Here is a 144179-nt window from a genome sequence, read left to right on the forward strand (position 1 = left end):
GCAACATTTGAGAAAATGGTTGATCAAATTGATAGAGTACATCCAGAAAGTGACCCTTCTTTATTTTGCTGTTGGAGATATATGTCACTACGGGTCTACAGAAAGATTTTATGAATGTTTGCTCCTCACCTACTCTGATTTTTCAGGAATAGACTTTGGAAATCAAATACAGACCAATGATGTGATTAACTTATAGAAGAATTCTCAAGTTTTTTGCGGGGGTGGCAGCTATTCCCTGTCTGCCACAGGCACACATTCTCAGTCTTTTCATTGTTTCTGGGGCCCCAACATGGAAGCCCGTGGGACTTCTGATAGTCTTAGAAATAACTGGGACCTCAAAGACCGTTACATTATGGGCATTCATTTAAATTTATATATTTCTATATTTTAATAGTAGAAATTTTAAAGGAGAAATTTATGCTAATTCATTTAAAATGGTGATAAACCAATGCTTTGGTTTATATTAACCAATTTGGTGTTAATACAAATTACATTTTAATGAAAAATTAACTGTATTTTTCAGAACAAAAACAAAAACTTTAATGAGAATAGATCATTGTTTTACATTTTTGTAAATCTTTTCAATGCCTGGGTTAAGAGATGGTCGCTGAATTCTCATATCTGCTTCTGTATTCATGGGATGCAGTCACATAACCTGTACAGCTTCTGGAAAACTCCACTGAACACTTATGAGAGAATGATTGTGGAGGAGTCAGATGAAACCTTAGTATTATTTTTTAAATAATTTTGACTTCTTGGATACCCTGAAAGAGGGTCCTAGAACCCAGGAGGTCCTCAGACCACACTTTGAGAACTGCTACTTTAAAATATTTGTGCTTGACACACCCGTGCATAATTTTTAATGGCTTCAAGTAGTAATGCAGGTAAAACGGTAGGTCGGATATTAAAAGGAGGCTTGTAAATTGATCATATCTCAGAAAATGGAAATAAGATGAGTATCACTGGAGCAGTATGCCAGTCCAGAGAATCTGATAATCCAGCCAAGTCTTAGTGAAAAACCCAAATCATGAGCAGAAAAAATTCAGTTTCCTCACTTCACCAATCCCTTTGAATCTTTAAAATATAATGTAATCTACACAAAAATATATGCAATAACACATTTTAAAGGAAATACCTATTCTATAAAACACATCTAGTCATTTCTTTTCAGACTTAACATTTCAGATGATTTGAAGGTCAGCTTTTTCAGCACAGACCATGCTACTCAAACAGATTCCAGTGAAATTTTGCCACTAAAAGAATTGAGTTCATCTACACAAAAGCTTGTGCAGGTAAATCTGGATTCATTTGGGAACTTATCAGAAATTTTAAGTATTATTTGCCTGTATGTCCCTTTCCTTGATAATTGAAATGATAAGGAACTTTTAAATATTAGCATCTTTTACAAATTGAATGGATGACAGTAGTTCTTTTTTTAATATATTAATTAAACCAATACTCATAATTTATGTCATGCTTATACATGCTAACTTGTTTGGTGTTTTGTTGCTCTTTTTGGAATTCTTTGAACATTTTCTATTTATGATAGTTTTTAAAAACTATAAGGTATTTTTGGCATGTAGAGGAATAGCAAGAACAACATAATGAGTAACTCTGTTACCCACTATACAGCTTTGTCAAATCTTGACATATTTCCTTTGGATCTTTTTTGATTGTAAAGAAACAGGACATTTCATACACATCAGATATCAAGAGTTATTAAAATCCCTAACCAACAAAACTGTCACTTTTTCACTTAACAATATAACTTGAAAGTCACTGCATATTGGTACAGATCCTCATCTATTTCACAGGTATATCGTGTCACAAAATGTGCATCATTTATTTAGCTGTCCTCCTATTGATGGACAGTTTGGTCCTTTCAAATCTTTTATGAGATTAATAATTCTGTACATACTCCTATGCCAATAAATCTGTGGTGTAAATTCTTAAAAGTGGAATTTCTGAGTCAGAGGATGTATGCATTAGTCATTCTGAAGGATATTGCCAAATGGCCCGGCATAGGGATCATGCCAATTTACACCCGCACTAGTAACTTTTGAGGGTGTCTCTTTTCCTACACACTTCCTAACTGACTGTCTTCTTTTATGCCTTCAGAAAGGTTTTAAAACTTAATTCCTTTGCAGTTAGGTATGTTCAAACGACCAATTTCTGATCACTAGAATTTAGATGGAAATGTTATGTGGCAGCTTTGGGGAAGTCTTCTTTGAAGTCATGGCTCACATGCACTGTCTGCCACTTTACTTTCTCCTCCCTCTCTTCCTCCTGTCTTTCCTTCTGTGCCTAGAACATGGATGCCACCATTTGCACCATAATTTTGAAGCAATATATACAGCAGAATAATAAGATAGAAAGCTTTTAGGTCATTTCCACCACTGACTGCCAATGTCGATTTTGAGTGGCAGAGAAAAAAGCTTATTTTTCATTTATGCTTCTGTTATTTGGATTATTTAGTATAGCTGAGCTAAGTTCTGATACTGTATGCTTAAATCACATTAAGGATATTTCATCTATTTCTATTTAATGATAGGCATTTTTCAGAAAAACATCATGAATGACTGAATTTGAATGCTTTTCATGGGTCTATTGAGTCATCTGGTTTTTTCTCCTTCATCTGATCATGTGGTGAAATTTGATTTTTGAATAGTATAACCAGAGTGAATCCACTGGACCACAATATTTCTTTTTGAATTTCTGCATTATTTGGTGGTATTTTACCAAAGATTATTTGCCATCTATGTTCATAAGCAGCATTGTCTTATAATTTTTGTTTCCGCTTATACTATTGTTAGTATATGTGGGTAAAATTGCAATATTTCCAGAATCTCTTGCCTAGCCTTAGTGCATCTCCATATCAATAGGTGTCCCCAAGGGGTGGAGAGAAGTAGTTCGTCTCCATATCAGTAGATATTTACAAGGGCCAGTGAGGGCATTTCTGGACAGGAGAGGTTGGGTGGGGTCCCTTCTTCTTCTCCAGCCGAGTCACAAAAGACACAGGAGAGCAGGAATGGACGACTGCTTGTAAGAAAGAAATGGGTTTCTCCCACTTTATTTCTCCCTTTGGCTGATTTCAGTTTTAAAGGGATTTTGCCCAGTTCGCTCCCCGGCCGGAGTTACAGTACACCAAGGTGACAGTAACTTCATAAAATGAGTTGAGAAGTGTTCTCTGGTCTATTCTCTGGAATAGTTGGCATGTGGATGAAATTAAATATTTCTTTGATGCTTATTGGAACTTGCATCGAAAATTATCTGTACTTATTTTTACTTCCATTTTTGTTTTGTTATAGATACATTAAGGTTTTCTTAAATCTTCTTGGGTCAGTTTTGATGTTTTATTTTCTACAAAAGTATTTATTTTGCTAAATCTTCAAATTATTGGTGTAATGTTGATCATTGTCTTCTCTTATTATTTTTAAATCTTTATCTGTATCTGTAGTTATATTTCTCTTAAATTTTTAAATTTTTAATATTGTCTACAAACCTCTTTTTTTTCCTTATGAGTCTTGGTAATGTTATCTATTTCATTAATTTTTTTTCCAGAGACCCAACTTTTGGATTTATTAATCCTGTCATATCTTTATTTCCTAGTTCATGGATTTCTTGCCTTTATTAATTTCTTCTATCTTTGGGTTTACTCAGTTTTTCTAATTCCTTGAGTTGGATATTGATATCAATTAGGATGGCATATAACACTGTGTTTAGAAAACACCACTGCATTGGCTTAATCAAATAAGGAGTCTGGAGTTAGTCTGGAGTTAGGGCAGCAGTTCTCTGCTGTCACTTGTGTACCAGGTTCAGTTTATCTTTTCAAACCTCCATTATTAGTGCGTGGATTTTGCTTTTTGTATTGTTCACTTCCAACCTCCATCTGCATTTCATTGAGGAAGGAGGATACCAGAGAAGTAGAGGGGGTAGTGGAGGCTATTTTTGGAAGGCAGAGGCTTTCCCCAGAAAACCCCATCTTATTTATCATTGACTTTGACTGAATCACATGACCCCTTTCACTGCAAGGGGTTCTAGGGAAGTATTTTAGCTAGGCATGTTTCTGCCCCAAGAAAGTCTCTCGGTAAGGAAGAACACGTGTAATGGATACTGGTTTCCTGGCTTTCTGTACATCAGGTAATTTGGATTATATCTGAGATATTGTGGATGTTGTGTTCTGGATTCTGATATATATTCCCCCAAAGACTATTGATGTTTTTGTTTTAGGACACAATGAACTTGTCTGGATTCAAGATGCAAACTACGTCTTTTGGTTGGCAGCCCTAATCTCAGTTTAATTATTTTATCTTCAGTTGGGCCACTTGTTGTCAGCGCCGTGTATGTGTGTTTGAGGAATAAGTCAGTGGTTTGCTCAGAGTTTATACACAGATTTTGTGGTCCCCTTCTTTGTTTCTTTTATTTCGACAACCCACACACAAACACTATCCAGCAACTATGATTGCTCTGTCCTTTCATTATTGAGATCATAAAGGCCATGGATTTCTGTTTGAGGTTTAGCTACTTTGTGAAGCCACTGAACATGGCTGCCACAGGCCAAAAAGGAATCTCAGTCTACATTAGTTCCTTTTTTCAACTTCTGAATCTCCCTCTAGGATCTTCCTGCTTTTGTTTATTCTCCAGTGTCTTCAGGTTGTTGGTTGTGTTTTGTTCCTATTTCATCTGGATTTTTTAGTGATCTATGGGAGCCCTAGATATTGCAGGCGTTCTTTTGACTAAACCAGGATTCCTTCATCTTTCTTCTTCAGAACAAGTTTCTTAAAGGCAAAGTCACCTCTGCTTGCTCCTGGAATTGAAGGAGTTCCTTAGGACTTGCTCTAAAATTAATAAAAAGAAAAAGAAAAAGAAAATTCCCAACATAGCATCCTTATGAATTGAAAATACAGTATGAAGAAAAAAGAGTGTGAGTCAGTCAGAATTCTCTCAAGAGTGAATTACATTCTTTTCCTTAAAGACAGGCAGCTGCCCCCTACTGCCCTTGGCTTGGAGTTCGAGATGTCTTAGCTGTGCATAAAGTTGGAAGTGTTTGACTCAGAGTAGTCATATTCTAAATGCCACTTTGGGGCTATATGTTGAGTGATGGTAGGACTTTCTGATCCCAAAAAAGAGCACAAAAGTCATGGAATTGCCTGAAGTTCCATTCCTTCCAATAATAGGGGAAGATTATCTAATGAATATATTTTAAGTAGACTTTGGGAAACAAGAATACATTTTATTCTGATGATTGCAAAGGATTCTTAGTCAACACACTGGTTATGTATTTAAGACCCTAGCTGGTAAATTCACAACAAATGTTAACTCTCACCCATCTTGAAAACTATACTTTTTGAGGCCTGACAAAGAGTTATTGTCAGGCCAGGTATTTTATCCTCTACGGGAAGAATCTACTAGGACCCTCCTCTCCCTCACCCCATGAGCATATGTTAGTCTAACAGATTCCCTGGAGTTCTCTCGTGCACTGTATGAAAGGCAGGGCAGGCCCCCAACCAGAGACCCAGGTCATATGCCCAGAACCAGGCCATGAGCTGGAATCTAAACAGAGGCCCTTTCTCTCTGCCATAATGTATGTTTTTCCATTTTTAGATTGTTAAGTCTTTTCAGGTGGATTTTGGGTTCCTCAAACAATTGCTTCAGTCGAAGTTTAAGGACTGTCTGAAAGAGGAGTCTTTCAATCTCTTCACTGTTCTTCATGACCGGATCCTAACCATCGAAAAACATTACCAACAGGTAAAAAGTTTTCTCCTTTGTTTTGTATGTGGATTGATCCTGGGCTTAGATGTACAAATACTGCAGTTTGCAGTTTTGAATTTGGCAACTTACGAGGGCAATTTAATTTGCATGTGTTGTGTCTCATATAATAGCTAACACACAGAGCTTTACTCTGTGTTTGGGACCTCAGTAAGTACTCTGTTGCTGAGCTCATCTAAGCCTCACACAGACTCATGAAGTGGGTACAGTTATTATCCTTCTTTCCCAGACAGGAAACCAAGGCACAGAAAGGGTAATTAATTTCCTCGAGGTCACCAGTTTAAAAAAACAGCAGAGTGTATGCTCCAGGCCAGACAGTTTGATGCTTGAGATCTGGTTCTTACCTACAATTTTATGTAATCTTATTTGTGCTTTAATAGCTCTATAGGAGCCAAAGACATGAAAACTTGGTGGCTTTGAGGGATGTCCTAAAATCTGTGGTTTCATCAGCCTAGGTCTGATTATTAAGAACAGACAACACTGCTATCTCTTGGCTATAAAAAAAAGAAGAATAACATCTTTTGTTGACCACACCATTCTAAGCCTTTTAAATGCATTTCCTAGTTAAGTCCCTCAACAATCCTAAAATGGAAATCCTATTATCCCTGATTTACACATAAGGAAATGAGTTAAATAACTTGGTTAAGTTCATATAAAAAGTATAGAATAATACTGAGATCTACTTCTGTCTGACTCTAAAGCCTATTCGTTGTTTATGCTCCATGCTGGAATCAGAATTGATATAAGAATCAAGATGTTATTTTTTTTAGTGTACTGTCTTCATTGTTATCCTAAACAGATGTGACCAAGTGATTTGATTCATCTGAAAATGACTAGTTTATGGATAATGACTCTCAATTCCTTTTCATGAGCATATCACATTCAGAAAATATAAGGACCAGAAGACAATAAGAATTACAAATAGATTTTACTACTTTTTAAATTATTATTTCTTATTATAGTTATATACAATGTTATATTGGTTTCAGGTGTATAACATTCAACAATTAAAAACATTACAAAATGCTCACTACAATAAGTGTAATTACCAACTAGATTTTACCACTATTAGCAGTCATAGGAAGATGCTCAAAAGACTTTGATATGTATGGTGAAATAGAATGCTCAAGTTATTTGTATTATTTTATCCATGTGAGCTGTCCATTGCTTTTGGTTAAATATAAGCAAAATTAAATGTGCTATAATAGCTCTAGTGTAGGAGAAATTATTATAAATGGAAATTTTCACAAGATTGTGATCATTTGAATGAAGGTTGTATACTGAGTCCCTCCCTCGTAGATGCAAGAATCCTATTTGGAAATACTATGGTGCTCACTGTCTTTTCTTTCGGTTTACAGAATGAGGATAACTTAAGAAAATGCTACAATCAGCAGTTGGCCGATGCCATAGCTGTTATCAAAGGAATATACAAGGTGGGTTTTCAGTGTTGCCACGGGCCAAGGCCAACTGTGTTCTGGGCATGCGCGGAGTGGGTCTCACCATGGGTTCTCAGTCTGTGTTTTTAGCTTTGAAGATGTATTTCCTCAGTTTTCAGGTCACTGAAAAGGGATCAGGCCTAAGAATGTTCATTCTCACATTAAATTTACCAAAATGACACCTTATGGTCATTTTGACACCTTATGGTCAGATAGAACTTTGCAGACACTGGAAAATTCCAATCTGGTATCCAGAACACCTGAGCAAGTGACAAAGTAATCCAGTTTCATTGGTGAGCACATAGTTGGATAGATAGAAGATCGGATAGACTCAAGAGAGAGTTTGTCAGGTCTGTAGTGCCTGTAAAACTCAGAAGAGATTTTTTTTCCCTTCCCTGTTCTTAAAGCCAAGTTTCCAGAAAGGAAGCAATTTCACTTTTAGTGGGGTGGGAGGCAGTACAGGGTTCCAGGTGGTTACTTCTAGTTTGTTCTTACGCTAAAAGGGTGGCTCTTTGGTGTCTCAACCTTAATGGAGTGGTTTTCTATTATTTAGAATCTCCACTTTGTAGGGCCCTGGGTGATTTCTGTTCTCTGTGCCCTGTAAAGAGGTATAAACTGAAGTTCAGATTTACCTGTTTTCACAAAGCCCTGGAGTGAAGGCCAGCTTCAGTGTTGCAGCATTATCTCTGGATTTCTGCATTCACTTAATTTTGGCCTAAGTATTCCTCACTTTGTCAGCTTATAAAAACACTTCCTTGTCTTACTCAGAATTTTGTTGTTTATAGTGGGAGAGTAAGTCAGGCTTCCATGATTTTTTTGAACATGCTTTCATAATCCTTTTTGTCTCCAATGATTTCTGGCGTACTGATGCTCAAAAAGTATGGCAGAATAAGTGGCTGTTACTCTTTATACATACCTTTTGTACTTCTAGAAGTAGAAAGCCCTGAAACAATTAAATGCTTTACATTCTAAAGTATTTCATAAACATGTACTGGTTAAATGTGCTTAGCCAGCTGTACATTAATTGGTTAGTTGGTTTATCTAATTAAATAATTGTTTTGATGATATAAAACAATTATTTGAATCTTCGCTTTGGCTTCTTGGGATAGCTTTGATCCATGACCTCAGACTGCCTTGCTAATCCTGGCCACCCAGTTTGTTAAGACCTAGTCATAAGTAAGAACAGAAGGTCGTTGAAAAAACAACCAAAGTGAGTGCTTTTGGTTCAGAGGTTACTTTTGATTATGTGTAAATGACTCTCTGCTGCCCTCTTCAGACCAGTTAAGGATGCAGATGAATACTTTTAGCTATGGAGCAAGTTTTTATATCTGCTTAACTTTTAAAACAATTTCTTGTGTGATATTAGTACCTCATTTGTAGGTAAGAGAAAATATTTTTCTAAAACTTACACCTTATTTATCTATTATCTTACATAGCTATCAGCTCAGATTCAGATAAGAAAACAAACTACTCTAGGTATTTCAACAGGGATTTTGCTTATAAAAACCCTTGGAAGAGTCAGGGAGACTGTCACCACCTTTCAAATTAATGAGCAATTTTTCCAACATCATTATTGAATGACTTTCCCTTTTCCACTAATCTGTGATGTTTCCTCATGTTAAAAGATAAACTGAGGCATATTAAAAACTTTAAGAGTTTATTTGAGCACAAATCGATTTGAATCAGTCAGTGCCAAGGCAGAAGTGGTTAGGAGGGCTCCAATGACAGGAGCTGGGGGGAAACTTACACAGAGAACAGATGGAAGCAAAGCAAGGCCACTATTTGATTGGCCACAGCTTACGTGTTTGCCTTATTTGGGAAAGCCTCATTGTCTGTTTGTGATCCATTGTCCCTAGGTTTTGACTTCTTAATCTCAAGGCATTTACAAGTTTGAATTTGCTTGCAGAGGCCAGTAAGGCATCAGAACCACCTTGAGGTCTAATGGTCTCCTTATTTAATTAATTAAACACTCATATCAAAAATAAGTTTATTTCAAGGCTATCTGTGCTATTTTGTGGCTCTAAGTCAAAATTATCTCTGCAGTGTTGTGACTCTCCATTGCCTTTTTTTATTTAATATATTTAGTATTATTATATAACTGGTAAATGTAAGTCTTTTTTCATTATTTCTTTGTTTTCTCAAAAATTGCTTTTTACTTTACTTGTTTATTTGCTTCCAAATAAACTTGAAAAAATTTTGCTTAGTGTTACTCTAAAAAGTCCTCCCCTGGCATTTTTATTAAAATTGAACTGGTTGGAAAATTATTCCTGAATTCTGAAAGAAAAATGTATCATGTATAATATTCAGTCTTTTTATCCAAGGATATTTCTGGGTTCACGTATGTCTTATATATATATCAATAAAGTTTTATAATTTTGTATAGGCTGTACTTTTTCATACAACTAAGTTTTTTGTTAGTATTATATTTTATGTCTTTAGGAAAATGAAATCTCTTTTGTCATTGGTTAAGAGTCTATTTTGGTATATATAGAAACTGTTGAATTTTTTTAGCAGTTTTATTGAGACAATTCACATGTCATAAAATTCACCCGTTTGAAGTACATAGTTCAGTGGTTTACAGACTATTTACAGAGTTGTGTAACCATCACCATAACCTAATTTTAGAACATTTTCATCATCCTGAAAAGAAAGATTGTACCACTAGTAGTCACTCCCCATTTTTCCTTTCTCCTTTTTCCTCCCCCACTCCAAACCTCTGGCAACAGCTAATCTACTTCCTTCCTAACTTCATTTGTGTTTTCTAAGTATATTCACAGTAACTGAAAATGACCATATTCATGTCTTAATTTCTCAATGGTATATCTATCTCTCTGTTACACTGGACAAAAGTTGTGGAATAATATTAAATAATAATCAAGATAGTGATCATTCTTTCATTATTACTACATCTGAGACTCTCAGCAGTAATTCTCTGCTAAGTATAATAATGGCTTTTTGTTTGGAATAGTTTATTGAATCTATCCTTGGTGGAGCAGATGGATGGAAAGAGTGTCAGACCAGTTAGTCCTTTGAGCTGGGCTAAAGTAAAATGTAATTAACCTATAATCTTTGTTCATAGGGCAAGAAAGTTAATATAGACTATATGTCTGGGGGAAACGGCCAAAATTGCACCAGAAAAGTAGGTCAAAAAAGGGTTAATGAAGCCAGAGAGAAGTAAAGTGGATGTTAGGTGTACACAAGCCAAATGGGGAACAGGGAACCAGAGAAGATTAAGAAAATTCAGGCTAGAATGGATGAAACAGAGAGGACCTAACTCCTAAGGCTGGGTTGTTATATATTCACAGCACAGAGATGCCTCGATTAATCAGGTCCCTTTACAGAGGCCCAGGTGAGAGAGATCCTGCCCCTCATCCCTGAGTGGGGAGGGACTGGTTGTTGCCTTGCCTTGTCAAGTGCAAGAGTACATAGTCTAAGGAGGGAGTAGAAATGGGGTGGGGCACAGTCCTTTGGCACTAATGCACCAGGAAAGTCAATAAACCAGCTTCATGTTCCATCTGATAGATGTAGTTTCTGGGAGAGAAGAGAATCCTGTGAATTTTGTAAAACTGAAGAGTATGAATTAGCTTAAGACATGGTAGTTTGCAGAGAAGCAGCACAGTGAAGTTCAGGTGAAGGCTAACAGCCTGGTGGAAGTGATCCTCAGTTCAGACCCTTTGATGTGGAAGATCACTTGATTTTGCTTTTCGATTTGGAATATGCTTACTTCCTGTGCCTTACTAGAATGCTTTTTTAGATCATGGTCTCCCATCTCTTAAAGAGGATTTTAGAGAGATGTGGTAGCTGTATTCTACTCTCCATGTACACTGGATGTTGAGGATTTTCTTATACATCAGGTAATTTGTGACTAGCCCAGAATTGTGCCTGGTAGGTCTTATAAATATTTACAGAATGAATGCTCATGTGTTCTTGCAGGGCTCTTCATATACAAGAGATCCTTTTGGGTGATGTAGTAAGGGAGGAAAACATTTCCCATTGTTCAAAAGTATTAGGGGCACCCACACCCCCAGAGTGCTCAAAATATAACCATCAGAATTTCATTCCCTCAAATCAAAACAACTTATTTACCAACTGAAGGCTAATGAATGAAGTTATTACCTTCTTATGGGGGGTTTTTTTTACAGTGATAAAAATCTGGGATAGACAGAAGACCCTTAGGGAACTGACTGTTAGGGGAAGTTTGGAGAAGAGGGGGATGGAGAGATGTCTAAATTGAGAAAAGGACACAGATGTGTAGAGAGAGTGCTGGATGAGCTGTGCCTCCACTATCTGGCATAGAACTGATCTGCTTGGACCTAACATTGCCTACGGCTCCAGTTATTCCTTCGTCTTAGGTGGTGTTGGTGGTGGAGCATTAGTTGCAGAAACATGAATGGCATTGCTGGGGGAAACACCGTCCTTTTCCTAAGGCAGATAATTAATGATGGTGAAAGCAGTTACCACCCAGTGAATATCTCCTATGGCCCAGGCACTGTGATAAATGCTTCCTTGCAACAACATGTTTACTGTTTTTCTACAGAAAGACAGAAAGGTTAAATTCAAATGAATTACAGAAAAATCACATACTTTTATATCTAAGTTTTTATCCCAGTACTTCCCTTTTTGATGTGACTATAATTGCCACCCAAAAGGAAAGGTGAATGGAACAAACTCTTCTGCATGTTCTCACTTCGATATTTGGAGAAAAAGCTGATATTTGCAACTTATCCTCTCTGGCCTTGCCACTAACTCTTTAACTTGTCCTAATTCCAGACCCCTCAGCATCCTGCTCACCCTCTTAAATGTCCTCTAGTTTGTTAGCACCTTAATAACTTGTGGGGTAACTAGAACTTGAAGGGAGAGGGTCAAGATGGCAGAGTAGCCTGAAGGCAAGACAGAGACCTCCTCCCATACACACACCAAGCAAGCAACTACAGCAAATACAACTCAATCTAAAAGTGAACTGAAGACTGCAGAACACACCGTCTATACCTGGGGAAGAAGAGAAGACCACACAGAAAAGGGTAAAGTGGCAGAGCCGTGATTAAGTGGGACTCAAGCCCTTCCCCCATCCCAGCCCTCAGGCAGGAGGAAGAGGAACTGAGCAGGGAGGGGATAGGTGCCCAGGTATTCTTCATACCTGGCCCTGGAGATCTGCTCTGGGAACACAGGCCACATTGCATTGGGTTCTGGTGATTAATGGGACTGTACACCAGGGACAGTTGGAACACTTTGGGAGGCTGAGGACAGGCACACTCCACTGGTCCTACTGAGACCCATCATAGAAGCGGCAGTTCGGAAGACTTGCTAGCAGTGGGAGGGGTGCCAGAAGAGTGAGGGTTGGACAGAGCTATCTCTGCAGGAGAAAGGGCAGGTGGATGATACCTCCCCAGCCCTCCCTTGGCCTAACAGGTTGGGAGCTCTTGGGACCCCCAGGTGCTCCATCTGCTTTCCTGGTAGCTCAGCCCTGAGTCACTTACTTGTACACTGCTGACATGCCAGCCCACCTGGCTCAGCAGCATCAGACTTTGCTGCCTGGCCATCAGAGGAAGACCCTCTCTGCTTTCACAGCCCTGTTTCAGCCCAAATGGGGAAGTGCCTGCAGGAGCCAGCACTAGGAACTCCTTCCTCCCCATGGGCTGGTTGCTGCACCCCTTACTTCTGCTAGGGATCACTGCACAACTCCCTGCAGCAGCTGGGCTGGTTGCTGCACACCTTACTTCTGCTAGAAATCACTGCACAACTCCCTGCAGCAGCGGTGCACCACCACAGTGCAACTAGCTGCCTCACTGCAGACACAGCCCCCCACCGTGCTACTCACTGCCTCTGTGCATCTGTACAACCTTCCAGTGTCTGACTTGCTGCCACTGCTGAGTACCCACACACTCCACAACTGGGAGACTTGCCAAGAACCTGTGCACCCTGCCATTGTGCAACTTGCTAGTGTGACTGCTCCGCCCAGCTCACTAACCCAGCAGCTCCACCATCACTGCGGGGCAGGCAGAGGACAGTTCTGCCCCAGAAGATCCCAGCAGAAGTGCCACTGCTCTTATCACAAAGGCCTGGCTGAGGCAAACTACTGGGCTCAGCAGACTGAGGTAAACCACAGACAGAAAGGTGACCCTGCCTATTACCCACCAACAGCATCTGGGGCTCCACAGCAAAGGAGAACCAGGCACTGAAGAGCAAAGAGTCATGAGCTTTTGGGTACCATAGGATGCCTTCATAAAGCCATTACTCTCTAGAACAGGAAGCAGCAGACCCAGCTAATACAAAGGAAGAAACATAGACAGCCTAACAAAATGAGGAGGCAGAGAAATATGTTCCAAACAAAACTACAGGATAAGACAACAGAAAGAGGGCTAAATGAACCAAGAGATCACCAACCTTCTTGATAAAGATTTCAAAGTAAAAGTCATAAATATGCTCACTGATCTGCAGAGATGTATTAATGATCTCAGGGAGGACTTCAACAAAGAGATACAAGAGCTGAAGAATACAATAACTGTAATGAAACATACAGTGGAGGGAATGAATAATAGATTGCTGCAAGTAAAGGAAACAATCAATGAGATGGAAATTAGAGCAGGGACACAACAAAGCTGAAGAACAGAGAGAAAAAAAGGATCTCTAGGAATTAAAGAGTGATAAGAGCTGTGTGACCAATCCAAACAAAACAGTATTCACATAATAGGGGTGCCAGAAGGAGAAGAGAGAGACAACAGGACAGAAAGTCTCTTTGAGGAAATAATAGTTGAAAACTTCCCCCATCTAGGGAAGGAAATAGACACTCAGGTCATGGAAGCACAGAGAGCCCCTAACAAAAGGAACCCCAGGAAGACAACACCAAGACATATAATAATTAAAATGACAAAGAATAAAGATAAGGAGAGAGTATTTAAAGCAGCCAGAGAGAGAAAAAAGATACTTATAAGGGAAACCTCATCAGCCTATCAACAGAATTCTCAGCAGAAACTTTACAGGCAATAGCATGAAATGCTTAATGTACTGAAACAGAAAGACCTTCAAGAATTCTCTACCCAGCAAGATTATCATTTACATTTGAAGCAGGGATTAAACAATTTCAGATAAATGAAGGCTCAAGGAATTTATAACAACTAAACCAGCATTACAGGATATGTTAAAGTAACTGTGGTAGATGGAAATGATCCTAAGGCTAAATAGTTTTCACCAGTGAAAATTAAACCTACAGTAAAGGTAGTAGACAAATTAATTACCAAGAAAGTACAAAATTAAAACAAAAGTACCAAAACCAACTATACACAAAATCAATCAAGAGATACACAAAAACAGCAGATTAGCATATCTATACATAAAGTGTGGGTAAGGAAGAATAAAAAAAGTACTTTTAGATTGTGTTTGAAATAAAGCAATCAGCAACGTAATACACACTGTTATAGAGTCAAAAAACTATCCTTGATAGCTTTGGTAACCACAAACCTAAAGCCTATAATAGACACAAAAAATTAAAAAAGAGAAATCCAACCACAACACTAAAGAAAACCATCAAATAACAAGAGAAGAATATAGGAGGGGAATAAAAGAACAGAGAGGAGCTATAAAAACAAACAAAACAATTAGTAAAATGGCAATAAATACATTCCTATCAATAATTACCTTAAATGTAAATGGTTAATGCACCAATCAAAAGACATAAAGTGGCAGAATGGATAAAGAAACAAGACCCATCTATATGCTGCCTACAGGAGACTCATTTCAGATGCAAATGCATACACAGACTAAAAGTGAAGAGATTGAGGAAGATATTTCATGCAAACAACAGGGAGAAAAAAGCAGGAATGGCAGTACTTCTATCAGAAAAAATAGAGTTCAAAACAAAGATAATAACAAGAGACAAAGAAGGACATTACATAATGATAGAGGCATTAGTCCAACAGGAGGATATACCCATTAAAATTTCTATGCATCCAACATAGGAGCACCTAAATATGTAAAACAAATACAAACAGAATTAAAGGGGGAAATAGACTGCAACACATTCATTTTAGGAGACTTTAACACACCACTCACATCAATAGATCAACCAGACAGAAAATAAATAAGGAAACAGAGGCACTGAACAATACATTAGACTAGAAGGACTTAACAGATAGCTACAGAACACTCAGCCCAGAAGCAGCAGGATACACATTTTGCTTAAGTGGACATGGAACATTCTCCAGAGGAGATCACATAACTAGGCCACAAAAAGAACCTCAAGAAATTTTAAAAGCCTGAAATGGTGTCAAGCAACTTCTCAGACCACAATGGTATGAAACTAGAAATAAATAACACAAAATTCATAAAGAAAACAAAAAAGCCTACAAAACACATGGAGGCTAAACAACATGCTTCTAAATAGTCAATGGATCAATGACCAAATTAAACAGATTATCAAGCAATACATGTAAATAAATGGAAACAAACATACAATAATCCAATATTTGTGGGATGTCACAAAGGCCATTCTAAGAGGGAAGTAAATAGCAATACAGGCCTACCTCAAGAAACAAGAACAATCCCCAAATAAACAGTCCAAAAATCACAATTAAGAAACTAGAAAAAGAAGAACAAATGAAACCCAAAGTCAGCAGAGGGAGGGATATAATAAAAATCAGAGCAGAAATAAATAATATAGAGAAGAATAAAACAATAGAAAAAAATTAATGAAACTAAGAAATGGTTCTTTGAGAAAATAAACAAAATAGATAAACTATTATAAAGAAAAAAAAAGTTTGCAAATAAACAAAATCAGAAAAGAAGGAATAGTCACAATGGATACCACAAAAATACAAAGAATTATTACAGAATACTATGAAAAATTATATGCCAATGAACTGGACAACCTACAAAAAATGAACAAATTCCTAGAAAAATACAAGCCCCCAAGACTGACCCAGGAAGAAACAGAAAATCTCAACAGACCAATTACCAGCAACCAGATTGAATTGGTAATCAAAAAACTCCCAAAAAACAAAAGTCCAGGACCAGATGGCTTCACAGCTTAATTCTACCAAACATTTAAAGAAGAGCTAATGCCCATCCTTCTTAAAGTATTCCAAAAAGTAAAAGAGGAAGGAATACTTCAAACTCATTCTATGAGGTGAGCATCACTTTAATACCAAAACTAGACAAGACACCACAAAAAAGAAAATTACAGGCCAATGTGCCTGATGAACAGAACATAGTTAAAAAAATCCTCAACAAAATATTAGCAAATGAAATTCAAAAATACATCAAAAGGATCATCTATCATGACCAAGTGGGATTTATTTAGGGATGTAAGGTTAGTATGACATTCATAAATCAATGAACATCATACACCACACTAACAAAAAGAAGGGTAGAAACCACATGATCATCCAATAAATGCTGAAAAAGCATTTGACAAAGAAGTTCAGCATCCATTCATGATAAAAACTCTCAAAAAAATGGGTATAGAGAGTATGTACCTGAGCATAATAATGGCCATATATGACAAGCCCATAGCTAACATAATACTTAATGGTGAAAAGCTGAACATTTTTCCTCTAAGATCAGAAACATGGATGTTCACTCTCACTACTTTCATTCAACATAGTACTGGAGGTCCTAGCCACAGCAATCAGAAACCACAAAGAGATAAAAAGACATCCATATTGGAAAGGAAGAAGTTAAACTGTCATTATTTGCAGATGACACAATGTACATAGAAATCTTAAAGATTCCACCAAAAAACTATTAGAGCTAATAACTGAATTAAGCAAGTTGCAGGATACAAGTTAATACACAGAAATCTGTTGTGTTCCTATATGCTAACAATGAACTAGCAGAAAGAGAAATCAGGAAAATAATTCCATTTACAATTTAATCAAAAAGAATGAAACACCTAGGAATAAACCTAACCAAGAAAGTGAAACACCTATTCTCTGGAAACTATAAGACACTCTTGAAAGAAATTAAAGAAGACACAAATAAGTGGAAATCTATCCCATGCTCATGGATAGGAAGAATTAATATTGTCAAAATGACCATCCTGCCCAAAGCAATTTACAGATACCTTTAAAAATTCCAATAGAATTTTTCAATGAACTAGAACATATAGTTCTAAAATTCACATGGAACCACAAAAGACCCCAATTAGCCAAACCAATCCTGAGAAATAACAAAGATGAGGGTATTACACTCCTTGATTTCACTCTATATGACAAAGCTACAGTAATCAAAACAATGTGGTACTGACACAAGAGTAGACCCATAAATCAGTGGAACAGAATAGAGAGTCCAGATATAAACCCACACATATATGGTCAATTAATATATGATAAGGGAGCCATGAATATACAATCAGGAAAAGATAGCCTCTTCAACAACTTGTTGGGAAAACTGGACAGATACATCTAAGAGAATAAAATTAGATTACTGCCTAACTTCAGAGAGAAAAGTAAACTCAAAATCAATCAAAGCCCTGAATGTGAGACATGAAACCATAAAACTCTTAGAAGAAAACATAGGCAAAAATCTCTTGAGAATAAGTATGAGCAGTTTTTTCCTGGACACATCTCCTTGGGCAAGAGAAACAAAATAAAAAATGAACAAGTGTATGGAGGTTCCTCAAAAAAACAAAAATAGAAATACCATTTGACCCAGGAATTTCACTCCTAGGAATTTACCCTAAGAATACAGGAGCCCAGTTTGAAAAAGACATATGCACACACATACCCCCGTTATGTTTATTGCAGCACTATTTACAATAGCTAAGAAATGGGAGCAACCTAAGTGTCCATCAGTAGATGAATGGATAAAGAAAAAGTGGTACCTATACGCCATGGAATATTATTTAGCCATAAGAAGAAAACAAATCCTACCGTTTGCAAAAACATGGATGGAGCTAGAGGGTATTATGCTCAGTGAAATAAGCCAGGCAGAGAAAGACAAATATCAAATGCTTTTGCTCCTCTGTGGAGTATAAGAACAAAGAAAAAACTGAAGGAATGAAACAGCAGCAGAATCACAGAACCCAAGAATGGACTAACAATTACCAAAGGGACAGGGACTGGGGTGGATGGGTGGGAATGGAAGGATAAGGGGATTAAAGGGCATTATGATTAGCACACATAATGTTGGGGGGGGGCACAGGGAAGGCAGTACAACACAGAGAAGACAAGTAGTGATTTTATAGCATCTTACTACACTGATGGATAGTGACTGTAATGCGGTATTTGGTGGGGACTTGATAATAGGGGGAGTCTAGTAACCATAATGTTGCTCATATAATTGTACATTAATGATACCAAAAAAAAAATGAACAAGTGCACTACATCAACTTAAAAAGCTTCTGTTCAGCAAAAGACACCATCAGCAGAACAAAAACTCAATCTACACTATGGGAGAATATATTCATAAATAATTTATCCAGTGAGAAATTAACATCCAAAATATATAAAGAGCTCGTATGCCTCAATGCCAAAAAAACAAATCACCCAACTGAAAAATGGGTGGAGAGCCTGAACAGACATTTTTCCAAACAAGAAATACAGATGGCCTACAGTCACATGAAAAGATGCTCCACATTGCTAATCATGAGGGACATACAAATCAAAACCACAATGAGATATCACGTCACACCAGTTAGAATGGCCACTATCCAAAAGACAAGAAATAACAAGTGTTGATGAGGATGTGGAGAAAAGGGAACCCTCCTACATTGTTGGTGGGAATGTCAGTTAGTGCAGCCACTGTGAAAAGCAGTAATGGAGGTTCCTCGAAAAACTAAAAATAGAAATAACATTCCACCCAGCAATTCCACTTTTAGGAATTTACCTGAAGAAAATAAAATCCTTGATTCAAAAAAATATATGCACGCCTATGTTTATTGCAGCACTATTTACAATAGCCAAGATATGGAAGCAACCTAAGTAAGTGTCCATCAGTAGATGAATGGGTAAAGAAGAGGTAGTACATAGACATAATGGAATATTATTCAGCCATTAAAAAAATAAAAATCCTTCCATTTGCAGCAACATGGATGCATCTAGAGGCTATTATGCTCAGTGAGATAAGCCAAACAGAGAAAGACAAATGCCATATAATTTCACTTATTTGTGGAATATAAATACAAAGCAAAATAGGATGAACAAAACAGCAATAGACTCAGACACCGAGAAGGGACTGGCGGTGGTGATGGGGGAGGGGCTGGGTGAGTGGGTAGGGGAAGGCAGTTAAAGGGGCACAAAAATCTCAATTATAAGTTGGTTATGGGGATGGTAGTACAGCATGGCGAATATAGCCAGTGATTCTATAACATCTTCCTATGTTGACAGATAGTAGCTGTATTAGTGGGGGTGAAGATTTAATGTGGATAACTGTTGAACCACTGTGTTGTATATTTGAAACTAATATAAGATTGTATATCAGTAATAAATAAATAAATAATTAAAATTAATCATGGGGATGAAAGTACAGCACAGAGAATATAGCCTATAATATTGTAATAACTTTGTATGTTGACAGATGTCAACTACACGTACTGTGGTGAGCATCTCATAATGTATATAGTTGTCAAAGCACTCTGTTGTACACTTGAAACCATTCAATATTGTATATCAATTTATTTTGATGAAAAAATAAAATACACTGTTACTTATATTTTTTGAATAGGTAACAGAACTACTAGGAGTGTCTCCCTGGGGACTCTGAGGAAACTCAAAGCCCTAGCAATGGAAAGAAAAGTTACCACTACTTACTTTAGTACAAGCAGTGGCCCAAAGCTGGCCTCTGGCTGTGTATTTTTTATATTTATTTTTCATAAAATAGAAACAGTGCTACTGCTACTAACATTTATTTTAATAAATTCAGGATTTGTAGATTTTTTTTCAGTTTTACTGAGATACAGTAGACATATAGCTCAGTATAAGTGAAAGGTGTATCACATAATGACTTGATTTACATATATTGTGAAATGATTACCGCAATAAATTTAGTTAGCATCCATCTCCTCATAGTCACAAAAAAATTAATTATTTTTTATTTGTGATTAGAACTTCTGGGATCTACTCCCTCAGCAACTTTCAAACATCCATCTAGCAATGTTACCTGTAGTCACCGTGCTATATGTTACTTCCCTGATACTTATTTATCTTATAACTGGAAGTTTATACCTTTTGGCCACCTTCTTCCAATTCCTACGCCCATACCTTCTGTCCCTACCATCTGATAACTCATAGACATTTTTAAGTAGTGAACTAAATGTATACTATCTCAAATACAAATTTTATGAACATATATAAAACAAATAAAAACAAAATTGCATATAAATGTAAACAAATATATATGCATACAAATAAAAACTACTAGCAGATAAAATAAGTATTGCTCAGAAAATAACAAACCATACAAGACAGAAGAAAATGTAATTGTGAAAACATGATTATTTCATCTGATCTTTTAAAAAAACAAGCAATTTTATAGGGTAGGCTATACATGTGTGGGGGCAGAGGGCATATGGGAACTCTCTGTACCTTCCTCTCAATTTTATTATAAACGTAAAAATGCTCTAAAAAAAACTCATAAAAAAGTGTGATCTTTTAAAAAAAAAGTGTCATTTGTATCATCAATAAGCCAGAGAAAATTTCTGTACACAGTTTTCTAACTTCCAAGAAATCTTTTTCTGATTGTCATTAATCAGGCGAATGGCAAATTGTTATCAGTTCACTTTTCCCAGGACATCTTCATCAGATAACCACATCTCCCCTTCAGCAACTTTAAAGAGATCTTTACCAACGACCCTCTCAGTTCATTCTTCAGGACTAAAATCTTTATACGGACAGCAAGCAGTAACATTTATTTCAAGGAAAGCATTCCAGGTTTGTCCTCTTCTGTACTTTCTCAAATATAGATGAAGGTCTGATGCAGAATTACTCAAATCTGTTTCAAGGCTGTCATGTTAAAAATGTGTTTGTTAAAACAGTAATGTGGTAAAATTGCTTTGGAAAGTCTTTGAACAGTGAAAGTGTTTATTCTTACAGTTGAAACCTTCCTTTGTCTATTGTGTTTTCCTCTGCCTTTCAAGGCCTGCAGACGTGTAGAAGAGCCATCCAAATTACTACCCAGGTGTTAAATGACTGTTACTTCAGATTTTTTTTTAAAGTCCTAAAACAGTAGTATGCAATAAAATACCAACATTTTGGCATTTGAAGGGGATTAAATTTTCTGGATTCTGACATGAAATCAAGATGGGCTTCTGCCAAGGACATGGTGCATCTCCTTGGATTGTGAGGAATTCCTTCCCCAGAGCATTGTTAATGGCCTGGATCAGGCTTTATGTTGCAAAGAGGATGAGAAAGAAAAATGCCTGGATGAAATGGCAAAAAACTGAAGTTTATAAAAGAAAAAAGTTACAAAATAAGTCACCCCAAACTCACCAGGACCCAGACTTTACAAAACATCTTTCCCCTTAACTCTGCCCTTTCTCCTGAGTTTCCTGGTCTTAGCAGTTGGTGCCACAGTCCAGCTCCTCCCCCCTGCTGGAAGCTGGGATTCACTCCCTGTGCTGACCTAAGAGTCCCTCCTCCAGGGCTTCACTCCCTGTGTGATCACGCACCTTGTCTCCTTGAGTGTGGGCGGAACCTGGACTTGCTTCTAACCAACAGAATCTAACAAAGGTGCCACAATGATTACGTTAAGAAAGAGTGTAGCTCCTGTCTTACAGTCTCCCTCTCCTTTGTCGGCTTGCAGAGAGCAAAAGGCCATGTTGTGGAGTCCCAACATCTGGGGGCAAAGAACTGCAAGCAGCCTCTGGAGCTAAGGCAGCTTCTGGCTGACAAGCTCAGTCCTACACCACAAGGACATGAATCCTTCCAACAACCTGCATGAGTGAGGAAGAGGATCCTTTTCCAGTTGATCCTCTGAGGAGACCATAGGCCCAAACCACACACTGATTTCAGCCCATCTCAGCCATTCCTGAACTCCTGGCCCATAGAAACTGAGATAATACACATGCATTGTAAGCCACTAAGTAAAACTGTGATACAGCACAGGGAATAAATACACCCTCATTTTCAGTGAGCCTTCAAACCCTGCCAGTTTTTTAACCTCCTAAATCCGTCTTCGTTACCTTGCCAGTGAATAGCCCTGGCAGTCGACATGGCTTGCCTCGCCTGCAGGTGTTACCTCCTTATCCCATCTAGTTTCCTGATGTCCTTGTCTACCCAGCAGAGTGCGTAGTCTTTCAATCACAAATCCAGTCATATCCTGCCCCTATTAAAAACCCTTCAGCATCTATTCTAAGCCAGTCTGGTGACATCTAAGCCATTAATTAGCAGGTCCCAGAAAGACCTTAGATTTCTCCACTCTTATCTCTCTTTGCTTCTTGATGGAAATTTCACTGTCCAGCAATACTGAGCCACTGGTAGTCACCTGCCTCCCTCTGCATACCTCAACTTATTAGTCAGTCACCTCCCTGGAATTTTCACATAACGTTCCTTCTTGCTGGGATGCTCTTGCTCTCCTGGATAACTGACACACTGAATTGTAGCAAAGTTACTCTTTTATGTCTTGGTCTTTACTGTAGACTTTTTGTTCCTAGGGACCAGAGACCGTGCTGTATCCATCTTTGTACTCTTCTCCCAACAGAGGGATTGGCATGTAATAGGTATTAGACAAGTGTTTGTTGAATAAGAGGCTGAATATAACCAAGAAAGGTGCCAAAAGAACTCTACCTACACCATGGTCCTGGAAATAAATTATGAGTTCCTAGGGAAAACTTCCAAGAACAAAGGCAATACATGATGCTGAGGGTTTTAACTGCTTGTTCTTTCACTCAATTGTTGCTTCCTCCATCCACCATCTGATTTTTGTAGCAGAGACAAAAGCAGTCCCTGAACTTAAGTTGTTCATAACTGTAGCATTCATGAGAGGTAAATTCAGCAGTTACGGTCCGTAAAAGAGGTCTGCACCTGATGAGTGCCTGACTCATCTGGGGTTTTGGGAGAATAGTTAAGGAAGATTTTCAAGAGGAGGTGATTTCTGAACTAAGCCTTAAAAGATGATGACTATTTGGCAAGCTGGGGAAAGATAGGAGGCAGACAGGGAAGTGGCCTGGGTGACAGCAAAGAGGCATTAGGGTGCAAGGAAGCCAGCGAGCTGTAAGTCATTTGTAAGGCTTCAAGATAAGAGGTCTGGAGAAAGTGGTGAGAGGTGATACAGGCAAGAGAAGCTGAGGAACTGGTATTTATCTCAGAGACATCAAAGAATCACTGTAGAATTCTAAGCAGTTTTCACATCATGCTTAGATTTGCAACCTTGAAAGATAAATATTATTGGAGTCTTTATGTAACTCAATAAATAATATCCTCTTCCCCACCCAGATTTGGACCAGTTGAAAAATAAAGTCAGGGAGTCAGCAGATGGATAGCATCTGTTTCACTGATAAAACAGGCTACCGAGTGCTAAACCCAAGATCTGGCAGACTTACCTCCCATCACAGGCAGCACTGGGCTGGGTGGGTCTCTTCCTGTAGCACTTGCCCCAGAGAGAAAGGGAAAAGGAAGGGGATGGCCAACACATGACCAAGCTTCTTCTTCCAAGGTTATAATCAGATAAAACAGAGTGGAAGAGGATGTCACTCCACATGGAAGGAAACAACATTCCTGGGATTTTTCTTTTTCTCTCACCATGTTGAATTTAACCATTTAGCTGATAATAAACTAGGTGTGTGTTGAGGATTGGGAAAGAGGAAAGCCCTGCTCCCACCTTCGTAATGCAGCCCCCAACACCCACCACTGCTCCTCTGGGTATCCTCAGACTTCTGGGTACCAAAAATTTATATCCTAGTCTATTTCTCACCCCAGATTATGTCCAGCTCTGTTGTCTAATATTGTCTGTCACAGGTATTGCCTATGAGATCAAATAACATCATAAAATTATTTTAATAATAAAAAGCCAACAATTGTGTCCCAGATATTTGAATATTAACCCCATCTCACTTTCAAATGCCAAAGGGAAAGTTAAAATACAAATGTTAACTGGCAAGACCAATAGCATTTAAATTTAAAATAAATCTTTGTCATTGTGAATTAAAAGACCAAAGACATGCTCCTGCCTCCTTGCTTTCCCCATTCCCCGCATCAGAGCAGAGCTCTCAGTGGCACAATGTGGTCCAGAGGTGGGTTACAGCAAGGGCACACTGAGCAAATACATCGGTGCATTGAGCATCATGCGACCTAGTTTTATTACTGTCAGAAAAGGGGTGCTACCATGGAAAGAAGATGACCGTAAATGCTGTGATGTTGGACTGGAATTGGAGGTGTTGGTGTGAATTTATGGTCTTTAGATGTGGATAATTTATTAGTCAAGATTCTCCAGAGAAACAGAACCAATAGGATGTGTGCGCAGAGAGAGAGAGAGAGAAAGGGAAAAAGAGATTGATTTTAAGGAATGATTGTGGGGGCTGGCAAGTCTGAAATCTACAAGGTAAGCAAGCAAGGCTAGAGACCCAGGGAAGAGTTGATGTCACTATTTGAGCGGGTAAATAGTCTGCAGACAGAATTCCCTCTTCCTCCAGGGACCTCAGTCTTTCTCTGAAGGCCTTCAACCATTTGGATGAGGTCCATCCACATTACGGAGGGTAATCTGCTTTATTCAAAGCCTATTGATTAAACATTAATCTTACCTAAAAAACGTTTTCACAAAAACATCTAGATGGGTGTTTGACCAAATCTCTGGTTATTAGAAAAGGAATCCAGGTTCAACCCCCATCCTCCACTGCAGGCTGCCAAGTCTAAGGGAGGCCTGAGCTGAGGGAAGATAGGAGCGTTGCTGGGCAAATTTTGGAGATTCGGGGGCGGGGGGCATAGGGTTTGTTTTGGGCTTTTGCATTCTCTCTATCTTTCCTGTACCTATTTTGTTTGTTATCTCACTTAAACAAACAAATCATGACACTTTTCCAGAGAGTTCTAAGAGGTGAGAAACACAAGGGAAACCAGATTGGAAGGAGTGGTAAAGAAAAAAACTGCTTTCTGCTCATCTCCTCTGTGTCCAGCACATTCAGTAAACACTTGTAAAACATCAGAAACATTCCTGGAGATGATTACTATGTATCTGGGACACCCAATTATTTTATGAAATGTCAAAATTAAAACTTTTTGTTCTTCCAAAGAAGCGTGACCCTCTGTACACTGAAGTCCAGAGAGACGGAGCCCACCCTAAAGGCAGGCTGGCTAGAACACTGAGGAGTCTGTGCAGCATCTCAGGGTAGGTCCTAGCAGGATTTTAAATGAGCTCCCAGGGTGGTTTGTGGCATATTATAAAGGAGACAATTTAACTAACTGGTCAGAAGCAGCTTTGTTTTGGTGTTTTTAAGAGCAAAATAAATCTATTTCAGAACAAAAAAAATAGTGAGCAAATAAATAATAAACAAAGTGAGCCAAGAAGAGTGCTGACAAGATATAGGAAAAATACAGCAGTGAAAGGCAGATGGAGAGGAGAGGAGGAGCTAAAGCCTCCCAGAGCAGGTGGCATCTGGGTTTAAAAGACAAACAGTAACAACAGTAATAACGGCTAAGAGACAGTATTTACAGGGAGCTGATTGTGTTGTAGACACCATTCAAAATTGTTTACCTGCATTATCTTATTTAAGTCTCATGACAGTTCAGGTATCATTATTAATCCCATATTACAGATGATAAAACTGAGGCACAGGGCATTTAAGAAGCTTGTGCAAGCTCACAAAGCTACTAAGTGACAGACCTGGCCTGCAGTCCTACTTTAAAGTCATTCTAGATTGACGGGTTGGAGCTTGTCTGCTGGGGTAGGAACTCCAAGTGTGAGGGCAGAGCCTATTGGCACCAAGGTGGTTTTGAGTATCACTACTGACAAAAGACCCAGCTGGGTCGGGAAAGGGCAGAGGAGACTAGCGAGTGGCCAAGTAGCTGGAGCACATCATGAAGGAGGCCATTTTGTATGTCATGCTAAGGGAGTGGGGCCAAGGTGCGTTTTAGAAAGACCATTTTGGCCACAGAGTGGAGACTGGTTGGAGGAGTCAAAAGGAGAGGCAGGGAGGTGAGTTAAGAGACTTGTCCAGGTGAACGAAGCAAGGATTCCAATGGCCATGGAACAGGGAAGTTTGGGAGAGAGCAAGGGGTGGACTGAACAGAACTGGGGAGTTAGAGAGGGAGCAGAAAAGGCTTAAAATGACAGAAAATGGTTATCTGCCTTGTGCCGCTGTTAATAAAGGGATACAGAAAGTGAACTCTCTTTGGTGAATTCTGTTTGGACCTGTCTTTTTGAGATTGCCCAGTACCACCCAGGGCACTATGGGGATGAGTGTGGGCCGCATCAGAACACTTGAGCTGTAGACAAAGATAAGAACAGATGTGAAGAATACTTCCACATAATCATCACTGTTCTTTAAAGCCCAATTTAAAAAGCTGATACTGTCATAGGATTCTTCTATTTTCACCCTTTAATTCTACTACATATTCCTATGCTGATTTTTTCATTAGTGTTATGTAGACTATTCCTACACTCTGTTCCTAGTGTGACTCTTAATTTTACTGCGATACAATGTTAGTCTTTTCAGTCTACTGTTATTCATCATATAATATTAGAACAATTTTTGTTTGTTATATCTAACTCTTTGAAATATGTTAAGTATATTAGCAGATATGACTTGGTTTTTCTATATTTCTATATTTCTTGTAAGTTCATGTGCTCAAATATATTAACAATGAATGGATAATAAAAATAAAATAATTCTTCTGTAATTCTCAAAGGAGTCCAAAATGGACAACGTGATTTTGCATAGCAGGGTTGAAAGTAAGATTTCTATGTGCTGGAAGTAAGTAAAACCACATCCATTTTTTTAAGCATTTCTTACCTGTTTTGGTTTTGTGATACAATTCTCCAGAGTAATGACTGTAAATAGAGATATTTAAAACAGGCTGTCCAGAAATGGTACTTCTACACTGACAAATAAAAATAGTAAAACTAATCAATAAAATGGATTAATAAAAAGATCAAGGGAAGTTCTGAAAGTATTTTGAGTTCTCAGTAAAAGGGAATATGATAAGAATCGAGCATTTTCAGAATATAAAATAAATAGCTAATATCATATAAAAATTCACTTTCATTGGTGATGAAAACATGCTGGTTAAAACAATATAAAATACTATACATATTGTCATAGAAAAGACAAACAATATACAGTGGGTAGGGAATGTAGTGAGATAAACATCCATATCCTCAAAGTAGAATATATATTGAACAATCCTTTGGAAAGGAAATTTATAAAATGAATCAAGACCATTAAAACATTCATATGCTTTGGCCAGGCATTCTACCTCTAGGAATCTATGCCAAGAAAAAAATCAGAAATGTGGACATAGATTAATGAATAAAGATTAAGTATAATAGAAAAGTTTTTTAAAATGATCATATAAATAATAGCATTTCTATAGAACAAATGTAATGCAACTGTCAGTAATTACATTTTTGTAAACTGCTCATAAGGTAGGAAAACCTCATGCTATAAAGGCAGATGGACTAAAGCAGGGACCCTGCCATATATGACATACGGTGTCAACTAATACTATAACCAACTTGATGGTGGATTTTTTTCATTTAATCTCTTACTTATTAGGATTACCAAAAGCAGTTTATTATATTTTTTTAAGTAAAGCAAAAACATAGCCATCTTTTTTTTTCATTCAGAGAGGAAGGAATGATGTGTTAAAATTATATCATTTCAGAATAGTTATGCACATAGACCCTGAAGATTATTTTCTTATGCCTAATGGTTTGTTATCCACAGCTTTGCATGAAAAAAATTTTTATTTTAACGTATTGTTCTCTGCTCTGGTCTCTGTTTCCTAATTTTTCATATGAAGCATATAGCCTGTCTAGATTAAAGGTCAGCAAACCTTTTCTATGGAAAAATAAAAAAGAAATGGTACTTCCTCCATACCTCTATCCCAAACCATTGAAGGAATAGTCATTTACTTCCTTTTTTACATATTCAAATTTTGGCTATCTTCCTTTCTAGAGGAATGAAGTAGGACCCTCACAATCATGATGTGAATTTACTATTAAGGTTTACCATTACTATTTGCATAGCTTATGCAGTTATAATACGACATCATGCTTTGTGTTTTATAGGATAATTGCACCTATATTCCATGATACTTTAGCATGTCATCCACTATAAATATAGTTATTTAATAAAAATTATGTGCAAGTTTATATATGGCCAGTTAATATATGATAAAGGAACCATGGATATACATGGGGAAATGACAGCCTCTTCAACAACTGGTGTTGGCAAACTTGGACACCTACATGTAAGAGAATGAAACTGGATTGTCTAACTCCATATGCAAAAGTAAACTCAAAATGCATCGAAGACCTGAATGTAAGTCATGAAACCATAAAACTCTTAGAAGAAAACACAGGCAAAAATCTCTTGACTATAAAAATGAGCAGCTTTTTCCTGAACACATCTCCTTGGGCAAGTGAAACAAAAGCATAAATAAATAAATGGGACTATATCAAACTAAAAAGCTTCTATAGCAAAGGACACCATCAGTAGAACAAAAAGGCATCCTACAGTATGGGAGAATATATTTGTAAATGACTTATCTGATAAGGGGTTAACATCCAAAATACATAAAGAGCTTACATGCCTTGACACCCAAAAAACAAATAACCCAATTAAAAAATGGGCAGAGGATCTGAACAGACACTTCTCCAAAGAAGAAATACAGATGGCTAACAGACACATGAAAAGATGCTCCACATCACTAATCATCGGGGAAATGCAAATTAAAACCACAATGAGATATCATTTCACACTAGTTAGGATGGCCAACATTCAAAAAACAAGGAACAACAAATGCTGGCGAGGATGCAGAGAAAGAGGAACCCTCCTACACTGTTGGTGGGAATGTAAATTAGTTCAACCACTGTGGAAAGCAATATGGAGGTTCCTCAAAAAACTCAAAATAGAAATGCCATTGACCCAGGAATTCCACTCCTAGGAATTTACCCAAAGAAAACAAGATCCCTGACTTATGCAGGAAAATAAGACATATGCAACCCTATGTTTATCACAGTACTTTTTACAATAGCCAAGATATGGAAGCAACCTGTGTTTATTAGTAAATGAATGGATAACAAAGATGTGGTACATACACACAATAGAATATTATTCAGCCTAAAAAGAAACAAATCCTATCATTTGCAACAACATGGATGTTGCTAGAGGGAAGTAAGCCAGGGAAATATGCTCAGTGAAATAAGTCAGGTGGAGAAAGACAAGTACCAAATGATTTCCCTCATTTGTGGAGTATAACAACAAAGCAAAACTGACGGAACAAAACAGCAGCAAACTCACAGACTCCAAGAAGGGACTAGCGGTTACCAAAGGAAAGGGGTTAGGGAGGGTGCGTGGGGAGGGAGGGAGAAGGGGATCAACGGGCCTTATAATTAGCACTCACAATATAGGTAGGTCACAGGTAAGGCAGTATAGTATGAGAAGACAAGTAATGACTATAGCATCTTACTATGCTGATGGACAGGGATTGCAATGGGGTGGGGGAGGCAGGAACTTGATAATATGGGTGAATGTTGAAACCACAATGTTGCTCATGTGAAACCTTCATAAGATTGTGTATCAATGACACCTTAATTTTTTTTTAATTATGTACAAGTTACAAAAATAAAATTGCTTACAAGACAATGGCTTAGCTGGAACATGAAATAGTTTCTGGTGGTGCTAGCTTAGTGCTGTTATTTTTAATGCTGTTATTTCCCATCACATTTCTTTGAGGTGGAAGAAGAGAAGACTTCTCCACAAGACTCAGCTTCTGTCAAAATAAATATTTTGCTAAGAAAACTGAAGGAGAGAGAAGAAATTATTAAGGAATTACAAGAAGAACAAGACCAATGTGAGGAATCTGGATCTCAAAAACTTGTAAGTTTCAAAGCAAAGAATAATTAATTTTAATATGTGTATATAAAGTTGTAAGTATCTAAAAGCTTGGGTTAGGAATAAAGGAAATACATGTGATGTATCTTGGACATCTGTTCCCAGCATAAGCCAGTCCAACCCTAGCCTGCTCAATGGCATACTCTGGAAAACCCATAATGGTTATAAATAGGAGCAATCTGATTGTTCTCAATTTTTATTTATAATGTAAATAACGCATCTCCCACTGCAAGAACATTTCCACTCTAGAAGAGGACATTAATAGATTTTTGTTTTAATTCTCAAACTCTCCCCCACTTTTTGCAGTCCAGATAGTTTGAAAGGCACAAAGCAATCTTCCCAAGTCAGAAGCTTCCCAGAGGCCGTTTTGGAAGTCTGACCTGTAAGTAGAAATGTCAGGAAAGAAAATCTCAGAGGGCTGTCCCCTCCTCCACCCTCCCTGCTTGCTAAGGGAGCCAGGAACTGGTTTGCTGCTTAGACAAAGGACTGGTGGGAGAGAGGGAGCAGAAAGGAGAGTCTACACTCCTGTCCAGGAGAATTGGGAAGGCTCTGGCAAGTGTGGCAAGTTCATTTACATTTCAAGTCAGCTTCAAACTGCTGGCCCAACACCAGTGCAGAGCCGTAGAGGGCTTTTGAGTATTAGGCTTTAAGAGCACGAAGCTGATTGCTGCATGAGTAGGAGAGGCTAACGGAGGCCAGAGGACTAACAATCTACTGAATGTCATCGGGCAGCACCAGGTGCCTCATGAGTGGCACCTCTGCTCCTCTCCCAGCTTGGTGTACAGACAAGGAAGTGGAGACCGGGTGGTTAAGTACCTTCCCCAGGCACACAGCTTGAAGTGGTAAAGGTGGCTGGTAAACCAAGGTCCCACTGAATTCAAAGCCCACAGAAGGAAGTGGAACTTTATGTTCTATGATAAGAATTAAAGGTTGTAGTTTATATTTATTCAGTTGGCTCTTGAACAACACAATTTTGAACTGTGAAGGTTTTTTTACATGTGGGTTTTTTTCCCAATAAATACACTGGAAAATGTTTTGGAGGTTTGTGACAATTTGGAAAAGCATTTTCTTTCTAGTTTATTTTAATGTAAGAATACTGTATATAATATATATAACATACAAAATAAGTGTGAATCAACTGTTACGTTATTGGTAAGGCTCCAGATAACAGCAGGCTGTTAAGTCAGTTTTGGGGAGTCAAAAGTTATACTTGGATTTTTGACTGCATGAGGTAGGAAGTTAGGGTGGTGAGTGTTGGTAACCTTAAGCCCCACTTTGTTCAAGGGTCAACTGTATACATATAGTATAGATTGTATTATTATAATATACTAATATATTAATACATGTATATATATATATATATACACACACACACTTAAGTATTGACACATGCATATATATGTACAGGAAGAGTCTGAGAAGTTGTACATCAGAACGTTAACACTAAGAAGAAACTCTCGTGAGTTGCCAGCCTCTTTATATGCAATCTACCATTTTTCAAAATCTCACACTAATATTCTTGCTTAAAACTCCAAGGTTAGAAGAGACAAGGAATTGAACTTGTGCCAATTCGAAAGTACTTGGTTTACTAGCTAACTGGTGGAGTACTTGCCTTGTGTAATCTATTGGAATTCTTCATGTTCTTTAAAAAAAAAACCTAAATATCTTCTAAGTAATGTAGTATTATGTGTTATCAGTATAGATCTAATAAAATTGAATATTGAGTTTTTTTTAGATGTTCTGACTGCCTTGGAGGAGGCGGTACATCCAGGTTTTGCATTTATTTTTCTTTAACCTTTTCCTGGGTCCTCATCTACTCTTATCTTTTGGAGAAAGTAATTTAATAAAAAAGGCTAAAAAACTGATCTTTTTGGCTTATAATCCTGCCTTGGCCAAAGACATCCAGCAGAGATTGGCAAGGCAGTTTTGATTCATTTATTTCCATTTGTGAAATGGAAAGTGATGCCCACCTAGCCAAGAGAGTTATGAGAAGGACACCGGTTATACTGACTGAATTACTTTGAGTTCTTTGAAGAAGGACAAATATATGCATTCTAGTTATCATTATGGGGAAATATCCAAGTCCTTATAACCATCGTTTATGTTCAATGAAATGCACTGAACAGACCTCTGGGCTATTGAGAACATCTCAGTTTAGTGATCCAGCTATTTAGTCTAAAACACGAGACCTTTCTTGTAATGTTTATGCCTCCAAGTGTTTGAAACTTGTAAACTATCTGGATGTCCTGCAGAAAGGATGGGGCTGGGCGGTGGTTTTGTGAGGTCTACAGAAAATGGGAGGCTGCCCCCTACTCTGGCTCAGGATGGCACCCGAATACCCTACTTATTCCACTGTAACTTGTCCCAAAGGGGACCACATCAGAATTTCTGTAAACACCCTCAGATTTGAGGAAATGAGGTATTCCTGTATACCTGGGCGTGTACATTTCTCCCAGCTCCTTAGCACCCTGACAGAACCTATAGCCCTGCTCTCCTGCCGGGACTCAGGGCAATGAAGAGCAGTTACATGGACATGAATATGGCAAAAGCAGATCCTTTGTTTTGTAAAATAAACTTAAACAAAATACTTTCTTAAATCTGTGAACAAGCTTTCCTAAAACTCCATGCCACTTAATTTCTAGATGATGGAGCATGTTTTGTTTATTTGAAATTTCGTCTTATACAACTGCTCCCTCTAGTGGTGGTAAAAAAGCTCGAGACACCACTGAAATCAGATTTGGAAAACAGAATTTGGCGAAACAATTCGAAAATCGCAAAGTAGCCTTGGAAATAACTTGATAAAAATTGAAATAAACAAATCAAATAAACAATAGGGAAACACTGTGGTTTATTCTTACTGGTTGTGAAATTACATGAATAGCTTGATAGTTAATAAGTAGTCATAATATCTCTCCAGGACTGTTTTTGAGAGAAATCTACCAAGGATGTGATAGGAAAGGGGAAGTTTAATAAACAACAAGTTTAAATTATATTTATAACAAAGTGGAAATCAGAAAAGGAAGTTTTTCAAGTTACAGAAGCCCCATCTGTCTTGGTTCCAAACATTCATAATGTTGAATTTTCCTGAGAGCAACTTCATTCAAAAGCTGAGTGTCTTTTCAGGTTTCATTTTGTAGGAAACCACTGCGACTTAACTGCATATCACTCTAGTCATAGAGCTGTCATGCTTTTTGTTGATAAATCCCCTTGAGAATTGCTCAAGGAGGTGTATGTTGCCACCTGCTCACTACGTATTGTTTCAATTGCAATTGAAGTTGTCATTTGGAAAAGACTTTTCATTTTTCTTTCTTACCCCAATATGGATGAGCTGTGCAGCCATCATCCGTGCAACCCCCCATAGGTGAACATAACTTCTTGTTGCTGACGGCTCTGAAACAGCTGCCATTCAAGAGTAGCAGCTCTGCAGGGCTGCACTGCCCCAGTGTGCCACTTTCCTGGTTGTCACTCATTGGGAAAACACCTGCTCTTCTCTATGACTGTCATGCAGCATGGGCATGCATACGAACCCTACTCCACTCCCGGGAGAAAATTGAGATGTCCAAGTACTGTATGCAGAGCCTGCAGAATTGAGATGCCAACTTAGTAGAAAGGAGACTGCTGAACGGACACATGCAGTACTCTAAGCCATATTTTTCAGACCTTATTGTGCAGACAAGTCACCTGCAGCTCTTGTTAAGATACAGATTCTGACAGTGGGCCTGGGCTGCAGCTGGAGATTCTGCATTTCCAGTAAGCTCCCAGGTAATGCTGGGGCTCCCGGTTTGTGGACCACACTTTGAGTAGAAAGGCTCTAGAATACTCATTCTTCAGAAGTGATTCTTTCGAGATCTATTTGGGATTCTGAAAGCTGAGAACAGTGATTCTGCACATCTTGTGAATGCTCACCAGAGAAAGAGCCCATAAGCCACAACCTGAAGTCCTGGTTTTCACCTGATAGAATGACTTTAAATTAGCAAGTTCCTATATGAATTTAAAACTCCATAATAATCATGGATCACACACAATCTCTCCCTGACTATAATGTTGCTTTAAATAGTTACATCTAGTTCACCGCCTTTAGGATGTCCAACCTTTTTAGTGTTGGTTTATGAAAGCAGTTTATTTTAAAGAAATCTCATGGCTTAAGTAAGCCAAAACTAGTGATGTGGGCAGATGGTAGAAAGAACACCACCACAAAACCTGCCACTCAGAGTGTAACAGATGACCGTAGCAGCCCAGAACTATCCCATTGTTCATTTTGCTAATGAGTGTCCTCATTGCTGTGGGAGTCTGAATAGTTAATTACCTGCAGTTCCTGCAGCTGACAGATGGTGGGGACAGAGCTAAAGATTAACCTTCCCAAAACGGGGGCTGCTGAGGGGTATGAAGGAAAACCTTCCAGTTGAATGTTTTCCTTGTTTCCTGCTTTTACAGGAAATTTTTAGAAAAAACATTTAGGTATTAGCTGCTGCCACTCCGTCTGATTAATTCAAATCATTCTTGTTTAGTTCATGATAACAGGTGCTCACATAACCCACTGTGGATGTTCATATTTTGCCACTGTTAGGCAATGTAATGCTTAAGCCTAGTAAGGCAAATATTGTTTGCCCTTTTAAAAAAGCCCTTTTAGTCTATTCTGTGATGGTCTCAAATTGAACTGTATGGGACAAGATATTAATGATTCTGTGATGGTCTCAAATTGAACTGTATGGGACAAGATATTAATGATTCTGTGATGGTCTCAAATTGAACTGTATGGGACAAGAAATTAATGACTGGGATTCTTCTTTTGTTACGACTGTGTTGTTGTTACTACTATTAGATTTGTTAGTTTTCATTAATTAAGAATTAATTGGGCTCAAATAATTTAAATGGAATGGTGAATCAAAATAGTGAAGATTTGTATTGAATTTAGTGCAAAATTTAACATTATTTAAAAAATTAACTCTGATATAATTTCATTACCAAGTCGCTTATTTTTTAAGGGTTCATTAATGTACTACAAACATTGTAGCTGCTATTTTTCTTTTGAACCATTATGATCACAGAGAAAAACATTTAAATAATTTACTTCCAGAAAAAGCTCTGAAGTTAAATAAAAATACAACACCAAAAGGAAACTGGTATAGTGGGAGGAATTATTGTGTTTTGAAGGGGAGAGCTTGTTCTTGTGTATTTGCAGTCATGGCATTAGTACAAAAAGAATAGGTTGTAATTCAGCTGAAGATTACTTCAAGTTCAAAAGCATTTCTGTTGTCCATATTAATTTTGAAGCAAGACATATAGAACCTTCTATCTCTTTTAGCATAGTAGCAGGACTTTTAAACATACTCCTTAATATTTTGAGATTGCATTATCATTTAACATTTACCAACATGAAGTACAAAGTTCTGCACCAGCTTTCCCAACCCATTACATCTTAATTTTTTTTTAAGTGTGTGGCAGTAAAATCTAGACAGCTATAAGCAAGTATATTCAGATGCTTTCAATAGCTGCGAAACAGACTAGAAGAAAAAGAAAAGAAGAGTAGCTTTTCCAATAAGCTTCTATGCGCAAGAAAAAGCCTCTTCCATAATGGACATGGCAAGATTTAAACAAAAGACACACATAATAAAAATGTAAATGAGTTTGCTTTACTAAAACTATAACTTTAATGTCTTTTGTTGTAAGTTATCCTGAAACCTTCTTACAAGGTAATCACTGTTTGCATAGAGATTTAAACCGAAGTCTTCAATAGCATTAAACGCCTGCACAGCCCCAGTGTGACAGGCATGCAAAGCCATGTTAATGTTCAGAATATGAATTGCCTCTGGGTGGCTCCTCCACCAAGCAGAAGACCAACTGTGTGGATATCCGTGTGCCTGATGGGCTCCATGCGGCTCCCAGCCTGAAAACGTCACCACTTTGACATGTGATGTGCTCCTCATGACACTGGCAGCGCTGACACTGGGAAATGCCACAAAGGCAACAAGCCCCCCTCCTTAGCCATGCACTTTGCCACCCCCTGGTGCTGCCTGTCCTGGTCTCCCCAGCCTGCCTAGTTACAGGCTGGCGGACAGCACTTCAGACACACAGAGGGAATTGTGGGCAGAGGGGCCCCAGCCGCCTCCCCAGACACAGCCGCCATGATGAATTGACCTGAATGGTGAGGGCACAAACACAGTATGATATGCATTATTCTTGTCAATAAAATGTCCCCATGTGCTGTGGTCTTTGTACAGAATGTACTGCAGCCTTTCTTCCAGCAAGCTCCATTTAATCTCCTTCCTTTTTACTATTCATATTATAAGTGTGTAATAGAATTCAGAAAATTATATGATAGCTCTTCTGTATCTGCATTGTCTCGTGTTTCATATTTAAATCCTCGACGCCCTGCTTAGAAATATGGAATTCCCCATCTTTCAGGACTCTTTTGCCAAAGAGATCAGCCCTCTAAAAGCAACCCCAGAAAGAGAAAATTTGGAGTACAAAATGGAAAATGAGAGACTGCTTCAAGTCATTTCAAAACTCGAAGAAGAAATCCAACTCAATCTAAAAGAAAATTCAGTCTTAGGTAACATTTTACAGTCTTTTTTTGAGAAAAAATCTGTACATTGGGCCCTTCATAAAATTCAGACTACATCTGTCTTTTCCAAACATTCATTTGTTTAGTTATTTAACTTAAAAGATAAATTCAATAGCCGTCTTTTATTTTCATTGAAGATGACATTCCTTCTATGGAATAGAAAATATACTTGAGTAATACTCCTGGGCCAAGTCACTTTAACTAGAGTGTTTTTTTCAAACCAAAGATTGGCTTTTGGAAAATGTGCTAATCAGTGCTCTATCTCACTTAGAAATATTATAAACATAAAATTTTACTGATTTCTGTTTCATAGGTGTAATTGATTATCTAAAATTTATCAACATTTAACAACATTTAAATACTTCAGCACACATATTGGGGTATGCTTTGTGGAGAAACAGTTCACCCTTCAGAAAAATATACTATTACTTACAACTTAACTATCTTCAATTTTATACAAATTTAAAGTACACATTTTTGCTCTTCTACTTTATACCCCTTTTATAGCTTGGTACAAGTTGCATTTAAGTCACCAAAGTTAAAGTGCCTTAAACTATTTTTTGCTTACTGTTATCTTTGTATTTGTGTTAACTATATAGTGTTGACCTTCATCTGCTGTATGAAAAACAATGAGTAAGCAATACAAATTTTTTAGCCAAACATTGATCAAATCAGATATATTACACCATCCCCTGAAGATAAAATCAAGTCCTGCCAGTGCAGTTCTGTTACTCCTGTGATGTGCTATGACAATGCTTTCCAGGTTTTGGTAGTTCTTACTAAGTCATCCAGTGCCACCTGCTGAAGCACTTTGTATTGGCTGTGACTAACAGTGAAAATGTCACTGCTAGTATTGATGAAAAGCCTTCAGCCCTCAGCCACACTTGGATCTTGAATTTAGTTCTTAATCCCTATCTGACCAGGCGTCTGAACAGCAGGAAGAAGGCTGTGAATGTCAAGGGCAGTTGTGAAGGTCACAGTCCTGCTAGGACTGGCGTCCACCATGCCTGCCAGCAGTGTACAGCCTGCCCTGAAGCAGGCAATTTGAATACAGGGGCATAAGCTTGTAATTTCATGGTTGGCCTCTCTCTCCTTTTGTTTACAGAAGATGAAATTATAAGTCTGAAAGAGATGGCAAAAAAGGATCATAAAACTATTCAAAAGGTACTGTAACTTTTTTACATCAATGAATAACTTTTAAATCAAAACTTCAGCACAATTGGTGAAACAACACTGCCTCCCACTTGTCTTATGATGTAAAGTCGATTTCTATATTTAATCTATATTTGGATAGGGTCTCTGGTAATGAATAAGGATTCCATCTTGAAAATGAATTAGTGTAGAAATACTTCTTTGTCTGGGATAACTGTGTCTATCCTGTTGATTGTAAGGAATTGAAAAGATGGAGTCCAAAGATGTGCTTGTGGAAAAATTATGCTATTATGAATAAACAATCTTATTTTCAGAGCAGATGTTGGTTCCTGTTCATTTTTCTGTATGTGAATGGCCTGGGCTCATGTTATCCAGGAAATCAGTATTTGGAATAGGGAATTCTTTTAGTATCACAAAGAGCAAGATTACCAAGTATCTGACGCAGGAGGAGCTGTGGTTCCTGCCCTCCACACTGTCAGGCGCTCTGCCTTGTGGTTTCTTAGCTCTGTGTACTCCCGCAGCTGTGGGCCTCAAAACGCTTTCGTGACGGTGAGCCTCCCTGCATACCGCGAGCTCCATCAGGGCACAGACTGCGACCTCAGTCTCTGGGACATTTCCAGCGCTCAGCACAGTGTCTGGCACACTTCAAAATACTCTGAGTGACTCACAGAATGAGGACGTGTTTAGAGTTCATAAAATTTACAGATGACAGAGTGGATTGATATCCTCGAATTATCTCAAACAGATACAAATGCTTTCCACTAACTGAATCGAGTCTCAATTTTTAAACGGAAATGAATAAAAATTAGATAACAGTAAACCTTCATTCCTCAAGGCACACCAGGCACACTTCCAGAGCTCAACTGCCACATGGTCCGAGTTGAGTGAGGTTCAGATTTGAGCCTAATTGTGCAAACCCGGGTATTCTTAGGTTTTAAATAAAATTACTTTCAAGACTATTCTTTAAAGGCATAGTGACCCTGCTGGGTCAGTGTTTTCTGGGGAAATGTTTCCTATGATAACTGAATCCATCACAGGTTTTCACAGAGGGATGCGTTTCCTTGGACCTCACCCTATGGGGACAGTACAAACCCCGCTCTCACAGAAAGACAACAGTGTCTTGAACAGCGAAGTTTAACCTTCTTGGCAACAAGCTTGAAGGTTAAAAATGAAATTCCTGCTTTCTAGTTCTAATTAATAACCTACAAGGTAACCATCCCAGATTATTTTAATGCTTCTAAAGCTGTTCAGTCTGTACTCTGACTGATAGAGATGAGTTTTGTAAGCTTACTATTGTCTGTGAGTACAAAAGATTAAAGCAAAAAATCTCACCATTAAGCCACCAGTTAGAAAGAAACATGCTCCCCGAGAGACTAATTCTACACCGTGTGGGTTTGAATATTTCGGTTCAGTGCTGCTCTGCCTGATGGCAGCCACAGCCACATGTGGCCTACCAAACGCTTGAATTGTGTCCAGCGCAGCTGAGGAAATGAATTTTAATCATACTTGATTTTAATTTTTGTAATTTAAAAACTGATAACTTGTTTCTACTATTAGAAGACCTTGATGTCTATTTTGAATAACTTGGGTATGTGAATCTACTTTTCATCTGTACATTTTAAGAAATCTAAATACAGATCTAGTATTTCCAATGAAATTTTAGCCCCCAAATTAAGATATGTTATAAGTGAAAAATACACACTGGATTTCAAAGACTTAGTGTAAGAAATATGAAATATCCCATTAATGATTTTTAATACTGACTGTTACACATTGAAATGATAACATTTTGTATATATATTTGGATAAATGAAATACATTATTAAAATCCATTTTACTTGTTTCTTTTACCTTTTTTAACAAGGTTACTGTAAAATTCAAAATGAGATCTATGATTTATTTTGCAGCTCTACTCTAGACAAATATGGAAGACCCAGAGTCTGATTTATTTTTTATTCTCTTTTCTTTTTTTCTTTATATGCACTGGACTGCCACACAGACACTGAATATAGCTACAATTTGGTATGCAGCAGAATCTAGAGGCCTGGACTCCTGTTGCATTTCTGCCACTATAGCCGCATGGGCCAGCTCCTCATCCTCCTTCCTGTGTCTCAGGGGCTTACTGTGAGGACAGAATGATATAGTGCATGTCAAAGTGCTTTGTCAACTAGACAGCAGATCAGGAGAAGTTGAACAAATGACAGCAGATATTCACTGTTTGTTTCCAATATCCTTCACTAAGTCAATTAATTCAGTAATGTTTATTAGATGCCTTTTAGTACCAGACACTGCACTACTGCTGAGATACAAAAATTACACACACACACACACACACACACACACACACACACACACACACACACACATGCAGAGTTGGCCCAGCTGTGAAGAAGATCAAGTCAAGAGGAAAGTACAAAAACTCCTGGGCAGTGTGTAGGGTACACACTCTGTGTATGTACTTTGATTTGACTGTAATCAAAGTATGTGCACATAGAGAGAGATGCCTGGCTTTGCCTAGAAGGTTCTAAGAAAGACTTCCCGAATAGTTCCACACCTGTCTCATACTCTTCACTCAAGCAGACTTTTCCAGGTGGGTAAGAGGCTGGACCAGTTCGGTACAGAGCGTGGATGCATAAAGCATGAAGTATGTTTGTGGAATTGTTGCTTCAGTATGGCTAGGCTATGAGGTAGAAATCTGGGAAGTCTATGTTGTGAAAACTGGTGGTGGGGCAGAAGGAGGGGAAAGTCCAGGTGTGGGGAAGGGGTAAGCAGGACATGGAAGAATGAAAAAAGCCTCTGGAGAGGCCTCATGTGCCCTTTTTTAAGCCCTGGATGCAATTAAAACAAGTTGAAAATAGACTGAATTTGGGCAGCCTGACCTCTGGCCATGGACTACACACTGTCAATATGGGATTCAATATGCTTTTATGTTTAAATTCCAATCATCCATATTCCAGCTGTGGCCATAACATGAATTTCCTTCTGGGAGGAAGACAGACCAGAAGGCAGAGGTTCAGGCCTGGGTGAGAACAGCCTCAGCATGCTGAGCGGAAGAGATTGCCATGGGGCACACGGGGCGCACCCAGCACAGACTGTAAGGGATCAGGGAGGTCTGGAGGAAGGTCACTGAACTGACTCCTGGAAGAGAGGTTAGAGTAGCAAGGAAAGGCACATGGAAAGCAGGAGTCAGAAGCACGGGGAAGGACAGTGCCTGTGGTTTGCTGTAGTGATGGGTACCTGAGATCGAGCAGTGGCAAGAAGCAGGGCACGTCCCAATGCCAAGGGCTTTGAATTGCCTTCTGAGTGCCTTGTGGAGCCTTGAACACTGGGGCAGGAATGGATTTGGGTCTCTGAAAGAGGAGTGAGATGAAGAAAATTCCAGAGCCAGGTTACTTGAATAAACCAGGGAAACCAGAGAGTCCTGGAGCAAGAGGACAGTGACGCTAGGGAAGGTGCGAAGAATGCATTCAGCAGATGGTTAGGCAGCAAAGGCTGTGTCTCCGCAGGAGAGATACTGGAGAGAGGGAAGTTAAGGCTGATAGCATTCCAATGAAAATGAGCACAGCCTGAGGGCAGGGGGAGGGGCAGGAGAGTAGATCCCACAGCAGCCCAGTGAGAGTCTCAGGAGGAAGGAATCATTTGGGGCCAAATGCTGCACCAGAGGCCTTTGTGCTAACAGCCAAAAAGGGGAGACTGGACAAGTAGCTTGGGCGACAGAATGGTCGGTGTGAAGAGTCCTGACTAATGCTGCTCCATTTTGTAGGTGACTTTATTTTGTGAAAGACAGGTCACATCTGGGGGAGGTTGCGGGAGTTGCAGGGATTTGGCCAACATAGTTGCCAGGACTGGCCAGATGCTCCCGGCCAGTGGAAAGTGGACGGCTCACCCACCCGGCGGTCAGGAGTGTCGCTCCACCTGGAGGGAACCAGTCTAGGTGGTTGGTGAGCGGGTTGGTTGTGGTGAGGGTCAGGTCATATCTGGGCCCGGTCTGTGCACGGCCCGGTCTGCACATGGCCCGTTCTGCTCTGCACACAGCCCATTCTGCTCTGCGCATGGTCTGCTCTGCCCACGGCCCGCTCTACACACGACCCCATTCCTATGTATAAAAGAAGAATGAACTTGTATTTTGGGGTCTCCACCTGTGAGTGTGAGATCCCAGCATGCTGGCTACCCAAAAAATGCTCTTGCTTTTGCATCCACACGTCTCCCGGTTATTTGGAGGTCGACTTGCAATGAAATCATTTTACTGGAAGGTGAAAGCGGTTCAGAAGGAAGAAGTGGAGGCAGTGAGTACAGACCTCTATACAGGTCTGGCTGTGGATGGCCAGGGAGGGTCCGGGAGTAGTGGGAAGGACATGGGGTTGAGGGAGGAATTTTTTAAAGATGAAACTGGAGTATTTTTAAACGATGTCAATGGAAAGAAGAAAAAGAAAATAAACATACAACATAGAGAAGACATAATTGAAGAGCGACCCCAGGAGGCAGGAGGGGTGGGGACTAATGGCCTGGGGTTTGCTAGTCATTGACACCCATTGGAAACATGGTAACACTTCTTTTCAGACCAAGGAATGATGACTCAACACAAAATCGTCCTTTCTTTCCATCGCTCATTCCTTTACTTTCTCTAAACCTGCTACTCCGCATGCACACCTTCGGCCACCCGCCGCCCCGCCTTCTGAGGCTCCCAGCCAGCCAGTCCCCACTCCTCTCCACCCTGCGGGGACTGCCCTGAGCTTTAGGAGGCAGCCTTTCATGACAGGGCAGGAGTGTGGTCTTGTAACCCAGAGAAGCCGCCCCCGCCCCCTGCCTGGCAGTGCACTCTCTTACTCCCCACTAGGTCTTGGGAAACCTTCGCTACTTTTCTCAGTTCCTTATTCACAGAGAACAGGGTGCACACATGGATTGTTTTTTCCCCTCTGCACCCTCTTCCTCATTCTGTCACTTAGGTCACCCAGCCTTACCTAAACTTTTCATCAGAAGAGGATATTCTTCTTCACCCTCTGCATCCTTCCACCGATTAGCCAGACCACCTCTCCTTCCTCCTCTTCTTGTGACTTCTCTTCATTAGCCTCTTTCTCTTTCAAATTTTCTCTCTAGCCTACAAAGTCTAGCCATCATTCCCCCATTGCCGTTTATCATTCTTCAAATGTCATTTCAAAGAGATGTGTATTGCTTGTCACTCCCCCCACTGCAAGTTTTCCCTGTTAATAAAGTCCCAGTGAGATCCATATTGACTTCAGTATTTTCTAATCTTTTCCTTGCTGAATTTTCTGCTGTAGGCCAGAGGACTATGGGCCACGTCACAGATGCCTCCTGCACTGGCACTTCCTTCTGATTAGTGTCCTAAGCAATATGTGTCAGTGGCTTCTCCTCCATCTTCCCCTTGAATGCTCTTCAAGGAAACTGTGTTAACTTGCTGTCTGTCTGGCTGCCCTCAGTCACTCCCATCATGGTGCACCTGTTTACCCATGACTTCCTAACTCTCCCTCCTGCTTCAGGTTTTCCCTCAATACCACATCCATAATTTCAACTCTGTCCACATCCTCAGTTTCAGTGCTCCATGTGTCAGGAGGACTTCTTTGACAGCCTCTTTCATCCTTTAAGGTAATTAGGGCCTCCCTCTATGCTTCCACATACCTGGAACTATCTGCTCCCTTCAGGTCAGGAACTATGTCTTTTTTATCCTTATAGTCTTAGTTATCAGCCCTCAAAAGTATTTACTGAAAAAGTGCTTTATATGTTCATCAAACCCATTGTCAAAACTTGAGCTCATTACTGACTGAATCTGGACTATGCTGTGTTCCTCATTTAAATTAATGACATGCCATCTCTCCAGAGGAGCAAATGACAAATGGAGAGTCATTCTGTACTCTCTCCTTCATACCTTATATCTAGTTGGTCACTAGGTCTGTAGATTTTTCTTCCAAAATTCATCTCAAATCCCTTTTCTCTGCAACAACATTGACAGACTTAGTTGAGGCCCTCCTCATAGTCTTACTTCCTTTTTCTGTCTCCACTGTATCCCTTTGCGAAGTTAGCTTCCACGCTGCAGCTGTAGTTACCTAACACTCTGATCTTATGTGCTAAAGCCTTCAGTGGTTTCCCACTGCCTTCGGTATAAAATCCGGCTACCCAAGAATATACTGGGTCATTTTCATATGCCAGGAATAGACAAGGACTTTCACGTTCGCTGTCTCAAATTCTTTTCAGAAGTGCTCTTCGGAGTAGGTTTATTACCCTAACTTTACAGACAAGAAAATGAAACCTTTAAGCATAGAATTTACCCACATAGCTAGTAATGAGCAGAGCTTTGATTTGAACAGACTTTTATCTCCTCATTGCATCATTCTGCCTTCCACTCCTAATTGTGGTGAGCAAGACCCCTCTTGGTATCTCTCTGAATCTCCTTCTCTTTTCATTTCCTGCCATTCCTGTCTGCATGCGCCCTGGGTCCCATAATACCAGACTTCTACCATTTCCTCCATTACTCCATGCTTTTCTGCGGTTGCTTCACTATTTTGTTTGCCGTTTGCTGTGCCTTTCTCCTCCAACTTGTTGAACTTCTACATATCCTTCGAGACCCCTGTCAAATGGCACTTCTCCTGTTAGCTCCATGTGTGGCATATCTTATAATTATGTGGATTTTTATGCTTTTTGGCTACCTAAAGATTTTATTTATTAACACTTTTCTTTACATATTGTAATCATTTTTTTACCTTGTTCTCCTACTGTTCTATAGATGCTCCAGGAGAAGGGATCTGTTCTACCTCCTTTGTATACCTCTGTAGCTAAACAAAATGTCTGGCATCTAAAAGGTGTTCCATTCATGTTTATTAAATAATGAATTAATTGAACTGCATAGATGTCAAAACCAAAGTTTGACTTTTATCAGTGTATAATACACACGCAAATGGCCATCATTTAAAATACTGAGGCAAGTCTTACGTGTATAATGGCCCTGCAGTATATGCTTTGGATGACTACTTTCAGTTAGTATGAATATAGTTTGACAATTATATAATATAGCACAAAAACCAAAAGTATAAGAGAAATGGTTCATATCAAGAGTGAAGTCAAATTGTGCTTTTTGGCAGACTGGGACTTGCTTTATTACGTATTGATGTCACATTTTGGGGGGATGGAGTAAAGGAAGATTGTAAATAACTTGGCATTTTCTGTATTTTGCTTCCTTATATACTAAAAATATAATAATGCTATTATTACATGATAATCTATAGATGCTTAGTTTTTCCTTTAAGCATACTTGGATCCTTTTTCTCATATTTAGATTCAAAATACATTTCACTAGATTCTACTGAGGAAGAATTTCAGATATTCTGTTCTTATTTGTAATCAAAATGTAATATTCCTCTCTTTCAGCTAACTGGTGGTAGAGAAAGATTATTATATGAACTTGATTTGGAAAAATCATTAGTTCAAGATGTGGTAAGGTTATTTATATTATTTCCTAATAGATTTGAATGCAGAAGTTCAATTTAATCAAGAAAGTTTGGTAAACTTTATTTGAAACTGTTTACTGTGAACTCTTCATTTCATCTTTATCAAGAATCTAAATGTATGCATAATAAATATTTTTAAATGATCATTTTTAAGAATATAGTTTGAGTAGCATACTATATAATAAATATACTTATTATGTGGAGGAATTTTATGTAAGGAATAGTACTGCATTTTAAAGTAGTGTGTAACATTTTTCGTTTTCATTATGGAGATTAAAAAAAACATATGAGAGCCCAATATTTTTGAAGGATTTGTTATTTTTAGCTACAAATTGCCATAAGGGACAACAAAAAAAGAGCCCAGCTAGATATTTTGGCATTCTGTGTTAGTCTCATAAGAAAACACTGCCTTTTTATGTTCTTTTAAGAGAACTTTCCAGACGGCTGGTCTTTTATCAGTTGACTGCCCACCCCCAGGCCCTGCCACCTCACCCCCTGCCCGGCTTATGGTGCTACACTTGGGCTTTCAACTGATTGCCACTAGTATGTCTTTGTTACAGTAAACTGACTGTGTTTATTATAATAAAAAATAAAACACAGCTTGACTTGCGTTCTAAATGTGCTTGAAAAGAATATGATACTGTTTAGAAGAGAAAAGGTTGTTCATAGGAAATCAACACCACTTCAGATATTGAAACATGCCCTTTTTTACAGCTTGTCACACTTTGTGCCAAGTCATGACTGTTTCCCTAACTGTTTTGTTACTCTCAGCACCATGTGTTTTGGGTTCCTTGTCATAGAAATTAATGCAAAACAATGCTGGGGACTACAATAAAGCCTTCTATGAAACCAACTTGGGAATGCAGGCGACGAAAAAAATTATGGTTCACTATTCACAAAAACCATGCAAATATATTATTTGGAACCCTCTGCCCTCCACTTTTAAGTATCTGGCAAATAAAAATTTTCTCCATTATTTGAGTATACTTGGTCAATTTCATCTGTCCCACCCACAGCCTCTTCTGTCATTTCTCCAAAGTCCAGGAGTTGCTTCTGAAAACAAAGAGCTAAATGTGCACATTGCCATTAAAATTGAAAGTGTTTTTATAGAGTGGGAAGTAAAAGTGAGTTTGTTAGCAGTATTCGAGAAGAAATGGAACTACTTAATCAGTGAGTTTGTGCCTACACCATGAACAGGCCCCATAGTTTTCAAATTACTTTGCCTCTTTATTTGAACTGTACATGGTTAACCGGTGCTATTATGTTGCCCACAGGGGAACCAATCAAGTTTTACGTTGTTGTTTAGCAGTTTGCTGAGCACCACGCTTGTTGCCAAGCAGCAAGGTCTTGCATCACAAACCTCACGGCAGCCAAGTCTTCAGCATGCTCTGAACTTGTTTGGGGGTTCAAGTGTTCAGTAGAAAGAGTGTGCCCCAGGTTCTTCTTGTGACCAAAGTTTCCATGGCATGCTTTGGGCCCGTCAAGGTCGCTGTTTGGTGCGTCCTACCCTCCAGAGGCATTCTGTCAGTCACTCAGAAGGAGGCTGGTTTTGCGGCTCTGTGGTCTTGCTGTTTCTAGCCATAGTGCTTTCTCCAGAAATGGGGACTTCTGGACTGATGATTGCGCCTAGATGGAGGAGTGGGAGAATTATTGAGCAGAGCCATTTTATAAAAATTAAAAACTTTCTTTATGTTTTTAATTTCCCATGCTCTTCTATTACTGTTTTCCAATACTGTTTATTTTATGGCCTATTAAAAGCCTAGTTTTAAAAGTCAAAAGCTGGTATGAAAAAGGCATGGCTAAGAAGGTAAACAATGAAATATGCACCGATTATGTCCTTAGATGGGCTTTAAGAGGTGCATGTGAAATAATCTTTTATTTTCTTGCGATTCCTATGCTTAGTGGCTTTCATTCACCTTTTTATAACTGAGATATGATTGCCATATAACACTGTATCAGTTTTAAGTGCACAACAAAATGATCTGATGCATGTATATATTGCAAAATGATCACAAGTCTTGTTAACATCCATCTCTTCACATACTTACAATTTTTTTTCTTGTGATGAGAACTTTAAGATTTATTCTCTTAGCAACTTTCAAATATACAAGAGAGTATTGTTAACTATAGTCATCATGCTGTATATTATATTCCCAGAACATTTATCTTCTAACTGGAGGTTGTACCTGTGACCACCTTCACCCTTTTTGCCTACCCCCCACCTCCCACCTTTGGCAACCACCAACCTGTTCTCTGTATCTATTATAAATTCAGAGTATTTTAGACTCCACATATAAGTGATCATATGATATTTGCCCCCAAAAATGAACCACATGTAAACCTCACACTTTACACAACTCAGACTAGACCATAGACTTAAATGTAAAATGCAAAACCATAAACTTTCAGAAGAAAACATAAGAGAAAATCTTTGGGATCTAGGACTAGGCCAAGAGTTCTCAGACTTGATACCAAAAACTCCCCAAAAGGAAAGATTGAAATATTGGACCTTGTCATAGTCTGCTCAGTGGGTGTAAAATACCATACCCGGTGGATTCAACAACAGACATTTATTTATCAGAGTTCTGGAGGCTGGAAGTTCAAGATCAAGAAGCCAGCCATTTGGGTATCTGCTGAGAGCTGGCCTCCTGGACTGTGGATTGTCACCTTCTCCCTGAGTGCTCCCACAGCCCTGCCTGTGAAGAGGGGAGGAAGGAGGAGGAGGGAGGGAGGAAGAGGGAGAGTGAGCAACAGGGAGCTAGCTAACCTAACTAGCTAAGGACCTAATCTAAATCTAATTACCTCTCAAAGGTCACACCTCCTAATACCATCGCATTGGGAGCTAAAGCTTCAACATATGAATTTTGCAAGGACACAAGCATTCAGTGATAGAGTTCGGACAGGAGTACTGCCTTTTTGAATAAGCCCACCTGCCACCTCCGAGAGACCTAGGTTTCAATTTACTTAGGCTACAAGCATCCTCCAGAGGACACGTCAGCAAACCACAGCCCACCTTTTCCCTGACTCCTCCCCTCAAAAGCCTGCCAAAAACCTGGCCATAAAACACCTCTTAGCCTGCAAGAGACACCTTCTTTGTTCTGTTCACCAGAACAGAGGTGTCCCTCTCAGGTTTAGCAATAAACCTGCTTGGACTGTTGATTTCATGTCCCTTCTTTTCCTTTCATTCAGTCCATAAAAGACTTCATCAAAATTGAAGGCTTTTACTCTGTAAAAGCACATGTGAAGCAGATGAAGAGACAAGATATAGACTTGGAGAAAATATTTGCAAACTATTTATCTAACAAAGGACTAATATTCAGGTATATAAAAATCTTTCAAAAGTCAACAGTAAAAAAAAAATGCAATTACAAAATGGGCATAAGACTCAAACATTTTACTGAAGAAGCACATAAAAGATGCTCAATATTATTAACTAAAATCAAGGAAAATAATTGTATTAACCAAATTAATTAATTTATAACCAAAATCTTGCTGTATTAATTTCTCACTACAGACCTATCAGACTAATTAAAACTTTTTTAAAAATAGCACCAACAGGGAGGCACACCCAAGATGGCAGCATGAGTAGAGCAGTGGAAATCTCCCAAAACCATGTATATTTTTGAAAATACAACAAATCCAACTATTCCTAAAAGAGAGACCAGAAGACACAGGACAACAACCAGACTACATCCACACCTGTGAGAACCCAGCACCTCACAGAGGGGGTAAGATATAAGCCTTGGCCCGGCGGGACCTGAACACCCCTCACCCAAGCTCCCAGGGAGAGGAGAGGAGACAGAGCAGGGAGGGAGAGGGAGCCCAGAACTGCTAAATAGCCAGCCCTAGCCATCTGCACCAGAGTACAGACACACAGTGCATGGGGTGCTGGATACTAGGGAAACAGGACAGTAAGACCTGTGAGCAGGTCTCCATAGCCGGTACACCTGGCACAAAGAAAAGCGAGTGCTTTTTGGAAGTCTTAAAGGGACAGGGACCCCACAGCTGGACGAAAGAGTCCCGAGACACTTAGCCCAGCAGCTGGGAATCCCAGGGAACTCCGGACGCCCTAACCCCCTGGGCAGCAGCACAGCTCGGAGGTCCCTCATGGTGATAAACAGCCTCCCACCTGTTTCCCCTCTGACGCGGCTCCACCATATTGGAGCAGCAGAATGAGGCCGGCTACGCCCATAGCAACCATGGAGCTTAACTCCACAGTGTCCGGGCAAGAATCAGAGGCCCTGTCTGTGCACAGCTACCCAGCACAAGCTGCTAGAGGTTGCTGTTCTCCCAGGAGAGGAAGGCCACAAACCAGCAAGAAGGGATGTTCTCCCAGCCAACACACATGCCAGCTCTGCACAACTACCTCTATCGCCATGAAAAGGCAGAAGAAATTGATACAGACCAAGATCACAGAGGCAAATCCTGAGAAGGAGATAGACCTAACCAGTCTTCCTGAAAAAGAATTAAAAATAAATCTCATAACCATGCTGATGGAGCTGCAGAGAAATATGCAAGAGCTAAGGAATGATGTCCAGAAGGAGATTACAGAAATGAAACAATCTCTGGAAGGATTTATAAACAGAATGGAAAAGATGCAAGAGGCCATTGATGGAACAGAAACCAGAGAACAAGAACACATACAAGCTGATGCAGAGAGAGATAGAAGGATCTCCAGGAATGGAACAATATTAAGAGAACTGTGTGGCCAATCCAAAAGGAACAATATCCGCATTCTAGGGGTACCAGAAGAAGAAGAGAGAGAGAAAGGGATAGAAAGTGTCTTTGAAGAAATAATGGCTGAAAACTTCCCCAAACTGGAGGAGGAAATAATCGATCAGACCATGGAAGTGTACAGAACTCTCAACAGAAAGGACCCAAGGAGGACAACACCAAGACACATAATAATTAAAATAGCAAAGGTCAAGGACAAGGACAGAGTTTTAAAGGCAGCTAAAAAGGGGAAAAAGGTCACCTACAAAGGAAAACCCATCAGGCTATCATCAGACTTCTCAACAGAAACCTTACAGGCCAGAAAAGAATGGCATGAAATGCAATGAAATGCATATTTAATGCAATGAAACAGAAGGGCCTTGAACCAAGAATTCTGTATCCAGCATAACTATCATTTAAATATGAAGGAGGGATTAAACAATTCCCAGAGAAGCAAAAGTTGAGGGAATTTGCCTCCCACAAACCACCTCTACAGGGTATTTTAGGGGAACTGCTCTAGATGGGAGCACTCCTAAGACAAAATAGATGTCACCAGAGAAAATAAAATCACAGCAAAGACAGCAGACCAACCAAATACTAACTAAAGGCAAAAAATAAAATCAACTACCCACAAAAGCAGTCAAAGGAAACACAAAAGAGCACAGAATAAAACACCCAACAGATAAAGAATGGAGGAGAAGGAATAAGAAGGGAGAGAAATAAAGAATCACCAGACACTGTTTATAACTGCTCAATAAGTGAATTAAGTTAGACACTAAGATACTAAAGAAGCTAACCTTGAACCTTTGGTAACCACGAATCTAAAGCCTGCAATGGCAATAAGTACATATCTTTCAATAATCACCCTAAGTGTAAATGGACTGAATGTCCCTATCAAAAGACACAGAGTACTAGAATGGATAAAAAAGCAAGACCTGTCTATATGCTGCTTACAAGAAACTCACCTCAAACCCAAACACATGCACAAACTAAAAGTCAAGGGATGGAAAAGATATTTCATGCAAACAACAGGGAGAAAAAAGCAGGTGTTGCAGTACTTGTATCATACAAAATAGACTTCAAAACAAAGAAAGTAACAAGAGATAAAGGAGGACATTACATAATGATAAAGGGATCAGTCCAACAAGAGGATATAACCATTATAAATCTATATGCACCCAACACAGGAGCACCAGCATATGTGAAACAAATGCTAACAGAACTAAAGGAGGAAATAGAATGCAATGCATTCATTTTAGGAGACTTCAACACGCCACTCACCCCAAGGGATAGATCCACCGGACACAAAATAAACAAGGACACAGAGGCACTGAACAATACACTAGAACAGATGGACCTAATAGACATCTATAGAACTCTACATCCAAAAGCAACAAGATACACATTCTTCTCAAGTGCACATGGAACATTCTCCAGGATAGACCACATAGTAGGCCACAAAAGAGCTGCAGTAAATTCCAAAAGATTGAAATTCTACAAACCAACTTTTCAGACCACAAAGGTATAAAAATATAAATAAATTGTACAAAGAAAACAACAAGGCTCACAAACACATGGAGGCCTAACAACATGCTCCTAAATAATCAATGGATCAACAAACAAATTAAAATAGAGATCAGAGAATATATGGAAACAAATGACAACAACACAAAGCCCCAACTTCTGTGAGACACAGTGAAAGCAGTCTTAAGAGGAAAGTATATAGCAATCCAGGCATACTTAAAGAAGGAAGAACAAACCCAAATGAATAGTCTAACATCGTAATTATTGAAATTGAAAAAAAGAAGAACAAATGAGGCCTAAAGTCAGCAGAAGGATGAACATAATAAAGATCAGAGAAGAAATAAACAAAATTGAGAAGAATAAAACAACAGAAAAAATCAATGAAACCAAGAGCTGGTTCTTTGAGAAAATAAACAAAAAAGATAAGCCCCTAGCCAGACTTAGTAAGAGAAAAAGAGAACCAACACACATCAACAGAATCAGAAACAAGAATGGAAAAATCACAACAGACTCAACCAAAATACAAAGAAGTATTAGAGACTACTATGGAAGCCTATATGCTAACAAGCTGGAAAACCTATAAGAAATGGACAACTTATTAGAAAAATACAACCTTCCAAGACTGACCAAGGAAGAAACACAAAATTTAAACAAACCAATTACGAGCAAAGAAATTGAAGTGGTAATCAAAAAACTACCCAAGAACAAAACCCCTGGGCCAGACGGATTTACCTCGGAATTTTATCAGACATACAGGGAAGACATAATACTGAGTCTCCTCAAAGTTTTCCAAAAAATAGAAGAGGAGGGAATACTCCCAAATTCATTCTATGAAGCCAACATCACCCAAATACCAAAACCAGGCAAAGACCCCACCAAAAAAGAAAATTACTGACCAATATCCCTGATGAACGTAGATGCAAAAATACTCAAAAAAATATTAGCAAACCTAATTCAAAAATATATCAAAAAGATCATACAACATGACCAAGTGGGATTCATCCCAGAGATGCAAGGATGGTACAACATTCGAAAATCCATCAATATCATCCACCGCATAAGCAAAAAGAAGGAAAGAAACCACATGATCATCTCTATAGATGCTGAAAAAGCATGCAACAAAATTCAACATCCATTCATGATAAAAACTCACAGCAAAATGGGTATAGAGGGCAAGTACCTCAACATAATAAAGTCCATATACTATAAACCCACAGCTAACATCATACTGAACAACAAGAAGCTGAAAGCTTTTCCTCTGAGATCAGGAACTAGACAGGGATGCCCACTCTCCCCACTGTTATTTAACATAGTACTGGAGGTCCTAGACACGGCAATTAGACAAAACAAAGAAATACAAGGAATCCAGATTGGTAAAGAAGAAGTTAAGCTGTCACTATTTGCAGATGACACAATATTATACATAAAAAACCCTAAAGTCTTCACTCCAAAACTACTAGAACTGATATCGGAATACAGCAAAGTTGCAGGATACAAAATTAACACAGAGAAATCTGTGGTTTTCCTTTACACTAACAATGAACCAATAGAAAGAGAAATCAGGAAAACAATTCCATTCACAACTGCATCAAAAAGAATAAAATACCTAGGAATAAACCTAACCAAAGAAGTGAAAGACCTATACCCTAAAAACTATAAGACACTCTTAAGAGAAGTTAAAGAGGACATTAACAAATGGAAACCCATCCCATGCTTTTGGCTAGGAAGAATTAATATCATCAAAATGGCCATCCTGCCCAAAGCAATATACAGATTTGATGCAATCCCTATCAAATTATCAGCAACATTCTTCAATGAACTGGAACAAATAATTCAAAAATTCTATGGAAACACCAAAGACCCTGAACAGCCAAAGCAATCCTGAGAAGGAAGAATAAAGTGGGGGGGATCTCGCTCCCCAACTTCAAGGTCTACTACAAACCCATAGTAATCAAGACAATTTGGTACTGGCACAAGAACGGAGCCACAGACCAGTGGAACAGAATAGAGCCTCCAGACATTACCCCAAATATATATGGTCAATTAATATACAATAAAGGAGCCATGGACATACAGTGGGGAAATGACAGTCTCTTCAACAGATGGTGCTGGCAAAACTGGACAGCTACATGGAAGAGAATGAAACTGGATCACTGTCTAACTCCATACACAGAAGTAAATTCGAAATGGATCAAAGACCTGAATGTAAGTCATGAAACCAGAAAACTCTTAGAAAAAAACATAGGCAAAAATCTCTTGGACATAAACTTGCGTGACTTCTTCATGAACATATCTCCCTGGGCAAGGAAAACAAAAGCAAAAATGAACAAGTGGGACTATATCAAGCTGAAAAGCTTCTGTACAGCAAAGGACACCATCAATAGAACAAAAAGGTATCCTACAGTATGGGAGAATATATTCATAAATGACAGATCCGATAAAGGATTGACATCCAAAATATATAAAGAGCTCACATACCTCAACAAACAAAAAGCAAATAATCCAATTAAAAAATGGGCATAGGAGCTCAACAGACAGTTCTCCAATGAAGAAATTCAGATGGCCAACAGACACATGAAAAGATGCTCCACATCACTAGATATCAGAGAAATGCTAATTAAAACCACAATGAGATATCATGTCACACCAGTAAGGATGGCTACCATCCAAAAGACAAACAACAACAAATGTTGGCAAAGTTGTGGAGGAAAGGGAACCATCCTACACTGCTGGCGGGAATGTAAATTAGTTCAACCATTGTGGAAAGCAGTATGGAGGTTCCTCAAAATGCACAAAATAGAAATACCATTTGACCCAGGAATTCCACTTCTAGGAATTTACCCTAAGAATGCAACAGCACAGTTTGAAAAAGACAGATGCACCCCTATGTTTATTGCAGCACTGTTTACAATAGCTAAGAAATGGAAGCAACCTAAGTGTCCATCAGTAGATGAATGGATAAAGATGTGGTACATATACACAATGGAATATTATTCAGCCATAAAAAGAAAACAAATCCTACCATTTGCAACAATATGGATGGAGCTAGAGGGTATTATGCTCAGTGAAATAAGCGAAGTGGAGAAAGACAAATACCAAATGATTTCACTCATCTGTGGAGTATAAGAACAAAGAATAACTGAAGGAATAAAACAGCAGCAGAATCACAGAACCCAAGAATGGACTAACAGTTACCAAAGGGAAAGGGACTAGGGAGAATGGAAGGGAAGGGAGGGATAAGGGTTGGGAAGAAGAAAGGAGGTTTTACGATTCACATGTATAATGTGGGGGGAGAGTAATAGGGAGGGCTGTACAACACAGAGAAGACAAGTAGTGACTCTACAACATCTTACTACACTGATGGACAGTGACTGCAATGGGGTTTGTGGGGGGGGGGACTTGGTGAAGGGGAGACCCTAGCAAACATAATGTTCTTCATGTAATTGTATATTAATGATAACAACATTAAAAAAAAGAAAAATATAATTTTTTAAAAAAGAGAAAAGCATGGAACAACTGAAAAAAAAATATCACCAACAGTAAATGCTGGCAGGGATGCAGAGAAACTGGATAACTGGGTAAGTAGGAAGTTTAAAAAAAAAACAGAATAGAACCGAGCAATTGCATTCTTATACATTCTCCCAGAGAAATAAAGACATGCACACACAGACACACAAACTGTACCCAAATGTTTAAAACAGCTTTGATGACTATTCATCATTGTCAAAGAAGGAAGCAACCCACAGATCCTTAAATAGGTGAATGGCTAAACTGTGGTACATCTATACCACACTACTCAGCAATAAAAAGGAATAAACTACTGATACACCAACAACTTGGATGAATCCCAAGGGAATGATGATGAATGAAAAAAAATCTCAAAAGGTTACATATTGTATAATTCATTTTTATAACACTTTGGAAAAGGCAAAGTTTTAGAAATGGACAACCAATTAGTGGTTTCCAGGGGTAAGGATGGAGGAGGGACATAGTGAGGGAAGTAGGTGTGCATATAAAAGGCAAGGGATCTTTGCAGTGATTATACATATAAAGGTGGACTAGGGAAATCTGAAGAAGATTGGTGGAGTGTGTCCATGTCCATATCCTGGTTGTGATACTGTACTGTAGCTTTATAAGATGTTACCCTTAGGGGAAACTGGGTAAAAAGTATCACAAATCCTGCTGTGTTATTTCTCATAATTACATGTGAATACAACTTCCCAGTTCATTCTATGGCACCAGCAAAACTCTAAGACCCAAAACACAACACTGAAAAGAAAAAAAGAAAATTTAGAGAACAAATCCCTTATAAACGTAGATTCAAATTCCGCAGCTGTCAGCAAACTGAATGCAGTAGTATATAAAATGTATAATAGGTCATGAGAAGTGGGGTTTATTCAGGAATACAAAATTGCTTTAACATTCAAAAAACAAAGTATTTCACCATATTATAGGATAAAGGAGAAAAAACACAGTAATTTCAATAGCTGCACAAGAAAGTGGCAAAAATTCAATAGCCATTCATGATAGAAACTCGCAGAAAACTAGGAGTAGAAGGAAACGTCCTCAATTTGACAAATACTGTACCACATATTTGAAAGTGCTAAAAGAGATTGTCTCATCACAAGATAAAAAAGATTGTAACTGTGTGGTGACACATGTTAACAAGACATTGCAGTGGCCATTTTGCAATATATATAAATATTGAATCATTGTGTTGTACACTTGAAACTGAAATAATGTTATATGTCAATTGTATCTCAATTTAAATATATATATATATATTGTGGGCAAAAGTGTAACATTTCCAGAATATCTCTCCTGGCTTTAGTTTATTTGCATATCCTCAGGGGTGGAGAGAAGTTCATCTCCATGCCAGTGGGTAATTACCTGGGCAAGGAGGGCTTACCTGTACCTGAGAGGTGAAGGGGAGAGCTGGTTTGGCTTCTGCTGGAGCAGGAAAGAGAGAAGGCCCTGGACTGCAGTTTGTAAGTAATAAATGAATTTTAAAGTTTATTTCTCCCTTTGACTGATTTCGGACTTTAGAGGTATTTTGCCCCAGGATTTCCTTTCCCCAGACTATGTATGTATGTATGTATGTATATATATATATACACACACATATGTATTTTATAAAATGACTTGTAAGCTTGAAAATTAGAATTAACTTTTAAACTGAAATTTTATTCATTACATTACTATTTTTTGTAATAGTTGACTATTAAATTATCTGAAATTTCTCCAAAAAAATCTTTTAAAGTCTGGGTCTTACAGCTATCATATATAAAATAAATTATCACTACATAAGCAAACAATGTGTGTTTCTTTATAATTATGCTTAAAGCAGTGAACAAATGCTGATGACTTTATAATTTTATCTGTTTATGTTCACTTCTTTTGAAGTGCTTTTTTTCAGGGCATGACTTTATTTTCTCTTCTAATTTGTATGCAACATTATACCATATTCCCAGAATGGTTCTGGCAGTCCATGGTTTACAATGCCACTCTTTCATTGTTTTAGGAAGTTTTATAGAAAGTTTTCCTTTACAATCTTTGAAAATGATGACAACTGACACAGGTTTTCAATTTCACAGATTGATAAACAGAAAGAGGACATGGAAATGAGAAGAAAGTTTGAAAGCCTGAGTGTCAAGGTTTCCAACTTTCTTTTCTTTTTTTTCTTTTATTCTGTGCTTGTTACTTTGGCATCTGAGCTAAAGAATGTATACATGCCATGACAAGGCTTTTTATTTGCCAACATCTGAGTTTGAAGGAGAGAAAATGCCTAAAAATGAGACAAGAAGTATGTGTGGGAGATCAGGAGGCTGGTGACTCAGAGCAGGGAGGAGGAAGGGAGGGTGTGAGGCAGGATGGTGTGAGGCAGGATGGTGTGAGCCAGGATGGTGTGAGCCAGGAAGCTGTGAGCCAGAAGGGTATGAGCCAGAAGGGTGTGAACCAGAATGGTGTGAGCCTGGATGGTGTAAGCCAGGAGGGTGTGAGCCGAGAGAGTATGAGTGGAGAGGGTGTGAACCAGAAGGGTGTGAGCCAGGACAGTGTGAGCCGGGAGGCTGTGATCCGGGAGGGTGTAAGTCAGGAGGGTTTGAACTGGGAGAGTGTGAGTGGGAGGGCCTGAGCTGGGAGTGTGTTAGCCGGTAGGTCATGAACTGGGAGAACCAAGCCTTGCAGGAGTCTCCTGGTTGCAGGTCCTTAGGGTCAATTGCCTATGGCTTCAGATTCCCACCTCTTTGCTCCTCCCTTCTGTTTCCCACCTTCTTACAAATGGACACAAACCTCAGGCCACCACCTCAGCCCACCCCACAGTCTACCTTTCTTCTTACTTCCAGAAAACATGGATCTGTTGGAATGTTTTTCTTAGGACACAAACATCAACAGGAGGAGTGGGCAAACAGGTCCAGCCTGCAAATTAAATCAGGCCAGGAGGCACAGGGGTCTGGAAGCAAAAACAGAGCCATGCCCCATGGGACTGAAACATTCAACCATGTGGTTCCAGCTCTGGGGAGGGCAAGGGACTAAAAGAAAGGGATGCATCTGAGGAATAAAGTGAAAATTAAAAAGCTGGTTCTTGGGGGATCACAGGAAGATGGCGGTATGAGTAGTTCGGAGGAAATCTCCTCCCCAAAACATATATATTTATGAAAATACAATAAATACAACTATTCCTAAAAGAGACATCAGTGGATGCAATACAACAACCAGGATACATCTACATCTGTGAGAACTCAACATCACATGAAGGGGGTAAGATACAAGCCGTGGCCAGGTGGGACCCAAACGCTGCCCCACTCCAAAACCCAGTGGGAATAAAGGAGTCAGAATGGGGAGGGAGTGAAAGCCCAGGACTGCTAAACAACAAGCTCTAGAAATCCACACCCAGAATGCAGACACAAGGTGCATGGGGTGCTGGATATTAGAGAAATGGAAAAACAAGACCTGTGGGCAGGTCCCCGCAACCGGCACCCTGAGACAAAAGAAGAGTGAGTGCTTCCTGCAAGTCTTAAAGAGACAGGGACCCCATAGCTGGATGAAGTTGCCCCGGCACACTCAGCCACCAGCTGGGGATTCCAGGGAAACTTAGGCACCCTAAACCCGGGAAGGCAGTGCAGCTCTGAAGCCCCTCATGGCAGTAAGCAGCCTGCCAGTCATTCCTCCAACTGGTGCAGACCCCGACACACTGGCCCAGTAGTGGGAGAGTGGAGGCGCGCACTGGGGGTGGAGGTGCCAGAAGGGACGAGGAACAGATCTGTGCACCAATGGTGCCAGAGGGGACCAGGACAGGTTTGTGCAAGCCCACAGCAGCACGACCAAACAGCCCAGGTGTGGCTCATGTGCACCGGCAGCAGTGGAGCCAGAGGAGCCCGGTAGAGGCCCGCGCGCACCTGCAGCAGAGCCAGAGGGAGCAGGTGCATTCCTAGCAGCCGACCGGAATCCCAGCCCAATGCACAGCTGCCCGGGCCAAACCCAAAGGCCACTGCCGCCACACAGCTGCCCAGCAGGGGTGCTGCTAGCACAGAGGAGTGTACCTGCCATGCCTGCCACTCCCTGTAGGGCTCCGTGCTGCTCTGATGGAGACCCCTTCCACAGCAGCTTACGGGACTAACCCGGTGGCTGCTCCATGAGTGCAGGTAACCATCACAGGCAGTGGAGAAGGGCAAGGCATCCAGCAAGCAGGAAAGGACTTTCTTCTCCCAGCTGACACACCCGCAACCTGCCTACAGCCACCACTATCACCATGAAAAGGCAAAAAAATCTAGTCCAGTCCAAGATAGTTACACCTGAGAAAGGATCTGCAGAGGCAGACCTAACCAGTCTCCCTGAAAAAGAATTCAAAATAAAAATCATAAACATGCTGACAGAGCTGCAGAGAAATATGCAAGAGCAAAGGGATGAAGTTCAGAGGGAGATTACAGACATCCAGAGGGAGATTACAGAAATGAAACAAACTCTGGAAGGATTTATAAGCAGAATGGATAATATGCAAGAGGCCATTGATGGAATAGAAACCAGAGAACAAGAATGCATAGAAGCTGATGCAGAGAGAGAAAGAAGGATCTCCAGGAATGAAACAATATTAAGAGAACTGTGTGACCAATCCAAAAGGAACAATATCCACATTATAGGGGCACCAGAAGAAGAAGAGAGAGAAAAAGGGATAGAGTCTTTGAAGAAATAATTGCTGAGAACTTCCCCAAACTGGGGGAGGAAATAGTTGCTCAGACTACAGAGGCACACAGAACTCCCGAGAGATGGGACACAAAGAGGACAACACCAAGACACGTAATAACTAAAATGGCAAAGATCAAGGACAAGGACAGAGTACTGAAGGCAGCCAGAGAGAGAAAAAAGGTCACCTACACAGGACACCCCTTCAGGCTATCATCAGACTTCTCAACAGAAACCTTACAGGCCAGAAGAGAATGGCATGATATATTTAATGCAATGAAACAGAAGGGCCTTGAACCAAGGATACTGTATCCAGCACGATTATCATTTAAATATGAAGGAGGGATTAAACAATTCCCAGACAAGCAAAAGTTGAGGGAATTTGCCTCCCACAAACCACCTCTACAGGGTATCTTAGAGGGACTGCTCTAGATGGGAGCACTCCTAAAAAGAGCACAGAACAAAACATCCAACATATGAAGAGAGGAGGAGGAGGAAAAAGCTAACCTTGAACCTTTGGTAACCACGAATCTAAAGCCTGCAATGGCAATAAGTACATGTCTTTCAATAATCATCCTAAATGCAAATGGACTTAATGCACCAATCAAAAGACACAGAGTAATAGAATGGATAAAAAAGCAAGACCCATCTATATGCTGCTTACAAGAGACTCACCTCAAACCCAAAGACAGGCACAGATTAAAAGTCAAGGGATGGGAAAAGATATTTCATGCAAACAACAGAGAGAAAAAAGCAGGTGTTGCAATACTAGTATCAGACAAAATAGACTTCAAAATAAAGAAAGTAACAAGAGATAAAGAAGGACTTTACATAATGATAAAAAGAGGATATAACCATTATAAACATATATGCACCCAATACAGGAGCAACAATATATGTGAAACAAATACTAACAGAGTTAAAAGAGGAAATAGAATGCAATGCATTCATTTTGGAAGACTTTAACACACCACTCACTCCAAAGGATAGATCCATCAGACAGAAAATAAGTAAGGACACAGAGGTACTGAACAACACACTAGAACAGATGGACCTAATAGACATCTATAGAACTCTACATCCAAAAGCAACAGGATACACATTCTTCTCAAGTGCACATGGAACATTCTCCAGAATAGACCACATACTAGGCCACAAAAAGAGCCTCAGTAAATTCCAAAATATTGAAATCCTACCAACCAACTTTTCAGACCACAAAGGTATAAAACTAGAAATAAATTGTACAAAGAAAGCAAAAAGGCTCACAAACACATGGAGGCTTAACAACATGCTCCTAAATAATCAATGGATCAACGACCAAATTAAAATGGAGATCCAGCAATATATGGAAACAAATGACAACAACAACACAAAGCCCCAACTTCTGTGGGACACAGCAAAAGCAGTCGTAAGAGGAAAGTATATAGCAATCCAGGCATATTTAAAGAAGGAAGAAGAATCCCAAATGAATAGTCTAATGTCACAATTATTGAAATTGGAAAAAGATGAACAAATGAGGCCTAAGGTCAGCAGACGGAGGAACATAATAAAGATCAGAGAAGAAATAAATAAAATTGAGAAGAATAAAGCAATAGAAAAAATCAATGAAACCAAGAGATGGTTCTTTGAGAAAATAAACAAAATAGATAAGCCTCTAGCCAGAATTATTAAGAGAAAAAGAGAGTCAACACACATCAACAGAATCAGAAACGAGAAAGGAAAAATCATGACAGACCCCACAGAAATACAAAGAATTATTAGAGAATACTATGAAAACTTATATGCTAACAAGCTGGAAAACCTAGAAGAAATGGACAACTTCCTAGAAAAATACAACCTTCCAAGACTAACCCAGAAAGAAACAGAAAATCTTAACAGACCAATTACCAGCAACGAAACTGAATCGGTAATCAAAACCTACCCAAGAACAAAACCTCCGGGCCAGACGGATTTACTTCGCAATTTTTCCAGACATACAGAGAAGACAAAATAACCATTCTCCTTAAAGTTTTCCAAAAAATAGAAGAGGAGGGAATACTCCTAAACTCATTCTATGAAGCCAACATCACCCTAATACCAGAACCATGCAAAGACCACACCAAAAAAGAAATCTACAGAGCAATATTCCTGATGAACGTAGATGCAAAAATACTCAACAAAATATTAGCAAACCGAATTCAAAACTACATCAAGAGGATCATACACCACGACCAAGTGGGATTTATCCCAGGTATGCAAGGATAGTACAACATTCGAAAATCCATCAACATCATCCTCCACATCAACATAAAGAAGGACAAAAACTATATGATCATCTCCATAGATGCTGAAAAAGCATTCGACAAAATTTAACAACCATTCATAAAAACTCTCAGCAAAATGGGCATAGAGGGCAAGTACCTCAACATAATAAAGGCCATATATGATAAACCCACAGCTAACATCATACTGAACAGTGAGAGGCTGAAAACTTTTCCTCTGAGATCCGGAACAAGACAGGGATGCCCACTCTCCCCACTGTTATTTAACATAGTACTGGAGGTCCTAGCTATGGCAATCAGACAAAACAAGGACATACAAGGAATCCAGATTGGTAAAGAAGAAGTCAAACTGTCACTATTTGCAGATGACATGATATTGTACATAAAAACCCCAAAGACTCCACTCCAAAACTACTAGAACTGATATTGGACTACAGCAAAGTTGCAGGATACAAAATTAACACACAGAAATCTGTGGCTTTCCTATACACTAACAATGAACTAATAGAAAGAGAATCAGGAAAACAACTCCATTCACAATAGCATCAAAAACAATAAAATACCTAGGAATAAACCTAACCAAGGAAGTGAAAGACCTACACCCTGAAAACTACAAGACACTCTTAAGAGAAATTAAAGAGGTCACTAACAAATGGAAACTCATCCCATGCTCCTGCCTGGGAAGAATTAATATCGTCAAAATGGTCATCCTGCCCAAAGCAATATACAGATTCGATGCAATCCCTATCAAATTACCAGCAGCATTCTTCAATGAACTGGAACAAATAGTTCAAAAATTCATATGGAACCACCAAAGACCACGAATAGCCAAAGCAATCCTGAGAAGGAAGAATAAAGTGGGGGGATCTCGCTCTCCAACTTCAAGCTCTACTACAAAGCCACAGTAATCAAGACAATTTGGTACTGGCACAAGAACAGAGCCACAGACCAGTGGAAGAGAATAGAGACTCCAGACATTGACCCAAACATATATGGCCAATTAATATACAATAAAGGAGCCATGGACATACAATGGGGAAAGGACAGTCTCTTCAACAGATGGTGCTGGCAAAACTGAACAGCTACATGGAAGAGAATGAAACTGGATCACTGTCTAACCCCATATATAAAAGTAAATTTGAAATGGATCTAAGACCTGAATGTAAGTCATGAAACTATAAAACTCTTAGAAAAAAACATAGGCAAAAATCTCATGGACATAAACATGAGTGACTTCTTCGTGAACATATCTCCCCAGGCAAGGAAAACAAAGGCAAAAATGAACAAGTGGGACTATATCAAGCTGAAAAGCTTCTGTACAGCAAAGGACACCATCAACAGAACAAAAAGGTACCCTACAGTATGGGAGAATATATTCATAAATGACAGATCTGATAAAGGATTGACATCCAAAATACATAAAGAGCTCACACACCTCAACAAACAAAAAGCAAATAATCCAATTAAAAAATGGGCAGAAGAGCTGAATAGACAGTTCTCTAAAGAAGAAATCCAGATGGCCAACAGGCACATGTAAAGATGCTCCACATCGCTAATCATCAGAGAAATGCTAATTAAAACCACAATGAGATATCACCTCACATCAGTAAGGATCGCCATCATCGAAAAGACAAACAACAACAAATGTTGGCGAGGTTGTGGAGAAAGGGGAACCCTCCTTCACTGCTGGTGGGAATGTAAATTAGTTCAACCATTGTGGAATGCAGTATGGAGGTTCCTCAGAATACTCAAAATAGAAATACCATTTGACCCAGGAATTCCACTCCTAGGAATTTACCCTAAGAATGCAGCACTCCAGTTTGAAAAAGACAGATGCACCCCCATGTTTATCACTGCACTATTTACAATAGCCAAGATATGGAAGCAACCTAAATGTCCATCAGTAGATGAATGGATAAAGAAAATATGGTACATATACACAATGGAATATTACTCAGCCATAAGAAAAAAACAGATCCTACAATTCACAACAACAAGGATGGAGCTAGAGGCTGTTATACTCAGTGAAATCAGCCAGGCAGAGAAAGACAAGTACCAAATGATTTCACTCATATGTGGAGTATAAGAACAAAGGAAAACTGAAGGAACAAAACAGCAGCAGAATCACAGAACCCAAGAATGGACTAATAGTTACCAATGGGAAAGGGACTGGGGAGGATGGGTGGGAAGAGAGGGATAAGGGCGGGGAAAAAGAAAGAGGGCATTATGATTAGCATGTATAGTACGTGGGGGGCACGGGGAGGGCTGTGCAACACAGAGCAGACAAGTAGTGATTTTACAGCATCTTACTACGCAGATGGACAGCAACTGTGAAGGGATATGTGGGGGGGACTTGGTCAAAGGGGGAGCCTAGTAAACATAATGTTCTTCATGTAATTGTAGATTAATGATACCAAAATAAAAATTAAAAATTAAAAAAAAAAAGAAGATCCACCCTATAGTGACTTGAACCTGCAACTTACCCTCTAGCCCAATTCCCTTTGAGGTTTTCAGTTTGGGAGGGACTCACCCGTGGCCACTTTTGGTTTGAGCTGACCTCCTAGACTCATAACAGTGTTGATTTAACTAGAACACATGGCAACTCAAAGTTACTGTACCCTGCTACATATTAGCCAACGATTTGTTTTAAAACACTTATTGTTGTAATGTATTATGTAACACATATATGCTTATTATAAAACTATTAGAAAAAGTAAGATCTGCTAAATTGAAACATTTTCTAGGACCTTCTAACCATGTAAGAAGGGGTCACACTGCCTTCTTACAAGTTTTGAATAAAAATTTCTCTCACAATAACAAAATAAATTAACTACAGGGGAATAGAATCAGATGATGGATAGTTCTGGTGCATGACAGTTCCTCCACTGATGAATTCCTCTTTGATGATGACTGCTTTCTCTTGCCTAAGCCTGATAAGGGTAACTTCTGGGCCCTAATGTTACTAAGATTATGAAACTAAGCTATACAGCATTACTCACAGCATTTTTTATTGAAATATAATTGATATACAATACTATATTGGTTTCAAGTACACAACATAGTGATTTGACATTTGATCTACATTATCAAAAGCTCACCCCAACTAGCATAGTTACTGTCTGTCAACATAGAAAGACTGGTTATAGCTTATTGACTATATTCTCTTGCTATACTTTCATCCTGTGACTAATTTATATTATGATTGAGATTTTGTGCCTCTTTATCCCCTTCACCTCTTCCACCTACCCACCCCTCCCTGAAAAAAAGAATATATATATATATAATTAAAATTAAAATTAAAAAAAAAAGCTGGTTCTTCCTGCACTCCAGAGCCCGAGACTAGAGAAAGTGAAAGAAGTGGCCTTGTCCCCGTGGCTCTCACAGCCAAGGATTCCACCCCAGAGTGCAGCCATTTTGAAGCCATATTCTCCCTCCATCAGTTTACTGCCTGCTAAGACCAAAAAAGTGAAGACTCCAAAGCAGCCTTCAAAGGAAGAGGGCTCTGTGGTAAGAATTAAGCCCACCCCTATGACACCTTTTTCTGCACAGGAGCTGCTGCTCTGTTAGCACTGTTGCAAAGGCAGTGGCCCTCATGGCCAACATCAGCAAGGCCCACCAGCTCATAGACCCGTTTCCCCTCTCCCCCTGGACACCTGTGCACAGGGGCTCTGCCTGCTGTCCTCTGTCCCTGTGTCCTTGCTGGGTCCCTTCACTTGCCCAAGAGGATGTCCCCATTATCACCAGCTTAGTCATCCAACCTTAGTGGGGCTCTATTAAATTAGCAAGATAGAGAAGCCTCATTCCAAGCCCTTTCTAGGTGTATAATCTCTAACCCATTACTGCCCACCATCAATCAGAAGTTACTAAAGATCCCCAGAAGGATGTTCAGGTCCTTCCAGTCTATTTGCTCATAATATTGTAAATCAACAACTGGACTAACTCTTACTATCAGAGACATGCAAGAGTGAATTACATGCTGTTACTCTCCACATCCACCTTCCCCCCTTTGGACCTATGGTGGTACTACTACTCTAATAAAAGGGCACTTTAAGAAGTAGCTCTGTGATGTTCAACTCAACATTGGCTCACTGTGCAGACATGGCCAAGGTGCTGTTCGCTGCGTTATATAGGGTCTCCCTTTATAATGATCCTATGGGGAACTTTCTTGTGTTTTAGCTATGGGAATAGTTGTTTTTCTCCCAAACAAATTCATCTATCCTGTAGGCACTGTGAATTTTCAGTGTAGCTAGTCAAAGCTTACAAGCCAGTTGGTGACATGTGTAGTCATTGTAGAGCCCTTGGTTAGAAGTGTCTCTCCACTTGCATGCTTTGATTTCCTGTACTCTTGTCATTGCGATGTGTCCCATGTTCTTCCTTCTTCTCCCACAGGGGGCAGAATCTGCCACCCTAACACATGGGGCATGAGGGAGCCACACAGAATCATGCTCCCTGTGTCATCCTTGCTGTAAATGGGGGTGGGGAAAGGAATAGGCTTCCCAGGCCAGCCAACCACGTAAGTGGCTCACTGCCCATACCCAGCAGAGGAGAGGGGTAAGAAGCAGGTAGAGAGGGGCTGGGGGTTAGTTACACTGGTGGTAGTCAGTCCCCAGGAGTTGAGGAAAAGCATTCTCTAAAACCATTTCCACTTTGCAGAAAGTTACAAAGTATAGACAACTGGAAACTGGTGGAATTTCCCAAGGCAGTAAAGACATTTGGGTGGAAATTTGGTGCATGACTGACCAGTGCCTAGGTACTGGAAGTAAGGTTTTTAGAATCCAGGTCTTGGGAAGTATTTTTCCTCCCCACTAAAAAAAACAAAAAGCAAAACAAAAAATCAGCCCCTTGGGCTGAGTATGCAATGCTGCCTACTGACCTGGATGGGAAAAGCAGCCATTCTGGGTGAGGGGCTCTAGTCCAAACCTTGGACTTAGTGAGCCTGCAGCCCAGGTAGTGTCCTGTTCCAGAAGGTTCTGTCAGATGCCAGGAAATCAGGTCCCATGGCAGAGGTCTGTGGTCTGAGGCTCTGAGGCGGTGGTCAGGAGGGTTGCAGAACAGGGTCACCCACTGGGACCAAGATCACAGCAGTAGGGGGTGCCGACCCAGTCCCCACAGCGAGCCCAAGAGCATAACTAAATCCTGGAATTGCAGATTAGAAACCCACTGGTCTCAATTTACAGCTCGAGAGTGAGCTTCCCAAATCAAAGCCATGAGGGGCAGAAATACTCCTTGTTCTCACCCACAGAAAGTGCACCAGGAACTCGAGAGACAAAAGCAGACAGGGACTCTGAGAACGTGTCATTTCAATAGGATTTTCTCAGAGTGTTGGTGTTGCCAAAGCTTAACAGTCCGTTTGGTCAGCTGGAGAGATTCTGAAGTTAATATGTAACAATAAGTAAAACTGGATGGGTCAGAATAGGATATGACATAAGCTGGTGCTTTTATCTTTAATCGACTTAATTTTAAAGTGAAATATATTTTTTTAGTTCACCATTATTACTGTCAATACACTTTTGCTATTCCTAATAACCTTATTACTATAAATGCTCCTTGTTTTTTATTATAAATGTCACCCTTCCCATGTGGCATGTTCCTCACTGTAGCTTAACCCGATGTATTAGGCACACTGGTTTTAATTTTTCTACTTCTCTCTTTTAAATATGTTATTATACTGAGGTAGCCAGACTTCTTAAAAATGCTCTTTGAAAGGTTTTATAATACTGACCATGTTTAAATGACCAAACAGGGAGCTTGCTGCAGGAACTTTCTACATCAGTCATTTAGCTTATCTAATTAATCATACTTATTTTTTGAAATCTGTGTCATTCGGTGGGAACAGCACACGTGCTTCACACAGTGGAGTACACAGTGATAAACTGGCTGTTTAGCCAGCCTGAAAAGCACGATATGAACATTGCCATCTGATTTCTATTTATGAAAGATTTCACAATATCAAATTTGTATTTGTACAGTGTTTTTGTGTCAAGTTTATTTTTTGATATCTGTGAAACATTTCAAATACTAAGGTTTCATATAACAAGGTTAAAGTTAAATTGCATGCCCAGGGGCCCCTCCTCCTCCAGGGTAATTAGTTAATTAAGGTTGAACCCAGTAAATGCTTCCCTGGAAGACTTCTAAGCTTCCACGGGGTAACCTGGTCTATGCTGATGGAACATATGGTATGCGCTTAGGTCTGCAGAAAGCATCAGGACCCTGGTGTGTGGGAAATGGGACATGGGACAAAGTCAATCATGTTCCCATTCTTGAAGTTCATTCAATACAAAGTGATTCGTGCAGCGTAAAACACTTCAATAAAACTCTAGAACATCATTCTTTTAACATTCAAGAATTCTTAGGAAAAATATTTTTGCAATAATTATGCGATTATAACCATAGTCACCCTGCAAGCTGGTAATTTAAAAAATCACTATAGGATATAGACTGATTATGATAGATATATAGTACTATAGATCAGGTGGGTGAAGGACAAATCTTTCTTTCTGAAATTTACCATTGCTCTCTTATAAGAACAACCCTTTTATTTAATTAAATTGCACATAAAGTTGAAAATAAACTCCATCGCAGAAGAAAATAATACAATCTGTTCAGTGTTTCATTATTCCATTCCTTTTTCCTTTGGCTTGGCTTAATACAGCAGGCAGTTAATAGTTCTGCAGAGAACTATTTGCTTATCGTTCTGACTGCACTGAGTGGCTGAGTAATACAGAGATAGGATGATCCTGGACATGTGCATGGTCCTCAGAGGCTCTCAAAGGATATTTACTGTATATTGATAGATTATGTTGATGCAAAAAAAATTCCTTATCATATTGGCTCCCTGTCTTGTAATACAAATAATTTTAAAATGTAGAGATCATTGAAATCATACATGTAATTGTTTTTTTAATAAAAAATTTTACTAACCACTAAAATTAATTCATTTTTAGATTTTGCTCTGAGAGACCAAAGTTGACAATAGAAGTAATATATTTAAAATTCAACTGAAGAGTGGCTTTTTCTTTCTACATTATTTTATTCTGAGTAGTTTGATGATAAAGTACACACTTAAAGTTTATTTAGAAATGGAAATATTTACTGAACATAATGTGCAATATTTATTGGACAACAAAAAGTGTTATTTGTTAAGAATCACTTGAAGGCTTTTATGCTTTGTCTTCTGGTTTATTCTTGGAGGGAACAATTTATAACATTTTATTTGTAGACTTTATGATATTTTAGGTTTACTTAACTAAGGACCTGAGATACTGCTGTGGAAATCAGGAAAAGATAAACTTGAGATTTGTATCGATTTCTGTTCTTCCCTAGACACTCTTAGCCATGGGGCAGATGCTAAGTCCTCTCCACATGTTACCTTGGTGATAACAGAAGAATTGTTGTCCTTGACATTCAGGAGCCCGGAGCAGCCATCCTGTCTCTCACTGGATGGTGTTGCTTTATTCCATTTGCCTGGGTTTCCACTGTTGGTTTCTCTTGAGTTTCCATGGGGAGTTGAGGCCAGTTGTGACCACCAGGTCATTTGACTGGAGTCCTGACACTGCCCAGAAGTGGGTCTTACCCCTGGAAAACTGAATGGTTGGCATGCTGTCCCTCATCCTAACTGCCATCATTGCATATACCAGTTCTTCTGCTTGGTGTCCTGAAGTCTATCACAGAACTGTCACAGAACTGCTGTAGTATGGATGCTTGCCAGAGTCAAGCTTGAGGTAGATTCACCCCACTGGACACTGGCATTGGGCTGCTGGCCATCCTCCTTGGATCTGTCTCTACCAACTTGTCAGTTTGTCCAGCCCTGATCTCTACAGGACTGGTTTCCCCAGGGCCTAGCTTTCTCCTCTAACCCTGGGGCAAGTTTACAACACAGGTCAATTTTCTTTTTTCCTAAGGAATATAATTTCATGGAAAGTAGTACTTAAACTTTTCTTCATTTAATACCTCCTTTGTTTTGTTTTCCTCATTATATCCTCTGCTTGTTTATCAAAAAAACTCTGAACTTACTGAAGTTGTTTCCCTTGCTTATTCATCCATCACATATTACTCTTAACCTGCATATCTGATCAGCCTTAGATAGATAACCAGTGATATTTCACTGAATTGATTTAATGAAAACCAAATCCAAAGAGTTCTTAAATTTTGTTAGCCTGTGCAACTTTTTTAGGCAATCAGGTACACTTCTATTTGGGCTTTTAAAAATCTTGAAAATAGCTTGAAGAACTCCTCACCAATCTCAGTGTGAGATCCATTCTTCTCTTGAATATAAGAAAAAAAATACATATTCCATTTCTTATAGTTAGGTCTGCTTGCAATGAATTCTGTCAGCTTTTGTTTTTCTGAAAAAAATACTTATTTTGGCTTCTCTTTTGACAGATTTTTTTCTGCATTTAGAAGGCTGGTTGACAGTTTCAGTACTTTGACAATTCTAGGCCACTGTCTTTCATCTTGCATAGTTTCTGAGGAAATATCTACTGTAAATTTTAACTTTGTTTCTCTGTAATTTGTCTTCCATTTTGGAATGCCTTTAAAAAGTTTATCTTTGCTTTTCAACAGTTAGACTACAAGGTGTCTTTGGGTATTTTTTGTGTGTGTATCTCTCTCTGCCTCCATCCCCTACTCCCTCTTTCTCTTTCTCTCCTGATTGAGCTTCTTGAATTAGTGCTTTGAAATCTTTCATTAACCACTTACGGTATCTTTTATTAAACACAGATAATGACCAGATCTTTAATTATTTCTTTTGCTCCATTCTCTCTCCTCCTGCTTTTGAAACTCCAATTGCCTATATGTTGGACTCTTTTATATTGTCTTATAACTCTTGAATATTTTGTTAATTAATTTTGAATTTCCTTTTCCTCTTTGTGTTTCACTTTGAGGATTTCTTTTGACCTAACTTCAAATTCACTAATGTTTTCCTCAGCTGTATTGAGGCTACTGATGTGTCAATCAAAGAAATTCTTCATCTTTGGTATAATTGTCTTTTTCATTTCTAGTATTTAAATTTGACTTGTTTTTGTATTTGCTCTCTGCTGAAATTTCCTACCTATTGTTTATCATCCATGTTGTCCACCTTTTCTCCTAAATTCTTTAATATTTTAATCATAGCTATTTTAAAGTCTCCATCTGATAGCTCCAAGATTTGAGTCATCTTTGAATCTGGCCTGTTGCTCCCATCCCTTGCTGAGTGGTAGAGTGCTATTGTTTGTTACTCCATAAATGAAAGCAGAAAGGGTTGTCTGTTGTTCTAATCCCTAATCTAATCTAATCTAAAGACTCTGTCTTTGGGAATTGCTGTGTGCCTGGGTCTCAGAGGTGGGCTTTCTCAGGACTTCTGCCCTTCCTCCCTCCACCTTGTATCTGAAGATGACCTTGGGCAGGAGTTCCCTGTCCCTCTTGAGGTAGTGGGAAACCTCTGCTTGGTATCGTTCAGACTCTAAGGCCTAAAACAATTACTGACCCCTCACTCAGAGGGCTTCCTCTTCTTTTCTTTTTCCCCTGTCATAATATCTTCACCTATGTCCTATAAGCAAGAGGCTTTGCTGCCCTTCCCAGCAGGAAGGAAAGCCCTGGAAGAAAAAGGTGAGGCTTGGTGCCTAGTACTTCTCCACTGATACCCTTCTCAAGTCTAATTGGTGAGAAACTTGGCAGCATTCCTCCCTCTTGAGGGCTTAAGACTTACCTCCTAGGATAGAAGGGCCCAAGGAAGGTGATTTTCTCCGAGCAGCAGCTGATTCCCTCCTCAAGCCTGCACCGTCAACATGTCTCTGCCCTGCCCTTAGTTTTCCTCATGAGCATCAGTGGTAGAGAAGAAAGAAAGCTATGAATGAGGGTGAACTCCCCTCTATGTGCCCCAGCTTCTTCAGACTGCTTTGCTAACCCATACTTGCTCTTCAGGACTTGTATTGCAACTGGCATGGCACTGCTTCTGCTGTAGATGAGACTGTTCATGAGTCCCATCTCTGCATGTGTCCCACTCCTCTTTGGAATTCCAGCTACCTGGTTGTGACCTCAGTTTTCTGACAGATTCAAGAAAATTTGTGATTTTGTTCTTGTTACTGTGGGAGTGGCATTTTTTTTTTTTTGCATCCCATGTGGGAGCCAGAAGTCTGATTTTTTTTTAATAAAATGGATTCATACTTATTATATAAATAATAACTTGCTCAATAAAGAAATGTCAAAAAAAGTAAAAAAGAATCCTGCCACCCAGGAATAATTATTGAAAACATCTTGTGACCATCCTTTCAGACAAATCTTGATACAAATTTGCCCACACAAGACACAGGAAGATTGTTCAATGTCACTGAATATATATAATCAGTTATATACAATATTTCATGTCATAGAAGTAGCACTATTCACTTAATCAATTTCTGTCAATTTACTAGTGCCTTTCTGAGATACTATTTCTATGCTTTTGCTCTTATAAATAATGGCTTCATCATCTTTAATAGAGACATTTCCATGATGGAAGAATTTTGATTAAAAATTCTTTAGATTGGATATTTTAATAGACAACATGTATTCTGCTTCCACATACCTGACTTCCTGCAGTGAGCATAAAGTCTAGGATGATTTGGAGCCAGGTGAAGAGTACAAGCCCACATAGGCTTTTGTAGCCTTCGGAGCCTTTGAGAAGACATGCTTGAGATTTTCACATAGCCTGCATCAGCCTGGATTCAGTAGGGCTTCATAATCAGTTGTCAGTCAAGATGTTTCAGAGCCTCTTGACAGGCATAGAGTGGCATCCTTGGGGCACATCAGATGAGGAGTCTTATCCTATTTTTGAAAGAACACTCTAGCTTATTAATTTTGTTAGAAGAAAAATCACTAATAGTGTATGTAGACAAATGTTTCATTTTGGCTTTTGGCCTACACAATTAGTACTTGATTGCATAAGGTCTCATATTTTATTCTTAATGTTCTTGATTCTCTGGTCTCTTCTCTCCAAATTGCAAGCACCCAGGCAGGTTTTCTTCTCTTCACCTGCCCTCCTCTTCCCAACCAACCACCCACCAGCACATTGCTGGTGATTAAAAATAGTTGTTTGCTTAGAAGGTGAAAAGAAAAAGAATGTTAATATAAAAGTTAAGATTAATGAAACTGATGCTCCACATTGCTAATCATCAGGGAAATGCAAATTAAAACCACAGTGAGATATCATCTCATGCTAGTTAGAATGGCCACTATCCAAAAGAAGAAATAACATATGTTGGCAAGGATGCAGAGAAATGGAAACCTTCCTCCACTGTTGGTGGGAATGTAAATTGGTGCAACTGCTGTGAAAAGCAGTATGGAGGTTCCTCAAAAAACTAAAAATAGAAATACCATTTGATCTAGTAATCCCATTTCTAAGAGTTTACTGGACGGAAACACAATCCCTGATTTGAAAAGATATATGCACCCCTATGTTTATCACTGCACTATTTACAATAGCCAAGATATGGAAGCAACCTAAGTGTCCATCAACAGACGACTGGATAAAGAAGATGTGGTACATATTCACAATGGAATATTATTCAGCCCTAAAAAGAAAAGAAACCTTGTCCTTTGCAACAACATGGATGGATGTAGAGGGCATTATGCTCAGTGAAATAAGCCAGGTGGAGATACCATATGATTTCACTTATTTGGGAATATAAAACAAAGCAAAACAGAAAGAACAAAACAGCAGTAGACTCAGACACTGAGAAATGACTAGTGGTTACAAAGGAGGAGTGGTTGGGGTCAGATGAGAGAGAGGTTGAGGGAGATAAAGGGGCACAATAATTCACAATCACAATATAAGTTGTTTATGGGGATGATAGTACAGCATGGAGAATATAATCAATGATTTTGTAACATCTTTCTATGTTGATAAATAATAACTGCACTAGAGGGGTAGCTTTTGAACCACTGTGTTGTACATTTGAAACCAATATAAGATTGTATATCAATGATACTTCAATAAAAAAAAAAGAAAACAAAGATTAATGAAATTTTAGTGACAGATGATTATCTTCCTTCATGGTGAGTCCGAATGATTGTTTTGATAGTAATATGTTTAATGGTTTAAAGGAGAGACAAGGAGCCATTAAACCCAGAAAGAATGGCCAAAGTTTCAGAAGAGGAATGTTTGTGGAAATTAGGAGGAATAAAGGAAAGCATTGACTCTCATTGACAAGACAAGAAGAAAAGGGATATGATAAGGAATATGGTTAATTATGTTTATTAAATGTTGTTTTTTTTAAACATGTTCTGAGAGTGCTCAAAAATGGGAAATAATGTTAACCTATTATAAATGAACCATATTTCTTAATTTTGTGAAATTTTAGTTGTAAGTATATATACAAATGCAAAAGAAATATTTATGATTAATTATTTCTAATCATAAGTTTTTATTATCTTTATAATTATTTATGTACAATTTCCCACTTAGGAAGTTATCCATTTTTATATTAATTTTATCATTCATCTTCACCTCTATCTATTAACAGTCCGATGTTTGCACCTGTCAATGAAGTAGCCGTATAAAGACCAGCATGTGTATTCCAGAGAAAGTAGAATGTCAACAGCTGACAAAACAAAATGACAGTTTAATGTGGACAGACCCAGGATTCAATATACATGCTGTAGCAAAGTTGAAAGTTCAGCTCAAACCAGAGAGCAAACACTCTAGTCTACATGTGGCAATGCTTTTATTTTATTTTTTAATGAAAAGAGAAACTATCTTCTTTATTGTAAGATTATTGTCCTTTGGAGAGATTGAATAATTATTTGCTTTATAGGAGATATGCTTCAGCACAGTCTTATCTCTAGTTATTGAGAGTTGAACATTATATGAGAGCCAGGAAGGGAGCTTTGAAAATTGGAACTGATATTACTGTACATGAATTTAAACACAGGGTTTATTTTTATAAACTAAATTACTGATATGACTTTGAGATAGGGAAATAAATCAATAGAAATGTCTTTCTACATGGAAATTTGTTTTGTTTCACCAATTTGTTTTCTTAACTTTCTGTGGATTAATTCTTTCAATTTGGGTTTTTGCCCATTAGCATAGGGGCAAGTGCCCAAAGCTTGGGGCAGGGTCCTTCTGCTGTTAGCCAGATGGCTGTGAATCACTCTATACTCCCTGTGTCTGGGCAGAGAGGTGGCTCAAGTGTACTATGCTCCTTGTCTGAGAACAAATAGGTGTAAGGTTTCTGAAAAGTGCATGCCTCCGTCACTTTGGTGATCCTCATTTTTTTAATCCAAGGAAGGTTAATGATAATAAAGACTTTTCATTATTTTTGTTTAATTGCTGTTGTTATGCCTTAGGCTTTGTTTTTGACTAGCTTCCTGTTACATGGGACTTAGGAAAACTGAGTCGCAATGTTGGGGTGGTAGGTTGTTTCCTCTAGGAAGTTTAAGATACTATGTAGACAACTCAGGGAACAATTATTTGGGTAGTTCTAGGACCATTAAAGGGCTCTCTAGGACTATGGGGACAGATAGAGTTGAAGTTAGAGTTTGAAGAACTAAGGCAAGAGCACTGGTTTAGGGTCCAGGTTCAGGGCTGGGTGAATCCTGAGGCTCCTTGCATCAGTGAGGTCAGTTACATCTGGACACAGGCTTCCATCCCTGACTTTCTGCTTTTCTATTTCTATACATTTCATTCATGACTTCATCCAAGTTGTCAGCTTCAACTAATACACTGATTACTCTAAACTGCATCTTTAGGATCAACCCCATTTCCAAATTCCAGGCTCTTGCCCCAGTTGCCTGTTGTATGTCTTCATGTGAATGAACATGCCATGGGTACTTCAGTCTCAGAAGGTCTGAATCTGAATTTATCAAGTTCTTCTTCATTAAAAAAAAAGAAAACTAGCATACAAAATTGTCCCTAATCCTATTATTTTTACTTATCTTAGTGAACAGGACAATTCTTCATCCAGTTGCTGAAATAAGAAATTATGGGCAATTACTTCTTCACTCAGAAAGTACCCTAAATTCTGCCTTTTTCATAATTCCTCTCAAATATGTCTCCCCTGCTTCAGCCCTGCTTTGTTTTCTACTGTATCTCCAGTGCATAGAATGTTTCCTGTCACATAGCAGGAATTCAGCAAATATTTAGTGAATAAAAGAACAGAGTGTTGGCCCTGAAGAAAATAGTTGATTCAGGGAACAGACATTTTTAAAATAAATATATTCTAGGGAACACTCGAGAGAAACCTTTATCCATTAAACAAACACAGGCTGCTACGAAAAAGGAATAGTCTGAGGAAAAGAACAATTTCTTGGAAGTAACACTACCAACCAAAAAACCAGCAACGGGCAGACTGAATAATAAAATTGACACCACTGAAGACCTATTGAACACTCTGGAAGATAAAGTGAAAAATGTCTCTTAGAACATAGTGCAAAATTACTAACATAATTTTATTTTGCTTTTTTAAATTAAGGTATCATTGATATACAATCTTACGAAGGTTTCACATGAGCAACATTGTGGTTACTCCATTCCCCCCTATTATCAAGTGCCCACCACATACCCATTACAGTCACTGTCTGTCAGTGTAGTAAGATGCTATAGAGTCACTACTTGTCTTCTCTGTGCTGCACTGCCCTCCCTGTGCCCCCGCTACATTATGTGTGCTAATCATAATGCCCCTTAGTCTCCTTCTCCCTCCCTCCCTCCCCAGCATCCCCATCCCGTTCCCCTTTGGTAACCACTAGTCCCTTCGTGGAGTCTGTGAGTCTGCTACTGACTAACAGAAATTTTTTAGAAAAGTTAAAATATGGAGGATAGATCAAAAAGGTCTCATACCTTCCTAACAGAGTTTTCAAAAAGCAAAACATATGGAATAAAAGTAAGACAATAAAAAGAAAATTTCCATGAGCTAACAGGAAAAACCATTCATACCGAGATGGAAAAACCTACTAAGTGTTAAGCAGGATTAAAAAGAAGAGCAAAATATCTACTGTATTTTTATCAGGTCTCAGATGCCACAGGTTGTAAGACTGTCCATTATTTATGTACCCGTAGCAAGGGAAAACTGCTACCAATGAAATTATGACACCCACCAGTTGTAAGACATCTCCATTTCAAAGATGCTAGAATGCTGAGTGAAACAGGAAATATGTGTCTTAGAGTGATGAAAAGAGTTGGTACAACCTGGTGTGATTTTAGGTCTAAGAATTAAGAGGGAAAAAAACAACCCAAGTTTGTCTACAATGGAACAAAAAAAGGAAACATACTAATTTTCTCATCAGCACCATTGGTTTCTACAAGAAAATACAGCAAAGTTTTCAAAAAGAAAAAAAAAAGAGTTTGAACCCTAATTCTTATATCCAGCTGAAGTCCCAATTGATATGTAAGAAAAATAAAGATATTTTGAATATGTAAAAACTCAGAGTTTATCATTCATGGAACCTGTCTGAAAAAAAAATTGCTTGGGAAATACTCTAACCAAACATAAGAGCTATCCAATATAAGGGATGATAGGGACACAAGAAAAAGGAGAAATTAAGTATGACTCAGAAGTGAGGAAAGATAGAGAAAAACTGAAACATTGAATTAAGTTTGAAGAGATTCCTTTCAGTGGCATTAGTATCAGGTTTACATTTCCTTTCCTATGGTCCAGTTCCTATGGTCCACTGTGTGCTCCTGTGATAGATAATATGTACATAAACACATTGTAAATGCTCTTTACTAGATTTCAGTTTTTAGAATTATGCAGATAAAAAATGGTGTAGGTAAAGCATGGAGGACTTAATTACAGTTAGGGAACAATCCTACAGATATCAACAATGCAAAAATGGAATTTCTTCCACAAATTGTCAGGTTGTGAGAGTCAAACGTGTTGGAAAAAAAACCTAAATAAATTTCTCATCTCTCACAGCAGGGAGTTAATAAATCAAGATATAGAAGTTTACATATTGAAGTCATAATAAAAGCAACCATGATAAGAGCCAAACATTTGCAAATAAAAAAGTGGGCATATGAGAGAGAGGGAAAGAGGAAGGTAATATGAATGCTCTGAATTCCTAAGTTTTGTTTGTGGGGAGCCCAAATCAGTAATGACTATCATTTGTTTATAATGATAACGATGAGAAAAACTAAGCAAGACAAAACCCTTAGCTTCCGGAAAGTGAGTTTTATGTTCCTGTATACTATTTGCCATTTATTTTTAAAAGGTATGCCTGCATTATCATTAAAAATCTGAAGTAATATGAAAGAGAATCAATAAGTAGAAAAATAGAAATAAATAGTAATATATATGAAGTGTCTGACAGAGTAAGCTCTCAAATTATAGATTTTATTAACAATAAAATAACAATATAACAAATATAACAATATAACAACAAAATGACAAGTTTGTTATTTTTATACGTGGCAGCTGATGTCAGCTATGTTCTCTCTGCCCCCTCAGATATGCGTAAAATTGCCTCAAACCCACATTCTATGCTTTGCAGCAGCCTAAACAGTGTCTGAGGGTTTCTGCAGATGCCCGTGGCATCTCCTGGTGCTGGCTGCTGTGTCTGAGCCCTTCTTCCACTGAACTAAGGCAGTTCCTGAGTCTCACTGCACTCTGCTTGCAATTCCAGTTTTGTTTAGACACTGAATTCAATTCAATTCTGTGATTTCTACTAAAACCACCCACTCACACAACACCTTTGTATATGTAAGTTCAAGGAGGTTGAAGATGATAAGTGACAGGGGCAGTTCATATCACTAAGATGCCTTTTCAGATTGAAGATTGGACACCACCCCGGGCGCTGGTCACCCGCAGCTTCACTGCACACTGACACCTCCAGTCTTTGGTCTTGCCTGCTGGTTCTCTCTGTCTCACTTCCAAGACCTCACCGCCACTGCTCGGGGGAGCTCTCGGTTGCTGTTACTTTATTGTTCAGAAGTCTAACTCCTGCTCCCAGACCTGGCTCCATACCCTCCTTGGCAGAGCCCACCCACTAACATGGGGAACAGATCAAGGCCGTTTGTGTCACTAGAGAGGGTAACAGTGGTAATAAGGAGCACCTTTTTCTGTCTATGATATAGGAATTTAGGGATAGCTCGCCAAGTAGATTTTTATATCCAGTATATGTTTCCCACTGCCATCTGCTCTCATCATCATCAGAGAGATATAGAAAACTCATCTTAATTATCATTTAAAATGAAAATTTTTAAAGCTTGTGACTTTACTGGATGATAACTGCCCAATTTATTTTTTTTTAACTAAAATAGTAAAATTTGACCAATATGTAACTAAAGCGTAATGCATTACAAGCAAAAAAGTAGTGGGAAAATTGGTTTTAATGGATGGTAATTGCCCATTTACAGATGCAATGTATAAACATTGAGCTTTATAAATTAGATAAGGCAAAGAAGACTCCTGTGGGACTATGGCTGGCATATATTAAGCCTCAGTTGCCTTTCTCTAAGCTGCAGGTATACACATCTTTATGCATTGATTTGAAATGTCATATTTACCATGGTTTGTTTTCTTGCCAGGTTAGAGATATAATACCAGTTATGGTACATAAAGAAAAGAAGATGAAACTACCAGTGGATAAGGTATAATAATGATAATATTACAATTATTATTAGCCTAATTATTGTTTATATTGATTCTGGCTATTATTAGAAAGTAGGAGTGACTGAAAGCTGCACTAAGAATCAGTTTAAGAGACAGAGGACCTGTTTGCCTCTATAGTATGATTCTGAGGCACATTACTGATGCACCTAAAGCTCCATGACATGCCTAAAATTCCACTGTTAGAGATTTGTTCCTTTTGCTAAAACTTTGTCCCCTTGTGAACTATAAACAATACTGAGATATGACATAAAACTCTGATATGATTGATTTGATCAGATCCTTTCCTGAGAACAGTTCTGATAAAAAGAGGAAATAGAGTAACTGGGGGAAACTGCTGATTATGATGAAGAGCTGGAGAGGCCACATTAAGATAGGTAAAACAAGATGTAGAAAAAGGGATACCTGGTAGGGAGAGGGATGATAAAGGTACATTTTGGTTACTTCATGATATTGTCTAGAGCTGGCTGCCTTAAGGTGAATCATTTACAGGAAATGGAAGCATGGGATCTTAACTTCTTCCAGTTCATGGGAATTTGCAAGTAATTATAACTCACTGTTCCCTCAAATAATTTTTGACAGTAGTTGGAGTATGCATGCTATTTAATAGGAATAGCCTTTCAGATTTGTGGAGAAACAGGGTGTACTGTTCATGTTATTAATTTTTTGATTTATTTTCTATTAAAAGACTAAAGACAAACATGTTTTGGAGAAGCAAATAGGAATATTAAAGGCTGAGCTAGAGGATGAGAAAAAGAAGACAAAAAGGAACTGATAATAATGATATATAATTATTCATAATTTATAGCTAATACAGTATTTAACCATCTATAAATTTATTACAGGTTTAAGAAGGAATTAGAACATAAGGCAAAACCTGGGAAAAGAAATTCTTTATTCTCAGGAAAAGGTACAGTGTGATATACACAAATTCTATTTATAAAAATGTGACTAATCGTATTTTAAAGGAAATTGGGAGTAGAGGATGAATTTTTCTGTACATATTAATTGCACTTTTCTGTACATTTTAATTGATATAAAATGGTCTCATGCACGTTTAACAAGAAATGCAAAATAATTAGCCTAAAATAGAAGAGTTGGCAAAGTCACTTCAGAGAAAAAAAAATTCAAGACTTTCTTGAAAAGTAATTTCAAGACTCCCTATCTCAGTGCTTCAACTTTCAAGGATCAACAGGACAGACTCTCTTGATACCTGATTTAGCAAACCTACATGGTCATCTTCCTCCATAAAGCTATTAAAACATTTCCCTGCTCATTTGCATTTGATAATATCTAACTGGTCTTTATCTTCTTTGTAAAATTGCTTTAAATACTAGGTCTTCTAGCATTTTCCAGACAAAATAGTTCTAACTCCTTAATCTGTCAGGTCTGTTTTTCACTCACATGATCATTTTAATTTCTCTTCCCTATGTTATCTTCATCTTTTTAAAAATGGAGAATGCAACACTGCAATTCTGAAAAAGCTAACAGTGATGCCAAGCAGAGAAAATGCCTATTTTTTTCCTTGTCTTAACATGTTAATGTTAAAAATTATGTTATTTCCTTCCATAATATTCTGTTCTTTATCACTTGTTAGAAGCTCCTTTGCAAGATTTTTTCATAGTCAAGGATCATTCAAGACAGGATGGATCCAATATTGGTCTGATTTTATAGGTCAGGCTTGAGACTCACACATAACTTGACAAAGTGACAATGCCCTACATTTGCACAGCATTTCCTAAGGATACACTGTACATTGCGTGTTTGTGTGTGTATGAAATTCTGTACATTGCTGTATATATGACACTGAACTAATCCCAAGGGGCACACTGAGAATCCACATGGTACCACAAACACCATGTGATGGTGAGTGAAAGATCTCCTCCTTGTGGTAAAATGTTCTGCTTTGTGCTTCTGCTTGGGTTGCACATCTGTGCTCTGAAAAATGTGCATGTTTATACCGACCCTAACTACCTCACACAGTTACTGCAAGGGTAGAATATAGAATCAAGTGACACAAGAGACTGAGGACAAAGGAAGCTTTACCATGTGCGTAATTTCATTTCCCTGCCCGTGGATTTTGGACTATCTCTGAAACTGAGTGGAATGTATTTCCCTTAGGTTTTTCTGTGCAGTTCACTTTCATCCTTAAGATGTACTTTATGTCTGTCCCTATGGAATTCATCCTATCCTTCAGTGACCATTTACAAGAATGTCTCAATTTGACTTCAGGTTAATTTGCTGTTAGTCAAGGTGTTGACAATTTTATTCACTGGTCTCTGCAGACTTTATTTACATATTTAGGACAGCAGAAAATATCCGTACATACTTTCTGTGTTTTCTCTTTGGCGGACTAACTGGGACACAATGTTGGGACATAATACCTTGTCTCTCTAGCTTGGTTGCCTCACCAAGTGTTAATTCAGGGTGACACGCAACAACATAGAGTGTGGGTGCCGTGGACTGCATCCTGCTGTGGTATGGAGACTAACCGTACAGTGCAAACGTGGGTGTGCTAAAGTGGTCATTTCATTTCACTGTAACAGATCTTAGATAGGGAGGAGTCATTTCAGTTTAGTAGAGGACAAACTTCACTTTAGCTATTCGAGGAAGTACAGCAACCCCAGTGATTTCTGAGCCAACTCTTGATTTATATTCAGTCTCAGTCCAATTCAGAGCTTCATCTCTCAGCTGCTTTTCCATCTCTGCTGAGTGTGCTCTGTTTCCAGAAATATTGAACTTAAGCAGCACCGGCAAGAGTGGGCTAGTCCTTTCCCTCGGCGTGGCCCACCTAGTACAGCTGCTGATGTCATTGTCAACATTTCCTGGGCACAAAAGGTGTGCAGGTGTGGCACAGCAGCTTGGGGAGAGATTGCCACCTGGCTGATGCCACAGGGATGTAACCACTCCCACCCCAAACCCAGGCACTGGTCCACCGACACCCACCTGGGCCGCCCCTGTCCCATCAGGTGAGCTCCTGGAGCTGCTGGACTCACCTTCGTCCCCCGTACTTTCCAAGTCAGAGGCAGCTTACTCGCGGCGTCCACACTAGTCTGGAATGAACGGATCTGGAAGAGGCACAGACGCTGCTGCCGACCTCCACTGCTCTCCCGGCTCATTGGGTAGCACTCAGCTCCCACGGCAGTGAGATTGCCAACGACGGAGGAAAAGACAGGGTGTCTGTGGCGCAGGCTCACTCTGAGATTCATTCCGTCTCTTGCCCCGTCAGAGGGCTGCAGTGGTTGTCCCGGTACACCTGCCCTCACCTGGCTCTTCAGTTTCACTCCTGACATGTTTAGACACTGCATCTTTGTTTTCAGCCCAGGTCAGGGTATAGTGTAAAAAAAAAAGAGAGAGAGAGAATTCAACATTTGATAGCTTGTTGATAATGTAAAAATCCTCTATGTATCTCATTGCCCCATGAGCATACCCACAAAACTTTAATTTTCATCTGCTATGAAATTCAAATTTTACAAGAAACGCCAAAGCCAAATTAAAGTAAGTCTGACATTTTGGGCATGTGGTGTTTTCCTGGAGTTTTGTCCCTCCCTCTCATCAAGGCTTCTCAGGGCGTGGGCAGGTGAGGGGCTGACGCAGGAGGTTCGGAGTGCCCAGCCAATGGTGCTCCGAGGCCGTCGTCCAGGGTGGAAAGTGAGAGAGTTGGAATCAAAAGCCAAGCAGACCCGGAGGTTGTAGCAGCATTATTCATGATTGCCAAAACCGATGCAACCAAGTTGTCCTTCAGAAGGCAGAAGGATAAACTGTGGTGCATCCAGACAATGGAATATTATTTAGCACTAAAAAGACATGAGCTATCAAGCCATGAAAAGACATGGTGGAAATTTACATGCATATTACTAAGTGAAAGAGGCCAATCTGAAAAGGCTGTATACTGTATGATTCCAATTATGTGACATTTCTAGAAAAGGCAAAACTATGAAGGCAATTAAAAGATCAGTCGTTGCCACTGTACTCTTCCCAGTTCAGCCAGCCTACTCCCCAAAAGGTACACTTATAGTTATTTGGAAAAGATTCTTTCTCAAGCAAACATCTTCCTCTAGTAAATTCCATTATGTGAAAAATGTCACAGTATGCATCCTAGATTGTTCTCCAGCAAGGTTGTAACAGTTTACACTCTCAAAAGCAGCCCATTAGGTTACTATGTCATTTTTCTAGAAACTGGAGATAGAACAGTAAACAAAATGCATCAAGTCCCTGCCCTCGTGGAACTTACCTTTTATTGGGAGGAAACACAGTTAACAAGTAAATGTATAATATGTGGGGTCATGACATATTATATGATGCAATATGTCATATTAGATGACACATTGTGCCTCTGCAGACTGGGCAGGAGTTGCTAGTTTAAAAATGGTGGTCAGGGAAGAAAGACCTTTCTAGCCAAATGGTATTAGAGCAGATACCTGAATGAATGAGGGACAAAGTGGTGTGATTATCTAGAAGAGCATTCCAGGCAGAAGGAACACCACATGCAAAGGCCCTGGGGTGGAAGCCAGCTTGTGTTTTCAAGGACAGCAAGGAATCCTGTGGGCTGGGATGGAGTGAGGAGGGGAGAGTGGTTTAAGAGGCCAGTGAAGTAGATTTGGAGCTTTACTCTGAAATGGGAAATCACTAGGAGCTTTTTTTTAATTGATAAAAATATGTTCTCTTTTACATACCTGGTATGCCATTATCACACCTACTAAAATTATCCATATAAATTCTTTAGTATTATTTAATGACCCAATCATATTCGAATATCTTGATTATCTCATGCATTTGGGGGTATGTGCCTCAAATCTTTTTTTTTCTATAATGGTCTTACTTACCTCCCCATTCTTTCCAAGCCATTGATTTTCTCATTTGCTATGTAGAATGTTCCACATTCTGTATTTGGCCATGTGAGTGTGTGTGTGTGACACTGTCAAATTGTTTTCCAAAGTGGCTGCACCATTTTACAATTCACTAACAGTGAATACAGGCTCTAATTTCTCTATATCCTTTCCGACATTTGCTATTGTCTGTCTTTCAGTCATCCTAGTAGCTTTGTCGTGGCACCTCACTGAGATTTTGATCCATGAGTCTCACATCTAATCTCTTCTGAGAGCCCTCTATCTGACTGAATACTATGATTTTGATGTTTTTCTTTCTTCCTAGTTGGTTGCCAAAGGTTGTCCAGCATACTCTTGACTTTCTCTCCAGAGCCCGCTTGCCTGATAGTTGAATCTCCTTATTTTAGCATCATTTGTAATCTGGGTAGGCTGGAATTTCTCAAATTTTTAATATATTTGTTGTGTTTCAAAACATTATCATCATTAGTTTTGATGCTTAATTTCTCCAATCTTAAGTCAGTGGGAGACCTTCAGAGTTGACTGCTGTGTTCTTTTGACATAATCTTTGATGACTCTCCTAAAAATAAAATGTCTTGGCTCAACTTGGACATTTATGCCTTAGACCTAGAAACAGCCATTTCTGAAAAATTCCCCAGTCTTTTCTAGGGAAAATGTTTTAAAACCACAGTCTGGGCCCGACAGGAGGTATGTCATTTTAGAAGTGAAAGGAGTAATAAGTTCATACCAATATTTTCAGTGTTTTACTTGCATCTCTTTTCTCTTACACTGAAATTTCTAGTTCCTAATCACAGAAACATAATACTGGCTTGCTTTGTCCTATGATTCTTATGCATTTTAATTCCACTGTTTCTTTTATTTCAGCTTCCATGCCCTTAAGGATGAGATGTTTACAAGGCACACATTGTATCGCCAGTATGCTGTGCTTGCTGACACATCCTTCAATTATATTGTAAGTACATATGATGTTCAGATGCTGTTTGTCTCTTTCATGATATCTGTGCAGGTCGTTCTGTTCTTATTTAACTGTTTTTAAACTCCTGTCAGTACAGGCCCTGGAGATCTTTTATGACAGTCACTCTGCTAGACTCTGAGGGCATAAAACAGAGTGCCTGAACCCAAAGAGCTCAAACTGGTGTGAGATACAGATATGTAAACAAACTGTTACAATGCAGTATGTTTGAGCTATAATAGGAGCAAGTGAAAATATCAGAGGAGAGGAGACTTATTCTAGCTGGGAACTATCTGTCAGTCTGACCATTGGTGGCCATAGATGGAATATAGGGAGACATCAGAGCTCAAAATTCAAGCAGCTAGTCATTTCCAAAAGGAAAAAGAAAGTAAAAGAATCTGTTCCTTGTACCAAGCCATTATTTTATTATTTTTTTATTAAGGTATTACTGATATACACTCTTATGAAGGTTTCACATGAAAAACAATGTGGTTATTACATTCACCCATATTATCGAATCCCCCCCCTGCCCCATTGCAGTCACTGTCTATCAGTGTAGTAAGATGCCACAGAGTCACTATTTGCCTTCTCTGTGCTACACTGCCTTCCTCATTATCCCCCCAACACTATGTGTGGCAATTATAATACCCCTCAATCTCCTTCTCCCTCCCTCCCCACCCACCCTCTCCCACCCCTCCCCTTTGGTAACCGCTAGTCCTTTCTTGGAGTCTGTGAGTCTGCTGCTATTTTGTTCCTTCAGTTTTGCTTCTTTGTTATACTCCACAAATGAGGGAAATCATTTGGCATTTGTTTTTCTCCGCCTGGGTTATTTCACTAAGCATGATGTCCTCCAGCTCCATCCATGTTGTTGCAAATGGTAGGATTTGTTTCTTTCTTATGGCTGAATAGTATTTCATTGTGTATATGTCCACATCTTCTTTATCCATTCATCTACTGATCAAAGCCATTATTTTTCACAGTAGAAGTCACCTGCAGATAAAGCCCAGTTCTAAAATTAGTTGATTTTTCTAACCTGTTTACTTAATGTTTTCATTCAGGAGTTATCATTGTAAAGGTCAATGATGCCAAGTGTAGAAATATATATCCAATAAATTTCAAATAGTAAGTGAATTAAGATGCCATAAACACTCTTGAGCATCTGTTATGATGCCAAGTGTTCTGGGGACAAGTCAGGTTTGTGGGAAAGGTCACAAGAAATATAAATATAGTCCCTTGTTTCAAGAGGCCTACAATCTAAAATCACTTTCTTTAAAAATTTTTTTCAACATTTTTCACTTTAAGACTATTTTCTTAAGTTAAGTTGCGACAAAAGATGAAATAACTTAGGAACATTGGCAAGACAGTGTTAAATTATTTCTATTTTTTAGCTAAAATTTGCATAGTAATCTGAACCTTGTTAAGGATTTAATAATTGACTCCCCTGAAAAGCTCCCCAATTGGTCTACATAGAAAAATGTAATAATTCTCTACATAGAATAGTTGGAATTTCTCTTTTGGTATTTCCTCTTCTCATCTGAAGGTTACAGTTTCTTTTGGGGTAATCCTCATTTTAGATCTCTAATCAGATGGACAAATAAAATATTGGAGGATCCACCCACCCTAACCCCTCCCCCATGGTAACCACCAGTCACTTCTCAGAGTCTAGTAGTCCATTGCTATTTTGTTCCACAGATATTTAGTGAGCACAAATATGTATCAAGCACTATACTCCATGCTGGGTATAACACAGTGCCCATGTCAAATATGGCTCCTTCCTTTGTAGACTATAAATTCCATGAGATCACAGACTGGTGTGTCTTGTAAACTGTTTTACTCACAGAGGTCAGAATAATTCCTGACCTTCATAGTAGAAAAGATAAATAAGTAAACATCAAACTTTATATGTTTGAATAAATAAATAAGTTAAATGAATAATTTGAAATAAATTGAATAAAATGAATAAATAAAGAAAAGGGTGATTTTTTTCTTACTGTTGAGGTATATTTTGCATACAGTAAAGTGCACAAATACCAAATGTATCATGTGAAGAGTCTGGACCTGTGCAGCCACCACCTGAGTGAAAGAGTAAAACATTTCCATCATCCCTGAGAGCTCCCTGGTGTCCCTTTCCAGGCAATATGTTACCCACATCCCCGTGCCAAAAAACATTGCTCTGATTTCTATCACTATGTGTTGGTTTTGCCTGTTCTTAAGATGTATGTAGATGGAACCTATGTACTCTTTTACATCTGGCTTATTTTACTCAGCATAGTGCCTTTACGATTCACCCACCACCAAAGTTGTTGTGTGTATCTGGAGCCATTGTTTCTTTGTATTTCTGAGTAGTAGTCTACAGTATGAATAAGCCATGATTGGTTTATCCACTCTCCTTCCAATGGACGCCTGGGCAGTTTCCAGTTAGGAGCTATTTGCAGGAAAAAAGCTGCTATAAACATTTTGACATGTCCTTTGTGGAAATATGTTTTTGTAACTCTCAGGTAAGAATGGAATGGCTGGAATGATTCTGTAACATCTTCCTGTGTTGACAGTTAGTAACTGCACTAGAGAGAATCAGGATTTAATAAGGTCAGTAACTGTTGAACCACTGTGTTGTATAGTTGAAGCCAGTATAAGATTGTGTATCGATGATATTTAAATTTAAAAAAATGGAACAGCTGGGTGTTGGGCAAATCGGAGTTTTCAACCAGAATCCCTGTGCAGGGTTGACAGTGATATGCACATAAGGTCCTGTTTGCACATCAGTGTGGTGTTTGTATTTACCAGGGCAGAGCCACAGGTCTGTCATGGGATTGCCAGAACAGGGTAAGGGGTTGAGAGTAGCAGTCATTCTCTCCTCCCCTCTGTTCCTGGTATGTAATTGGTCAGGTGCCCACCAGTCATCAGTGACCCGCCCATGGCATTATTCCCGGAAGTGGGGGTTGGGGGGACGGGAGAGCACCAGGACGGGAGAAGGAGGACTGGTGAGTGCTGCTGGGTGAGAAGGCGCTAACAGCTGGGGTTTGCTGGGAGAGAGACTGAACCATGAGAAATAAAACTTTAATCCCAAGTCTACCCTTTCCCTTGACTTTCTTCGGTTTCAGAGGATTCATAGAGAACTTTTCCAGGGTGGGGAACCATCTTTCTCCCAGAGCCACATTGGGACATGGGAGAACATATGTTTAACTTGGTAAAAAATTGCCAATATTCTAAAGTGATTGTGTCATCTCACCTTCCGACAAGCAATGTCTGAGAGTTCCTATTGCTTCATATCTTCACCAACTTGATATTGTCAGTTTTTAAATTTTCACCGTCCTAAAATAGTATCTCATTGAAGTTTTAACTTGCATTTTCCTGGTAATTAATGATGTTGAGCATCTTTTCATGTGCTATTGGCCATTCTTAGATCTTCTTTTGTAAAGGGATTATTTAAGACTTTTTTTTAATTGTAGTAAAATGCACGTAACATAAAACTTGCCATCTTAACCATTTTTAAGTGTTCAGTTCAATAATGTTAAGTGCATTCACTTTGTTGTGCAGTCAATCCCCAGAACTGCTTTCATCTTACAAATCTGAAACTCTATGCTTATTAAACAATTGCCCATTCCTCCTCCCCGACCTTTGTCTGTTTTTAACTATTACGGGTTATAATATTTTGTTATGTGTTCTGGATACAAGTCTTTTGTCAGATACATGTATTGCAAATATTTTTTCCCAGTCTGTAGTTTTTCTTTTCATTTACAGAACAGTATCCTTGAAGGTCATAAGTTCCTAATTTTAATGAAGATCAACTTAGCTCTTGTTTTCTATGGCAAATTGTATTTTCTGTGGCCATGACTATATCCCACATTCCATGTATACTTCTTCTGATGTAATGTTGATCTTCCCTCTCCCACTGAACATCACTGGTTCCTTCATTCGGATTCAATTGACTCTGTCTATACAAGTCTATTTGTAAGCCCTCTGTTTTGTTCCATTGGTCTATGTGTCTATCCTTTTGCCAATACTAAGGCCTTAATTAATATAGCTTTCTAATAAGCTCTGAAATCAGGTAGTGTAAGTCCTTCAGTTTATTCCTCTTCTCTAAGATTGTCTTGGCAATTCTATATCCTTAGCATTTCCATATATGTTTTAGAATCAGCAGATCAATTTCTTTAAGAGTAAATAGTTGTCAAGTAAGAACACCATGACTGTGCTTTTGCTTCATATTTTGCATTATGATGCTTTCTCACTCAGCTCAGGGACTCTTCACTAACAGATGTGAAAAACATACTTCCTGGAAGTATTTAGACCTTGGTACATAGTCCTTTGTGAAAGAAGTCAGAACACACAAGTATACTGTTTCTTACTTTGAATCTGAGGTGTGTTCAACATTAGTTCAAGATTTTATAAGTTTCTAAGAGAGAAAAAGTGCTATCAGTTATACTGTGACACTATAGCTATTGTAAGCTGCATCCCAATTTAAGGATGTTAAAATATCAGAAGGCTGTACCATTGAATCAACAAAATAGGATATTAAATAAGACCACCGGCATAAATTAAAATGCATGCACAAAATTACACATTTTTGCAATAACATATTCAAATAAACACTGCACATAAAAAAAGGTTTTCTGTAGTTTAGAAATAGTTTCCAATGGGCAGAAAACAGAGGGGGAGTGGGCTATGGGGGATGGAAAAATATACACCTGTGTGCATACAAACCAACAAAAGAGAAGCCTCAAATAGGGAAACTTTGTGTAAATTCTCGGTGTCCTTCCCCGACTCAGACCTCCTTGTGATAGATATGCTAATGGACCTGGACCTCGGTCCTTTTCACCTGCAGATTTTGAATGTCTTGATGTACTTTGTAATATATGATGTTGGTGACAATTCTGCTTCCGTGCTGCTACTTCTGAACTCCCGGAAGACATGCTTTTGTTTTTTCATCATTCAGCCCTGGAAACCAGGACCAGCGATGCTGTAGGAACCGGGACCCTGTGGTACCTGACCAGCTACAAGGAGTAAATCCCAAATGAGGCAGGAAGGATAATCAAAAGGAAATAGAGTCAGAAGAGATATCAAGGAAAACATTTTTCTTGAGTCTTCTCTCAGAGTAGCCTGGATAAGGAAGGAGTCTATTCCATGGGATTAAAAGAAAGGATTTCCCCAGCCATATTTGAGCAAATAAATTAGCATAGTTTTCATACCTCAAGTAACTAAGGGCTGAAGAATATTTGACATCCATTTGATTTGTTAATTATTTCCCCTTGATAACACACTACACATCTTTTTGTGCTTTTCAGAAAAGAAAACCTTTGTGCAGACTAAAGGGACCTTGGTGACAGATTCTACATCTTCAGCAAATGACTATCATGCATCTTTGGTAAACAAATTATTTTTATACCCTATTCAACATTTAATCAGTCATATTACTCAGCCTCAGTAATGAAGCTTTCTGGTTTACCTACAGATAAACAACAAGTGCCTGTATGAAGTAATGATCAAATATCCTATCTGCCTTCACCAAAAAGTAAGAATCTTTATTGTTGGAAAAAAGATGTGCATATAAAATAGGTATTATTAGTCTAGATTAATATTGCTTTTCTTTGTTATCCTGAGATGTTTGGTATTCTGTGTGAATGCCTGACTTTTTTAGCCAGTTCATGAAACTACTACATAGATATGCTGAATCAAAAATTCTAATATGTTTCTGAATTTTAGTTGCTGCCAACTGAAAATGAATTGAGTTATACTTCAAAACTAGAAAGTATTTCAGTTGGAATCCTCTTTTTTATTAAACTGCAACAAACCTGAAGCTCCTGTTAAATTCCTATTGTTCCAATATAGTAACTAGAAGAAAAGTGCAACTATTTCTCGCATAGTTTATCTCCCTTCAGTCCTTACAGGGCTTCAAATTGAACTCTTTGGGGACTGGAAGTATGCTTTGTCCATAAGTTTCTCTAAGTCTTTAGGAGACAACTGAGCTTCCTTTTCACTGATAAGCAAGTTGGATTAAATGTCATAAAGATATGACATTATTAATTTGAATTACTATTATTGATGATAGCCAAAGGGTGTCAGTGACTTCTTGTTTTCTTTTCTGTATCTGGGAATGTTGAAAAGTAGACTTTTTTTTACTGAATCTTTATGAGAGGGAGAATGATATGTGTGAAATGAGTTTAAATCTTGAACCCTAATTTTAAAATCTTCTAGTTTTGAAACTAGATGGAGCTCCAACGGAAAGGAACCTCTCTTCTGGGCCTCTGTGCAAGAGAGGCTCTTTCTGTGGTGCTTGTAATATACAGGTGGTAACTGTTGGGGGTAACTGTTCCCAGGTTGCCTGCCCTGGGTACCAAGGAATCTTGCAACAGTCATAGTGCTGGCTGCCTCCTGGGTAGGCATTTAGATTACAGCAATGCCCAGACTGGACTCTACAGCATATAGCTACTAGCTCTGAGAATGACAACCTTTTAAAGCTGTCACAGAGATCTGTTGAGCTGTTGGTAATTCCAACTCACATAGTAAGTTATTTCTAAAACATCACAATGTCAGAGAGAGACTGTCATGATTTATCATAAAAATATAAATTGTTGAATTTGGAACCTGTGGTTGGCCTGACATTTTAATTAGACTGTTTAATTAACAGCATCATTTCATTCCCCAGAAAATTCAGTTGAGGATTTTGCAGCCAAAATTGACTTTCCCCAGCCAAGCAGACTGTTTCCCAAAGGTCCATTTGAAGTAATACAAATAAACCTTGATGGCCACTTGGAATATAAGGCAGCCCTAACTGAAACAAATGGTGTCACTTCCTTTCCTCAGCCATGAAAATGCAAAATGTAGAGTTTTTACCACCCTGAAAATCCTCCCAAAATCCATTAGTCCACTTTTTTGCCTTCCTAAAAGATTGAATGTAAATATCTTTTTAGGATCCATAATTGTGCAGTATGCAAAATGCTCATTTTTCTGAATATTAGCCTGCATTGCAGAGAAGGCATAGGTGACAATATTCATATCAAATGCCTCTGGACACAACCCTGAAATTTCTTTCTACTAAATCTTTGATACAACTGTAACATGTCATGTTCTTCCCTCTTGAAAAGAGTGTGGGGGAAATAAACCAGTTAACAAAAGTTTCTGTTTAACTGGGTTCCAGTTAACCCAAAATTTACTAGGAATAAATGTTCTACTTTTAATGAATAAAAACAAATAAATGAATGCCAGGAGGAAAGCTCAATTAAAATATACTAATATAAGAAGTAAATGAATCTTCTCATTAGAAAACACAGCTTATGGTGTCTGGATGGTTTTCACACTAGCTACTCAAAGGGCCAAGATCTCTTTGTGAACCAAATCACCTCAAGCTTGCCAAGTAGTTCAGAAGTTTGAATGCCCACTTTGGGCCCCTACAAAATACATAATTAGTATTTTCAAGCACTAATGTACAAATACATTATTATAAAGGTGTTACCTACATGATACCTTTATATAGACAAGTCTTTATTACTTTCTATAACATGGGTAGGGGGGTTACTGGAACCTAACTGGTGATAGACCCCAAATTAAACTCTTTAAAGTCACTGTTGTATTGAGTTCTATTTCTTAGGATATGCATATAGAATATGAATATTTTGAATACCTATTGAATATTTATCCTCCCTGTCAACAGTATCCTCAGTGTTACATCAAAGACCAAGGTTCTTAGGTTACACTTTGACATGACAGAATACTTTTAAAAGTTATGGATAACTAACAGTTTGTAGGTATAGATACTATTCTAAATATCTTTCAGGTTTTAGCTCTAAGCCTCACAAAACCCTATGAGAGTGACATTCTTGCTTTCCCCCAACCTGCAGATACTGGATACAAGGAGGTTTAGTTAAGCTGCCCAGGTTACACCACAAGTAAGTGTATTGACTGCATTCAACCCACAGACAGTGTGGCCCCAGAGCCTAGGCCTGTCACCACTGGATTATATTGACTTGTCCCAAGACTCATGCATGACACTGTTTTGTCTATTCTTAACCATACACAACATGGGGAGACATGTGACACAACAGAAAGACTTTGATACACTCGGAGTCCCATCTCAGCTCCAGCCACTTCCTCACTAGGTGATGGCATCTCAGTCTCCTCTGCTGTGTGACATGGAGATGGTGACCCTGCATCATAGTTGTGTAATGAGGATTGAATGAGATAGCATATGCTATGTTCCTAGCTGACCTCTACCCTTACCTTTACTCCTGAGCTGTTAATAATAATATCCCCAGGCCCCCAAAATAAAGTCTACAAACCTACATTTGAGCTCACCACATGAGAGCCATAATGCGCTTAGCAGTAAACTAGTGATTTAATAAGAACTAGTCTCTCCTTTAGATCTTTAGTAACTAATTTTCTGCCAGGTATAAGTGTAAGAATAAAATCCATCATTAATATCAAAATATACATTAGATATTTTGGGGAAAGTGAAATAAAACATGAAATATAATTTAAAACAATGTTATGTCAGGTAATAGATCTTTCCTGAGCAGACTGAAAATAACTTCTTGTTCTGTTGCAAGTTTTAATACAAAAAATTCTAAGAGCACAGCAGAGAGCCACTCATGCAACATAGAAAAAGAAATAAGCAAGTAAAAGGATATAAATAAATCCTCGTTAATGAGGTAAACGACTATCTCCAAGATTTCAAAGCAATGTTTTACGCAGTCATAATTATCCCAAGAGAGCCCAGTAACATTATTAATTTGTTTGCTACTCAACTGTGATAAAATTTGGGATCTGGGCTGCCCATTGTGTACTGTGCGCCACCACAGATTTTATGTACTCAAGAAGACCTTTCTCACAGTCCAGAAATTAGGTGCTATTGACATTGTAATCTTTGGAAATGTTCTTAATGAGCCCCAAAGACACGAATCTCATAGATAAAACCTCAAAGTAACAGTGACTCTTTAAGTAGCTTGTCAGGGAAAGCTCAAACATAAACATCTGAAACACAGGAGAAACCCAAATGTAAACCTAGATTACACTGTGTTGTTCATTCTCTGAGACTTTCAGGGAAGAACATTGAAGAGGTGATTTTAAAGAGTAATAGAGCAATCACAGTCTATTTGAAAAAACTTCAAAATCTTTCTTTTCATCCTTTGGAATGTGGGATCTGAAAAGCACCTTTTTTCCTGATTGTATTTTCCATCAACTCATAAAAATAAATATTAATTCAAAGTTGAGTTCAGCTGCCTCTGTTTTTGTTTTGAACACAAAAATAATTTTAAAAATCACACAAGAAATTGGAACTTAAATAAAAGATAGAAAGAAGGTATTTTAAGTCTAAGGGTCAGCATTGTTTAATATATTGTTTCTAGATTTTAATATAATTCAGTAAGGTTTTCAAATCATATTGAATGCATGTTTATACTACTACTGCATATACTACATTAAATATATATATCAAAACTGGACAGCTACATGTAAGAGAATGAAACTGGATTATTGTCTAACCCCATACACAAAAGTAAACTCAAAATGGATCAAAGACCTCAATGTAAGTCATGAAACCATAAAACTCTTAGAAAAAAATATAGGCAAAAATCTCTTGGACATAAACATGAGCAACTTCTTCATGAACATATCTCCCCAGGCAAGGGAAACAAAAGCAAAAATGGACAAGTGGGACTATATCAAACTAAAAAGCTTCTGTACAGCAAAGGATACCATCAATAGAACAAAAAGAGATCCTACAGTATGGGAGAATACATTCATAAATGACAGATCCGATAAAGGCTTGACATCCAAAGTATATAAAGAGCTCACACACCTCAACAAACAAAAAGCAACTAAGCCAATTAAAAAATGGGCAGAGGAGCTGAACAGACACTTCTCCAAAGAAGAAATTCAGATGGCCAACAGGCACATGAAAAGATGCTCCACATCACTAATCATCAGAGAAATGCAAATTAAAACCACAATGAGATATCACCTCACACCAGTAAGGATCGCCACCATCCAAAAGACAAACAACAACAAATGTTGGCAAGGATGTGGAGAAAGGGGAACACTCCTACACTGCTGGTGGGAATGTAAATTAGTTCAACCATTGTGGAAAGCAGTATGGAGGTTCCTCAAAAAACTAAAAATAGAAATACCATTTGACCCAGGAATTCCACTCCTAGGAATTTACCCTAAGAATGCAGCAGCACAGTTTGAAAAAGACATATGCACCCCTATATTTATCACAGCACTATTTACAATAGCCAAGAAATAGAAGCAATCTAAGTGTCCATCAGTAGATGAATGGATAAAGAAGATGTGGTATATATACACAATGGAATATTACTCAGCCATAAGAAGAAAACAAATCCTACCATTTGCAACAACATGGATGGAGCTAGAGGATATTTTGCTCAGTGAAATAAGCCAGGCAGAGAAAGACAAGTATCAAATGATTTCACTCATCTGTGGAGTATAAAAACAAAGAAAAAACTGAAGGAACAAAACAGCAGCAGAATCACAGAACCCAAGAATGGACTAACAGTTACCAAAGGAAAAGGGACTGGGGAAGATGGGTGGGAAGGTAGGGATAAGGGGAAAATGGGGCATTACGATTAGCACATATAATGTAGTGGGGGTCAGGGGAGGACACGGGAAAGATAGTATATAGAGAGAAGACAAGTAGTGATTCTATAGCATCTTACTATGCTGATGGACAGTGACTATAATGGGGTATATGGGGGGGGCTTGATAATAGGGGGAGTCTAGTAACCATAATGTTGTTCAAGTAATTGTACATTAATGATATCAAAAAAAATTTTTTTAAGTGCACTCGGAAAAAAATATATATATATATGTAACATCATTTAGCTTGTAATTGATGCCTATAAAGATGTTACAAGAAGGAATTAATCAATGAATTATGAGTTAGGTAACTAGACTAACCTGATTTAATGAATATAATGTGTTAAGAGACTAGTAAATGTTAATGATGTTACTGACACCAACTTCTCTACTTCCTTTGTTTTCCCCAGTTACCTATTATTCAAGTGATATATTTCTAAATTATATGTGTCATCCTTGTCTTTGAGATTTGGGCTGATTCTCAACTACCTTTCCTTAGGAATTGTCCTTGCTTTTTATACCTATATTCTAGAGACATTTTCTACTCGAGGCATGGGATTTAGAATATGAGATGATAAATTAAAGCCCAGAAGATCAACAGTGTGTCTCTTAATATACTTTTCCAAATACAGTGAATTCTCAATGGCACAGAAAAAAATTAAAAGGACTGATTGGATTAGAAAAACAATTAAAAAATCAGAAGTTCTCTATACAACTGAAGCTCTGTCTATAGGTCAGATAGGGGATTGAAAAATGTGAAAAGTGAAAATGAAAGGTAATCCATGCTTTGAAAATAGAGTGTTCATCTTTGAAGTAAATAAGTAGTCGTTACTTTGAATTTGTAAAATCATAAAAATTTAGTATAAAAAAAGGTTAAGACTAGTACATATTAAAAATGTACTTTATTAATTTCATGGATTGTATTAATTCCATCTAGCAATGTTTGTAAATATCTGTTAACAATATTTCATTTAATAGATGCCACCAAGCACATTCCTAAATATGCCCAAAACTGGTGTTTCAACCTCTGGCCATTGAACTCAGCTGCCTGGTTGCTGCCGGGTTACTTAAGAGGCATCATCATAAACCTTGAGTCTTTATAGTGGTAACAAATATTGAGAGAAGGTTTAATTCATGCAGAGACAGTGGGTATTAATTTTTAATTTAGGAATGGTTCTGTTATAGAAATGGCAAAATGTTGCAAGATATTATTTGTGGATTCTTGCAAATTCATGCACATATTAAGTGCAGCCTTAAGTAAGCGGAAAATAACATCTTTGTATGTGAAAGATACTGTATGAATATTCCTTTCAACTGAAGGAACCCCAAAGTTGGAAATTGAAGAAATAAACTGATTTTAGAAAAGTGGATATTTATAAGTGCCAGTGCATAGAAATGCCACTGAACTCTAATCCTCAGCCAATCACATTCCTGGTTAGTTCAACTTCTCATCTTAAGAAACAATCACATGGGAAAAATTAGGTCACAGGAAGAAAGCAAGCTATCTGTTATTAAATTCTACACAAACATTAGCTGGAGGGGACAAAAAATTATAAAATAATTTTATTATTTGTGTTTTCACATCCGTGAGAGTGGATTGAGGAGAGGCTTAATTTCCTCATAGATATATTTAATGTAGAAACTTTTTATTTTTATTGTGAAAACTTTCAAATATTCAGAAAACACAGAATTACCCTTTGAACACCACATGGCCATTGGGTTTTGCCATGATTGATCATTAAAAAAATGAAACAGTAAAGATAGACTTGAAGCTTCAGATCACTACTTCCCTCCCTCCCCAGAAGTAACCCCTTCCAGATTTTAGCATTTGTCAATCTCGTTTATTTTGTGTATTTCTACACACACACACACACACACACACACACACACATCATACACATAACATCATTTGGCATGTTTTCAAGCATTATATAAGCAAGAGTGGGATGTATATATTCTTTTTCCCCCACAAATGTGATATTTTTGAAATTTAATTATAGTATTTAGCTGTATGTAGCTTGAGTTCATTTATTTTACCTCTTGTATAGTATATGCCATTGTCCAATATACTGCATTATATCTGTTCTGTTGATGGGAATTTAGAAGATTTTCAGTGTGTTGCCATTGTTAACATAGCTACTATAAACATCTCTGTACATTTGTCATAGTCATATATGCAAGAGTTTCACCAGAATAAGTGCTTAGAAATGGAATTGTTTTCAAAAGTACACACATCTTTAATTTCACCTGATAATGTACTGTCAAATTACACACCTTAATGGTTCACTAATTTGCACTCATACCAGTCATTTATGAGTTTGTATTCCATGTTCTTACTAACAATTGAGGTTGCTGTACTTTTTAATTTATGTCGATCTGATGGGTATGAAATTATGCCTTATTTTTTCTTTGAAATACCCTGATAACTAGTGACAATAATTTTTTTACATTTATTGACCATTTTGGTTTCCTATTCTGTGAATTGCTTGCTGTTAACCATTGACCATTTTTATATTATTTGGTTTTTCTTCTTTTTCCTATTGATTTGTAGTTTTTATAAATTCTGACTATTAACCCTTTGTCAGTTATATTGTTTCCTCTGCATGTGGTGTATCTTTTAACTTTGCTTTTTATTTTTTTTATCTTTTTTTTTTAGGGTCCCCCCTTCACCATATCCCCCCAACAAACCCCATTACAGTACTGTCCATCAGCGTAGTAAGATGTTGTAGAATCACTGCTTGTCTTCTCTGTGTTGCACAGCCCTCACCGTTCCCCCCTCGACATTATACATGCTAATAGTAATACCCCCTTTCTTCTTCCCGCCCTTATCCATCTCTTCCCTCCCTTTCTCCCTAGTCCCTTTCCCTTTGGTAACTGTTAGTCCATTCTTAGGTTCTATGATTCTGCTGCTGTTTTGTTCCTTCAGTCTTTCTTTGTTCCTATAGTCTTTGGGTTTGAGGTGAGTCTCTTGTAAGCAGCATAGAGATGGGTCTTGCTTTTTTATCCATTCTGTTATTCTGTGTCTTTTGATTGGTGCATTCAGTCCATTTACACTTAGGGTGATTATTGAAAGATGTGTACTTATTGCCATTGCAGGTTTTAGATTCGTGGTTGCAAAAGGTTCAAGGTTAGCTTCTTTAGTATCTTACTGTCTAACTTAACTTGCTTATTGAGCTATTTTAAACACTGTCTGGTCATTATTTATTTTTCTCCCTTCTTATTCCTCCTCCTCCATTCTTTATATGTTGGTTGTTTTATTCTGTGCTCTTTTGTGCTTCCTTTAACTGCTTTTGTGGGTAGTTGATTTTATTTTTTGCCTTTAGTTAGTATTTGGTTGGTCTACTTTCTTTGCTGTGATTTTATTTTCTCTGGTGACATCTATTTCGTCTTAAGAGTGCTCCCATCTAGAGCAGTCCCTCTAAAATACCCTGTAGAGGTGGTTTGTGGGAGGCAAATTCCCTCAACTTTTGCTTGTCTGGGAATTGTTTAATCCCTTCTTCATATCTAAATGATAGTCGTGCTGGATACAGTATCCTTGGTTCAAGGCCCTTCTCTTTCATTGCATTAAATATATCATGCCATTCTCTTCTGGCCTGTAATGTTTCTGTTGAGAAGTCTGATGATAGCCTGATGGGTTTTCCTTTGTAGGTAACCTTTTTCCCCTTTTTAGCTGCCTTTAAAACTCTGTCCTTGTCCTTGACCTTTGCTATTTTAATTATTATGTGTCTTGGTGTTGTCCTCCTTGGGTCCTTTCTGTTGGGAGTTCTGTACACTTCCATGGTCTGATCGATTATTTCCTCCTCCAGTTTGGGGAAGTTTTCAGCCATTATTTCTTCAAAGACACTTTCTTTCCCTTTCTCTCTCTCTTCTTCTTCTGGTACCCCTAGAATGTGGATATTGTTCCTTTTGGATTGGTCACACGGTTCTCTTAATATTGTTCCATTCCTGGAGATCCTTCTTTCTCTCTCTGCATCAGCTTGTATGCATTCTTGTTCTCTGGTTTCTGTTCCATCAATGGCCTCTTGCATCTTATCCATTCTGTTTATAAATCCTTCCAGAGATTGTTTCATTTCTGTAATCTCTTTCTGGACATCATTCCTTAGCTCTTGCATATTTCTCTGCAGCTCCATCAGCATGGTTATGAGATTTATTTTTAATTCTTTTTCAGGAAGACTGGTTAGGTCTATCTCCTTCTCAGGGTTTGCCTCTGTGATCTTGGTCTGTATCAATTTCTTCTGCCTTTTCATGACGATAGATATATTTGTGGGAGCTGGCACATGTGTTGGGTAAGAGAAAGTCCCTTCTTGCCAGTTTGTGGCCTTTCTCTCCTGGGAGAACAGCAGCCTCTAGGGGCTTGTGCTGGGCAGCTGTGTGCAGACAGGGCTTCTGATCTTGCCTGGCTGCTATGGAGTTTATTTAGCTCTGCAGTTGCTGTGGGCGTGGCCTGCCTCCGACTGCTTCTCCAATATGGCGGAGCCGTGTTGGAGAGGGAACAGGCAGGAGGCTGTTTATTGTGGTGAGGGGCCTCTGAGCTGCGCTGTGGGGGTTCAGGTGCCCAGAGTTCCCTGGGATTCCCAGCTGCTGGGCTAAGTGTCCAGGGGCACTTCCATCCAGCTGTGGGGTCCCTGTCCCTTTAAGACTTTCAAAAAGCACTCGCTTTTCTTTGTCCCAGGTATGCCAGCTGCGGGGACCTGCTCACAGGTCTTACTGCCCTGTTGCTCTAGTTTCCAGCACCCCACGCACGCACTGTGTGTCTGTGCTCCGGTGTGGATGGCTGGGGCTGGGTGTTTAGCAGTCCTGGGCTCCCTCTCCCTCCCTGCTCCGACTCCTCTCCTCCCGCTGGGAGCTGGGGTGAGGGGTGTCCGGGTCCCACCAGGCCGTGGCTTGTATCTTACCACCTTCGCGAGGCACTGGGTTCTTGCAGATGTGGATATAGTCTGGTTGTTGTTCTGTGTCTTCTGGTCTCTCTTTTAGGATTAGTTGTATTTGTTGTATTTTCAAAAATATATATGGTTTTGGGAGGAGATTTCCACTGCTCTACTCACGCCGCCATCTTGGTTCTCTCCCTAGCTGGCTTTGTTCTTGCGGTAGGTTGAGCACTAGAATTACATCTGCATTCAGCAGTCTGCAGGTCTGTAACCCCCCTTCTTAACTTTGCTTTTGATATCTTTTGTTGAACCAAGTTTTTCTTTTTATGTAGCTCTATTTTTCAGTCTTTTTTAATCTTTTTTAGATAAATGTTCCTACTCTAAATTTATAAAGATAATCTTACATTGTCTTCTAAAAATATTACCAATTTGAATTTCACACTTAGGTGCTTTAAAGCATTCAGTTTATTTTTGTGGATGGTATGCTTTTGGAGTCTAACTTGTTTGCTCAATGGAATAGCCAGTTACCCTAGCACCATTTATTGCCCCACCTCCATTCTGTGCAATTGAACTTTTTGTCTTTCCTACTGTATTACCAGAGTTTTAATAACTTTGGCTTTAAAATAAAACTGAATATTTGGTTCTACAAATCTCTCCATCTTGTTCTTTAAAATTGTCTTAGCCCCTCTAGGTTCTTTACTTTGCATATGGATTTTAGGTTTACCATTTCAAGATTCATGAAAAAACTTTTGGTATTTTGATTTAAAGCTTGACCTGAAAAGAATGAACCTTTTTATGACATTGAGCCCTCATAACTATGAATATGATACAATTTTCCATTGATTTGGAGATTCTTATAGTTTTATTTAATAATGTTTTGTGTATCTTCATAAAGGTCCTGCACAACTTTTATTAGATTTGTTCCTAAGTAACTTATCGACATAACTAATTTAGTTTTTGTTATTATTCTTGAATACAATCTTTTTTCTGTGACACATTTTAGATGTTTATTTATGTCGAGTATTGGATTTCATATTTTGATCTTGGTTCCAAAAACTTGCTGAACTCTACTGGTTCTAACAGCATGTCTGAAAAGTCTCTCATCATTTCTATTTAGAAAATCACGTCATCTATAAACTTAAAAGACTTGTCTCTTCCAATCTTTATGTACCACTTATTTTTTTCCTGTCTTATTGTGCTGGCTAGGATTGTAAGTGTAATGCTGAATAGAGCAGTTAGTGACACTCTTGTATTGTTTCTCTCTTAATCTGAAGTATGATGTTCATTGTAAGTTTATCTTACCTATTTTTTTCAAGTCAAGAAAGTTATCTTCTACAAGTAGTGATTTTATAGCATCTTACTACGCTGATGGACAGTGACTGTAATGGGGTATGTGGTGGGGACTTGATAATGGGGGGAATCTAGTAACCGTAATGTTACTCACATAATTGTACATTAATGATACCAAAATTAAAAAAAAATTTTTTTTAAAGTTGTCTTCTATTTGCAGGTGCTAAGAGTTTTTATAATAAATTGATAGCTAAGTTTTATCTCTACCTTTTAAGCTAATTGTGATATTTCCTTTTTAATCTGTTAATACTAAAATACATTAATAAATTTTCTCATGTACTTTTCCTTATTTTTTGTATAAATGAATAACTTTAGTTTTCCACCATATTTTTTAGGATTTTTCTTCTGAGTTTGATCTATACATTTTTCCCCTGAACTACCCTTATCTAGTTTGGGCATAAAGATGATATTAGACTCACAGAAATAATTGGCTCGCTCTACTTCTTTGAGACTGCAAGAGTTTATATAAAATAGGCATTATCTGTTCTTTGGTGGTACAAAAAATTCATCTGTCAAACTGGCCTTGTGTCTTTTATGAACAAAACATTTCTGAATGACAATTCAGTTTATCTAATGGTTATTAGCTTTCTATGTTTTATTGAGTCAAATTAAGCAGTTTTTTCTACTTACATAGTTCATTTTCTCTAGGTTTTCAAATACATGTTGAGGTAAACTTGTTCATTATATTTTATCAATTCTACTATCTCTGTAATCCTTTTTCTATTACTGACATTGTTTTATATATTTACCATTTGTTTGCTTTTAATCCTGCTCAAGTATAAATTTTAGTCTTTTCTAAAGTAGTAATTTTTGGTTTGTTGATTTACTGTACAATCTTTCTCTAGATTACTCATTTATTTTCATTTTTACTATAGCTTAAGACATGTATTTATGACTCTAAAAATTGTTTTAGTTGTATCCCACAAATTTTGTTACATAACACTGTAATTGTTGTTTAGTTCTAAATATTTTGTTACCATCATGATTTCCTCTCTAATATGTAAGGAAGTTTTAACATGCTTTGTTAGAGACAGTTTTAATTAATGGTTCCAATTTCATTACATTTAAGTCAGAGACTGTAGTCTATATGGCATTACTACTTTAAAATTGTACAGACTTCCATTGTAATTTGTAAATATTTCATTGTAATTTGTAAATTTTTATTTTCTATTTTTGAGTCCATAAATCCATACCTAATATGTCATCTTGTTAATTTGGTAGTTTTTCCAATCTGTGTCATCTTGTTGTTTGATAGTTCTTCCAATCTAAATAGACTGGAACATAAAAATATCTCACTGTCTAATAATTTATGTTTCTCTTAGTAACTATGTTGATTTTTATTTTACATATTTCCAGGCTATATTAAATTTATCCTAGTTTATTGTATTCTTTTCTTTGTGGATTTTTGCATGCAAGTATTCCTCTTTCTCCCTAGTAATTCCTTATTCTTGAATTTGATTGTATGTGATATAAATAATAGCTCTTTTTATTAGTATTTGCATTATATCTCTTTCTCTCCTTTTATTTTCAACCTTTTTACAAATCTTTTTATTCAGTTTTTCTCTTTTAAGGAACTTAAAATTAGATCTCTTTTTTTAGTTCTCTCTGATAATATCCACTTTTTAATAGGTTAATTTATTCTGTTTACAACATTTGTAATTATTAATAACTTGGACTTATTGCTACCACCTTTTGTATTCCCTGATATTTTGCTTTACCTCTTATTGTTTTCTCTCATAGTTTCTTTTGAGTTGATATTGTCTATATTCCTTCATTTGCCCTCTGCTGGTTTGAAATCTATTTCTTTTATTTTAGTGTATATGTTTACATATATGTGTATATTAAGAAGTATTATTACTTCAATAATTTGTTTAGTGACAGCCTACAGATGGTAAATTCTATTTTTCTTAATTTTACCTCACTCTTGATGGTATGATGGTTCGGTGAAATATGAAATTCTAAGTTGGCAATTATTTTTTCCTCCACATTTTGTTATTATACCATTGCCTTTGATCCTCTGCTTAGGGTTATATGAAGTCTGTGTCAATCATTTGTGGTCATTTTATGCTTTCTTTATGGTAACTTTTAACGTTTAATCTTTATTCTTGATAGTCTGTAGTTTTACTACAATGTACTTAATGGTATATTTATCTTTATCAATATTTAGAGTACAATCTGGATCTGATGATTCATATCTTTCTTTACTTCTGTAAATTTTTCAACTACTATCTTCTCAAATATTGTTTGTACATTTTCTATTTTATTTCTTCTGAGAAGCTCCTTTCAATCTCTTCTCCATGCTTCTAATCTAAAGTTTCAAATTTTTTTTTCAATGGTAAAATTCATATATTGTTACAGTATGAAATACAATCAGATTACAATAAATATGTATTTCAATTTTAAGAGTACTTGGTGATTTTTTTTAATCTTTTTTTTTTGAGAGGGCATCTCTCATATTTATTGATCAAATGGTTGTTAACAAAAATGAAATTCTGTATAGAGGGGGTCAGTGCTCAATGCACAATCATTAATCCATCTCAAGCCTAATTCTCGTCAGTCTCCAATCTTCTGAAGCATAACAAGTTCTTACATGGTGAACGAATTCTTACATAGTGAATAAGTTCTTACATGGTGAACAGTACAAGGGCATTCATCACAGAAACTTTTGGTTTTGATCACGCATTATGAATTATAAACAGTCAGGTCAGATGAATATTCATTTGATTTTTATACTTGATTTATATGTGGATCCCACATTTCTCCCTTTATTATTATTTTTTTTTAATTTTTAATAAAATGCTAAAGTGGTAGGTAGATGCAAGATAAAGATAGAAAACATAGTTTAGTGTTGTAAGAGAGCAATTGTAGATGATCAGGTGTGTGTCACATGGAAAAAACATTATTTTCCTTTTTTTTTTTGCATTTCTATGAGATGACAGATATTAACTGAACTTACTGTGGCAATCACTTCACAATATATGTAAGTCAAGTCAATATGCTGTACTCCTAAAACTCACTTGATGCCGTATGTCAATTATATCTCAATAAAACTGAGTGAGTTGGAAGAATAATCAAAAGTCAAAATATGGGAATAAAATCTAAAATATTTCCACTGTGTATATTTTAAAAGTTGTAATTGAAAAGTTAGTGTACTTCTTTGGTAACCTATAGATTCATGCATGAAATTCTATGAAAAGAACATTTCCACTAAATATCCAAATGTCAGAGGTGGGCTAGAGGAACAGTTAAATTTTAATCCTTATGCCCAAAGTTGCTTATTTATAGGAATAAATAGATGTTTGTAACTTAAAACTCATACTTGTGCAAAGTACACAGACCAAAAGTTCAAATGACAAACATTTTAAAGAATAGCTGTCTAAAGTTTCCATATTAAGTGTGTTTATTTTTCTCTAGGATTAGGACAGATTGCATTGGCAGCCCGGCCTTTCATAAAGAAGGGGGTGGGGCATAGAGCTGGGCCTTGATTTTCTCACAAAAGGCACAATGTGAACCGCATCTGTGAACATTGCATAATTTGTTATGTTCTATAAAGAGGTGTGTTTTTGTTAAACACATACCAAAGCTATTTGGTACTGTTTCACCAATGATCTCTATTCAGGTCCAGAAAAGAAATTGGCCTCAGAAGAGTGAAAGGAGAGTAAATTTTTCTTTAAAAATTAGATACAGATTATCGCTTCAAAATGCAAGAGAGAATTTTACAAGTGGCAGTGCACTGATTAGCTTTCCAATGGACATCTAGTCTTTTATGAAACACATACTCGCTGTGGTCAACTGTGACCAATGTGGTTTATTACTCTCCAGAAGAGTTGAACTGAGATTACCCATCTAATTTAATTGAGAAATGTTGGGTGAACTTGAACTGCGTCATGGACATGAATGACCAGAGAATTTATTTGATAAGACATTAAAGGCAGAATATGGTAACTATCTCTTTGATGGCTTGATACAGTTGTTCCTTTAGTTTCATTAGCATGCATTTCATATTTTTGTCTTCTGGCAATTATATGAACAGCCTAAAGGAAAAAAGGAAAAGTTTCTGAACAATGATTGTGAAAAAATGAGAAACTTTAGATTTACCGGTAAATATTCATGACAGTTTTTAGGTAGTTAACACTTTGAAAAGTGACATCAGCTTTCAGGTAAAGGAAGTGAACAGTAGTTAGATTGTGGAAAAATTAGTAAGTCCACTGTTTTTTTATGTGATCGTCCCTAAATTATTTTTAAAAATTGTCCTCTGATTCCATTAATTAAGAAAAAAAAGATATCAGAAAGCTGACATCTTATTCACCAGTCCCCTTTGCATTTCCTTGTAAACCAGGCAGTGCAAGCTATCATTGGTGCATCTCAGTGAGACATTTATGGTAACTTTATCAATAGTATGGTACAAAGTCTGGCATCAGATGACAAAGTGCTTTCTCTTCATATGTCTGCTAACATTTAAGATAAATTCTGCTATATACCCAATAACTAGTGCTAAGCTAAAATTTGGATAATGCATCTTTTTTTTAACTCTATTTAAATATTTTGTCTTTTAAACTACTCACAGAAACTCAGAAACTCCAAGAATAAATAACAAAATCACACTTCATGTTACTAGTGACTCTTTAAATGGAATTTTTCATTGAAACTTTGTCATTAAAATAGAAAGGCCTTTGGCTGTGCCCATACAAGCATAATAAATTGTATATGTTTGTGATACTGAATGACTCTTGCCCATATGCTGCACTGCAAAGCTACATGAATGAGGCATTTACCAAATCAGGCCCACCACATTAAACAGAAAAACAATCTTTATTCATGGTAACTTATCAGTTTCAATTAATCAACCTTAACAATGGAAATTCTGATGTGTTCAAGCAACTTGAAAGCAATAGGTCATCTCCAGGGCAGCCATGTTGTGTCTTTGTGCCTTAGGTTTCAAACAAAGCAATGTCTCCAATAAATACACATGCATATACATACATACATGTGCATATATATATGTATGTATATGTATATATACATACATATATATATACACATGCCAGTGGATAGCTTCCACTATGCCAGGTTATGACAGTAAATGCATGTGTATGGTTTGTGATTTTTATCATGGCAAAAGTAATGGTTTTCCTTCAAGTATTACTTTTTTGAGCTCTGCAAGTTTAAACAAAAGGAAAGAAATTTCCATTGGATGACCATCCTTTCAGTTTCTGTGCTGCTATGTGAATAGCATTGTGCAAACCATTCCAACGGTTTTGAAAAGGGGTAACCATTGGTTTGATTTGGTTACACGGTTTAGTAAAGAGCTCCCTCCCACTGCCTTAGGGTCTGTGAAAGGTCTGTGACCTGTTTAGAACTGCCAAGTGAAATGTCATGTTGCCCCTCCCAAATGGGAGTATCTGCATTCATTTGATCAGTATAAAAAATGATTGGGGATGGCGAGATCAGTGCTTTTGAATTGCAATTTATAGCAGTTTACAAAAATGCACATTGTTGGAAAAGAAAACATGGAAGTGTTTCTTTCTAAATTGCATTACCTGTGAAATGTCATTAGTCTTTTGGGGATATTTACATCCCTTTTTTTATTATTTAGGAGAGTTATTTCAACTAAAGAAAATCAAAGTTTTATTACATTATGATTTTCTAACTTGGATTTTGGCTTTTATAGCAGAATTTAAGGAAAACAATGTGCCTGTGTTCTTAGGATGAACATAATGTGTTATCATTTCCATTTATTGATTCTCTAAGATGTTTGCTAGTCAGTTGCATTAGCAGAAGATTCTCAATTGTCTTTCCCAGATATTATAGAGGAGATTCATTCATCGGTAAATGCTTTGTCTGCTGATTTCTAAAGTGAGTCTGAAATCAACGGCTACGTTAACTACCAGGTTTCCATTACTCCTTCAATGGTTTACTACCTAAATTTCTTTGTCAGATAAATGATTTCTAAATTATGGTACCCGTGGATTCATCTACACGTACATGAACTTTTGTAAAAGGAAATGTTATATCTCTTCATTAACTGTGTGAAAGAATACATGAACTTTACCCAAAAAAGTCAAGGTAGGTTGTTCAAGTTCATAAAGGCTAAATACAGCCACCTGGGTCTCCAGTGTGCAGAAAACAATGCCGTCTCTCTTATGTCCAGGAATCTTGAAAACTCCATCTCTTCACCTTCAGCAGTGGGTGGAATTGGACATTGTTCAGAAGAATTCTTCTTCTAGTAAGAAAAGTAACCTTGGGAAAAGGGCCTCAGAACTTCCCTGGTTGCTACTTGACCAGAAAAAGAAAGGCCCTGCTTCAGAAAACACTTGACCCAGACCAACTCCCTAGCACTCCACTTTGAACATTCCAACCACTGAAAGCAGAGGTTGTCACGTTTTATCTTTGTTCATGTTAAGCCTTGGAATGACAGCCCAATCCTGTGTCCCTTCTCCCACTGCCCCAGCTGTGAATGTCTGCATGGACACCTACCAATGACTGCAGGGCTGCAATTCTTTGTTGCCTCCTCCACGCTTCTGGCATTCACTGGGAGGGCTCAGGGCCTCTGTTCCCCTTCAAAGCTGGAACATCATATCCCATGTTGTGGCTCTCCTGTCTCAGACCTACAACGCTTTCCTCACAATTTGCACACCAAATAAAGGTCCTTCCCTAGAGAGCAGAGCTCAGCTCCTGTGGGGAGGATCTAGCCATTCCCCAGTTTCAGAACCCCTGCCAATTTGATTTTGTTTCCTTCGCATTCATTTTCTGTTTCATATGAAGGAAGATTGAAAACACCAATGGAAAAATCTTGGTTAGATCCTTGGACCCAAACACATGACAACCCCTGCCGTCTTTTATTCTTGCACAATGGTTCCTAATTCTAGGGAGATAACTCTCCACAGAAGGTCTTTTACCCGCCTTGGTCACAAGCACCTGAAACCATTTCCAGAGTCTGAGGCAGCAGGAAACCTTTAGAGGAACACTGGCTGACAAACTCTACTTGGAAGGCCAAGGAGGATCTGACTGCCTGACCTATGCCAGGTCACTGAAGAGGCCCCCCCGCCTAGTGGTGGCAGGCCTGGGAAGGCCCCCTAAACATGATGCAGAGTGCTCTGCATGAGTCGTGGGTAGGGGGGTTATGTCTAGTAAGTGAAACAAATTTCATGTCTATTCATCTTTCCGTGTTTTTAGTGAGGCTGTCAGGAGCCCTGGAAGAAGAAAGAGCCTTTGGAGAAGCCATCAATACCCCCAGAGCACCCCAGTGAACAGCATGGACGCCACCGAGTAAGGGAGAGACCCCTGGGCTGCGCAGAGCAGAGAGGGATCCCAGAGAGAGGGTCCTCCCATTGTGCCCAAGGCCTGCCTCCCTGGCCAGGGAAATGATCTCCAAGGCTTTTCCAAAATAACTGTTCGTCTCCCCACGATGGTGCACGTAACTGGAGCACCGCACTTGAGAAGAACAACGCGCGCCCTCTGCGCGCATCCTTCCAAGCCCGAAGGCAATGGCTCGCTCATGCCGTGGCCGCAGCGCACAGACCCCGAGGGCCGCCATCATTTCGCGCCTCCTGGGCTCAGCTTTGTGCCCCAAAGCCTTAGGGTGGGAAGGAAGGAACTCAATTAAAAAGTTTGAGGCACCTGAACTTGATTCGCTCCCTTTCTAATCCATCCAATCTCTCCATAATACGAAGTCAAATTGATTTACTGCCTCCTCGCCCGCCAACTAATTTCTGAGAAAGCCAACCCTAAAGCCTCCGGACAGAGGGGTGGGGGTACGGGGGTAAATTTGCTCTAGGGAGGTCAACTCAACAGTATATATCACACAGGGCTCCTAGAAGCATCTTTAAAGCTATAAACAGTTTCCTTAGTGTTTGGAAAACTTTGAAGTTTTGCTTGCCGAGAAGTATCAAGACCAAGATTCACGTGCTTATTCTTTTCCGAATGTCAGGTTTTTAACGTTTACTGAAGGTGAGTTTGCTTTCTTCTGTACGTAATGTACAACTTGGCCCTCTCTGTTCCTCTACCTACAAGGTAGGCCCTGTCTGTAGACCAGTTTCAGAATCGTAGACTCTGGATTACAATTTTCTAAAGCTATTCTCAAGAAATGTATTTGTGGCAGCTGTCACATAAAGCTGATATATTCTGGTGCAAAAGAAAGCTAGAGAGGCGATTTATTTGTGCGTAAAAGGCACAAGATTTAATTGGAGAGAGACGTGTTACTTTCAGCGCAAGTACATGGGGTGGCATAGCGCCGTGGAGCATTATTCGAGCTTCATCTACTATGCACTATATGCCACCGTCTCCAAAGGGAGTGTTGCCCTAGAAACTTGTTTTAAGTCTGCTGCTATATATCAACACCTTGTTTTAGCAGTCCTTGGCTGAATTACAGTTACACAGTTTGGCGCTTCTTTCAAATTTCCTCCCATCAGTTTGGCTAAAGAAAGGAATTTTTCTCCTTTAGAAATGAATTGGCTTAATTAGTAAGTAGATTAATGGCAATTGCTGGTGAGTTGGTTTCCAGCAGAGTTTCACCAGAGAGGGTTAATCGGAGTCAGGTCTGGAATCTTTCCCAGAACTGGCTGCCAGCCATTTCCACCAACCAATCAACCCTACAAGAAACAGAGGAAATGAAATAGAATTTATATTCTCTGTGCTATTATCCTGCACGGAAATTCCTTGGGAGCAGCCCCCTAGTAGGATGCAATAAAGGCTTTCCTAACAGAATTTTAACAGGAACCTTGAAAGGATTCACCTTCAAGATTTATCTGGGTACCAGAGGAGAATTTCAGGTGGTCTGCACATAACACTGAGGGTGCATTGCAACCACCTATGGCTCTTAGTCAATTTCAGGTTTTACATAAGTTGCAAAAACCTCCTAACTCCCACCCTAAATCTGTCATCTACCAGAAGCATTTAAAAAGTTTAGTTATATGTTTTGCAGCCTTTTCAGTTATTTTTTCCATAGTGATAAAAATGCATTCATAGATTAACTTGCAGCTGCATTAGCTTTGCAAAAAAAAAAAAAAATCCCTGCTGAGAAATGCATATAATAGGAAAAACAGATCGGCTGGACAGCAGTGTAATTAATGCCAGAAAGGGCTGAGGCCGGTTTCATAGTTTGTCTTTTGAGCATATCAAGACGAGACTTGGTGAAAAATGACGCATGCTTTAGCATTTCAGAAAGCTGGCAACTGGCAGCGCTTTTCCTTTTTTCTTTGACTTTCCGCCTCGGAACAAAGAGGTCGGCAGAACTAGCTAGGTTGTAATGAGTTCTATGTCCCTAGCACATTAAGTGCATCATGGAAACATATTGTATCGAAATAGTTTGGAGGAGAATACCGGGGATGAAAGAGAATGGGTGCTTTGATCAGCTCCCTGGGGTCCTGAGTGCGCACAGACTGACTTGCAAGGAGTTATTCAGCTCCAGCTAGACACACTTACAACACCATTCAAAGAAATTTGCATATCTGTAATTTATCACATTGGTCCAGAACATTTTTGCAAGGTAAATAAAAGTTGGCTGAATTAAAAAAATCAATCATCGCAGATATAGTGGAAACCATGCAGCCAGTCTTTCCCTTAAAAACGTAAATAAGTATGTCCATAAAACATGATGATTTGGAGGCTTTTATTTTAAAGTGTACTTAGAGCAACAGGTTATGTGCTGACAAAGACAAGATTGGTCACAATTTCTTTGCACTTCTGCTTTAGGGAAGTGTATTTGCAGCTTCCCACTAGAATAAAGGCCTAAAGCTGAATGAGATGTGTGTGGCTATAACCAGCCCGCGACATGCAGAGTAAAATTAGTACACACTTGGAGGAGATGTGAAAGATGGCTTAATCTCTCTGGTGTCTGCAAGCGCTAAGGTTAAATCTCATTTCTTCTCCTGTTGATTTCATTGCCAGGCCCTGGTTGCTAAATTTACAAGCTCAAGACGATGAAATGTCCCCACACCCAGTCAATAGGAAAACTTGCTTTCAAATGCCCCATGAGAACAAGGGAAAATTTAACAGGCAGGCATTGTTCTGAGTTTTTAAACAACTGGGTTAAACAGCAAACAAGAATCTTCAACTTGACCTTGGAAAAGGCTGTGTGCCTGCAGATAATCTATCAAACAACCCTGGATGACAATGATATATTTCAGAGTATTGTCAGATGAAAAGATTGATAAATTTGCTGCTGCAAAGAGAGAACTTTGAAAACAGCAACAGGCAATTTAGTGCCCTGTGTCCGCTGCCTCCTCTGTCCTTGCCGCACCATCCCTACCCCTTACCCCCAGCCCTGGGGCCAACTCAGTAGAAGAGGGCCAGTAAATCAGCACTGTAATATTTCTTAAGGGGCATGGAAAAGCTGTGAACAGTACCTCTCATATTAAATGCAATATTTCTCTGCTTTCGTGGGGAACAAAAGTCATAGCAAGACATCTTTATGGCTAATTCAGTCAAAGGCACATCTTGGCTCCCCCCGCAGAAAGGTCAGTGTCGTTGTGTTTGGTCCACCGAGGGGGTGTTTTCACACTGAAAACGGAGCCAGCTGTTCCTGTCTTACCGTCGCCATTGGGGAGCGCACACTAGCCATGGTTATTAGGCACATTCTACACCTGCAAAATATACCGATTTTCAAGACTTTTCAAGACACCCCACCCCCTTTCTCATGCCCCCTCCTCTTTCGTCTGCTAAACTTTGACAACACAATTCAAGCCCTGGATGAAAGCGCTGCACAGCAGAGGAAAGCTGGGGAGGGAGCTGCTCAGCTAGTGTCTCACGGTGTCTATTGAGCAGCCATCAAAGAAACGTGGCATCAAGTTTGTTTTCAAAAGTATGGAAAAACTTCCAAATAATTGCTTAGAAGCATCGCACATTTTGCTATTGCTACAAATGCCAGTTGTTGAACCCTAATATTTAATTTTATGCACCAGTGTTAGGTGCAGGGCTGCAGCCAGGTGTCCTTCATTTAGAAGTGGTTCTTTTCTTTAAAAAAAAATACTTTTTAAAATTTGTATTTAGCATGTCACTCACTGACTGACAATAGGAGATAAGTTTTTTCAGCTACCTCAATGCAAGTCCACATTCTTTCTGAAAACCCAAATACCAACACGTTGTTATCCATTTGATAATGCTTGACCAATTGGATTTCATAATAAAACTCCTAGAAACATCGCTAGCCTTATCACTGGAATCTAATTCCAAAGGCTTGCACTCAAAGATAGGTGACTACCTAGCTGTCGGGAGATTCTCAGCAGCCAAAGAGGAGCCTATGAAATCGCTGAAAATAAATTGTAAAGCTAGAAATCATTCAGAAAAAAAATCACTGTAAAAGTGAGAATGCCCCAAGTGGCAGTACTGGATGACAGGAATTCGAAAGTAGCTTTCTCCAGGAGCTCCTGGGGGTGGGCGGTGCGGAGATGAGGGACTAAAGATTCCTGTGCGTCTAAAGGTGGGTGGAGGCGAGGAGGAGAAAAGGAGGATTTAATTAGTCCGTGGTGTTTTTCTAATCCCTTTGTCTAGTTCTTCCACCCAAATTGCAAAGAGTTACATGAGAAGCCCCCAGAGTGGGCAAATGCAGGAGGGCCCGGGACGCCTTGAGTTCCCGGGACACAGGCAGGGGTGAAACACACCATGTGCCACAAGAGGGGGGCAGGGGGACCTCTCACTAGTAGGGAACCCTAAACTCTTTCCTGCCGCCTGGGGGCCTCCACGCAGCCAGCCACCATCATGCAAAGCGCCAGCGCCTCTCCAAAGCCACGTCGGCGCAACTAGTTGGTTGGAAAAGGTGCAGACCCCCCAGGGAAGGGGTTGGCATGAAGCTTTGGGGATGAGCCAAGGGCCACGAGCCCCCCGAGAAGCAATGGCAGGTCCCCAGGGGCCCGAAAGTAGGGGAGAGCTAGAAACTCGCGCCAGCGCCACTGTTGCTGCTGGTTCTGGCGCCCCAGTCGGGAGACAAAACCAGCTCGCCACAGCCTGCGCCCTGGGCCACTGGGCCCTCTGCAGGCGGCCGCCCAAGGGCTTACCGCCCAGCCAAGGGGCGTAGTTACCCCGGGCCTCCCCGAAGGAAGCCCTGGATCCCCTCGTCTGCCCTTCTTCAGGCTATTCGCCCCCTTCTCTGCTCGCCGCTCCCTGTAGCCCCTCTTGGAGACTTCCATGCGCAAAGATAGCAGACCTGCGGCGAGCCCGGCGCCGGGCAGCCACTTCCAGCCTCGACGGAAGACAGACAGCACCCGAGCCCAGACTGTCCTGGGGGCAGGGGCTAGGCTGGCCTCCGGGGATGCTCCTCGGACTCCAGCCCGGCTCTCCGGAGCCCGGGGAACGCGGAGCAGCGGGCGGGACGCATGCGCTCCTCCAGCCAGGGTTCCTCCCCAGCCCGCGGAGTTTGGGGAAAGTTTGGCGAGGTTTGCCTCGACAGCGGCTGACGTCCCAAAGGCCGGGATGCCCTAGGGATGCGTCCAGGAGCCTCTCGGAGTCCCCGGAGCAGGCCCGTCTGGGGCCCGAGGGCTGAAAAGCGGCAGAAAGTGGGGAGAAGGCGGCCTTTTGTGTGTGGCACAGGAGAGTCACTTGCGCACAAACGCAGCAGCGCGCTCCGCCGCCGCCTCAGCCTCCTCCGCTGCACCTCCGCCTCCGAGGCTCTTCATTACAGCCGAGCCCTTCCCCCGCCTCCCCCCCGGCCCCGGCCTTTGTTCGGCTTGAAAGTAATGCTGTGAATTAAAAGAAATGACAATATTTTCTGTCTGCTTGAAAGTCCAAGAGAAGAGCCCTTGAGCTTGGCAAAAATCAGGCAAATCATTCATCATGCCACCCCGCACCTGTGGTCTTGGCATTGAAAACCCTCCAGACCTATTTCTATTAAACTTAATTATTCCCCCAAAGCACACAATGGTTGAAATGGAGCAGGTTGGAGTCTGTTTATTGGTGGTAAATGTTTTTCTGAAGATCTTCTGAATCTCATTGTTAGCTCGTTGTTTGAGGCTGCCCTCTTTCTTTCAGACTAGAGTAGCCTTGGACTTTTCAATTTTCAATCGTAACATCTGCTTAATCGTACGGATCAAAATATGGAGCCACAAAACATATGTAATGGTTGATTTGTTAAATCCTGGTAATGAGTTATTAACAAGGGAAAACAATAGGCCAGGATGGTGAGAGCCTTATGGTAACAGAGTCACTTTATGTAACGCCTGACATTTCCCTTCTTGATAAATGGAACTAAGGTCTGAGCGCCAGGTGATAGCAAGAAAATCAATGTCTTTAGGGGCCAGCATGGAGACTTTTTTTCTATGTGAAAAATTAGGAGACATAAAATTTAATTGGCTGATCAGGAGAGGGGGAAGCAGTGGTCTTAAGTTTAATTGCCAGTAGGCTTAGCAAGGGAGACAAAACAAGATTTGGGCCTGTTTGTTTGCTGCACCCCAGCCTCAAGCCCAAGTGTATCATTGAAAATGTGTTTTATTATAACACATGTCATGCTTTACAGTTCCCATATTGTGTAAAGACAATAGTTAATGGTACATTAAAGACAGGCAAACCATGCCAACACGTCTTGGAGACATTGTAAGGGCCTCTCTCTTTGCTTGTATTAGGCAGCTGCAGTCCAGGACCCAGAAGCACAAAAAGAACAAGTTTGAAATACCAGGTGCATCCTAGTGAACCACGACAGGGATTGATATGTTATAGCCCAGGACATGAACCTAGCAATAAAGATATCATTTCGATTGTCTGTGGCTTCCACGGCCTGTAAAGCCGGGAGGCCCTGAGCAGCCTGCTTGCTGGCAGGCCCGTCTCACTCCCTGGGCTTCCCCATCTCCCTGGGCCAAATCCGAACACCTGTTGGCCAGACCCCACATCCCATCGTGGGAATCGCTTCCTACCAGTGGTTCCAGATCTCAAAAATGCAATTGGTTGTGGAATTATTTAGCACCATTCCCACAGGCTGCAGAAGGCTTTGGAATGGCAGTGGGAGGGAGGGTGAGGGAGAGAGGGAGGGCCAGGGCTCTGCCCAGAGAGGTTGGCCAGGGAGTGCTCAACTGGTGTTTGTTCAATCTCGCAGCTGGTACTCGGTGCCACAGCAAAGGCCCATTAATGGAAATGGGATGAGTTTATGGATTTAAGAGGCTTCACACCCTCTCCATGGAGGGGCGTTAATCCTGGTTCTGGCAGATGAGCAGTCCTGGGAATCACCCACAGCCGCAGCCGATTTCACAGCAGTTCCACCAAGGCTTTTTATGCGCTATGCTCCCAGCCTGGGGTGGGAGCCTCACTCTCTTTCCCACCTACTTTTTCTGTCTTACAGGACCTGCAGGCTCCAGAACTCAACTTTTTATGAGGACTGTCCCTAGCGTCTGCTCCAAGGGAAGGAATTGGCTCCACAAGGGGGCTCCATCCCAGAGGCCACCCAGCTCAGGATGGGGAAGTAGCTCCCTCTCCTCTTCTTGCCTTCCCCCTCCTGTCCTCTCAGAAGTTGCCCCACCCCACCTCACCTCACCTCACCTCATAACTGGAAATTTTCTGATGAAAAACAAAGGGAAGAAGCATGGTGCCCCCCTCAGGTTTCCAGCCTCTGAAAAGAGAGGCACCTTTTTATGACGTGTAATGTCTTTTAAGGTAACAATGAGAGGCCTCTGTACCTAATGCCTTCCAGAAATGGAGGGGAGACAGAAGGCTGGGAGAAGGAGCTTTTATTGAGCACAGCCATTGGCTTTCTAACACCAAGGCAGAGTGACAGAGCAACCTGGGATGGAGACCAGCAGGACTGGCCTGAATTGAGGATATGTATTTGGAGGGAGGGGGCAAACAAAATGGGGTGTGGAAGGCAGGGTACCCCATCCAAACTCTTTTCTCACTAGACTTCATCAAACCCCTTCTAGTACTTCTTCTTGCCACATTGCTAGCTGTGGCATCTAAACCACGGGCGAATGACTTAGCCAGCTTGTCCAGAGGGATCATAAAATGCACCCTCTTCTGGCTTTGCAGCTTCTTTATTTTGCTAAGTGGAGAAGGGCAGCCAGGAAGGACTTTACACTCTTTCCCCTGGTGGTTCCAGGTTAAGATTCAGCAAGAGGCTGATTGGTGTCCGGAAGAGCAGGGCTGAGCTAGGGTCTTCAGAACCATCCAGGGGTTTGGCTTACTCAATTATTTTCATGCCCATTTTTTATTTTTTAAGTTGGAAGGAAAGTATAGACTTAGAGGGCCTGCTAGGAACCTGTCACTCAAACTGCCCCCACAATGAACCTTCCAGCACCAGGCTGTCTGTCCTGGCCAGAGATGCCCCAGGCCAGAGGCTCTCCAGGCTGGCGCAGCCACTAGGACAGCCGCTCCTGCACAGAGCGCAGCTCAGCTCTCTGCTGCCAAAGGAGACCCTGAAATGATACGTTTGTTCTGCTTTTACTGCCGCATTTCTTAAAAAAAGAATTGCTGCATTAGAATGAATGGATTATGAGTAAGTAAAAAGAAGCTGTCAGTCTCTTTGAAGGTTGTGTTTAAAGGGACTTGCCAAGTTAGGACAGAAGAGTGACAAGATAGAGACCCTGGTGTTTTACATGCTCAGCCTGGCTCTTCCGCTTCATCTGCACCGCACTAAAGGATGTGTTGAAGCATTGAATCACAAAAAAGTGGCACGCAAAATAAAAGGTGCTACATTACAATGATCGTAGTGTTTTAACTGCGGAGCATCACGTTATCCCATCCAAGTGAAACGCGGGTGTACACAGATGAAGAAAGCGGTACAATACTTACATAACTTATAATTAAGTTGAAGTCTGCCTAACATTTGACTTTCTAATGAGTGTAATGAGATTACATGCCTCATAGAAGCATTTGTGCAAAAGCAACTTTCGTGTTTAATGAGGCCCTAATACAGGACAAAATCGAATTATTTTCTCTCGTTCTCAAATTCTGTCTTCAGTGTGAAATCTCCATCTTTGAAAGGGAGGGCAGAGAGAGGCTGCGAAAGGTTAAAAGGGAGGAGAGGGTCCATGGCCAAGAGCCCCCTGGGAGCTTCGCGACCCAGAATGTCCGCGTGTCTGGCCAGGCCTCGCCGCGGTTCGGCCTCGCTTTAATTGATCTTGGACTACGTCCATGGCACCCGCGGAGCGTGGGGAACCCCTCGGTGGGCCTGAAACTAGGTTAAAACAATTAGCATACTGCCTACATATTGTCCTTCGCCAGGGCCGTGGGCACCGGGAGAGATCTGTGTCTATACCTTGGCCGGCCAAGCGGCTGCAGCGAGGCAGAGTGGCACTTGGCCTTGGCCCGGCATGCGCGGCGCGGGCCCAGCGGTTCCGCAAAAATGTGCGCTCCTCCGCGCGCGGCTCCACTGCGCAACCGCGGCCCCCGAGCACGCTCCAGGCGCTCAGGCCGGTCGCGGTGCGCCCGGGCTCTGGCCCACAGCTGAGGGCGCCCTGAGGGCATGGAAGGCGCAGGGGAGACCAGCCGCAGCGGAGCTTCCGAGGCTCTCGGCTGGGCGACCCCAGCCACTCCCGCGCGCCACTCCCTTCGCTAGGGGGCGTCCTTGCACCCTCCGCGCGAGGCTCTCTTCCTCCCCAGGCTGCTTGAAAGGAAAATGAGATTCTGTTGGCGACAAAGTCAATTTTAGAAATAACCCAGTTGCAGAAGTGGCATGGGGAGCAGAGGGTTCTTTCTTGCCTTGTCTAGTTCCCTGTACTGGATGCTGTAACTGCAGAACGGTGGGTCATGGAAAGCTCAAGAACCCTTTCTCCCCAGCTCGTGGAAGCAAAGACCTCTTGCTTTTCACCAGCCCAGAAACTAGCCCTGTATCGCCACCGCACACAGCCCATTTGCTTTGTATTCTGTGATTAGGCAGGGTAGGGGTGACCTTGGGTAAGTCAAAGAGCGTCTCCGAGTCTCAGCTTTCCTTTTTGAAAAATGGAAATAATAAATACACCATGACCCATTTGCCTCAGAGGGTGTTTGGAGAGTAGGATAAAAATACAGGCAGAAGTTACTATTTAGGGCAGGCGATGCAGAAGAAGGTGCTCTTATGAAAGTTGAGGCCTAACCCTCTAACACACTCTCATCTAAATCTAACTAAAATGTGATTTCTTGTCACATAGCTATGTTTTGAGTCTCTGGTTCAGTTACCTTTCACAAGGTAAGTTAATTCTTCTTAAACATATAGCTACCCCTAGCATGTATTAAACAAAAAACTTTTAGAAAAAGGTGTCAATAGTATTTATTAACATCGCTTAGAAATAAACCATATCTGGCAATAAATTAGTTTGACGTTTGCTGGCCAGAGTTCTTCCAACAACTCACAGTTCTGCCAAAGGTGCTGGGGGAGATCATAGGCAATTGCATATTTTTAGAAAATCAGGATAAATTATATAAATTATAGACTTAAACAATCTATTTCATTAACTCGACAGCATAATAAATAGATAAATAACAATTGATTGCCATTAGAAAGATGTGATTCTTAAATTACATTTACATTATAGATATTTACATGTACAATATGCACAGAGACATAATCAGACCCCCAAGTGGGTCTGGGACTTCTCAGGACACAAACTCAAAGGGCGGTTCGTTTTCTATGTTGTTGAAGGAAGATTTGTTGTTGACTTTTCTGGGGTCCTCTGGGGTCCACACTTTGGCTGTCCGGATAATATTTTGTTCTTTGAGTTGTTTTTCATCAGTCCATGAAAGAGAGTGCCCTGCAAGGGGTGGGAGGCCATAATCCGGGTCGCTGGGGGACGGGGACCCTGCGGAAGTGAGAAAAGAAAACAGACTGTGAACGTCCACCTCTATCCCCAGCGGCGCTCTCGGGTCCTTTAGGGGCGCTTCGACAGAACAGGAGTCAAGTTACATTAGAAGGCCCTCTTCCTCCATCCTTCAAGCCCCCAGCGCCCCCACCCCACCCCAGGAATCCCAGGAGCTGCAAGTGTGTCAGGTACACGCGCCCTCCAGCCGCTGTCAAAGTGGTGGAAAAAAACTGAAAAACGCTAGCTCGCGCTCCAAGTCGCCGGTGCCTAGGGACCATCCGTCCGTCGGTCAGCCGGCAAGCTGGTCAGTTTCACCGAACCCCTACGAGCCCTTCCCGTGCTCGTCCCCATCTCCCTGGACTGGAAGGTGGACGCACTTACGGGTGCCCCGATGGCAAATGATGACCTTCTGGGCCTGGCTGCCGGGGCTGTCCCCGCCCAGGCGCCCGCTGCCGCCCGGGCCCCGGCCGCCGCCCGCGCCGCCGCCTTGCAGCGGCATGTCGGCCTGCACGAGCTCGCTGAGGAAGTTGATGTAGCCGATGGCGAGGCGCAGAGTGTCCACCTTGGAGAGGCGCTTCTCGTAGGGCAGCGTGGGGATGTGCGAGCGCAGCCCCTCGAAGGCGTCGTTGATGGACTGCATGCGCCGCCGCTCGCGCACATTGGCCGCCTGCCGCAGCTGCTGCAGCTCCGCCTCGGAGCGCAGCCGCCGCCGCCGCCGCGCAGCCGCCGCCGCCCCTGTCAGGCCGCGCAGCCGAACCCCCGGGGACAGTACGGTTGCCCCCGCGCAAGGGTAGGCCAGGCACGAGGGCGGAGATCCTGGAGAGTAGGGGAAGCCGCCGGGGGGCGCCCCCACCTCGCAGCAGTAGCCGCCGCCGCCATCCTCCGGTTCCCCGGGCCCCCCTGTGAGCGGCGCGGCGATCGCGTGCGGGGCCGCCGACGATGCGGGCTGCAGCAGCAGGCACGCCCCGTCGCGGCAGCAGTACTCGTGCAGCTGGTGGCTGAGGAACTCCACCTCGTCCTGCTCGCCCGCCAGCAGCTCATCGCCGTCCTCCAGAGGGTCCCGAGAGGACTGGTCGGTGAAGAAGTCTTCCTCGTCAAAGTAAGAAGACGGGAAGGCGTCCAGCCCCCCGGGGAAGTGCTCTAGCAGCACCGCGTCCATGCTCTGCGCCGCCGCGAGCCTGGGGTAGTTCTCCGTAGATTGGATGTTGCTGTTCTTGCTTGTCTGGCAGCCCCCTCCCTCCCGGGTAGGAGCGCTAGGCAGTGAGGACTGCCCGCCCTACTCCCGCCCCCGGCCTCCCCTAGTGCCCGCGGCCGCTGCGCTCTGGCCGGCGCCGGGGCTGCGCTGGGGAGGGCTGTAGCCGACTTGCTGAAGCTGAGGGCCGGCACGCGAGGATTCTTATAACTACATCCACAGGCGCGTGCCAGGGACCCGCGGCGCCAGCCAATCACCGCGTGCAGGGCGCCGGCGGGGAGGGGGCAGGGAGGCACTCCGCGGTGTGGGAGACCCTGCGGCGAGGGGGAGGCGGGGCCGCGAGGCCCGGGGCTCCTCCCTCCTCTTCTCGCCCTCATCTCGGTGAGTACCTGCCGGGCACGGGGCTCCTGGGGCTCCTGCGTTCTGGGGCACCTGCCGCCGGCCAGCGCGTTCTGCGCAGCGCCGGGCCCTTTCGGGGCTGGGGCAGCGGCGCGCGGCGTCTTGGAGCAGCTGCAAAGGTCCTGGGGTGCAAGCTGGCCATCCAGACGGCAGGAGAGTATATTGCGCGCCAGCTCGTTGCCCCTAGTCCCCCTAGCCCGTCGGCGCAGACTGCCTGCGGTCTGGGCAGGCTGGGTTCGTACCTTTTCGCCACCCTCAAAGCCCGGAGCGCGCGGGCCTCCCGGACCTTCGGGGCTTCTATCTCATTATCTGAACTTTCAAGGACTTCTGTAAAGTTTGCACAATGTGGGCCGATGGGGTTGGAAGGCGACGCGGTTGGTCCAGCCCACAAGGCGTTCCAGACGCTGCGCGGGATCTCGGGGCGCTATCCTGCAGGTCGCTGCTGAGGAGCCTGACTCTGCGGCCTAGTGGCCGCCCCCGCTCCGCGGCCCGCCAAGCATCCCCTTTCTACCCCGCCCGGAGAAAGAAATAGGAACAAGGAAGGGCTGCCTTGGAGTTCAGCTCAGTGGGGCACGTTTCTTCTAAGAGCAAATCGAGACCCTAGGGGTTCGGAGCAATAAAACCTGATACAAAAGGAGTCAATTGAATCGTCTGTCTGGGAGCGGTCCGGAGGGAGAGCATGAACGTTAAAGGGCAGAGTGTGAACCGTTTTCAAAGCCTGAGTCTCTCACCTTTCTCACTAACCACTGGGACCAACCTGAATGATTTTTTTCTTTCTCGACCTCTAAAAAAAACAACAAATACAAAACGTATGCGCTCGGCCCCATGACACACTTTATCACAGACTGCGATCCAACACAATTTCTCAGTTTAAGAGCAACAAAGAAACACTTTCAAGGTCAGAGCAAGCTTGTTAAAGCCAAGCTCCGGCTTCCACCCCGGGAGAATTAAGAAGTGCAGCCGATGGCGCGTGTTCTTTTAACACAGGACTGAGAGCCCTTGTCTTCCTGGTTCAGCTGCTTCCTTTTTGACTCATCTCAGCAGAGGCTTCGCGGCGGTGTGTGGGAGCGGTGTTCAGATTCCTCAAAAAATCCAAGTCCATGCCTCCTATGCACAGCGATTTAAACACGCTTCTTGGTTTGAGACATTACACTATATTGGACTGAATTCTGAGACCAACAAGTTAAGGGCAGAAGACGTATAAGATTAGAAGGCCAGACAGACATTACCCTAGCTTGTACTGTCAAGACCCCCAATTGTAACCCTAAGACCCACTGTTAGACAGAAGTCCTTCCATGGATTAGCTTCTTAGCCTGTTCCTAGTGAACTAATTATCCTTAAACCTATGCAAATGTGCACAGATTCCCTGTGTCAGAGCAATTTTCTGTATTTAGTTCTATCTTCCTCACTTCAAAGAGAGGGAACCTGGGGGTTGGAAAATGGCTGGCAGTGTCAAGACCATGGATCTGGCCAGCTGGTGCTGTGAATTCAATTCTCTTCACATTTAAGGGGCCCTCCATCCCTTCCCTCACTTGCTTAGACTACAACCAAGTGCAAACATGCCCTTAGATCAATCTGAGGGCTTGGAAGCATAACAAATTACTAGACTTCAGAACTTCATCTGAAATATTGATAACCACTCAGTGAAGTAAAAGGCAAGATTCCAGCCAACAAAGTATCTCTTCAGGATGCTGAGAGGCCCTCTCTGAATGACTGAGGTGGCTCCTGAGAAAGTGCGCTTGCGTCGTGGATATGTGGCAGGGGGTGGAGGGGTGGGGAGACAGGATGGGAGTGTGGATATCGGTATCTTTTCACCCAATGTGGTTCTAAGAGTCAGCTTCCATAGAAAATCATCTTGCATTGGCTTGACAAGTTGATAGACGAGTACAGAATTGTCCCTTGGCACCCAGGTGAGCTAATGGGAAGTCCACTGCTGGAGGGAAACCTTCCTGTCCTATTTCTGAGCAGAGCTGGCATGGCTGTTCTGGACAGCACGTGGCAGGAAGAAAAGAGAAGATATTCTATTGTTCAGACACAACTCTTCACCCTCTCCATCCCTCCCATCACCATTTTTCTCTCTTAAAAAATTGCTGGCTGTCTGCAGATTGGTCCCATTACAAGGAAAGCGAGGGCGAGGCCTGCAGACTCAGATCCTGGGATGCTGGTGTGGAAGTGTGTGTGCATGCCTTGTCCTTAAGTAAAACATGACTGTTCTTTTCTCTAATAAAAAGAAGAAAGACGTCACTGCTAATAAAGGAAATTTTCTCTGGGTCACTGGAGATCACAGCAGTGTGTATGGCTGCCCTCTGCCTCTGCAAGCAACAGGTTAGACAGGGAGATGGCTGGGACAGAGCTCTGTCTTGACAGGCTGGAGTCCCAGATCTCATGCCAGCACCTCCCTGAACACTGCCTGGGTTCTCTGGGCAGTGGGGCAACACAGACTGGGACAGGGTCAAAGGCTCCAGGGATCTCATGGAGAGAGGGACAGAGGTAGCCCCAGAGCTGGAAGCTCTCCTCCCTGTGCCAGGCTCTGGCCTCTCCTTCTCTCCACCCTGTGTGCACAGGAGAGATGTCCCCTCGCCTTATAAAGAATCTCTGCCTCACTATGAAACGCATTCCATCCCCTAATGTAGGCAGTGGGAGGGGCATTTGGTTATTTTAAGTGCCAAATCCTTGTGAGGCTTCCAGATTTTTTTCATCTTTCAAAAGGGGCTCAGTGCCACCTGTTGTACTGGGCCCAGCAGACTCGACCATACTTCCTTTGGGGCTGCTCAGAAGCCACATGTCATCTCTAGCGTTCTGGCAAGAGCCGCTGGACACTGAAGAAGCCTTGCTGCGTCTCTCTCTTTTTCTCTCTCTCAGCCCTCTCTGTCCTAGTAGACTCAAGGACTTGAATACTTGTGAGATTGTTTCCCATCAAACAATGTCAGGATCTTTCCCTGGCTATTCAACAATACCTGGAGACTTGGAGCCCAAGGCCCCCTCCCCCAGGATGCGTTTCAGGCAGAGAGCAGTGATGAAGAGAGGCAGAGCCTAAGAGCCACAGAAACTGGGGGCAGCTGTCTTGCCCCCACACTCCTTGCTTGGTGCTTGCAAGCAGGTACTTGTGGATGTGACTCATGGTCTGTCTCCCAGCTTGGAAAGGGGTCCATGTTAATTCCTCATGACCCAAACTGTCCCCTTCCCCCCTCATAATCACAGAGCTGGTGGCTGGTTTGTCTGATGCCTGTCTCCCCTTTCTTTGCCACCCCTCTTCCCTGTTCTGTTGAAACCTTTCTTCTTCCCGCTTGAGAGCCCTCATCAACCTACACTTTGTTCCTCTACTCTTAGGAAAGGATTTGAAAAATTGAATCACCAGAATAATGTGGAAAGGCTCTGAGGCCCAGAGAGGTTCAGTGACGTCCATGACTTAAGGTCACACAGCAGGTTACCTTCAGTCCCATTCTACCTCAGCCCCGTGCTGGTTCCACTGGCTGCTGAGAGCAGGTTGCAGCCTTGCTTCCGCCTACTCGTAAAAGGTGTATTTATATTGATGTGCAATGTAGTCAGTCCTGGACCTGCTCTAAACCTGTCCGGATTATCTGGTGCTAATTTCCTGACTTCCCCAGAATCCTGGAGGCCCTGCAGATAACACAGCACCTCCTGATGTGCTGGGGAAGGAATCACTGGGGATAATTCCTGGCCTAAGATAAAGAATGCAAAATCAAATATGGCATCATGGAACTTCCTCAGGCTCATAAAGTCACACTATATAGATTATGGATGATTTTTCCACTCAGAAGCCACTCTGATCATGTGACATTTTATTCCATCCTGGAAACATTGAGCCTACATGAGGCTGATCTCTGGCACAGGCTAAAAGCCGCTCTTGAACCAGCCCCTGCTGACCTCGCCATCCTCCTCAGATACCCTTTACTTGTTCCATAATGAACTGTTCGTTTGTTCAGAGGCATTGATGATCTCCCGCTTCCTTGTTTCACCTCTGATTCTCCTTCCTACTAGTCTGACCTCTTTGATTTGGTTTTAAGATCATATATATTTTCTAGCCTAAGATAGGTAGAAGGAATAATACTAATGCTAGAAAAGATGGAAATGAGCAGTTTGGAGGACTTCCAGACAAGTTTATCATTCACCCTCATCATTCGGCAAGTATCCTCCGTATTTCAACCCGTGTCTGAATGAGGCTCGGCCCTAAATCCACAGTTGCATGGCTGGTAAGAGAAGGGGTCAGAATTCCATGCTAGGTTTGGCTGGCTCCATTCCTCATATGTGTTGCATAGCATCTTTCTGCCCCACCTTTGTCTCTACCCTTAATATATCTGATTTAATATGATTTTCATACAGACTAGCTTGTTTGCTCCTAAACTGCACAGGTAGTTTTATTATTTAGAAATAATAAGATTCAGAAAGGCTAAGTAACTCTCCTGGAGTGACACAGCTGGCACCACAGAGCCACGAGTGGACATAAGTGGAAGTCAGTACCGGGTGGGGATGTTGGCATGGTTTTCAGGAATTTCCATTGGCCACTCTCCATTCTGTCCAGAATGTTTCTAGTCATGTTTCTACTCAGCCTAAACACAAAAGCTGGGACATGGCACATTTGAGAGTGACTTCCGTGAAACAGGGAAAATCCAAATGCCCAACATTCACCTCCTTCCTTCTTGCCTTTACATTTCCTGCTGTTGAACATTAATCTTTTGAGAGAGAAACACCAAAATGCTGATATAATTATCCAAAGAAGTGTTTTCTGTCATGCCAAGGTTTATTTGATGAATAGCAATGCTTCTGAGCTTTGTCCTTCAGTCTTGTTACTCTGAAGGGTGTTTGACCTTAAGTAATGTAAATACTGGAAGACATTATTACCAGGCTTTGTGGCCTCCAGAATAAGCAGTGAAATGAAAAAAAGAAAAAGAAAAAGAATTTAATAGTAATAGGAATTCTGGGCTTTTTTTCTGTTCTTTTCAAAGCTCTATGTGTTTTCTGGCTACACATGCATTGTTGGGCCTTAAGTGAATTCCTAAAGTGAAGATATGGATGTGTGTGGTACATCCATACAGTGGAATATTCAGCAGCCATAAAAAAGGATGAGAGTGCTTTTGATGTAGTGATATGAAATGATCTCCAAGATGCATCATTAAGTGAAAGAATAAAAGTAATAAGTACACTCCCACTTGCATCTAACAAAAGAGAGCAGTATTTGTGAGTGCATTTGTCTGTACCAAGTGTCTCCAGTTGGATACACTAAAAACTGATGATGTCAGTTGTGCTGAGAAAAGTCCTACATGGCCATTGTATAGAATTTTCCTTTGCAAACTCTTTTGGGTCTTTTGTGTTTTTTTTAATATGTCAACATATATGAAGAAAAAAGTTTTTAATTAATGAACTTCTTCTTTCAAAAGAAAAAATTCTGGATTATTATCTTTTCACAGAAGCCCTAGAGGAACTCTTCAGAGAGACTGGATATTAGATTATGTTGTCTTTAAAATGCAGCCAGAACCCTCTGGCAGATGGGATCACTGAGGGCTGTTAGGGACGGGGCCTGAGGGAGCCCCTTCTGTGATTGTCTAAGGCCTCTGTGTGGTGCAGTAGAAATGGGATGGAGCTGGATGAAATGTTATTCCCTGCATGAAATCAATATCAAACAGAATTCTAAGGGATTTGACAATGTAAGGAAAATTTTATATTACTAAATACTCATTAAAACCGCCATACTGTCTACATTGTCCACAGTCCCAAAGCTTAAAGATGACTACTGTTAACATGGTGGATTATATTCTTCCAGTTTTATGTCTTGCATTTCTCACTTGATGGAATCTCATCATAATTTCCCCATATTCCTACTGACAGGCTGTAATGGTGGAGTGATGGCTCACCAAATGACTTTACCAATGTAGAATGTCATTTTCCCTTGAGCACCACTCACTCCTGGGAACTCACTGTTCAGGTCATACTTTCTATCTCTCTTAGAGTACTTTTGCATTCTGTCTGTGGTCTGACTTTATTCCTTGCTTGGTGGGCCATGATTTTGATTCCTTCAGAATTTTTCCTACCTACTATGGAATATGCCTTAGCTATCACTGATATCATTGGTCTGAATACTGCAGTGGCATTAGCATTGTTACCTTAAAATCTGGTCCAGAGCAAAAACTTTTCCTCAGCTGGGTTAATGTGTCTTTGAAGAAGCTTAGGCCAGACCATGCCCGATTCAAGCAGACAAATGCCTACTACCAGTCAAGAAACATAAATTTTTGGGAAAGCTCCCTAAAAGTCTGGGGGTACAGTTTTCATGCATGTGAATTCCAATAAATAGGTACCCTACATATGCCCTGCCATCTAAGGGCTTGCAACCACAAGACCCCTCTTGGAGTGGACACCACTGGAGGTTTCAGTCTATTTTTATCATGTGGCATATACACCCCACTTGCCAGTGCAATCCCCAGACATCCAGCCAGAGAGGATGTCTCATGAGTGTGGGCTCTGGGGCCTGACTGCCTGGATTCCACTGGCTCTGCCCCAACCAGCTGTTTAGGCAAGTTACCTAATCTATCTGTGCTTCCAAAAAGAAATGATAATACTACTACTTCATTGGGTTATTGAGAGGATTAAGTGAGTTGACAAATATGAACACACAGAGAGTGCTGGGCACACTGAAGTAGCTGCAGTAAGTTTTTTAGCAGGAGTGGGTATTCAGTAAGCACCGGAGGGTAAGTGCACATCATCAGTGAGGAGGGGAAGGCCTATTAATCAGGCAAGAATCATTCTTCTTGGCTTTGCCCACCACTCCTAGATTTATAGTGGGCAAATATTAACAAACAGACCACAAATTCTGAGCTTGCTTCATGTTGACACTGGAAGATGCAGTGTACCTCTATTTAGCTGTTCTCGCAACATTTGGAGTTAGGTTTGGGCCTGCTTATTGCCTTCATTGACATGGTATGGCCCCGAGGAGAAAAGCCTGTAAAAGGGGCAGAGCAAGAGCATGGAGCCCCCTCGGGCATCACGCAGGCCCACCTCTCCTACTTCTCTGCGGCAGTGGCACTTCTCAGAGATGCTGGCTAGCAGCACACCCAGGCCTTGAGTGCAGGAGTAGGCCTCTTCCCATCCTGCTCCCCTCTTCTCACTGGCCCACAGAGGAGCCAGAGGTGCTTCCTCACCCTGAAGGAAAAATCAGTGGGCTTGTTATGTGATACGATTACTCCATAATCTGCTCATGCCAGTGTAATCAGTCGATGGTGCTTATAGCCTCTTTTCTCTGCATAACAAAGGGACTGTTTCCTTACCCAGGGGTTTGATGTTTCTGAGAACTTATCATTGGACCTTTCATTTCTGTGGATCTCTGATTTCTGGATCCATATTTCTTAAATTAAGGCCTACAAGTTAATTATGACTTGTTTAGATGATAATCTTAAAAACAGTGACAACAAATTAAAAGTATATTCCGTTCCACCTGGATGGCCACCCCATAACCTGGCCCTACCTTTGAGCTTGGAGTCTGAATCTGAGTTTACATTTGTGTTTAAGATTGCGGTAGTGCAAGACAGGCTATTTTAATTGCTTCAGGCCAGAGGAAATTCACAGATACTGTACCTGTGCCGAGAAAAGACCAATAACCACCAAACAAGCTGGACAAACAAAGCTACCGTGGTGGTTTGATTAGAGTGGGGAGGGGTGAGAACGGAATCACCACACAAAACACAGTGGGACCAACATTGTGTCAACTTTGTTAAGTGACAAATGTCACTACAACACAGTTTTGTCACCTATCACATTAAATTAAGGTTCATTTGAATTTTATTGATTTATAGATTTTAAAACCTTTTTAATGAGTTTGGTTTTGTAGTTATATAAAAACAAGACACACGGTTTATACCAACTTCATGTTTGCAAATACTTAAGCAATTTCATATTAATAATAATTTAAGCTGACATTGAGGGCCCATAAAAGCTTTTGTTGGTTGTTTTGCTTTTCCTATGTAAAGGGTGGAGGTTTTATGGGTAAGTACATATATGCATACATGTGCATATAAATATGTGCATACACCTATAAGCACATACATATATTAAAAGTTATATTTGAGAAACACTGTTCTGGATGATCATCAAATACATGTTTGGGTTCAGGTGAAGAGCTTAGAAGGCAGAGAGGAAAGTGGACAGGAAAGTAAAGTAAAAAGGACATGAAACAAAATGAGAGAGAAAGGAGAGGCTTTGCAAGTTTGAAAGAGGAAGAGTTTGAAATATGAAAGAGTGGAGAATGGAAAAACATGGATATTTGACTCATTGATCTGAACTCAAATTCAAATATCTGTTCTCCTCCTTGCAGCTGTTTGTTCTGGCTTCCTCGGAACTTGTTGCTCTGTCTTCCTGAAACCAGGCTTCTGACCCCAAGTCCAAGATGGCTGCTTTAGTTCCCACCATCATGTCTTCATCCCAGCAGCAGGAAGGAAAAAGGAAAGACACACTCTTTTCCTTTGAAGAATACGATCTGGCGGTTACACACACCCTTGCTGTTCACATTCAGTTGGTCTGAGCCATGGCAACATCCTGCTACTAAGGAAAACTGACAAATGTGGTCTTAAGCTGAGTGGCCATGTTCTTGGTTAAAACTAGGAGGTTATCAAATAAGGAGTGAAAAATATTGTGTGCGTGGGAGGGGAGGATTAGCTGTGCCTGACACACCTTATCATTACCATTTTTAGTATGCACTCAAAATGTGAATTTATGTATATTTATGCAATTTTAGATTGCATAAAATAAGACTGTATTAATACATTACATGCACTTTGAAATATGCACAAAGAGAAATGTTAGGAAGATGAGTAAAAATACAATAGAAGTTCTAAAATTTTTCCTATAGACAGTGGGACATCTTATTCACTTTGGAAACTTTGGTCTATATAATGTCAAACAATCAATTACCCTTTTTAAACCTGAATTGTCCTGTTTTTTTTTCATTGTTATCTACAATATTACAAGCAATGTGGAAAACAGAAAATGCAAACACACCCTGTTATAAGCCTTTATTTATCCCTTCAAGACACGTGTTGAGCATCAGTTATGTTCTGTCACCGTGTTCAACACTGGGGATACAGAAATGAGTGAGATGCAGTCTCCCGGGCTTACCACAGTTTGTGGGTAGTAAGAGAGGGGAGTGCTTATTATAATGCTGTGTAGTAGGGGCTGTTGTTGAGCGTTAGGGGCTCAACCAGTAAGGGAGTAAGGACAAAGGGAGGAAGCTTCATAAAGGTACCTAGGTTCAGCTAGGTGAGTCTTAAATGATTCTGACCGCCTGGGGAGGGGAAGAAGTGTGTTCTGAGAGGCTGGATATATTTACAATGCCCAAGGCATGCAATAAATGGCCCAGGGGTTTCCCAGGTTTCGGAGAGAAATGCCGGCAAATCCATGCATTGTTAAAGGCTCCATCTCAATCAAGCCCAGGGTCCATACATTTTGATTTGCATTTTTGTATCTCTTTTTTTTGTTAGTCCTACCTCCACTCCCCATCCCCATCCCAGGCATGGAACGGCCCCATGACGACCACATATATGCCCCACCAAGCCTGTGTCCTTAAAGAACGCCCAGTGCTCTGAACTACCCTTTTGCCCTTTCTAAATGCGATTACTTCAGGGCCATTGATCTCAGCTAGAGGCCATAGAGGAAAACATCTGCTGCGCTAAGGTGTGAGGACACATAGCAACCGAATCACCATCTCTCTGGGGTTTTATTAGTTCCCTTGAAAGGTAATACCATAAATCACAGAGATGAAACTTTAAAACATGGCCTTATTGCAGTGATTTGGAAGCATCTGGGGGGTAGCTGAAGATTTCCTCAAGCCCCTTGGATCCCACCTTGTTTTTAGCCTTTGCCAGCCTGGGAAACCTATTTCCCTATAATTACCTCATGGTAGAAGATATGTTTTCTTATGTTCTCCTGGTCCTTGTAGCCTTTTTTCTTTTCCTTTTTTTCAGGTGCTTGGAACCTACAAGTCCTTTGTAAATATCCAAGATGGAACTAGGAAAATGTGCGGACTCTTAAGAGTGATAAGGGATGCTCTAGGTGGAAGCAAAGCTATAAATGTGTCCTCCACTTTATGAAATTTCCCTGCCTTGATTGAAAATGATGTGAGGGCTCTCTATTGCCATTGGTCTTCGAGGTCCCCAGTAACATAGGGAGCATTTCCCCCTTCAGCTGGGCAGGATTGAGCAGAGAAGAGGGGAAGGTGCAGAAGGACCACATTATGCTTTCTGGCTGCTTTATAATGAGTGTTAACTTGAAAAGCTTCTGTAGTAAAGAGGCTTCTGTGCCGTGGGAGCTGGAAGGATGAGCCACAGATCTCTGTGTCTTCGTCCAGGCAGATGGGAAACTTGTATTTTCTATCCTCTTTGAGGAGAGAGGTGGCCATGTAACTTGTTCGGAGTAATAAAAGATGAACAGAAATGACATCACTTCTGGGAGGCAGCTTTCAGAGCCAGTGTACTATATGATTCCTTTGCTTCTGGTTCTCTAAGGACTCTGGACGCACACCTGGAGGTGGAACATCTGTCAGCCCAGGAATACGATAAGCAGGGTCCCCCTGCAAGCCTCATAGAACAGGGAACCTGGACTAGAGATAAACCACTGCTGTGTTATGCTGGTGAAATTTAGGGGCGGCTACTGCAGCATAGCCTGGCTCACCTAACACACCTGTGTTACTGCACCTGGTATTCTTCACCTTGTGTCACTGGGTAAATACTCAGGAAATTTATGAATTACAGATTGTGAAAATCTTTTAGTTTCAGGTAATGGAAACCAACCTGAACTAACTTAAACATTAAAAGGAGGCTATGGCGTGGGGTCTAGGGCATGTCCTGGAATCCAAGAGCAGGAATGTAGCTATGCCCCCAGGAAGGCAATAGTACCAAGTGTCTCAGAGACTGAAAATTCCCCAAATATCCATTCTGCACTTCTTCCTTTAGTAATGGAACCCCACAATTTTAACTGGGCACATGGCCACCCAAAATAAAAACTACATTTCCTGGTCATCCTTGCAGCTCAGTGAGGCTATGAAACTAACTTTTAACTAATGGCATGTGAGCAGAAATGATGTTTACTTTTGGGGCTCAGTCTTTGAAGGGAAGGACATGTCCTAAATTGCAATCTGCCCTCTTCCTACCGGCTGGAATGTCAATACAATGCAGGAGTTGGAGCAGCCATTTTGAACCATGAGTTACAAGCTATGTGTTGAGGATGGATGAGTAACCAGATAGAAGAAGTCTGAGTCTCCCACATCATTTAGACCCCACATCAGGCCTAGAATACCTATCAGTTTTGTTTTTGTGTGAGAGAAATCTTCTATCTCATTTCAACCACTATATATTTTTAAACTCTTTTATAGAGCAGCCTAACATGTGAGCATGATCAGGAAAAATGCCTGGACACTCTTCATCTTTCTTGTGTGCCTTTCTGTTCCCCTCTACACCTCTGCTTCATTCTTTTTTCTATCAACCAGTTTTCTCTGTTTTTCAGTCTTTTTATAGAAAACATGGCTGACTCAGAGAAGTTCCATGTTCATTTATGCAACAAACATTTATTGCGCACCTATTATGTGCTGGAAACTGTGATCAGCACTAGTGATAGAATAATAAATAAAACATATTTTTTCATGGAAGTTACACCTAGAGGGAAGAGAGAGTGGAGGTTGAAATAAATGAGAAACAGAGACAAAGAATGATTATCATGGCATTTGAAGAAATAAAAGAAGTTTATTAAGGATGAAGGAAAGAGAGATGATGAGAATGGAAATGTAGGCAGGGTCTAGAGCAAGGAAGACCATAGAAACTGGGTAAAGGAATATGGCATAGTGTAGACCAGTCATTTCCAGAGCAGGTAAGATCCACTGGGATATGGAAAGCAAATAGAATTGTTGTCTATATTTTTATCTCATTCTTTTAAAATGTGTGTCTTATTCTTTATAATGTATATAAGTGATTAGAACCGTAGCATTACATTAACACGTTTATAATTTATATATAATTCATCAGGGAATGGAGAGACATTGAAGGATGTTAAGCAGGGGGTAACATGATCAAGTTTACCATTTAGAATGAATACTTAGGCTGCAGAGTTGGAGATGGGTGGGAGCAAAAGAAGATCCCAGGAAGGGAGACCAGTCAGAAGACTGCAGAAGGAAAACAGCTGAGAGACTACGAAGGCCTGAACTGGATGGTGACTGGGCAGATTGGAGAGAGATTTTGGAAAGAGAATTTTAGGAGTTCGTGACTTCAAGCCTTGAGGAAGGGAGAGAAACAAGAAATGATACCCAGGATTCTGCTCTTGGTATCAGGATGAATGCTGGGTCTGTTTACTGCAGTTTTAGGCAAGATGAAGTCTGGAAATTGTCCTTAAAGTTGGGGACATGGAAGTTACTGCTGAAAATGACTAAAGAGAGTTTAGATGTGACAGTTTGGGCCAGAAGGCAGTGTGCTGAGGACTGAATAAAGTGAGGAATCAGACATCTCTCACTTGTGCACCTTAAAATAAATTTAACTGAGGATTTGATGGTGGAGAGCAGGGGTGCTTCTTTCTTTGGCTATTAGATGGGAAACACTTTCTCTACCTTGTAAGGCATCAGTTCTCTTCTCTTTGTTCTCCTTTCAAATTGTGCACACACACACACACATCTTCTTCTTTATCCTTTTTACTATTCCTAGTCCAATTTCTGTTACTTTAAGAAAATCACCCAGTTTCACTCAGCCAATAGCTCATTCTAATAACAGGTGACACATGTGACAGTAATGATGGTGGTGCACCTGTGAGAAGGAAAGGAAGTTTCCAGACCATATGAGATAAGGCAATAAGGCTGACTACCTCTAAAATCTTTGAGAGTACCCAGAATTTCCCTTCAGAAGCCCCTAAAATTTATGCCTACCTCATCCTCTTTTCAAATTGGCCTTGAAAATCATAAAACACCACTTGTTGGTTTTATTATTGTCTTATTTACTATCATGGCAGCGTTTGGGGTACTATTTTTCTTTCTCAGTGTTTTGGCAGGGGAAGGCTTTTGAGGGCACTCCTAGGAAGTAAATGCCTTCAACAGCCTCCATAAGGGAAATGGCACTTTGAAGTACTATTTTATAGAAGCAAACTCGAAGGGTTCAAGTTCTTGGCTTGCCAGGCCTTTAGGGGTGCAGAGGAGCCCACAGGGGTTACCTACTGAGGGTATGTGCCTTCCTGGTTTCTTCCGGGCAGGGAGTGACTCTGGCGCTGGGAGAGGCCAGTGAGGAGAGGGCCACTGCTTTAACCAAGAACATTTGTTAAAGGGCACGCAGGCTCAGGTGCCTATTTGCACAGGAAGACAGACAAGGAGAAGTTGGACCTACATGGGAAGGAAGTTCAAGTTAAATCTGGGTAGACCCCTAGGGGCCCAAGCAGCCCAACATAGGTTCAAATGCTCCTTCCCCTTTCTACTGGGAAGCCTCCTGTGACCTCTCTCTGCCCTCAGCCTTGAAACTGGGTCGGTGCTGGGCCCAAGCCCAGAGCCTCCCCCAACTCCCCTCTCCAGCAAATGAAGCCCATAAATAAAGTACTGTAGGCCCTTGCCTTCCGCTGCTTTTTGTACCACCCCCTAGGACCGGGCCTGTTCCCCAGGCTGGCTGCTGTAGCTGCAGAGGAGAAAGAGCGAAACTCGGCGAGTGGCTGTCGCGCCAGGCGCCCCTCCCCTGTGCCCTCCCCGGCGGCCCTGCCCCTCCCGGGGCGTTTGTATAGATGACACCTGCAGCACGGGCGGCCGCCGGGGCTTCCCGACACAAGGCGCTGGTACCTGAGCCCTTGACTGGTAATGCACCGTAAACTGCTCCTTTCAGGCCTTTTCAGAGCGGGAGCAGGAAGGTCACCGTGTCTACAAACCCCTCTGTATCCGCACGTCTCCGGGGGCCCCGGGCGCCCAGGACTGCAGCCGCAGAGCAGGCCGGTGCGTGGGAATCCCAACACTTGTGCTCCTGCTCCGCCCGCGGAGCGGGCGGGGGAGCGGGACCGCCGGGCCTCCCCCCGCCGGGCCTTCCGCCCGCCCCGCGCTCGCTCACAGAGCGCAGCGAGTGGAACGAATGGGTGCCTGCGTCCTCAGATGCTCGCGGAAATCAAATGACAAGGCAGGAGGGGCCCCGCGCCCGGCGCGCGGCCGCCGCCCACTCCGTCCGAAAGGTACTGCTCTGGCGCCGCGCCTGGGGCCCCCGTCTCCCAGCCGGCGAGCGCGGCTTGCAGCGGAAGGCCAGGCTCCCGGGGGCGCGTTCCTGGCTGGGCGAGCACAGCCCTCAGAGGGCCTGTGGCTTTGGGGTCTGGGTTGGGGGTCTTGTACCTGTGGCGTAGGTGACCCAGGCCGGCCCTGTCAGAAGATGTGCGTGTCTGGGGCCAGCGCGGGCTCCGTTCCCCACTGGCCGCCGCGGCTTGGCAGCCATGCGCCACCTACCAGGCCCAGCTTTGCGCCCCGAGCCTAGCCCACGCGGCGCTTAGACGCGGAGGCAGAGTAAGGGAAAAGTGGATCCCGGAAACATTGTCCCAGTGTTTCACCGAAAAGAGGGAGGAGGAGAATGACACGTAACGGGAAGAACACCCACCCTCTAGATGGTACGGCCACCGTCTTTTGCCAACCAAGCTGCCACCTCCCCAGCTGACCTGGCTCCGGGGACAGAAAGGCGGGAAGGAGGCTCAGGGCGAGAGCTGGCCGCACCCGGGGACAGCGGGCGCGGCTGGCTGAGGCCACCCAAGCCCGGTTGAAAAGCCGGCAGTAGAGCAGGGGGACGACGGCGGCGCTGGTGCCCTTGGCGCCGCGCGCCCCCTTCCGGGGCCTCAGGGAACCGGGGTTACCTGGGGAGCTGGGCTCTGCCGCACTGGCTCTCCGAGGCCCCAGAACTAATTAAACGCCTCTTTCGGCTGAGGGGCGCCTTGCGTCGGACGGGGTGGGGGCGTGCGGGGCCTGCATGTGGGCACGGAAATAATCAGCCCCATTCTTGCGCTTCTACAAAACCCGCGGCGCAGCGAGATGTGAACAGCGGCCGCCTGAATGGCGGTTTCAAAAGGCGACACCTGCAAGCGCGGCCGGTTGTGAATTGAATGGAGTCAAACGCAGCGCCCGCCCGTACCTGAGCCGCGAGCTATTAGTGTCAGACGCGTCCGGACGCCCGGGCGGGGAAGCGCGCTGCCCGGCGGCCTTCGCTGAATGCTGCAAGCTGCGGCGCGGCCGCTCCATGGGAATGTCGCCACTTGTGCTGCTCGCGGTCGGGAGGGGGTGCGCTGCCCTTTCAGAGACAGACACAATTAGGCAAAATGCTCAATGAACATTATAAATGATGTGCGATCGCTCTGCAGATTGCCTGGCAAATCAAATTATATGGTCGCTTGCGGGCTGTTTCCATGTGCTTTTAAAACTTAAACAGGTATTCGCAGATTTAAAAAAAAAAAGCCGACTCAGGGATTCCGGAAAATACAACTGAAAAGACTTGGTGTTGAATATTCACACGAGTCTCCTTTGTTAGCGATTGACTTCACAATGGGCTTTTGGGGAAGGGGTGCGTTTGGACGAGACACATTTTTTACTGTCTTACATACTGCAGAGGAAGGCACCAGAAGTTTGCATTTATTACAACTCACAATTACAGTAGGACCCTCTTTTTTCTTTTAACACTAAACTTCTTCTCATAATGAATGACTTGAAAGCCACTGTCATTCTAATCAAATGGAAGAAACATTCTAATCAGATGGAAGCTGGCCCGGTGCGCTTGGGGAGGGGTGTGGAGAGACCCGCGCTTCTCCCTGGCACTGACTGCTGACCCGGGAGGGAGCTGGCTGGAGGAAGCCGGTGCTCCGCGCTCCGCACAGCCCGGGCTCAGGGCCTCGGGCGCGACCCCGCGGCTCCCCGGCTGCCCACCCGCGTCCCCGCTGCGCTCCTGGACAAGCAACGCGCCTGGCGAGCGACAGCAAGCAGTGCCTGGCTCAGTGCGCCCAGGGCCGCTCCCGCAGCCGCACCGGCTCGGGCATCCGGGGCGCCCTTGCTCCGCCCCAGTTTGGCCTTGCGCTCTTCGGCTGGCGACTCTCGGAAGAGAAGGGGCAGCTGGAGGCGCCCAGATTGCGCAGACCCCCGCCGAGGCCAGGCGTCGTGCCGCAGGCAAGGGGCTGTCACCGAGGAAGAGCGGAGTCGCTTCTGGTTTCTCAAAAAGGAAGCAAGGAAGCGGCAGCCATCCGCTGCTTCCCGTCCCTGACGACCTCCATCTCATTTTCGATTTTCTACTCTTTTGGTTTTCAGATTGGGCCGGGCGGGGGAGGGGTACAGATTTGTGGATCCTGGAGACAGGTGGCAAATAGAAGTATCTTGCTGAGGGAAGAACAGCAAAAAGACTGGAAATCTGGTTTTTGGTTAGTCTTTGTCACTGATTCACTGTTATCTTGGACGAGTAGCTTAAGTTCTCAATTTCCTCATTCATGAAATGGGAATATTCTCAATGTCCGATCGTCTTCCTCACGGGGCTTTTATTACTTTACTTAGGAATGGCAATCGTTTTGGTAGATTGTTAGTGTTTGTTGTAAGCCTTACTGTCGAGTTTAAACACAAATTCCAGGAATAAAAAGCTCTTAGAAGGACTAATCTCATAAAACCGGAGTCCTCAGCACGTGCTCCTCGCCCACCTCCCTCCTAGTCCTGGCACAGGTGTCACTCCTACGCAGGAGGCTCTTCCTGACTGCGTCCCCGGGGACAGAGGTGCTGGGATCTACCGGAGCAGAACTGGACACACAGCCCTCTGGCGGCGTGTGGGCGTGTGCGTGTGCCTGTGCGCACAAGCGGGCAAACATCATTTTCATCTCTTGTCAAGAACTTTCCCTGCTGGACCACTCCTTGACGACCAACTTAGGCAGTGCGTTTTAAGAATTGGGAAGGCGCGTTTCATTTACAAAAAACATTTCTTATTGCAGTTCTGGGTGTGAGAGTTCCCCCTCTGAGGAGAGCTGGATAGCCCAGGTGCGCTGGCCTTGGTGCTGAAGGTAAAAGTCACTTGTCTGGAGGCAACCTGTCCCTAGTCAATGGCCGTTGGGGGCTGCTAAAAGTGCAATCATACCCTCTTAATACCTTCCGCCCAGAGTGTGTGCTTTCGTGTGTGTGTGTAAAATGGCAATCACATGTGAAAGCCACTAGCCCAGTGCCTTGAACATAAAAAAGTGCCCAATAGATTTTAGTTAACTGAATGCTAGCTAATGAAATTGAATGCTAGTTAGTTTAGTTAATTAAGTTTAGGTACCTTTCTTTCCATCTCCTCCATAACTTATTAAACTCAGTGTGGGAACATTTTACTAATATGCTAATGTCATAAAGGTACTGAATTCTTTCTAGCTTTCATTCCACCATTTGATTTAAACATTATTGTGAGAAAGTTCTGAGAGCAAAATTTTTCAGAGCCAAGAGCTGGGTCATCCAACACTCTACTCTGTGAAGGTATTTAAGTTCTGTATTATCTCTGGGCCCAGAATTGGATGATTCCATCTTAGGAAAAGAGACGAGGCTGGGACAGAGCGCTCTTGGAAAGGTTCATCTGGCCTTAATTAATGAACTGTTCTGAGGTTGCTGAGGAAACCCAGCGGGTACAGGGTTAAACAAGTGCATGCCATTTGTGGGAACATTTTCCCCTTGGCCTGAAACATGGTTGAAAGACCAAGGATCAATATTTCTGTTCATTTTTCTGTCACAATATTATATTTAACTATTAAAAATCCATTTCTTCCACCTGCTCATTCAAAATAGATATCAAGTAACATTTACAAATACATAACTTTAACAAGATAAGAAAGTAAAAAAAGGAAAAATAAGATGTAACTGGGACTAAATATTATGCACTTGGTAGAGGTGGTCTAAAGTTTTGGCTCCAAACCTCTCAGAAGACAGTCTGCAAAGAAGAAATACAATAAATGCCATGAATCACAGTGTGTTAGATGGTTTCTAACAGAAAAACAACTATTCATGGTACTGACACCTGAGTGAAATTTCCATGTGTTCCCATTAAAGAATCTCTTGAACAGTGACCTCAACAATGTCCCTAAGGCAAATAGATTTGAGTTGTGAGGACTGGTTCCTATTTCTGTCACTCATAACAGCGCTACAATATCCCATCTGAGTAAAATAAAACCACTGAGAAAAGGACCTGGCAAATGGCCTCTCAATGGGATGCTGGCATCTGAGTGTTGAGGGCAAACCATCCTGGAAGTCTTTACACTACAGTCATGCAGTTCTGAAAGATGTGTAAAAATATCCTGAGTACCCAGCCTGATATCTAAAGTGAGATGAATGACAGGGCTGCCCTTGGCAAAGAGGTGTTACTCTTTATGCTGGTACCATCAAAGCCATCTCTGGACCAGTGCTTCACCTTTAGTGCCCATGAAAATCATCTGTTTAAACTTCACATTTCCGGACTACAGAGATTCTGATTCAGTAGGTCTGGGTAGCATCAGATATATAACCCACTATGTATCCTCTGTATCAACATGAAATGCTCTGCAGTGACTTTTTCTCCTCTTCTTATCTCCCAGCTGGATACAGAGGAACCAGTGGAGAACTCTGAGACCTTGGATAATAGCAGTGACATTAGGTGGAGAAAACCTGTACCCCTGGATGGTAAGATCACCCTTTAAAGCATGCTAGTGCATGCTAAACTATGGAATGAGAGTTCCATAGTTGCTGGTAAGCTGGGGTTTGGGGACAGTTTATTACAGCACCTAGCTTTATTTACTCTCCTACAGCAGGTGATTCTAAAATGGTCCAATGATCACATTTAGAGAAACACTACCCTAGACAAAACTATAAAGAAGCAAGTGATTCAGCCTTCTGGTGACAATTCTTTAGCTTATATGAATGACTCAGATGGGCAGACTGCCAGCTCTGGTGGTAGTCTTGGATGCAAGATTTGGAGTAAGTGCCTTCTCTATTATATCCTGTAAATGTTGTCATCTCATAAAGCAGACTTTAAAATTATGGTTTCTGTGGTATGATTGTGTTTCTGAATATTTCCCTCCTTTTTCTCTTTCTTCCTTGATCCTGTCACCACTGGGGGAGAAAAAGACGAATCTCAGGAAATAAGGATGGAGGAGCACTCTTGTCAGGAGACAGCCTGCTATGTGGCAGGTACTATACTTAATATTTTTATGCATTACCTCATGTATGCTCATGTATATTCCTTCAAAATAGGCATTTTGAAGTAATTTTATATTCTTATTGTATAACAAAGATGCTAAAACCTTGTTGGAATTGTTGCTCTAAGAGTTAAGAGACTTATTGGTGATCTAATGCTTGGCTCCTTTAAAGGGTCTTCCTGGGTCACTCAAGTGCACCTGAGCTGTGCATCTCAGTGAGAAGATAGAGAAAGGGACATGAACTCAATTTAGTGATATTATTAGACTGGAGCAATAGTTTGGGGAGAGCAACAGACAGGCTGACTGAGTTCTTGAAGGAGCTATCATAAATGGACCTAAGATGAGCCTGCTTGAACTTGTTCAGTTCCTTGAACTGTGACCTGGAAAAGGGACATGCTTTGTGTAAAGAGCCTTAGGAAGGTACTATTTTTGACTCTAGAAACTCCATTTCTAGGAACCAATTCTGAATAAACAATTTGAGATATGCAAAAGGCTGTACACAAAAAGTTCTGCCATGACACTATAGAACAACCTAAATACTGTTCAAGTTGTTATGTCATTTAATGATGCACCATTAAGTGAAACATGTGGTCATTAGACTAATCATGCAGAGGGTTTGTAATTACCTTGAAAATGTTTACAGGGTAATGTTAATCAGAAAACATTAATATACAAACTTGAATAAATATGGCCATCTACTATGAAAAATAGAAACATCAAAAACTAGTCATGGAAAAATGATAGGAAAGAAATACACTAAAATGTTAACAGTGTTCAAATAACTAGAGGTGATTTTTTCTCCCACTTTTCTGATTTTTTTTTCTTTTTCTTTTTTTAATCAGATGTACATCACAGTGGCTCACAAGTCCCCCTCCATCCTCCTGCCCCGCCATATCCCTCTCCCTTAGTAACCACTAGTCCCTTCTCAGTGACCTGGAAAAGGGACATGCTTTGTGTAAAGAGCCTTAGGAAGGTACTATTTTTGACTCTAGACACTCCATTTCTAGGAACTAATGCTGTTTGGTTCCTTCTGTTTTGCTTTGTTTTTATATTCCACAAGTGAAGTAAACCATATGATATTTGTCTTTCTCCACCTGACTTATTTCACTGAGCATAATACCCTCTAGATTCATCCATGTTGTTGGAAATGGCAGGATTTCTTTTCTTTTTATGGCTGAATAATATTCCATTGTGTATATGTACCACATCTTCTTTACCCAGTCATCTATTGATGGACACTTAGGTTGCTTCCATATCTTGGCTATTGCAAACAGTGTGATGATAAACATAAGGGAGCATCTATCTTTTTGAATCAGGGATTTTGTTTCCTTCAGGTAAATTCCTGAGAGTGAAATTACTAAGTCAAATGGTATTTCTATTTTTAGTTTTTTGAGGAACCTCCATACTGCTTTCCAGAACAGTTGCACCAATTGCCGTTCCCACCAACAGTGTAGAAGGGTTCCTATTTCTCCACACCCTTGCCAGCATTTTTTATTTCTTGTCTTTTGGATAGTGGCTGTTCTAATTGGCACGAGGAGATACCTCATTCTGTTTTTAATTTGCATTTCCCTGATGATTACAATGTGGAACATCTTTTCATGTGCCTGTTGGCTGTTTATATTTCTTCTTTAGAGAAGGTTCATGTTTTTCACCCATTTTGTGATCAGTTTATTTGTTTTTGGTTGTTGAGATGTATGAGTTCTTTATATATTTTAGAAGTTAACCCCTTATCAGATGAGTCATTTACAAATATATTCTCCCATACTGTAGGATGCCTTTTTTGTTCTGCTGATGGTGTACTTTGCTGTACAGAAGCTTTTTAGTTTGTTGTATTCCCACTTGTTCATTTTTTTCCCTTGCCTGAGAAGATGTGTTCAGGAAAAAGTTGCTCATGTTTATATTTAAGGCCCCCTATAAGCAGCCTCTGCATCCCAGTGATTCATATTTCTCCCACATTCAGAACACACCTCTCCCTAAATCCCAAGAGTTTCATCCCACTACATTATCAGTTCTACATCCAGAATCTCATCACTTGAATTATGGAATCATGAGTTGGCCTGCCACAAACACAAAGTGGAACAAGGAAATTTTGGGGTGATCCAAGCTGTTTTGTATCTTGACTGTGACAGTGATTACACAGCATTATTTGTGTAGTAAAACTCATAGAGCTGAATACCAAAAGGGATAGATTTCACTTTATGTAGGTAATACCTTAATAAAAAATTTAAAAACTCAAGAAACTCAAGAGGATAACATACATGCAAATAAACATACTACATTAAACTTGGCCAAATAAATTGAATGATTGGTTGATGTATTAATAAAATATTTTTATACAAATCTTCACTTTTTCTCTGGAAAGCATCTAATTGTTCCTAATTACATCATTAAAAAGCCATGATAATGTACCATATGTTTGTGTAATCAGTACTTTTATAGGAAAAGAAATTTATTATGGACTATAAGTTACATTAGTTCTTTTTTTTTCAGTATCATTAATCTACAATTACATGAGCAACATTATGGTTACTAGACTCCCCCCATCATCAAGTCCCCACCACCACTTTTCTGATTTTTTTTAAATGTTTTCTTGTGCTCATGAATATGTTCTACAATGGAAAAATCATAAAATAAGAAAATTTCAAATGTAAAAAAAGGGAAATCGTTTAGAATGACAATTTCAAACTTTCTTTTTGAAAGTGTGAAATTTAGCACACAGATAGGAAAATGTATCAAATACACAACTACAGGATTTGCCATAAGACAAGCTCCACAAATGTAGAGAAATAAAACATGGCCAGTGCCCCAATGCCCCTCTCAGGTCCTGTCCTAATCATCATCCCCGTCTTGGCCACCAGGAGGAATGACTATTAAACTTGCCTTGTAACTATTTCCTTCCTTTTCTTTAGAATCTTAAGTCTGGATCCTTAAACACTATGATTTCATCTGCTTTTGAACATCACGTACATGGAATCATAGAGCATTCCTTTGTATCTTTCCTTCATTCAGTCCTAGAAGTGTGAGACACGTCCCCGTTGTTGCGTGTAGTCACATTCATTCACTGCTGTACAGGGTATCATTGCATGATCACATCACTTTTTAGGTAGCATGAGCAAAGTTCTGGACCTAAATGGGTCACACAAATGAAGTATTTTTCAGCAGTTCTCAGACTGAGGCCTTTAGGAAGCGATAGAGGTGGCAATGGGACTTCACCAAGTACTTTAAATATTGAATAAAGACTTCAGAGAAAACAAGCATTTGCTGAGGATCAGACTGGGCAGATTTCTAAAACTTCCTAGCTTTTGTTTCTTTTTCTTTTTTCTGGGTTTCTTTTTGCCTAGAAAATCTATGAATACTTGTGAGAGCTTTGGTTATTTTGTGCTAATCACAAGCTTTACTTAGAAGTCATGTGTATCTCTGATGAATAAAAATAAAAAAATTAGCTAAAAATTAACACATGCATAATCTCTGAGACCTTGGGGCCCACGGGGCTGTGGTGATGAAGAGGCTGAAAGCACTAAAGGGCTTATCAGGCAGAACACGGGGGC

The 144179-nt window shown here is 40.5% G+C and overlaps 2 protein-coding genes and 2 long non-coding RNA genes across 8 annotated transcripts in view; 3 read left to right on the top strand and 1 right to left on the bottom strand.

The window, feature by feature from the left end:
- Window positions 1-878: 878 nt before the first annotated feature.
- On the top strand, window positions 879-85563 carry C2H10orf67 (chromosome 2 C10orf67 homolog). Its single transcript, XM_073220180.1, is given in 16 exon segments — window positions 879-892; window positions 1172-1292; window positions 5605-5748; window positions 7128-7202; window positions 20662-20673; window positions 30025-30168; window positions 36589-36736; window positions 37854-37912; window positions 45281-45346; window positions 57192-57251; window positions 65370-65546; window positions 80289-80366; window positions 80444-80465; window positions 80468-80510; window positions 85312-85399; window positions 85495-85563. Coding segments are annotated over 16 exon segments (1320 nt in total).
- A 2781-nt stretch (window positions 85564-88344) lies between these two features.
- On the top strand, window positions 88345-109726 carry LOC140845180 (uncharacterized). The gene is made up of 4 exons (XR_012123938.1): window positions 88345-88380; window positions 90682-90761; window positions 90849-90908; window positions 109381-109726. It is a non-coding gene; the product is annotated as an uncharacterized lncRNA (long non-coding RNA).
- Window positions 109727-119419: 9693 nt separating this feature from the next.
- Window positions 119420-121070, bottom strand: PTF1A (pancreas associated transcription factor 1a). Its single transcript, XM_037006005.2, has 2 exons — window positions 120276-121070; window positions 119420-119894 (listed from the first exon to the last, which is right to left on the bottom strand). The coding sequence occupies exons 1-2, from the start codon at window positions 121051-121053 to the stop codon at window positions 119692-119694; spliced, it is 981 nt and encodes a 326-aa protein (XP_036861900.1). The 5' UTR covers window positions 121054-121070; the 3' UTR covers window positions 119420-119691.
- Window positions 121071-135515: 14445 nt separating this feature from the next.
- The window catches only part of LOC140847787 (uncharacterized), a 14996-nt gene continuing 6332 nt past the window's right edge, over window positions 135516-144179 (top strand). For 4 of the 5 annotated variants that reach the window (XR_012127970.1, XR_012127966.1, XR_012127967.1 and 1 more), the window contains exons 1-3: window positions 135516-135663; window positions 140032-140116; window positions 140242-140623. This is a non-coding gene — a long non-coding RNA (uncharacterized lncRNA). Of the gene's footprint in view, window positions 135664-140031; window positions 140117-140241; window positions 140624-141473; window positions 142885-144179 lie in introns of those variants that run through there. The other variant, XR_012127968.1, reaches the window with a different exon arrangement.

Source organism: Manis javanica, chromosome 2, assembly GCF_040802235.1.
Source record: "Manis javanica isolate MJ-LG chromosome 2, MJ_LKY, whole genome shotgun sequence".
In the NCBI taxonomy this organism is placed as follows: Eukaryota; Metazoa; Chordata; class Mammalia; order Pholidota; family Manidae; genus Manis; species Manis javanica.

What these genes read in the sequence shown, in the direction of transcription:
- PTF1A (XM_037006005.2), bottom strand. Translation starts at nt 121,053, where the DNA reads ATGGACGCGGTGCTGCTAGAGCACTTCCCCGGGGGGCTGGACGCCTTC. An exon ending in CATTTGCCATCGGGGCACCC is followed by an intron (nt 119,895 to 120,275) that starts GTAAGTGCGTCC and finishes TCACTTCCGCAG; the next exon opens with GGTCCCCGTCCCCCAGCGAC.